At 49.7% G+C, this 116,102-nt stretch overlaps 2 protein-coding genes and 2 long non-coding RNA genes across 14 annotated transcripts; 1 reads left to right on the forward strand and 3 right to left on the reverse strand.

Moving 5' to 3' along the window:
• Window positions 1-332: 332 nt before the first annotated feature.
• On the forward strand, window positions 333-70,087 carry ATP2B3 (ATPase plasma membrane Ca2+ transporting 3). Of its 9 annotated transcripts, XR_014020088.1 has the most exons (24): window positions 335-597; window positions 17,978-18,166; window positions 18,583-18,916; window positions 24,739-24,936; window positions 25,047-25,304; window positions 25,740-25,865; window positions 26,488-26,613; window positions 29,513-29,554; window positions 31,345-31,509; window positions 32,130-32,344; window positions 33,005-33,247; window positions 33,766-34,007; window positions 38,814-39,048; window positions 42,417-42,596; window positions 42,720-42,807; window positions 43,267-43,373; window positions 44,568-44,759; window positions 46,791-47,004; window positions 47,293-47,504; window positions 48,863-48,970; window positions 51,255-51,437; window positions 55,721-55,787; window positions 56,101-56,187; window positions 66,704-66,725. XR_014020088.1 is itself a non-coding variant. In XM_081277868.1 (23 exons), the coding sequence occupies exons 3-23, from the start codon at window positions 18,709-18,711 to the stop codon at window positions 67,022-67,024; spliced, it is 3,750 nt and encodes a 1,249-aa protein (XP_081133994.1). In that variant the 5' UTR covers window positions 333-597; window positions 17,978-18,166; window positions 18,583-18,708; the 3' UTR covers window positions 67,025-70,087. The 9 variants fall into 9 exon arrangements, 8 of the variants coding, with proteins under 8 accessions (XP_081133994.1, XP_081133997.1, XP_081133995.1 ...); XM_081277868.1 differs by lacking the exon at window positions 55,721-55,787 and having other exon boundaries at window positions 333-597; window positions 66,704-70,087; XM_081277871.1 differs by lacking the exons at window positions 55,721-55,787; window positions 56,101-56,187; window positions 66,704-66,725 and adding exons at window positions 52,225-52,363; window positions 52,576-55,694 and having other exon boundaries at window positions 333-597.
• On the reverse strand, window positions 49,893-51,328 carry LOC308639621. The gene is made up of 2 exons (XR_014020090.1): window positions 51,143-51,328; window positions 49,893-50,402 (listed from the first exon to the last, which is right to left on the reverse strand). It is a non-coding gene; the product is annotated as an uncharacterized lncRNA (long non-coding RNA).
• LOC308639620 lies at window positions 51,340-65,727 on the reverse strand. The gene is made up of 3 exons (XR_014020089.1): window positions 63,914-65,727; window positions 61,481-61,578; window positions 51,340-51,476 (listed from the first exon to the last, which is right to left on the reverse strand). It is a non-coding gene; the product is annotated as an uncharacterized lncRNA (long non-coding RNA).
• Window position 70,088: 1 nt separating the features above from the next.
• Window positions 70,089-85,386, reverse strand: CCNQ (cyclin Q). 3 transcript variants are annotated; one of them, XM_081277880.1, is made up of 5 exons: window positions 85,150-85,386; window positions 82,449-82,632; window positions 80,741-80,873; window positions 79,326-79,553; window positions 70,089-70,254 (listed from the first exon to the last, which is right to left on the reverse strand). In XM_081277880.1, exons 1-5 carry the CDS (start codon window positions 85,265-85,267, stop codon window positions 70,117-70,119), a joined length of 801 nt encoding a protein of 266 aa, XP_081134006.1. In that variant the 5' UTR covers window positions 85,268-85,386; the 3' UTR covers window positions 70,089-70,116. The 3 variants fall into 3 exon arrangements, with proteins under 3 accessions (XP_081134006.1, XP_081134008.1, XP_081134007.1); XM_081277882.1 differs by lacking the exon at window positions 70,089-70,254 and adding an exon at window positions 75,207-75,682; XM_081277881.1 differs by lacking the exon at window positions 70,089-70,254 and adding an exon at window positions 75,207-75,742.
• Window positions 85,387-116,102: the final 30,716 nt, after the last annotated feature.

Consider the following 116,102-nt stretch of genomic DNA (forward strand, 5'->3'; position numbering starts at 1 on the left):
GGCAGCCTGGACTTCCAGTCGCATGCTTGGGGCACTTTCTCTGTACTTGCAGGTGGTGGTAAGCGCCCCCAGTTTCCAGCTGATCCCACCCCCACTGGGCCAGTGCCCTTTGGGGGGGCAATGTCAGGCTAGGAAGGACGGGCAACCACTCACATCCTGGGGGCAGAAGGGCACGCACTGGACGCGAGGCTCCAGAGCCCGGTGTCCCCTGCGCGGTACACCGGTGCACCGCCCCCCGCGCCCGCTCCCTCCTCCCTCCTCCTCCTCCTCCTCCTCCTCCTCCTCCTCCTCCTCCTCCTCCTCCTCTTCCACCGGCTCCCTCCCTCCCCCACCCTCTCCCTCCCTCCCTCCGCGCTCAGAGCTGCGGCTGGAGCCGAGCGCGCCGCGTCGCCCGCCGCTGCCGCCGGTGCGGAGCGTGGGGAGCACTCGGCCGCAGCCGTCGCCCGCCGCGGAGGGTGCTGCTCCGCGCCGCTGGCCAGGCCGCCCTGTGCCCGGGCCTTTCCGTCCTTGGAGCGGATTGTTGCCCGCCGGGCGCCCGCCTAGAGCGACAGCACTCGCCAGAGCTGAGGCCGCGGTGGCGGCTGTGCCCATGCCCGGGTAAGTGGTGCCCGCCCGGGGCGCACGGGCGCAGGCGAGGTGGGCGCGGGCGGGGGCGGGAGGGCAGCCCAGCAGGTGGCGCGGCTGCAGGTGGGGGGCCGCAGGTCTGCTGCTGAGGCACCTGCGCCCAACGTCAGGCCTGCGTGTCCTTGCCGCACCACGGCCGCGCGTCACCCCGGGGCCCCGAGGCTGGCAAGCAGCGCCCCACACCCGCACCTTGCGCCCCGCATCCCGCGCGCACGCGCATCTGCGTCTGGGGAACAAGGCCGCTGGGGGCTGCGGGCGGGGGCTCAGGGCGGGCACAGCCAGGGGCGCCGGGCCTGGGCCAGGAGCCCCGCCGGTGAGCACGCACCTTCCAGGAGCCTCGCGGCACCCCTTCCCCCCGCCCTCACACTGTGTCATCTTCCCCCTCACACGTTCCCACACTGTCCCCCTGCACGCCCACATAGCTACCCAGCCGACCCCGCTGCTGGCATGGACAGTGCCTAAGGCAGGCGGCCCCTGGCCACACTTGGGTAGTGCCTTCTCCATCCCTCCACGGGCGATTGTTTCCCCCCTTCTCACCTGTGTGACCTTGGCCAGAGGGCTTCTGCATAGGGGGCCTCAGTGTTCTGAAAAGTGAAAGCTCCAGGCGTGGGGTTCTGGAATTCTGAGCCGCTGGTGCAGCATCTCCTAAAGCCTGGGGAAACCCACCCCTCTCTCTAGGACCTGGTCTCCTTCCTTCTGCTGGCTTTCTGCAGGGCTTAGTGGCCTGACCAGCCAAGGAGGAGTGGAAGGTAGGGTGGGGGGCCTGATGCCTGGGCAGAGCAGCCCAGGAAGGAATCTTGGAGAATCCTGGGAGAGGTTTAGGAGAGAGTGTGCAAACACCACTTGCTGTCTTACCTGCTCCAAGGGCAGTCCCCTCCACTAGATGCTTGCCACTTCCTGGGCTGGGTGGGGGAGTGAAGCCACCCCATCTTTCACAGATGAGGCCTTGGGGCTCTGACCTAAAGTGAGCCCCTGCCTGTTGCAGGATTAGTCCAGCCTGTCCCTAGCTGGCTCCCATCTTCATCTCCCCTGGCTCCCTACAAGGACTTGAACGTCGGCTTGGAAGGTGCCCCCTGCACCTACTTCCCTCACTTAATCCACTAGCACTGCAACCCTCAAGCACAGTCATGACTTCTCCCTAGTCTATGAGCATCTTAAGGCAGGGGCTTTCTCTTAACCTGCATGGGCTGCTCAAGTGCCCACCACAGGCCTGGCAGAGTGGGCAGTAGTTTTCATATGGCACATTTATGACCTTGACCTCACTGAATCTGTAGACTCACCAGAGAATAAAGGCAAGGCCTGTATTTTTGTCCCCATTCTTCAGATGAGATGCTTGAAGCCCCAAGAGGGGTGGGAACTCAGCAGTGCATTGAGCACATGGGTGGAGGCCCCTTCTGTCTTGAGCAGGTGGCTGGGGACACTCCCGTGGACTTGGTGGGGAGGTATCCTAATAAGAAGCCAATCCCCTTCCTGAGCACCTACTACAGCTGCGCGTGGTTCTAAACATGTTCTTGGACCTCCATCTGAGTCTCACCTCAACCATATGTGTGAGCTGCTGTTCTCATTGGCCCCCTTTTCACAGATGGGGGAATCAAGGCCAGGTGGCTTGTGAGGAGAGCTAGGATGCAGAGGAGAGGCTGGGAGGCTGCCCAGGTCCCTAAGGGACTTGGCGTAGCAGAAGGACCAAGGGTGAAATTACCCCTTGAGTTTGCATCTGAAGAGTGAGCCAGTCGGAAGGGGCTGGGCTTTGTGGTCCCAGACCATTGATTGTCCCTGCTACTAGCCTCCAGGAGGGGGAGGGCCAAGGACACAGCTAGTCTTGATCACATCAACCTGGTGCATGCCCAGCACTGCCAGGTGGTTTGAGTGAAGGGGCAGGCATGCTCTGGCACAGAATAGGGGGGAAGGCAGGCAGATGGAAGTGGGATGGGCGTGGGAGGGGGCTCTGCAGACAACCAGAAGGAGAGCCAGTCCTTTGGGGAAGGAAGCCCCCAAGGCTGAACGTGCTAGGGAGCACTCCAACAGCAGGCAGTGGAGATGCTGTAGCCAGCCCCAGGGGCAATAAGAGGAAGAGGAGGCTTGTAGGAGGCATCTTGGGCTCTAGTGACAGGATCTCTGGGGTTTGGTGCCAGCTCTGTGCCTGATGGTCTTTGTGACCTTGGCCAAGTCCCTTCCCTGCTCCAGATCTAGAGACAGTGGAAGTGTGCCCTGCGGACTCTGCACTGACATTTCAGGATTTGGAGCTGGAGCTTTGGAGTGAGGCTGAATCCTTCCCAACCAAGCAGGAGAGGCCAGGTCTGGGAATCAGTGAGCACTCTCTAGTCCAGTCCAGACATGCAGCCGGAGGGTGCTGGGGTCAGCTGTAGAGGCCTCTCTGAGCATGACTTGTAGAGAGGGGCCCCATGCTTCCTGGTAGGGGACAAGAGTGCCCCCCGGGCCCCAGGCCTTCTGAGAGCTGAGCTCAAATGGGACTCTTGGAGCCAGCACAGTCAGACCCAGCTTCTCTGGACATTTGCACCTCCTCCCCCACCTCATAGAGCAAGTCATCAGCACACCTGTACTCCCTTCTGATCTTACACTTATGGCTCATATGTTTCATTGATGGCTGCTATCTGCATCAGAGTTTACCCATAAAGTAATGTCAATAATGACAGTAATAATAACAGCAGTCACCTTGTGCCATACTGGTTTAAGTTTTTCACAAACATCTCCTCACTTAATTGAAACAATAATCAAATGAAGCAAGTGTTGGTATTATCCGCATTTTACAGCTGGTCACATGAGACCCAGAGAAGTTAGAGAGTTTAGGTAATTTGCTCAAGGTCGCACAGCCAGTAGGTGGTAAAGTCAGGATTGCAACATAGCAGTTGGGCCCCTGAGTCTGCTCCCTGCCTGTAGCCACTTGTTCTCTAGAAGTTTGTCTCTAGAAGTGTGCTAAACTTGGCAGAAGGGGGCATTATGCACTGGCTGGAGCTGAATGTCCAAGGAACCCTGCTGGGGTGAGGCTAGGGATTCTTTTGAAAACCTTGCAGCTCAGAAGCTGAAATACCAGCATCCCCACCCCCATCTTCCCGCTGAAAAATCAAAGGTGATTTCTACCCATCCCAAAGTAAGCTCCTATGACCTCTTCAGGGCACCCCTAAGAAGTAGCAGTCCATAGATGGGGACCTGGGCTGTGACACGAGGCAGATCTTCAATGTAAGCGCCCATGAGCCCCACCAGTGCCATCTCTGTGACTGCAGCAAGTGCCCCAGCAACACCCCAGGCTAGGCATGGCAGGCAGAGATCTGGGCCACGCAGATGGCTCCTCCCTGTCCCCTGTCATTTCCCAGCTCCTCACTGTACTTCTCTTCCCTGCCCTGGCTAGGCTGGCAGAAGCCAGGCCAACCGTGCCTGGCTGGAAAGCCCTCCCCTGCCTGAGCACCTTCTGTTGGGTGGGTGGTGCTGGCAGTGGGCCCGGAAGCAGCCTGGGGAGAAGGGTCTGAGCCACACATCACCAGGACAGAGGAAGAAGGCTCTCAGATCTGGGGGATTTTGGGCATCTGGACAGCGCAAGGTTGAGAAGGGGATAAGTCCAAGGTCACAAAGCTGAATAGATGGCAAAACCCAAACCAGAGCCACAGGGCATGGACAAAAACATTGAGGCTCAGGGGCTCTTGGGGCTGGTGGGAGGACTCTCTGTGAGCACAAGTGGTTTCCAGAGACTTAGGTCCAAATCCAAGTTGTGCAAAGAGGTCTTGAGTCTGCTTCTGTTGTGCTGAGGTGGGTCCCTCAGCTCAAATGAGTTCTTCCTTGAGCCTGTGGTCTTAAGGCACTTTCCAGAGCTGCATTGTCCTATGTAGTAGCTATAGCCACAAGTCAGCCACAACTTAAAGTAAAATTACAAATTTTGTTCCTTAGTTGCATGACTATATTTCAAGTGCTCAGTATCCACAGTGGCCAGTGGCCACCATATGGGATGGTGCAGGTAGAGAATTTTCCAAAATGTACTATGTATGTCACCACTTCAGTGAAAATGAAGGGTTGATTCCTCCCATGGATCTTGAAGTCACCCTCAAGGCCACTCTCCTGTGGCATATGGTCACTGATGGTTTGAATTTGGCCAGCCCCCATGGTCAGGCTCCCCTAGGTAATCACCCAGAAGAGAAGCCCTCAAGGAATTCTGGGTGCTCGTGAGCATTTGAAAAAGTGTCCTGTGATTGGCCAGGCTCTAATCTGAGCATTTGACAACTGGGGGAAACAAGGTGCTTGGGTAAGTTGCCTTTCAGAATGAATGTACCCCCTCATCAGAATGTGGCCTGCCATGCCAGGGTCCACATCATATGGGTGTGATGACCACTGGGGATTCTGGCCCTTAGTTATTCAACCATATTTATAGGGGCCCATGCCCTGTGTTAGTTCTGCGTATACAATGGAAAGGAAAAAGCAAAATGTACTTCCTGCAGCAAAGGAAGTGCATTTTGCTAAGTGTTCATCTATGGCAACCAAATACAAGTGCTGGGGTCAGGAGGATGCGTTGAGACCATGAGGCCAGGCAGCGTCTTCCAGGGCTCAGGCCCCACAGCACCCTCACTGGCCCAACAACCCAGATTCAGCCAGACAGTCCTGACTCCTTACTCCTCAGTGGCCACATATGGCTGGTGCCTGCCATATCAGACAGTACTGAGACCTTGCACAGATCCTGAAGCCACTCCTAAGCCACTCCCCCATGGAACCTTGAAAGGGAATAGGTGAAGGAGTTGCAGATGCCTCAGGGAAGCCGGTCCATCCCCTGGGGAGTCTGGGGCTGGTGGGAGGACTCTCTGTGAGAGTCAGTAGAGCCAGCGTGTTGGCATCAAGATCCAGAGTTGTGCTCCCCAAGGGCTGGCCCAGATGCCCAGACACCCATGGAGAGGGAGGCATCCTTCCAGGCACAGCCTGACAGGCCATGGGGATGCCAGGCCTGTCCTCAAGCTGACTCCAGCAGTCCTCCCATGTCCAGCTTGGTCCTGATTAGGTCCTGCCATGTACCCAACATGCTGCCAGAGCTTGAGAAAGAGCAGGGAAGAGCTAGGGCTGGGGTGCAGCCTCGGAAGCGGCCCAGGTCACCCCCCCAGATGGGCAAGGCAGTGTTTTTTAAAAAATAATGTTGATTTCTTCCTATTAAAAATAGGAAGCATTATAAAAATAATGCTTTTACTGGAAACAATGGCACATGCCTATAATCCCAGACACTAAGGAAGTAAAACAAGAAGATTCCAAGTTCAATGCCAGCCTGGGCAACATCGTGAGACCCTATCTCAAAATAAAAAATAAAAAGGACTGGGGATATAGCTCTGTGATAAAACACCCTGGGTTCAATAGCCAGCACCAAAAAAATAATAATAATAATGATGATGGTGATGCTCTTAACATGCATGCTCTTTATAGAATACTCACACAGAGACGTCAAAAACATAGAATCTCCCCCAGTCCAATCCCCAAAATGTAAGCTACTGTTTTCATTTTATTGAACTTGTTTCTGCTCCCTTTTCTTTGCATAACCTATTTATTTTCACATTACTGTAATTATACCATGGGCTCAATTGTGTAATCTAGTTTTTACTTCACATAAGCATTTTCTTTATTAATATAATCCCTTCCTAAAAGAACATTTTTTTCAAAATGGATATAGTTTAATTTTTAAAAGATTATGAAAGCAGTAAGTACTTATTGCAAAAATGAAGAATGAACTTGAGTCGTGCAACGAAGAAACTCCAAATGATCACTCACTCATTTTACAGTTATTTATCAAGCACCCAGGCTATATCAGGGCAGTTCTCAGTAATTACAATTTTTAATGGCTGAATAGTATTCTCTCAAGAGATCCTAATTCACTTAATTATTTGGCTATTTTTGGAAATCCAGGCAGTCAAATTTGTTTCGCCCTTATACACAAGGCTCTGCTAAGCATCTTGGTGCGGAACGCTCACCCTGTCCTGAGGAGAGTACCCAGACACAAGACTGTTCTGCCAAGTCACTATCCAAAGGGGCTGTTTTGAGTGTGCCAGAAGGACTCGTGTATGCACCCTTGCCAGCATTAGGTATTACAATCAAATAACCTGCCATAAGTATCTAGGTCAGCAAATATCTCCTTTAGTTTGTGTTTCTTTAATTGCAAGTGACGGTGAGTATTTTTCCATGTTTATAAATTATATCTTTTCTTTTAAGTGAATTACCTGTTCCTATACCCAATTTACTGATGACTTAGTGTTTCTCCTTTGGGGCTGAATGAACTTTAGACATGAAAAATAGCAACAATTTAATATCTTTGTTGCCAAAAAAAAAAGCTTAACCTCTTTGTTCTTTGACTTTTCTCTCATGTAAAAGGTAAACATTTTTTGTCACAATGTCTTGTGGTTTCTTCCATTGCTTCTGGGCTTACAAAATCTCTTATGGAAATTTGTGCGCTTTCCACCTGTGTGTGTGCATATGTCTGTGTGTAGTTTGCATGTTTAAGATGTTTAAATCTTTAACCCAGCAGTCAGCAACTTCTTTTGCAAGGGCCAGACAGTAAATATTTTCTACTTTGTGGGCCACATGGTCACTGACTCAAGGACTAGACTCTGCCTGAAAGCATGAAAGTAGCCACAGATAATAAGATACATGAATGAATGGGTGTGGCTGTGTGCCAATAAAACTTTATTCACAAGCACACTGGCTGCTGGATTAGGCCTTTGGGCTGTAGTTGCCAAACTGTTTAACTCAAAGGAGATTTGTGCTGGGGAAGTATGAGGTGAAGGAGGTAAGGTGTGTCCTTTGCCACTTGTCCCAATTTCCTTAATCAAATTAGTTGTCTCCTGGAGGAAGGTCCCCCTTCCTCCCTCCTCCCAAAATCAAGCACTCTGGACATCTTTGGAGTTCCTGAGCAGCGGGAACTCCAAAGTGTCCCCACAGGGTCAGGTGGCAGCTGGCTCAGCAGACCCCGTGTGTTTGCCCAGAGTAGGTAGGACAGGCAGAGGTGTTGGCCTCTTTGCTCCTCTTTTAGGGAGGTGCTGAATGAAGGTGTTTGAAAAAGAACTGCCACATCTTTATTCGACTCACCTGGGAACCGTCAGTCCCTGACTGTCTCAACACTCTGAATTCTTTGCACTCTGGCATTTTTGACACAAACCTGAAACCGGGTTAAGACACGCAGAGTGGCAGGCTTGTTGCTGAACCAACATTTGCACGGATGGCTGGCCAGGGGCATGATGGTGGTACAGGGCATGACAGAGAGGGGAGGAGCTTTTTCTCCAGATTAGACCAGCCCTGCTGAAACCACTGATGCCCTCAGAGCACAGCAGGACAATATAGCTAGCCCCACTTCCCTGGCCTCTGATTGCCTCGCCAGTCACAGGGGACCTTGCCTACCTGCTCTCCCATGGGCCTCAGCTACATTTCTCTTGGGAGAATCCAAAACCAGACATACCATATTTTGGTGTGAAGTCACAGGCCTGGGAGGGATGGCTGTGACCCAGAGGTAGCTGGTCTGGGCTCCTCTGGCTCCTGGGGTCTCTGAATACTGCTGTAAGTGGGAGGCAGAGTCTGTCCTCTGTGCCCCTCCCACCCAGCCTAGTCTCCCTCACAGCCTGGGACTCATCTGCCCACAACTCAGTGACCAGCAGTTGGGCCTTTGCTCTTAGAAACCTCTGCCCTGAAGAGCAGATCAAAAGTGTCTCCCTGTAATGTGTTCTTTGAGGCGAAGGGTAAGAGTGGGCTGCCCTAGAGGCTGTTGCCCAGGATCCCTATCCTGACAGCCCCCAGAGAGACCCACATGGCTGCACTTGTAGGTGAGACAGGGTGGCAGGAGAGGGTCCAGGCAGGGCCAGGGACTGTCTCCTGTGGCCCTGCCACTCTCCCTAGGAGGAGGAAACAGCTCCACAGCGCTATCATCAAAGGTGAGGCTAGGGTGGCAGGTCAGGGTTTCCCCCCAGAGGAGTGGACAAGGTATATGTGCTGTAAAGAGGACCCTCTAGTGTTCTCATCCACAGTCCTTGCTGCACTCTCTTCCAGCTTCCCAGAGAGGAGACTTTTGTAGCCACTTCATGACCCACTAACTCCCCGCAAGCTCTTGGCCTCAGACATCATCTGCTCATGAGCACACAGAGGCTGGCAAGGGAATCTAGGAGAGGGATGAAGCTGGGTATGTGATGGGCTGTGGGGCTTGCTCAGGGAAACACTCAGACTACACATTGGTGTTTCATCATGACATGAGATGGAGCCCCCCAACCCTAGTCCTTCTGGGTACCCCAGATCCTGCATGAGCTTTGTGGTGCAAAGCTCAGTCTGTGTGATTCAGATGGCAGGCAGACCCTTGGCTACCTTCAGGTCTTGCCATTGCAGCTTCTGAGGCATCCTCTTTCGGGGGCGTTGTTGGCCACTGGCTCTTCCTCTGTTGCTGCATTTGACAGCTGGCATCTGGCCTTGGTTAGCCTGGAGAAGTGGCACCAAGGCTTTGTTGTGCTAGTTCTTTGTGTCTGGGTCACAGAAGGGCAGCAAGACTTGTCTCCCATCTTTAGCCTGAACTGGAGTTTTCTGTCCCCACTCCCTGCCTCAGCATCCTTACTCATCCCCTTCCAAGAGTAGCATGGTCAAGGACTTTTCTAAGGGCTCAGAGTGGCCTGGTACCAGGGAAAGTGAGCTTCCAGACCCCCATCCTGTGTGCTCAGAGTTCCATATAGTTCACCTAGTGAATTCTTTCTCTACTTCCTGTTGACTTTCTACCATCAGTCAGGTCACAAAAGGGACACAAAGAGGCTAATTTGCAATCAGCTGGAGAGAGCTGGGGACTCACACAGCTCTAGCCCCTGACCTTATCTCCAATGAATGCCCCCAGCCTGTCCTCTCAGACCTCAGACTGTTTCCAGAAAACAGCAATCACCTCCCCCTACCACATATACCAGGCTCACTCTGGGCCCTGTGGAGCCCAGGCTCTCAGAGGACCCAAGTGTGAACTGGTAGTCTCCTTAACTAGTCACTGCCTGTCCTGACTGGAAGGACTTAGCCTATGGCCTGCAGCCCCCATGGCCTCCAGCTGCCTGTAATTTCCTTAATTACCTGTTTAGACCTTGGCAGCTTCCGTCCTTGGAGCTGACTGTGGGATCAGAAGCTGATCAGGGGCAAACACCGTGGTACCTCGGACAGAGCTGGGGACACTTGGGTACCTCTTATCCTAGCCACGTGTTCTCTGGCTTCAAAAGGCCAGAGGACAGGGACCTGGCCCTCTTGGAGCCAGACACAAGATCTTGGCCCCTTTGTGAGCTGGCGTCTTCCACAGAGGCCAGCCACAGTGTTCCTGGGTCCCCTTGCCTCTCCTGAGAGCACAGACTGGCCAGGGCACCTCTGCCATCAGGGCAGGAGAGGCGTGGGGCCAGCGTGTGCGGAGCGCGTGCGGGGGCGGGGCACAGGGCTGGCTTGGTCTCCTGCTGCAATGCAGCTCTCTGCCCGCATAGCTCACTGTAATTGGATAATTAGTGTCATTACGCTTCCTGCCCATCAGCTTCTCCAGCTCCTGCTCCCTCGCTCTCCCTTTCTCTAGCTCCCGCCTTCCCTGGCAGAAAACAAATGAACGTTCTTTCACTCCTTCTGCATGGAGTCATGGCCCCAGTAATGATACTTCAAGGCCCCATCCTGAGTGGGGCTTCCAACTTTCCTCTGGGGCCCAGGGCCACCCAGCACTGTGAGGGCCACCTGTGTGGGAGTTTTTGACTTCTCCCTGTCCTAGGTAGCGCAGAGTGAATAAATGGAATGTTCTAGCCTCACTGGTGGAACCTGGCTCTGCCCTATGAACTCTGGGATTCGACTGGTCTAGGATTCAGAGCAGGCAGAGGAAGGGGAAGGTACAATGAGGTGACCCAGAAGGGATCACATGGCCAGGCTTCTCTGACTCCAGCGCCTGCACTCCCAAGCCCTGAGGTTTATAGGAACAGATTTCCTGTCCAGTCACTTTATTGAACTCTTTTTTAATTGGTTCTAATCATGTGTTCATTGCTTTCTGGGATTTTCGGGGCAGTTACTTGGCAGAGGAACCACATAGAATCCTCTGCAGCCAGACCACCTGAGTTTACCTCAGCCTCTGCTCCTTGCTGCCTGTATGTCCTTGAGTAAACCTCTTAACCTTTCTGTGCCTCACCTGCTTCAACTCTACAGTGGGCATAATCATTCATTGCCATAGAGGCCTAGTGTAGTGCTGCCCTGGGCTTCAGGGCAGACAGAGGGAGGGGATGATGGGGTGACCCAGGAGGGGAAGCTGGACAGGACTAATGGACTCAACAAAGAACACTGTCATGGCTGGTCGTTCTGGCACACTCCTGTAATCCTAGCTTCTTGGGAGGCTGAGGCAGGAGATCACAAGTTCAAGGCCAGCCTCAGAAACTTAGTAAGACCCTGCCTCAAGATAAAAATAAAAAGGGTTGGGGATGTGGCTCAGTGGTAGGAAGCTTGCCTAGAATACACAAGGTGCTGGGTTCAATCCACAGTACACCCCACCCAAAGAGCAGTGTCATGGTTCCTTTTCCTGGAGGCTCATACCACCCTGTACACAGAGCAAAGTGCCTGGTGGGGCTTGTTTGTTTTTTGTATTGTAGTAAAATACACCACTTAGGCAGATAGTCCAGTGACACAAAACTCATTCTCATCACTATGCAAGCATCTGCACCATCTCTCTCCAGTCTGGGTTCATCTTACCAAACTGAAACTCTAGTGCCCCTTCCCCCAGCCCCTGGCACCCACTATTCTACTATCAGTCTCTGTGATTTTGGCTATTTTAGGGACTTCCTAGGAAAGCAGAGTCAGACAGTATCTGTCCTTTTGTGCCTGGCTCTTTTTGCTGAGCCTCATGTCTTTAAGGGGCATGTGCATTGTGAAGTGTCAGAATCCCCTTCCTTTTTAAGGCTGAATGATATTCCATTGTATGAATACACACAGTGCGTTTGTCCATTGATCTATCCCTGGACACCGTAATGCTGCCGTGAACGTGGCTGTCCAAGTATCTGTTCAAGTCTCTGCTTTCACTTCTTTTAGGGATGTCCCTAGAAGTAGCACTGCTGGAGGCTTTGGTAATTTGATGTTTAATTTTTTCAGGAACTGCCATACGGCTTTACACAGTGACTGCATCATTTAACATTCTATGGTGGGGCTTTCTTTTTTTATGATGGGACTTATTTTAACTGAAGAATTCGGGGCCTCCTCAGAGCCTCTGAAGGCAGACAAATGCATGGTCTCAAGCTTGGCTGGGCATTAGATATCCTTGGGGATAGCTTCCCACCCTACCCCTTCAGGATGGGCAGCTCTGGGCCCAGGATCCTGTATTTTTAAAGTTCTCCAAAGATGGGAGGGGCCTATGCAGGGCTGGCATGGACTGTTCTAGATAAGACTGAAGTGCTTGGCCATCCATTAGATGTTTACCTACCCAAAAGCAAGGGTGGAATTGGGTAATGTCCCTGTCTCTGTCACCTCCAGGAATCTAGACTTAGGTTTCTCTGGATTCCAGAATCTTGCTTGGCTGGACCCTTGGTAGCAGGGACTCTGAAGTCTGTGCATGTGTCTTGGTACTGGGTGTGCAGGGCCCCTGTAGGGTGGCTGGCCAGCCCCTAGTGGATCTGCCAGGTGCCCTTGTTGTGCTTGCAGGTCCCCAAGGGACTGCCTTGCAGGGGCAGAGCTTTAGGTAGGTGGGTGGGTGTGTGAGTGGGGTGGGGGCACTATGGTGGCAGTTGACCCTTTTCTGTTGTTATTGTTTTTGCCCAAAGCTGTTCCCTAATCAAGAGCCACTTGGCATATGCACAGATTGTACCAGGAACGGGGGAGGAAGGAACGGAGCAGCAGGGGGCGGGGGAGCCTGTCCCTTTAAATCTGTTTTCTCGGTTTTATTTCCTTCTCTTCTCCCATCCTCCTCCCTCCACCAGAGCAAGTGGTGGGGCTGTGAGGGCCCAGAAGCTGCAGTGACGGTGCCTCTGAAATATTAATGAGGCTGTTCTCTGCCTGGCTCCTTCCCTCCCCCCTCCTGGGCTGCATGCAGGCCTCGTCCTTGGAGCCCTCCTTGCCCCTCCCTGGTGGTCACCAAGGTGCAGCAGGCAGAGGGGAGGGGATGGGGTGGGCAGGAGGGAGGGGGCCTTTGGAGGGGAGGGGAGGTCAAGGGTTAAAGGAGTTTCCCTTGGGGTACACAGGCCAAGTCTGTACCTGTCCTGACCACACCAGGTCCAGGAGAAGGCAGGGCAGTTACTAGTCAGGGTCCCCTCCTCCCACACCTTCTCTCCAGTTGCTCCCTACCTGGTTTCCAAAGCCCACTCCAGTCTGCAGGTGTGCTGCTGAGCCAGGCAGTGGGGAGGCCCTGGATGTGTGACTATGGGGCCTGGAGCTGGGCATCTAGCTGTCCCTCGGGCTTGCTCTTTCTCTCTCCATTCCATGGGGCCAGGTTCATATTAGAGGTGCCTGGAGGTGGAGAGAAGCTGGGACTGTTATTTCAAGGAATCCCCGTGTGAGTCACACAGCTGAGTGATGGGCACTTCTGGAAGGCAAGCCTTACTTGGTGGGTCTGCAGGCAGATGCTGATGGGCAGTTAAGGAGGGCTCGTGGTAGAGGGCATGTGCCTGGCAGGCTCCCAGGCCTTCATCTCTTGCCTGTGAACCTGCTCTGCTTCTGCTTCCTTCACATCTCAGGGCCATGTCGTCTTGGGCCTGGCTCTGGCATCAGGACAGTGGAAAGCCCCAGGTAGCAGAATCTGACCATTTACCTCAGGCATCCTCCCTGTGGACTAGTGCAGGGGTGGGATGTTCTTGTTGGTGAGGACCCAGTGACTACAGAGCAATCTGGGGCTGGGACTTCCTGGCTTCTAGCTCATGCTGGTGGCTAGCTCCTCGACCCCAGGGGAGGCAGCAGCTTTTGGTGGCAAATGCCCATTATGGGCATGGGGATACATGCCCACACGAATTTGGCTGGTGCCAAGCAGGTCTGGCCCTGGGGCTGTTTCCAGACTTGAGAATGGGATGAATTCTAATGCATTTTTGAGCTCTGACTTGGGGATGATGGTGGACTTCCTCCCACCATTCACTGCCCCCTCTGAAGATGAGGCCAGACACCCCACACAGAGCAGGTGGTCAAGGGAGTACAGCCTGGGTCTGCTGGAAAAGTTGCTCAAGGTGTCCCATCGTGGGTGGCTGTGACTCACTTCAGGCCACATGGAAGGCATGGCCAAACAGGAACCTGAAGTTCGGCATCTGTGACCCTCAGGCAGCCTCAGTTTCCCTGTGTGCTATGGGTATCTGTGTGTCTGCTATGAGGGCTGTATGTAGGCATTGGCAGGTGCTGGGATCCCATAGACACTGGCAGCTCAAAACTCCATGTTGAGAGTGAGATCACAAGAGGGGAGGCTGGGGACAAAGGTGTCCCTCACTTGGGAACTTTACAGCTCCTTGGAGGGCAGCCCAGGACCTTAGGGGAGTCTAAGGGGATTAAATCAGAGGAACTAGGAGGTTCCCCAAAGCCTCATTAGAGATGGTCAGAGAAAGACATCACAGGGACCCCAGGGTTTTGGGTTAGGGATGTGCACTGTTTTGCCCTGAGGGGGAGGTGAAGGTGTCTGGGCCCCATGAGGGAAGATTGTAGAATGCATTTAGGTGATGGGTCTGGACTTAGGTTACATCCTTCAACAATCCTCTGAGGTAGCAACCTGTTGACAGTCACATAGTGAGGGTGAGGTAGGCTAGGGAACCCAATACAGGTCTCTGTCACTCCACCCCATGATGCTGGCCAATTTGTGCCAGGATGGAGCAAGTGCCGGAAGGTCCCAGTGCCCCTCTGTGGAAGTTCTCAATTTAATTAAGCCAATTAAGGTCTGAAAGATGAAAGAGCCCAGAAATGGTACGTTCCCTGCCCTTTTGGTGCCTACAGGCCGTTCTCGGCAACCAGCCCAGGCCGGAAACTCTGTCAGGTCTGCAGAACTGATAGGCCTGGTCACTTCTGTTCTTGGCCATTTCAGTGATGCCTGTTGTCCTTATTCAAACTGACGGAGGCCATTTCTCAGGTTTACAGAGACCTAGAGAAAGAAGAGTATATGCTGTTTGCTCTCTATGGTAGCCAACAGTTACTCAAACATGGACCTCACCTTGACTGATGGCTCCTAGCCCATGGCCTATTAAGTTCATAAAGACAAGGTGGGTAAATGTGAGTGCCCATCCCAGTCTGCCTTACCCCCATTCACTCATTCCTCCAGCCCTGTCCCCAGCTAGGGCTGACTACACAGTAGACTTCCTGCCGACTCAATAACCACCCATCTCAAAGAGCTAATGATTTGGAAAGTGGGAGAAACAGAGTCACCAAGTATTGGTGCCGAGCAGAGCAAAATAGGAATGGCCATGGGATTCTAAACTCTGCAGCAATCAATTTTGGCTGGAGTATGAACTGGCAGAGATGTTTTGGAGAATGTTCCACTGGAATTGTGAGTGAAAAAAAAAATTCGTTGGAGGTCAGCAGGTGGGGATGGGAGAGAAAGGTGTGTGCTCAAGTCTCAGAGCGGTGCAACTGTGGCAGAGTGAGCAGTGGCCATAGGTAGGCTAAAGTGGGGCACAGTGAACAGGCAGGGTGTGGGGGCAGGAAAGGATCCAGAAGGTGCTTTGAAGGAAGTAGGCCCTTTGCTTGATGGAACTGGGGAATTGAAACAGGGAGCATGGCGGGACCAACATGTTTTGTTCTAGAATGATGGTGCCTGAACAGGGGAAGATGGTGACTCAGAGCAGCATGGTGACCAGTTGCCTGATAGGGCAGAATCTCTCTGGCTGAAGGGAGGGGACACAGCTTGACCTCATCAGAAGCTCTGGCCTTGCCTCTCTGTTTGGTGTCCTTACCATGAATCACCACTGGCCTAGTCAGCCACAGTGATGACAGTACACCAGTCAGGAGCTGCTCAAGGACCTGGTGTGGCTCTGCCTGGGCCGCTACTGCTGCTTAACTGAGGGCATGACCACACTGGGCAGCAGGGGCAGGGAGTGGAAGGATAGACCTAGCCTGGTCAGAGGAGGGAGAAGTAGAAGACTGAGTAAAGGCCCAATACCTGGGTAACTGTGCCTGTGGCCTGCAAGTGCTTGCTCTGAAGAACAGGAATTTCTGTTGGGCTCATGCACCACCCAAGAGCCCATCCACTCAATATACCATTCACTCTGTCCCCTGCCCCGTGGTCCTGTAGGTACTCTACAACCCCCTCTACTCCTCCAAGTGTGTGAAGAGGCTGAAAAAATGAATGCACTCCAAAGGAACAAAATCATCCATCTTTCCTTTTAGAAACTGCCCATGTAGTGTCCCTAGGCAGCTCAGTTGGGGACATTGGCTGGAGCCTCCAATACACATGGGCCCTATTGTTTGGGTCTCTCACAGCAGCCCTTCCTGCCTGGGGCCTAGGAAGCTAGCTCGCAGGGGTTTTGTATTGGTGTAAGCCAGTGCCTATGTGGATGAACCAGACCTGTCTATTCCTCAGTCTAGCAGCCAGCAGGCTGGAGGTGGCAGGGATGGGGAACAGCCCAAACCTTACAGATGCTGTGTACTAAGGTTGTATGGGGCACCTGGAACTCAGCTCAGAGAAGGGAGAGGAAAAGGCACACCTGGCAGACAGAGGCATTGTCCTAAGCCAAGTTCCAGGGCAGGGGTAGGTGGAGGCAACCTGAAGACAAGGAGTGCAGGTATCAGTTGAAAGCAGCCATCATTGAAAGCAGCCATCGCTGCCTTGAGCTGTCAGAGGCAGCAGATCCAGCTTCCTCTGGCACAGCAATTTCCCTTGGTCAAACCCTAGTTTCCTTCACTGACAAAAAGGAGAGTGGTTAGTGCCACCACCTCCTAGGTGGCTGGGGGTGTTCACAGGGCACTCCCGGAAAGAGCCCACCAGGGGCTGCCTGGCCCCCTGTACTCACATTGCTTGCCCTGGATATTCTTGAGCCCAGGGCTCACCTCTGCTGCTCAGTCAAGCAGAAGAGCCTCAGCCCCTCCCGCCACCCTTCCACCTCTCCTCTTTGTTTTGCCTCTTTCCAATTTTTTCTCCCACATGTCCCTTCCTGAAACCCTGTAGCTCTTGGCTCTTGAGCCTGACCTTATCTCTGTCACCCTGCTTGTTATGTGCCTACAATACAGAGAAGGAATTAGCTTAGTCTTGTAGACCCTCTGCCCCCACTTACACGTGCCCTTGCTGGGCACACATAGATGCTCAGTAAATATTCGTCAGACGATTGGCTGGAGGAATGGGTGGGAAAGAGATGTGTGGGAGAGGGGGAGGATGGTGCAGGCATGTGTCCGTCATGTTCTCACATCATCCGGAAGTGAAGGCTTCTCCTCATGGCAAGTGTCTAGAAAGTTAACACCAGGTGTCCAAACCTTTCAGTTGGGGATCACTTGGGATAGGCATTTTCTGAAGCAGATCCCCTGACCTGTGGCTTCTTTTGGATTTCTCTTGTATGGGCTGGGGGCACATGTTGGAATGGCTCATTGTTTCCCAGAAACTCTGGTCTTCTCCCCTGAGGGCTGTGGTACACCACATAGGGGCTAGTAGGATCATAGGATTGTAGGATGGAGCCTGCTGGGCTCTAAGAGGCAGGAGCTGCCCTGAGAGCAAAGGCCATGAACTTGCCCCACTCCCTTGCCTTCTCAAGGGCCTTTTTGCCTGTTTTTCAGGGGTCTGTCATCCTGGGTGGTTCTAGATCAGAAAACTGGAGCTTCCCCAAAGGTGAGGTCTGGCCCCAAAGGTGAGGTCTGGTGAACCTTGTCACCAGGGGGGCTCTGCTGATGGCAAGGCCAAGGCCATGTGCACTGGACTAGTTCAGTTCCAGGAGGATGTATCACATGATCTTGGGGGATGCACCCTCTTATGTGCAGACTTCTAGGAAGAAGATATAGGAAAAGTGAAGTCAGGGAGGGCTGTGACCCAGCCGAGGAAGGGGGCAAGCCCAGGACAGCCCAGTGTTCTCACCAGCAGTTCCTTGGCTGAGGAGAGGGGCACTGGTGTGTAGGGGACAGTATGAGGGATGACAGCCTCATGCTGCTCTCAAAGGGGGAAATGGTGTGCAGCCTGGCAGTGGCCTGGCTGCTTTGAGTGTGGAAGAGCCCAGCTCCTTACTGTGTCCTCAGGAGGAAAGCGTGTTGGACGAGTATGGATAGCACTGTGCTGGGGGCAGGGTGTTGGCAGTCACCAGTGACCTGTGGCTGCTCTGGCCTTTTTCCCATGTGCCTTTTCCTGGTCACTTCCCCTTTACTTCCTTTGTCCCTTCCCTCTCTCTCTCCCTTCCCTTCTCCCACCCTCTCTTTCTCCTTCCCCCTCATCTTCCCTCTCTGCCTCCCTCCCTCTGGGCCTCCTCCTTTCATCCCTCCTGGCCCCCAGGTACCCTCAGGGCTACAGAAATACCTTGTGCACTAAGCCTTGACCTCGAGCCCAGCTGTCCCCGTCCATGGCTGGGCCTACTCTCAGGAGCCTTGCACAGCCCCAGGCCTGAAACTGAGTCACTGAGGCTGCACCAGAAGACCACCGGGATTTATAGCATGCCAGCTGCACCGGGCGAGTCTTAATCAGGCAAGAGCAGGGAGTGAGATGGGGGGACAGGCAAGGAGTTGGCCATGGGGCGCAAATAATTTACCCATACTAGGCAGGACTGGCCACTGTCAATCCCAGTTCACTGCCTCAGATGGGTTTCCAAATGGATTTGGGGCCAACAACAGCCTCTGTGCCCCGGCTGGCCAGTGCTGTTGTCAGGAAGGTCCCTGACAGGAGGCACTGACACTTCTTCCATCCTTACCTGGGCAAGCCCTCCCAGCTCTGGGTGCTCATAGTGGGCAGAACTGGGGGTGGCCTGGTGGGTGGGGCCTTGCAGGGCATGAGGGTCCCTGATGCAGCCTGGCTTATACTGAGTAAAGATTTATAGAGTATGTTCTGGAAGACTGGACCTTAGTTCCGTCTCAACCCTTGGCTTCTTCTCACCTCCTCCCCAGGTGTCCACACTAAACCATTTTCCCACCATCACCGCACCTTGCCTGGCCACTGGGACTGCAGGTGGCCACCTATTCCCATCTGTGGCTGAGCTGAGGCTACTTCTGTGAGAAGGCCCGACAGATAGGATGGGCGATATGGCCAACAGTTCCATCGAATTCCACCCCAAGCCCCAGCAGCAGCGGGAGGCCCCCCATGCGGGCGGCTTTGGGTGCACATTGGCTGAGCTGCGCACCCTCATGGAGCTCCGAGGGGCTGAGGCACTACAGAAGATCCAGGAAGCCTACGGGGATGTCAGTGGGCTTTGCAGGAGGCTGAAGACCTCACCCACAGAGGGTAAGTCCCTCTGGCTGGGTGGGGCCACAGGGGAGACTGGGGCCACAGGGCCTACTTACTCCTGAGGATGTGGTCAAGGGATCCATGTGCCCCTGCAGCACTTCCTAGAGGGGCTCTGTGGAGGGGAGGCCCAGGTGACCCTTGAGGAAACCAAGACCAGGACCCTGAAAGTGCCCTCCTCTTGAGCAGGAGACACCGTGCAGGAGGTGCTGTTGTCCTTGAGTAACCTGAATCCTAATGTGTGTGTGTGTGGCCTGACCCCCTCATCTACAACCCCTAATCAGCTCTTCTGCACCTTGTAGAGTGAAAGGGACAGATAAGAACAGTATGAGGTGTACACACACAGGCCAAGGGCCCCAAACTGCATCCCAGAAAATCCCTTCCAAGGAATGAGGCAGGGCTAGGTGGCTCCTAGTTGATAGAGGAGGAAACACAGCCCCTAACTGCATTTTGGAGGATTCCCTGTGTGCTCATCTCTAATGTTCAGTTAAGGAAGCCAGAATAGGTGGGAGGGGTGTAGGGTACAAGTCTTCTGGGACTGAGGTTGCAAGGGGATTCACCCTGGGAGAGAGGAATGGCCTAAGGATGGCACAGGGCTATTGGAGTCTGGTGGGAAGGGATGGCCAAAGCTATGGCACAGTAGTCCCATAATGCTGATTGGAAGTGACAGTGGTCACAGGCAGTCCCAGAGAGGCAGTGCCACAGTAAGCCTCTAGGAAGCCTAGTGAGCATCCTCTAGAAGAGTCTGGGATAGAGACCTGACTGCCATCTTGGAACCCCACCTCCCCTTGCGGGAGGCAAAGCTCTGTCATTCCCTGTGTGGCCTTCCTCAGCCCTGCTGGGGTCTGCCACGAGGCAGGGACCACCCAGGAGCCAGGCACAGCCCCATATTCCAGGAGCTGGAGCACTTTCTGGTCCAGCTGGCACTGGGCTGGCAGGGTTGCCAGGGCTAACCCAGCCCAATGCCAGGCCTGCTCCCCAGCCAGCACTGATTGATTTCATCAGCTGCCTGTCTCAGTGGCGGCACCTTGGCCCACCCAGTGCTGCTATCCCTGGCTGTCACCCTGGGTTCCTCCTACTTTCTGGCACCCCCGTCCCATCCATCACCAGGCCCTGCCCACTCTAGTTTATAAATCAATCCCTTGATGCATTCCCTCCTGACCATTGCCTCTACTCTGGTCTAGGCATGGCCCATCACTTTCAGCCTCCTTGCTCTGCCCTCACCCCCCCCCCCTCAGACTTTAGGGCACAAATAGTATCCTGGTGCTGTGATCTCACCCTAGCTGGGCTTCAGAAAGCTCACTCTGTCTTCATGGGCCCAGGGGAAAAGCAGAGGTAGAAGGAAGGAAGCCCATAGGGCAGGTGAGGAATTCCATGGTGGAGTGGCCTCCCTGGGCCACCTAGGTCTCCCTGTACCCATGGACACCCTGTCCAGCCTACCGCACGCACCAGCCTGGAGCAGCATGCTATCAGGGCAGATGGCTGGGCTCTGTGCCAAAGGATCTCATTCCTTCCCTCCTCCTTGCCCACCCCCCTGAGGACTTGGGGCCTCAGAGGAGGCCAGAGTGGAGGGCCATTTAGCCACAAGGGCTCTGGCCTCTCCCAGATCAAAGGAAGCAGATGGGCTTCAGCTGGCAGCTCTTCCCTCTGCCCGTCAGGCCTTGTTAAATATTTAAAATGTCAAGGCCCCTGGGAACCTTCCTGATTCTGCCACAGAGCTCAGGAACTTGCCTGGTGTCTGAGGAAGGGGTGGGTGTAAAGAAGGGCAGGTGTGCAGGTGGGTGGCCCAGCCCCTGACATGCTTCTGAGCACCTGTGTCCCTGTAGCCCCAATGGAGGGAGCCACGAGGCCTGGCTCTTCTTCCTGCAGAATGAAGCAGCCTGAGAACCAGCCCCTCCTCACAAGCTGCTCAGGCTTCAGCTGTCTGATGCTAGGAGCAGGTGTCTCTCACTCTCCTTGTCCCCTCAGCCAGGCCATGAGCCACAGGAAAGCATGAAGTTTTCAGTAGGCCTACTGGATTGGCCAAAAGTTCTCACCCAGGCTCAACTGCTCATTCCAAATCAGAGACAGTGGCCTGAGCTGTAGGAGGGCTGGCTCCACATCAACCCCCTGGCAAGGTGGGAAGATGTGGGGGTGCCAGGAGGGGCTTTATGGGGAGGAGGGAGGCCAGGTAGGTTTGTGGAATGTTGGGGGAGAGGGATTGTGACTACTGGCAATCAGCACATCAATCCACTGCCTTCTCAGTCTTTGTAGAGATCCAAGGGGCTTCCAGAACCTGTCCTGAAGAAAGCTGCTCATGTTTGTCAGAGAACCTCAGTGATAGACTTTGTAGGGGTACTTGGGCCCCATGCCCTCCCCTGTCTGGTCTCCACAGGCAGTCATGGGAAGGAGGGGGCAGATTAGCTGAGAGCCAACACGATGTGGTCCTAATCCAATTCTGATGGCATCTGGCCTCTGCTCTGGGCAGACGGCCCATCTGTGTCCATGCCAACCAGCAGGCCCCTGCCCCCATGCCCTGGACCCAGGCTGCCCTAAGGCCTGCTGGGCAGGCATGTGCTCAGAACCAGAGGGGCCTCAGCTGCCTCCACCCCCCACCACAATGAGTATTGTGGCAGCAGCAGCAGCTGTTAGGACCCCCAATCCCACAGGAAAGGGGCCAGTCTGAGGGCAGCTGCTGGTTTCAGGCAATAGGAGAGAATTGCTGCAGTAGCAAGGGCAAATCAAGGCCAAGGGCAAGGTGGGGGAAGGGGAAGGGACCTCCAGGAAAGGGGCTCAAGGGCCCACTGCCCTTGGGGACAATCCAGGCATGTGCATCAGGACAGCAGGAGACAGACTCACATGGTGCTTTGGGGACCTACAGGCTTCAGGGGACTTTGGTCTCACTCTGGAAGCTCCAGGCCAGGAGCAGTAGAAACCCCAGGTATGTGGGAGGCTCCTGCTGCCTTCCTGGGGCATCTCTCATAGTTCCTATAGGTAAAGAAGATAAGGCCCGGTCCAGAGTGATGGACATGTCCCTCAGCTAAATCCCTGGCCTCAGTCCCCTACCCTACCCAGTCCCCTATCCTGCCACCACAGAAGCTGAGGTCTGGATTTTCTCCCAGACGCCCTACTGGAGAAGCTGCAAGCCTTCTGAAAGAGGCCTTTGGCCCTGGCAGAAATCTGAGCCACCAGCTGGGCCCAGGCGCCATGAGGCCATGAGAAGAAAGGCAGGGACAGCTGTGGCCCTTCTGAGTGGGAAGGACACTGTGTGGCCATCGCCTAGCTGGGTGGACGTGCCAAGGCTGTGTAGGCTGCGGCTTTTGCTCTTGTTGGCCCTTCCATCTCGAATGGGCCTCACCCTGCCCCTTTGCAGAAGCCCCATCGTCAGCACTTCTTGTTCTCGAGTCATCTGGGGCTGAGCCTTCCTAAGCTCACTGCCCAGTGAGGGCCCCACGGACCGGATGGCCCTTCTGCTCACCTCCTGTCCATGCAGCAGGTGGCAGGAGTTAACGCCAGACACTCAGGGCCAGAAGTCATAAGCTGCTGTCTGTCCACCAGGTGTCAGTGTGGGGTTGGGCACTTTGGGGGTGCAGCACTGAGGATTTGTGGGAACTCAAGGAGGGGCTGGATCAGCCTGGACTGAGAATCCTAAGGGCTAAAGGCAGGGGGTTAAATCATCTTACCTGCCTACCTCTGAATAGGTGTGCAGGCTCAGAGGCCCATGGCTTGGATGCCAAGCCTAAATGGGCCCGAGGAGACTTGTGTCTCCCAGCCCACAAGAACTTGCTCAGGGTGTGGAGGTAGCCTGAAGGGCTCTAGAGCCATGAGTGGAGTACTTCTGAGCCCCTGGGCCTACATCAATTAAGGAGCTTCGGCTGCTTAGGACTGAAGGGGTCCCCCACCAGAACTGGTTCCCTCCCCTCAGTGTCCTTTGCCTCCTGATAATGTGCCATTATCACGAATAACTGATGATCTCCCAGCATCCCCACCTCTTGTCTTTAGGGATGATGGATGACAATTGGACTAGGAAAGGTAGCTGTCATTGTGAAGCCAAGGCCAATTGTGGGGCTCCTAAGAAAACTAACTGTGGCTCTGCCCATAATTCAAGTCTCCATGTGTGCACACAGGCTCCCAGTTCTAGAGGAGGCAGTGGGAGTCCACGTCCTACCCCTTAACCTGGGCTTAAGGTTGGCACTACAGCCAGGCTCTGGGAGAGGTGTTGTGAATGAGGCAGCTATCTCCTTGCACACCTCATGAGCACCGTGGCACCAGGTCCTTGCTTAGCCTCTCACAATTCCTGTGTCCTGGAAGCTCAACATCTGGGAGGCTCCCTCAACCTGACCTGGCCTGCAGTCAAGAACTCTGACTTGGAGCTGGGGTTGTGGCTCAGTGGCAGAGCGGTTGCCTGGCATATGTGAGGCACTGGGTTCGATTCTCAGCACTGCATATAAATAAATAGACAAAATAAAGGCCCATTTTTTAAAAAAAAAGGAATCTCTTAAAAAAAAAAAAAAGAACTCTGACTCATGGGCTCAGACCCCTTTTCATCTCCAGCCTCATCTGCCTCATTGAGACTGTGATGGGCAGGGCACCTTCCTCCCAAATAATGAGAAGCTCCCCACCCATCCCAGCCCAGGGGCCCAGGCATGGCTGAGTATATGATGCTGCCCACCATGGTGAGGTCAAGCAAGGCTTTACCACTGTGACTCTGGCTTTGCTTCTCCCCAGTCCACCCTGTCCCTCAACCTGGTTTTCTGGGTCTCTCTCTTCATAAGCCACTATTGGTCCCCCTGTCTGCACCCAAGAACTTGCATCTCCCACTAGCTCTCATATTCCCCCTCTCTGTTCCTTTCCTAAGAAACTTCTGGAAATCAGGCTTCCACTCCCTGTTTCCAGTGGCTGCTCTGTCCTCCTCAGCAGTTGTGATTCCAGAGATTCCCATATCCCTGGGCCCTGGATGTGCATGTGCTCCTGGTTGCCTCCATGCCCTGCTCCCTTTGCAAGTTAGGCTGTGAGACCTTACATTCTCTGGGACCAGCAGACCATGGGAGTAGGGTTATGGCCAAGGCCATTGGCTTTTCTGCTCTTAGGATGTCCATGTCCCAGAAGCACATTTTCATCTTATAGACCTATGTGGGGCCCAGTGACTAGTCTGCTCTGAAGAAGACAGGGAATCCATGTTTGGAGCTAGAGAGATCTTTCCTGACAGGAAGAAAGCCCTACTTCAGAAAGGGTTCTGGTAACTTCTTTGACATCCAGTTGAAACCAGGCTAATGTCACCCACTCCCCTTTGACTGGTAACCTTCCCATAAACCCACTGAAGCTATCTGGATGCTTACTTTTCCTGGGGAGCTGCTTGCTGCTCTCTTTTATTCCTGTTTCTGGGAAACCCTGGTCCATACTAGGCCCTAATGGGCCCCTCTGTGCTTTTCACTTGTTGGGCATTAACCATCAGTTTCTTGCAAAGCCCCACTCAGAGACATTTTGGATGGAGCACAAAACAGCACAGGCGCCCCTTTACTCATGTGTGTATCAGGAGGAAGCTGTAGCCCCTCTACCTGGCCCAGCATCCCTTCCTTAGACTGGGTTCTCTCAAGCTAGCTGTGGAGAGCCACACACTCACTCCCACGTGCTTGGCCCCAAAGGTCTGCAGAAAGGCTCATGGTGCCATGTCTGCACAGTTCCTGCCTTCTACAACCATAGAGTTTAGAGGGAGAGGCAGCCCAGCCAGAGACCCCCAAAGCAGCAGGTCAGGCAGGGCCTCTTGGGGGTTCCTAGGACTAAAGGTTGCCTTCTCATCCTTTCCCTCTGTGCTTCTACTGCCCTCCTGGGACACTGTGCAGGACTGGCGGACAGCACCAATGACTTGGAGAAGCGCAGGCAGATCTATGGGCAGAACTTTATCCCTCCCAAGCAGCCCAAGACGTTCTTGCAGCTGGTGTGGGAGGCCCTGCAGGATGTGACCCTCATCATCCTGGAGGTGGCCGCCATCGTCTCCCTGGGCCTCTCCTTCTATGCACCTCCTGGAGAGGAGAGTGAAGGTGAGGGGAAGGGCTCTGGGCTGGAAGGAGTGGGGGCAGGGTCCTAAGATGTCCCACCTGGGCTTGGCTCTGTAACTTCTTTTCCTCTTCCCTTCTCTCCTTGGGCAAAGCCTGCGGGAATGTATCCGGTGGGGCAGAAGATGAGGGGGAGGCTGAGGCTGGCTGGATCGAAGGGGCCGCCATCCTGCTGTCTGTCATCTGTGTGGTGCTTGTCACGGCCTTTAATGACTGGAGCAAGGAGAAGCAGTTTCGAGGCCTGCAGAGCCGCATTGAGCAGGAGCAGAAGTTCACAGTCATCCGGAATGGGCAGCTCCTCCAGGTCCCTGTGGCTGCACTGGTGGTGGGGGACATCGCTCAGGTCAAGTATGGTGAGTGTGCCAGTCTTCACCCACCCCACCAAGGAAGCCTGACTCCCATTTCCAAGAAGCATGGGCCACAGGACACCCCCAGTGCAGGCTGTCCCCAGTACACAGGTGCTTTCACCCACAGGGGGCATGAGGCAGCATGGAAAGGGAGTATTAGAGATGCAATCACACCCCAAGAAGCAGACTGTCTCCACATCCCCCCACTACTGCATGAGGGAAATGTTGACCCTGTCCACTGCAAGCTGGACAACATGGCTAGTTGTTGGTGGTTCCCTCCCCCACAAAGGAGGAGACTGAAAGAAGAGGGATTTCGACTCCCTTGACCACCTGGCTCATCATGTCTGGAGGGACCTTCCCTGGGAGAGCCGGGAGGAGGTGGTGGGGAGAAAGGTCCCCTGGACCCACAGCCTCTGGTTCTGGCTCGGGGCGGACCTGTAGGAGACCTGCTGCCTGCCGATGGCGTGCTCATCCAGGGCAACGACCTGAAGATCGATGAGAGCTCTCTGACAGGCGAGTCGGATCATGTGCGCAAGTCAGCTGATAAAGACCCTATGCTGCTTTCAGGTAAGGGCTGCCTTCCCAACCAGCCCACTGAAGTCAGCAGATTGGAAGCCATTTGGCCCAATATCCCCATTGAAGCCATTTGCCAGACTCACCTCAAGGAGGGCGATTTCCCTAAATAGGTTTTCCAGTTAGGAGGTCTGAGGACTGCACCCATCACAAAGCCAGAGTGGGCCACTGGAGAACTGATGGTGGTACCTACAGCCACAGGGCTCCAAAAGACCCTTGGTAGTCCTGAATGGGGAGGAAATTTCATGGGGATCAAAGTAGCACTTCTCCCAAATCTAGACCTTCAAAGAGATCCAAAAGAGGCAAGTGTTCCTTTTCCAGAAGGTTCTGACTTAGCCTACCATTTATCCCAAGGGGAAATCCAGTGTGAAACTGGACAGAAAGGCCAGAGCCCCCTGTGATATGGCTCACTCATGTTTCTGCCAAGTACCTACCCCTCTGGGCCTATGGGTTTCCTCTGAGCCACCAGAGGATTTGGGTCAATATAGCTGTAGCAGCCTCTGAGTGATGAGTTCTGGCCTCTGGGATTCCTTGGGAACCCTCATGTAGGCACTGAACATGTCTCCCACCAGGTGGTGCAAATCTCTGTCTCAGTCTCTCTGTGTTGCTGTGTTAGGCACTCATGTCATGGAAGGTTCTGGAAGAATGGTGGTAACGGCCGTTGGTGTAAACTCCCAGACAGGCATTATCTTTACCTTGCTTGGAGCTGGTGGAGAGGAGGAGGAGAAAAAAGATAAGAAAGGTAAGGCAACCCTGACTTCTAGTTTCTAGTGCTGACAGGGACAGTGGGGCACTGCTCTTCTTCTTTGTCTGCCTATCAGCAGTCTCCTGCTGGCCAATCCCAGGCTCCCAGGAGATCCAGCCCTCAAAGGATGACAGGCTATGTCCTCTCTTCTGATTTTTCTTGGCAATCCTTCTTCTAGGGTTTTGTCCCCAAAAGTCAGCAGGCCAGGGGCCCCTCCAAATCTGAGTAAGGGCAGCTTCCCTGGAATAGCTGCTTTCTGAAGGCTTTGGAAGGCTCTGCCTGGACAGGAATGAGGTCAGAGGGATACAGGGCTAGACTCGTTGGCTTCACTGGATGCTCTAGGAGCTTAATGACCACCTTCAGGGTGCTCAGCCCTTATACCCTTAACAGTGAATATACAATAAAATGCCAAGAATCGGGGGTCAATACAACAGCCAGGGAAACAGGGGTCCTGAACTCAGAGGTGGAGGACTCTTAAGCACAGCAAAGAAGACATAGTAGAAAGGATAGGATTTGTGAAAGGACATTCAGGGTCACAGGATGCTGGGATGGGATAGGGGCAGGACCAGATCACAATGGGTGATGGCTCTTGCCCTAGGGACAGCAGTGTCAAAGGACAGATAACTTCAGAGAGCTCAGCTCCATAGTGGTCATGTCCTCCCTAGCACAGAGCTAGTCTGCTGCCCTGCAAGCGTGGACAGAGTCTCCTTTGGTCCTCAGTCTAGGGCCTATAAGCTATGGAGTTGACCTCTATACTCCCTGACCCCCTGGATCTTGGCACTATGGATCAGGCTGTTCCCTTCTGTAACTCTGACCCACATCTTTTTATCACTCCCTTGGTTCTGGCCTGCATTCACCCTCAGGCCTCTCCTGTAGCCCAAACCAAGTGGGGAATGGAGATTTCTAGATTGGTGCCTCCCAGCTGAGAGAAGCCACCTGGGCCCATCTACAAGTACAAAGGACCTGCACTGTGGGGAGAACTCTGCTTTCTGTGGGAAGCTCCAGCAGGAATCTGGGGCCAATGACCTGGAGAAGGGATGATTAGTCTTAGGCTGCCAGAGCCAAGAAAGCAGGTGAGACAGGTCAACATAAGGAAGAATGCTCTATCAGCCTAGTCGTGGGCCACCTCTTGAAGCTCTCTGCTCATGGAGGCAGTGACAGAGGAGCAGCATGAGCTGCAGTGGCCTGAAAGCTTTCATGGACCATCTCCTGGCCACCTGGGCCTGTGTGTCCCATGTGGGCACCTCCCTGCTGCTACCAGGCCAGGCCTTCCCTCCACCACCTCATGTTTGCTGTACTAAGGCCCCTATCCCTGTAAAGCTAGTTCAGAGTCCTCCCCTAGTGAGAAGCCTAAGGGTGCACAGGCAGGTAGTGAGCCCAGGCCTCATCTGGTCTGGGCTGGCCGAGGCTGGAGTCCCTAGACCTTTCTATGTAGAAGAACAATTGACTCTGCCTTGTGGCCTCTTGGTCCCAGCTGATTAGCAGGGAGTCCCTTTCCACATAGGGCCACCTTCCCCCTGCTAAGGTTCTCTCCCTTGGGCTGTTGGAACATATATTTCCTAGTGTCCCCTGTGGTTCCTTTGCAGAATCCTGGCCTCTTGCTCTGTCCCTTAAATGTTGGCGTCCTTCACTGCTGGGTCCTAGGCTCTTCCTCTTTGAACATAAACAGACCCCCTCCAACCTCTACCAGGACCCTTTCTCCCACCCTCTTCAGCACCAATAGGCTGTGCAACTTAGTGGCCAGAGCTTCTTTGAGGAGGGGTACCCTGATGGGCCCTAAGGGGGAGCAGCAGCCACCATGCACAATGTCTCCCCCCTCCTTGCCTCATTGATTCCCTATGAGTCAATCAGTCTGTTGGGCATACTCCAAAAGTGCCCCCTGTCCACTTGCTGCCATTTGCCTTTTTAAAAATATTTATTTTTTAGTTGTAGTTGGACACAATACCTTTATTTTGTTTATTTATTCTTACGTGGTCCAGAGGATCGAACTGAGGGCCTTGCACATGGTAGGCAAGCACTCTACTGCTGAGCCACAACCCTAGCCCTGCCCTATAGTCTCTCCTTCCTTTGGGCCCTCACAACCCCAGGGCTTCCAGCAGCGCCTGCCCTTGTTGTGCTGTGTTATCATCTTACTGTCATCCTATGTCTATGGGTGTCTCTTTCCCCTCCACCTCAAATATCTCCCTTACCTCTGAACTATCCTCAGCCTCCACAGGAGCCCTGGACAGAGGCCCCAATCTATGTTCCACCTCTGGATAGAAGGAGGATCTTGCCATGCTTTTTGGGGATCCCAGATCCCAATCCCCCTGCCTGGGAGCCACCTAGCACCTTGTCTGTGTCCCTGGATCCCCAATGACATGAGCTATTTTGTGGTGACTGATAGATCAAGTCCCTCCTGCCCTGGTTAGTTCCCCTCTGGATTGGGGCCAGCGTAGGCATGGCCCCCAGGATAGCCCTTCTAACTGCCACCTACCTCGTGCAGCCCTCAGGTGTGGTCAGCACTGTGGGAAGGCCCTTCTCAAGACAGCAGTCCTTTCAGAAACTTCCCACTGCTCTCCCATGCGACTCAGGAATCATCCAGTCTGCCTTCAAGGCTTCACTGTATGCCTGGAGTCAAGGCCCAGTGGGAAGCCCTGGCCCTGGGTTTTGTGTGGTAACCACATTCTGGGAGGTGGTGGCAGAATGAGCCTGGAAAGTACAAGGTATGGAGAAGGTCTCTCTGTGGGCAGCATCAGGGCCACCAGCAATTAGGTGCATCCTCCTCCCGCCCATCCCACGTGGTTCCAGGCTGCACTGTCTGTGCTCCAGCTCTGCCTACTGTCCTGTGCATGTCTGTTTGTCTTGGCCATATGGATGTTCTCAAGTCTCCGTGTCTGTCATTCCTCTTCCATTGTAGGAAAGCAGCAAGATGGGGCGATGGACAGTAGCCAGACCAGAGGTAATGTGTACTCAGTGCTGCTAAGGGCAGCTGAGGAGCCTGGGGGTTGGGGCTGGGTAGAGTGGGTGTGCGGGAGGGGCCACCCACCAATGGAGCAAGAGCAGCACCAAGAGACCAGGTGAGTGAATTCAATGGTCCTGCCCTGGCCTGAGAATGGAGGAGCACCCCCTAGGGCTGCTCTGAGCCTCCCATCCATGGACACTTCTGGAAGCCCAGACCAACCACCTAGATGTTGGCTAGCAGACACCTGAGCTATTGGCCATTATGCACCTGAGATCTGTGCATAAAGATCATCTGTGATAGGTACCCTGGGTCCTCTGGCCAGAGAAGGAACCTGATATACAGAGAAGTTGACTTTCCCAACGCTCTGGTCCTGGTCCTATGGGTTTCCCATGTCAGCTTCCTTATGACTGACCCTGTGAGCCAGGGTGACAGAAAAACCCTCCAATGGGCAGAGGCCCAGCTCTCCTCTAAGCCCTGAGTCCCTAGTGGGCTCTGGCACTCTGTGGCTGGTACGTGCCTGGCTGTGAGACACTGGAAGAAGTAGCTGGACAGCAGATGGCATCCCAAGGAGGAGAAGCAATGGCAGGTCAAATCAGCAGTCAGTTCTGGGTATTGGAAGTGTGACCTCAGGAAGGCCATGGTACAAGAGATGGACCTTCTCGAGCAAGTATGGTGTCTACTCACCCAGGGACCTAGGGACTGAGACTGGATCAGATAAGCCAACTAGAGCTGAAAGGATGATTGAAGTTGGGAGGGAATTTGGGGAAGGGCTATGGGAGCATGACAGTAGTTGGGGTACAAGGATAGAAGTGGCCCAGCTGGGCAGGACTTGGCATATCCCTGAGGCTACTGAGAGGAAGGTGCTATGGTGAGTGGCCTTGGGCTAGAAGGTGGGGAGGGGGGATACAGAGGTGATGGCTGTATGCAAAGAGCCCCATTGCATGGGAGACAGAGTGATGGGGGATAAAGACAAGCAGGGAACCCCCAATTGCTGGGTCAGTTAGCCCCTCCCTGTGGAAGAGTGAAGGTAGCAAGTAGAGTAGACATGATTACTTTGGGAATGCAGCTGAAGACCCTGGAGCTCAGGGAGTGCGTGAGGCCAGAACTTGGCAAAGAGGAAAATGAGGAGCCGCGGGGTGGGGACATACTACCACCATATCAAGTACAGCAAGGATGAGGAAGGAGGGGGGAGGGGAAGGGGAGTCCTCTGCTCCAGCAGGGAGGCAGGGAGGCAGTTGGAGGGTCAGAAAGAGCTTGCCTACTGCAGCCCAGGGAGCATACGAGTGGGAGTAGACAGACTGAGCAGGGGTGACTGGGATAGGAGGAGGGTCCACCAGGGCCCCTAAGCCTCCCAGTGGAGCAGGGAGGCGGCTTGTACACCAGTGAGCAGATGAGTCAACCTCAGGTTCTGGAATATTCCTTGGACCACAGACCTCTCCTCAGGTATTGAGATTTGGGGCATTCCAGGACTGGCCACCTGTCTGTGTGCCCAAGTACCTTGTTCTTGTGTCTGTCCTCCCTTTCCATGAGAGAACCATTTCTCTCTCCTACCTAGCACAGTGATGGAGCTGTCCAGCCACCTTAGGAGGGTCTGACCTTAGGCAGCAATATGGGGGAGGTCAATAGACTCCCTTTTGCCATGTTAAGCTTGGGATTATATAAAAGAACACACAGTGAATTTCATTTCATTTTGTATGGTTTGGCATGTCTTCCCCTGTGATAGCCCCTTGTAGCTCTTTCATCCTGGCTGTGCCCTAACCTTGGCCATGGTATTCCTCTGTGTGCAGCTAAAAAGCAGGATGGGGCAGTTGCCATGGAAATGCAGCCCCTGAAGAGCGCAGAGGGTGGGGAGATGGAGGAGCGAGAGAAGAAGAAAGCCAACGTGCCCAAGAAGGAGAAGTCAGTTCTACAGGGGAAGCTCACGAAACTGGCTGTGCAGATTGGAAAAGCAGGTAGGGACAGCCAGAGGTGGCAGGCCAGGGGCCACCAATCATGCATAAGGGACCCTGGGATCCTGGAGATGGAATCATGACATGTAGAATCAGGATGAGGAGATATTGCAGGTGGTATGGGCCAGGCAGCCAGAGGCCAGCTAGGGCCATCAGGGTCTGGCCCAACTTTCTCCAGTGAGCATGGATTCCAAACCCTTCCCTAAGGCCCAAATCACAAGCTGACCTGTTACCCAGCATGCTCTGCCCATGGCATGGTCAAAAGGCAGCCAGCAGTATCGAGGGCCTACTGGCTGGAACTCTAACTTCTGAGGGTGGGCCAAACCTAGCCAGTCCCTACAGCTGTGCCTCTCATGCCTTTGGACATAGGCTCTCTGTTCTCCTTTCCACATGTCTTAGGGGACTTGACCAAAGAACATCTCAAGCTCTTATGCAAACAGGCCTTTCTCTGCCCCCACTGAGCCCACCCCCCAGCTGTTTATCCCAAAACTCAAACCAAATCTGCTTTGAGCTGGCCACAGCCACAGTGTCCCTTACCTCTTCTTCCCTCTTTCTCTCTCTTTCTCAACTATGGTGGCCCTCTTCCTCCCCAACCCTCTGTGGCCTCCATCATGACCGGACAGGGCTGGTGATGTCTGCCATCACTGTCATCATCCTGGTCCTCTACTTTGTGATTGAGACCTTCGTTGTGGATGGCCGGGTGTGGCTGGCAGAGTGCACACCCGTCTATGTGCAGTACTTCGTGAAGTTCTTCATCATCGGTGTCACTGTGTTGGTTGTGGCTGTCCCTGAGGGCCTGCCTCTTGCAGTCACCATCTCCTTGGCTTACTCTGTCAAGGTAATAATAGTGTTTACAGTTGTGGGCTTTCAGCAAGCACCTGGGCTGCATTGAGGACTAGGGGAGGTTGGGTACACCTTGGGGAGGAGAGAAGGCATTGAGTGGGGACCAAGGGGCATCTTTGCAGATCTGTTGACACAGAGGGACTTGCTGTATTCAGGGGCGTTCCCCACCTGGATCCCTGGGCACAATGAGATAAGCCAGAGAGCAAGTGGGTGGTGAAGTAGATCTGAGGGTTAGCATCTCTAGGACACAAAAATAGAGAGGCCAGAGGGTTAGGAAGTGAAGATTCCAGTACTGTTTGTGGAGATGGGAACAGGGAGGCGCTGGGACATGAGAAGACTATGGGCAGAGCATGCGAGAGTCAGGATGGCATCAGGGAACCTCAGGGCCAGTGGGTAACCTGAGAGGGGCCTCTGAGAAGATGAGGTCTGAGGAGAGTGACTGCCTGAAGTCTGACTGCTAGCTCTTTGATGAGAGTCTTTCTGTCTCATAGGTCTGCTCCCTTGGTTTAGCCACCATATAGCCCAGTGCTGATCAGGGTTCCCAATGGGCTGTTAGTACTACAAGTACATCATATTTGTGTTGACCATTTCTTGTTCCCCTTAACCTGATGAGTGAACAACACAAGTGTCCCCACCCGATCTATGCCCTTTACAGAAAATGATGAAGGACAACAACCTGGTACGCCACCTGGATGCCTGTGAGACCATGGGCAATGCCACTGCCATCTGCTCAGACAAGACGGGCACGCTCACCACCAACCGGATGACTGTGGTCCAGTCCTACCTAGGAGATACCCACTACAAAGAGATTCCAGCCCCCAGTGCCCTGACCCCCAAGATCCTTGACCTCCTGGTCCATGCCATCTCCATCAACAGTGCCTACACCACCAAAATACTAGTGAGCTGGAGCAGGAGGGCAGGCTGACAGAGCTGCTATGGGACAAGGGAAGGGGCTGGGCTGGGGTGTGGCATGAGCTATCCTGAAGAGCTGACTATACCCCCTTAAGAACTTCTGAGAGGCTGGAGGCCCCTCAAAGGTAGAGCACAGGCCTAGAATGCATGAGGCCCTAGGTTCAACTCCCAGCATCACCAAAAAAATATTTTTTTGAGCAGAGTCTTTGGGTTCACCCTCCTCTCAGTCCCTGACATGACAGGGTGCTCTGGCTACTGGGTGGGGCCTGCAGCTTCTAGAAGACCCTTCTAAGTCTGGTGAATGATGAGAATCCTGCCTGCAAGGGGTCACTTTGCAGCTGGGGCATGGCCCATCTAGTCCACATAGTCAGGGAAGCAGTCCTCTGCTCCCCTGACAACACACCCTAAAACACGGTAGCCACAACTGGGCAGGAGCCAGGCCCCGGGGGCAGCATGGAGGGTGCTCTTGGCCTTGGTGCCATCTTGGCTCTCCTCGCCCTGCAGCCTCCAGAGAAGGAAGGCGCTCTCCCACGCCAAGTGGGCAATAAGACGGAGTGTGCTCTGCTGGGCTTTGTCCTGGACCTGAAGCGGGACTTCCAGCCTGTGCGGGAGCAGATTCCAGAAGATAAGCTTTACAAAGTGTACACCTTCAACTCAGTCCGCAAGTCCATGAGCACGGTCATCCGCATGCCTGACGGCGGCTTCCGCCTCTTCAGCAAGGGGGCTTCGGAAATCCTGCTCAAAAAGTGAGTGGGCAACAGGAAGGAGCCAGGGGCTGGGTGGCTGGGGGCTAGTTTAAGGGTATATACAAGATTTCTTGTTTTATTTTTGTAGCAAAATAGACCTAATATAAAATTGACCATTCTCACCTGTTTAAAGTATACAGTTCAGTGGCATTAAGTACATTTACAATGTCATGCAACTGTTACTACTCAAGTTCACAAACATTTCCATCACCCCATAAAGAGCCCCTGACCCACTAAATAGCTACTGTCCATCTCCCCACCAGTCCTGGAAATCACTGATCTGATTTCTGTCTCTGCCTATTTTGAACATTTCATATAAATGGAATCCTGCAGCCAGGTGCAGTGGTGCACCCTATAATCCCAGCTATTCAGGAGACTGAGGCAGAAGGATGGCAAGTTTAGGCCAGCCTGGGCAACTTGGTGAGAACCTGTCTCAAAATAAAAAAATCAAAAGGTCTGGAGATGTGGCTCAGTGGTAGAGCACTCCTGAGTTCAGTCCCCAGTATTGCAAAGAAAAAAAAGGAAATCATGCACTTTGTGGCCTTTGTGTCTGGCTTCTTTCACTGAGAATAATGTCCTCAAGGTTCATCCATGTATCATAATTTCATTTATTTTTGATGGTTGACTAATATCTCATTGTGTGTATAAGATCAATTTTGTTTACCCATTCATCTGTTGCCAAACACTAGGATTTTTTTCTACATTTTGGCTATTGTGAATAATGCTGCTGTGAACAAGGTTGTGTTTGAATTCACATTTTTTTTAAGACAGAGAGAGAGAGAGAGAGAGAGAGAGAGGATCTTTTCTTTTTTTTTTTTTTTTTTTTTTGGTAGATGGACACAACACAATGCCTTTATTTTTATGTAGTACTGAGAATCGAACCCGGGTCCCGCCCATGCTAACCAAGCGCTCTACCACTGAGCCACAATCACAGCCCTTGAATTCACATTTTCAACTCTTTTAGATATATCCTATTTTAGTCAGCTTTCCATTACAATAACAAAACCTTAAGCTAAATCAGTTTATAAAGAGAAAAGGGTTGTTTTGGCTTATAGATCTGGAGGTTTTGGTTCATGATCACTTGGCCTCATTGCCTTTAGGGCTGTGGCAAGACAGTACATCATGACAGGTTATGTGTGATGGAGCAAAGAGTCACTTATTTCATGGCTGGGATGAGAAGGAGAAAGAAGAGACCACAGTCCCACAATCCCTTTAAAGGGCATGCCCCAAGGACTTAACCCCCCCCCCACTAGGCCCTACTTCCTAAATTCCCACCCCTCCCAAGAGTGCCAAGCTGGGGATCAAGCTTTTAACACATAGGCCTTTGGAACACATTCTGTCCCTAACCCCCAGTGGCTCATGTCCATCTCCCAATACAAAATGCATTCAATTCTTCTCCATGAATCTCCAGAGTCTTAACTATTCCCACTTTGCTTAAAAGTCCAAGTCCAAAAAAATCTCCTCTGAGACTCAGGGCAAAATCTTAGCCAAGAGCCCCTGTACAATTAAAAAAGAAAGTTACATTCTTCCAAGATACAATGACACAGCGTAAGCATTCTCATTCCAAGATGGGGAAAATAGGAAAATAATATGGAGGGTCTAGACCAAAGTAAGACCAAAACCCGGGAGGCAAATCCTAAATCTCCAGGTCTGGTGTCCAAAGCACACCACGTTAGTATGTGGCTCCCAAGGGCTTGGTCAATCCCATCCTAATAACTTTGCTGGCTGCTTCCCACAAGGCCACTGTCTTGAGCTAGCTTTACATACTGTCTGCAATTTCCTCTGAGCATTCCTAGCATCCTCTAACTTCATGGGGTCTCCATTACAACATGAGCTTCATTCTCATGGCTCCATCATTGCTCTGGCAGAGACTGCCTGCAAGGATGCCAATGCTGCCACACACTGCCTGGCTCCCAGGCTTTCCTTTGAAATCTTGGTGGAAGCCTCCATGACTCCATAACTCTTGCATCCTGCATGCCTTCAGAACCAGCATCACCTGGATGACACCAAGGTCTGGCACCAGTGAGAGCTGTATCTGGGCCCACTTGAACCATGATTCTAGCTGCCTCTGGCTAAATACAGAGAAATAAATTCCAGGGAGATAAATCCCTAGTCACTTTTGGGTGAGCATGGCACCCTGGGGTTTTCTTCTCCAAAGACTCTGTCCTGGAAATTCTTTGAAACCAATTTACAATTCTACATTTCTAAGCATGAGATGCCACTCCATTTCTGCAATTCCCTCTAGGCATCTTTCCTATTATCCACTTGGCTTCATTTTAGTTGCACTAGCAACCACATCAGTACCCTCTTTGGCTGGAACTTTACATGAACTTCTTTTTTGGCCAAACAGCAAGTTTTGCAAATCTATCCACTCTATTCCTGTTTTCTCCTGATTCTCACAGTAAATTTAGCTAAAAAGGATGCAGGAATAAATACCCATGCCATATCCTGAATGCTTTGCTGTTTCCTCCTTCACATGAACTAATTTTTCACCTTGAAACTCAGCCTCCCACAGAGTCTCAGGACATAGACAAAATGCAGCCAAATTCTTTGTCATAATGTAAAAAAGGATGGTCCCCTGTACCATTTCCAGTGGAGCCCTTGTTTCCATATGAAACTTTATGAGCACAGTCTTTACTGTCTGCATTCCCTTAGCATTCTGGTCCTCTGAGCTCCCAGGAGAATTGCCCACGAAGCTGTGCTTATAGCATTCTGGCCTTTCCCTAGCCTGCTCCTTCAAACTTTCCAAACTCCTCCCACCCATTCTCAATGTTCTTCCACATTGACAGGTGTGATCGCAGCGAGGACCCACTTCTTGGCACAAATTTTCTAGGCATCCTGCAATCCAGTCAGGTTGTCACTAAAATTAACCATCATGTCTACCTAGGAGTGCCATGCTGGGTCATATTATAACTATGTTTTTTTTTTTCCAAATTGACTCCACAATTTGATGTTCCAAGTAGCTATGTAGAAGAATTCTAACTTCTCCTCATCCTTCCAAATACTTGTTATTCTCTCATTTTATTGTTGTTATTATTATGGTCATCCTAGTGTATGTGAGGTGGTATCTTATGGTGGTTTTGATCTGCATTTCCCTAAGGACTAATGCTGTTGAGAATTTGTTCAAGTGTTTAGTGACCAGTTTAAGACTTCTTTAGAGAAATGTCTATTGAAGCCCTTTGCCCATTTTTTAGTTGGTCTGTTTGTGTTCTTATTACTTAGTTTTAAGAGTTCTTTATATATTCGGGTTATTAGATCCTTATCAGGTATCGGATTTATAAATATTTCTTCCCATTGTGTTGGTTCTTTTTACTATTGAGAGTATCCCTAGACTCATGATGTTTTAAGATTATGATAAAGTTCAATTTATCTATTTTTGCTACTGTTATTTTTGTTGGGTTTCTTTTAGAAGTGATGAAAATGTTGGAAAGTTGACTGTAGCGATGCTTGTACGTATCTATGAATACACTAAAAATCATTGAATTGTACACTTTAAATGGGTGAATTGTGTGGTATGTGAATAAAGCTGCTTAACAAAACAGAAAGAGGGAGGATGCAGCCTTGCGTCCAAGCACCCTTGCTCCCCCTGCCCTTTCTCAGTCTATACACTTTCCTTTGGCCTTGGCCTCTCTCTTTTCCCCATTCCTTCTGCCCCACCCACCTGGATCCTCCCATACTTCCCCCGTGGGAAGCCTAGGGTTTCTTGCACCCCCAGGCTCAGCCTGCCCACTGTTCTTAGCAGACCTGATCACCAGGTGAGCCCCCAAATAGTCCAGGCACAGACACTGCAACCCAGGGCAAAAACCACATCCTCCCTGAAGCCCTGATGGGTTGGTAGTGGAGGCTGGACTTCAGGGCCTAGACCTCTTTCTGTGCTTCTCTTTTGATGGCGACTGTGGCTGAAAACCCAAATTCTATAGCAGAGCCTGAAGTCCAAACCTGACTCTACTCTTTGCTGGCCATGTGAACATGAGCAAATTACCTCCAGTCTCCATGGCCACCACAGTTTCCCCTGATAACTTATTTCCTGGGAGTGTTGTGAGAATGACATAAGTGAATCCGTGTTCCTAGGAAGACATCAGTCTGTGCCAGCTCTTGTTATCATTTCCTTCTGTCTTGACAGCCAGTTCCTGCTTCATCAGTGTCCCTGTAGTACCTACCTCCTAAGCCCATTCACGTTTTCTATCACACCTGTCTTTAGCTGAATCCTCCCAGTCATATCTGTTCTGAGAAGCATCTGGGGCCATCAGAGCTTGGACTGAGATTGCTGCTTTTCCCATTCCGTGGTTACAACTGATAGCCTGTGGCATTTGGGTTTTCCTGATGATCTTCCTCCTTGTCCTGTGGAGTCCATGGGAGAACTGCCATAAGCCAGGAGTTCCCACCTGCCAACTGGGGTCTCTCAGCCAATTCTAATGTGTGTGTGTCCAGGGGCTGCTGGAAAAAATGACCCCAAACCTGCTGGCTTAAAACAACAGTTCTGGAGGCCAGAAGTCCAATGTCAAGGTATAGGCAGAGCTGTGCTCCTTCTGACAGGTATAAAAGAGAATCCTTGCTTGCCTTTCCCAGATTCAGGTGGTGGCTACAATCCTCCATGCTTCTTGGCTTGCAGCTGCATTACTCCAGTCTCTACCTCTGTTGTCACATGGCCTCCTCCCCTGTCTGTGTGTCTCTGTGTCCTGTGCTATCTATATAAGGACATTGGACACTGGCTAAAGTCCCACCCTATTCCACTGTGACTAGTGCTGCTTCCTCTTGTTTTCTCCCTGTCTCCGCCTCACTCCACCACCCCTCCCCTTGCCCCAGGTGCACCAACATCTTAAACAGCAATGGTGAACTCCGAAATTTTCGTCCTCGGGACCGGGATGACATGGTGAAGAAGATCATTGAGCCAATGGCTTGCGACGGCCTCCGTACCATCTGCATCGCCTACCGAGACTTCTCTGCAGGCCAGGAGCCTGACTGGGACAACGAGAATGAGGTGGTGGGTGACCTCACCTGCATAGCTGTCGTGGGCATTGAGGATCCCGTACGGCCTGAGGTAGCCACCCCTTGGTAACTGCTTCCTGGACCCGAGGTGTCCGATAGGTGGAGGGCCAGCCTTTTCCCACACTTAACCTCCACGGTGTACTTCAAACACAAGCATGCATGGCAAGAGCCACTTTCTCCTCACCTTCCCAGCTGTTACACCTCTTGCTGCATAGTTACAGGTAGAGCAAACCAGCCACCTGCTGAAATGCAGAAACACTAGATAAGGTGGCCAATGGCAGAGACTTGGGATCCTCCTAGGGTCATGGCCATTGCACCCCAGATCACTCCCTCCTCAGTACACTTGATCTCCTTCCTGGAGGCTCTTGCCCTTGACCCACACAGAGGTTCTGGGCTGCCCACAGGAAGCCTCCTCCTGCTTGGCCCTGGGGCATAGTCAGGCTTCACCTCCTACTGGGTAAGTGAGTGCAGCAGTGAGATCTTCAAACCTCACCCCCAGCCCCCTGCAAAACCAATAGGCTCAAGGGGATGGTGAGGGAGAGGGGGAGCCAGGGATGACTGAACTGGGAAGCCTGACTGATGCAGGTTTGAGGGACAGGGTGGACCATTCTTAGTCAAGGGTTTTTAGTTGGATCCAAGTGATATTCAGGATATCCTCATGAAAATGTCAAGTAGGTCAGTGGCTATAGGAATAGAGAGCTCACAGCAAAGGTCCTGACTAGACAGAAATTCCAGGAGCATCATTGTATGGGTGACATCACCGGCACAGTGTGCACTGCAACAGAGGCCAGACAGGGAATAGAAACTTCAAGAGCCATGTGTCTGAAGCAGGCACAGAGGAAAAGAGGGTGAGTTTGCCCAGTCATGGCCTTGACATTGGGAAGTCATTAAAGACCTTGAGCTGAGCAGGTTCCATGGGATGGCTGCTTTTTATTCTTTAAAAATGGGAGATCCTGCCAGGATTGTGGCTCAGTGGTAGAGCGCTTGCCTACATGGGTGAGGCCCTGGGTTCAATCCTCAGCACCACATAAAATAATTAAATAAAATAAAATAAAGGTATTGTGTCTATCTACAACTAAAAATTTTTTTAAAAAATGGGAGATCCTGGAGAGAGGCAGAGTCTGGGAGGGCCTTCTGTCTTCACAGACCCTCTCTATTGCTGCCATCTCATGTGAGAAACCTGAAAACATATTTGTAGGAGCTGCAGTGGGGTGTGGGGTGACAGGAGAGGAGAAGCTTCATGCTTTGGACCATGGACCAAAAAAACTCAATTCAGAAGAAAATGCCCAGTGGCCATGGATCATTATCAATAGAGCAGCCCTGCATTCCAAGAAGAACCCAGTGTGAACTGGCATTAAGGTGAGCTCCTAGGCCTGCTGCAAAATATTTTTATGTAAGTTTTCATCTCAGAAAATGTCAAACAGAGGCAAGTTGTGGTGAGGATACAATAAAGGTGCCCTGGCAGGTTAGGGAGAGGCCACCCCAGGCTGGGCATTGGCAGAGGGGCCCAAGGAATCAGAAATGGCTCCTTTTTGGCTTGAGAGTAGCTTTAGATAGTCCAGGAGGCAGGTCACAGTGACAAGGTCATGTGGGAAGGCCATGAAGATTCTCAGGGAAATGGGCTAGCCAGGTAGTAACCAGGAAGAGAGCACAGAGGGCCCTGTGAATCCCTGGTGCCAATAGCAGGAGGGAAGGTGCATGGGCCTTGGGTAACCCTGCTGTGGGCTGTGCCTGCAGGAAGCTTGGTGTGTGCCACCTTAATGACTGAGCAGAGCCTGACAGCTCTTCCACTGTGCTGCCCACCCTTGAGGAGGAAGGAGGGAGTGCCACTGAACAGATGACAAGGGAAAACTGTCCTATGAGAAGGGGGTCACCTTATAAAGAGGGGCCTTCCTGCCTCCTGGTTGGGACGCTCAGAGTCCCAAGACTGCGTGAAGGATCTGGCAGCCCAGCCTCTGTCTGCAGCTCCCAGCTTTCAGGTTTGTCCCAGCCACTTGGTGGCAGCAGAGGAATGCCTTCCAGATGCTCCAGGGACAGGAGCTGCCTCATTGCCTTGCTGGGAGGGAAGTTATTTCCTGGTAACATGTGGTCTTATCTATAGCACACCAAGGTCCTCAAAGAACAGAAAGTATCAAGGGGACACATCACAAGGGGATGCTCAACCTTCCTGGTCACTTTTAAGGCCATTTCCTTCAGGGATCATCAGGTTTCTCTGTCACAGCCTGAAATGGGGGCCCCTCTATTCTTGCCCCCACTCTCTCTGGCTGTTCCCAGGCAGCTCTGCCCCAGTCCCCCACAGCCTGACTCTTACTCTAGGATCCCTACACCAGAGGATTGGGCCACATCTGGGCCACCTGCACACCCTTACATCTTTCCTCCTTGGACTCTGTGTTTGTCCCAGGGAATCCATGTTTATCCCATCAATGCTCTGGATGGTTTTTCCTTTCTGTCACCCCTCCCTGCCAGTGCATCTGTCGGACCCTATCTTGTCTGCTTCCTTCCCCACTGCAGCCTCAGGGCCTGAAGAGCCAGTACTTCATTGGTTTGGGAAATGTCCTTTCCATCTTCCTCTCACTGGAATGATGCCATGACCTCCTGGCTCGTCTCCTGGCTTCCCACTTCTCAACCCTCGTTTTGCACTCAATGCTAGGGGGGTTCTCTTTCTCCTTGCCTTGTTCCAGAATTGAATATGATATTTGGAAATGAAATCCATGCTTCATAACCAAGCAATGTTCCATTTCCCCCAGCAAATAGATGATGTAAGGCCCATATCTCTAAGAAAAAGATTAATGCCCAGACAGTAAGAGAGGAGCCCAGAGCTTACTTGCAGTTCTGGCTGCTTCAGAGTAAGCTGACCACTGAGTCCTCACCCTGAGTCAGGGTCCCAGAAGGATGGGCCTGTAGCAGGCACTGCTAGCCACAGGAAAGCCAGTCAAGTAGCCAGGGTTGGGAGGCCCCTTTCTTATTTTTCTTTAGAGTCGATGTCCCTGCCCTGCCTGCTGCCTGGTGACCTGGACTGGTTCTGCTCAGCAGCCCTGGAGCTCAGTTTACCAGCTGGAAAATGAGGTTAACAGCTGGGTAAATCTTATGGCCACCCAGGTACCCCTTCCAGACATGAATATGATGGTGTTGCTGCACAGCATGAAAGATTCCAATGGCTTCTCCCAGCCCTGCTCACACCACCAGGGCCTGGATCTGAGTCATTGCTGGTCCCTGGCGTAGGTAGGCTGAGGATTGAGGGAGGCACCCGCCTACCATGGGCTGTTCTCTATGCCTTCTCTGAGCCCACCCTCCACAGACACCTTGCCTGGGTACACAGGTTTGGCTTAACTACTAGCTCTGGATGTTTGACCCAGCACAGCCCAGACACAAAATAAGTTTTGCCTTACTGGCTTTGCTTTCTCTTCTTATCTCTTGCAGGTCCCTGAAGCTATCCGCAAATGCCAGCGTGCAGGCATCACAGTTCGCATGGTGACTGGAGACAACATCAACACGGCCCGGGCCATTGCAGCCAAGTGTGGCATCATCCAACCAGGAGAGGACTTCCTGTGCTTGGAAGGGAAGGAGTTCAACAGGAGAATCCGCAACGAGAAAGGCGAGGTAGCTCCCTGCCACCTTAGTCCCAGTTTTGACTGCTTCTATGACCTTCCTTCCCTGCCCTTTTCAGTCCCTCCACTAGCCCTCCACCCACCTTACCTGTGTAGTATCATGTGCTTCCCCCAGATAGAACAAGAGCGGCTGGACAAGGTGTGGCCCAAGCTGAGGGTGCTCGCCAGGTCGTCTCCCACCGACAAGCACACTCTAGTCAAAGGTAAACGAGCTCACTCAGCCCCTTCCTGTGGGCAGCATGGGTGCCCAGGCATGTCCTATCATCTGCTCATGAACACCTCAAGCCATGTTCCCATGTGGGTCTCCAGGGCCTGCTTATGAAGCCAGGATCCTGCTTCTAGAAACTTGTGTATAGAAAATACCCAAGCAGGAGGAGCCCACAGAGGCGGTCTCCTTACTGGAGCAGATCAAGAAATTGAGATCCACAGGAGGGAGACATTAACCCAAATCACACAGCACCAGCTCCCTCTCTTCTACCAAATGACACCCCCCTCACCACTGCCTGATGGGCCAGGGTGGGAAGAGAGGGACTTGACCCACAGGTGCCCAGGAGCACAAGGACAGCCTGCCCCACAGACGCCTTGGCAGGGCTCCAGGGGGACATGGTGTCTCCATATCTACAGATGGCACTGGCCCTGCCCTGCCCCATTCTGTGTTCCAGGGATCATCGACAGCACTACTGGTGAGCAGCGGCAGGTGGTGGCAGTGACTGGAGATGGCACCAACGATGGGCCAGCCCTCAAGAAGGCAGATGTGGGCTTTGCCATGGTAAGTCTCCCAGGGCCAGGCCAGTCACCTCAACAGATGAGACCTTGAGTCTCGCAGACAGTAACTGTGCACTGAGAGTGAAACACTGTGTTAGGGCAGGTTACAGTAGGATAGAAAGTTCTCTCACGTCCTAGCACTTGGGCCTATATGAGCTCTGCCTCCCCTGGGTCTCAGTTTCCTTGGTTTGTTTAAAGACATTTGACATGATGACATTTGCAGTGAAGTGGGGCATCACTGAGAAGGGGAGTAGGCAGCAGGGGCTCATCAGTGATGGGCCCTGCCTGCCATTGCCCACTCCTAGTCCACTTTAAGTGGACTCCTGGACCATATTTCTAAATCATACACTTTCTAAATTGCAAATATGGATGCATGTAGGGAGTGGGGAGGATTTGATTGACAAATGCCTAAAAGTTACCTTCTCATTTCTATGACTTTCTAGTAGAATTGAATTATTTTCTATACTTGTGATTAAGAGTCCCTAGTGGGGTCTCCCTCTGTGCTGCTTTCCTGTTGCTTACATAGAGCTGGTTCTTCCCTTCAAACTCCAGGCCCACTGAGCAAGGAGCCTGCAGGTACTACCCACAGGGCTCTGGGCTTGGCCCTGAGGGCAGAAGCCTGGCAAGCCCTATCCCTACTCTAGCAGAAAGGAGCACCCTCAACTCAGCCCACATTCAATGTAGCCCACCAGGGGCCCAGTCCACCCACTCCGGGCCCCCAGACCTGGAGGGAAGACCAAACTGAGCCTCCTGACAGCAGGTCTCACAGGGCCAGGCCTGAGGTGGAACAAGTGAGGGCTGGGCAGTTTTGCACAGGTATAGCCACATCTGCATTCTGTACTGGAGAAGCAAGGACCCACTGTTCCATCCAGGACCCCCAGGGCCTACTTAGATAATCAGTTTCTATAGAGCACTAAAGCAAACAGAAAGCTGGTGAGTGACCCTGTCATCAGCATCCTCTGAGTTTAGGAGCAAACTCCCTGTACTGTGACAGGCAATGACTCTCAGAGTATGTTTATAGCACAGATCATAATGGATTAAAATGAGTGCTGTTCCTAGCTGGGCGAACATCATTTGGAAGTGCAAGACAGAAAACCAGCCCACAGGGGCTCGGTGGTCAAAGGGGGCTGAGGGATGGACTCCATGAGCACTCTGATTTGGACACTCATGGATTCTGTGTTTGTGTGCCATCCTCCAGGGGATTGCAGGAACTGACGTGGCCAAGGAGGCCTCTGACATCATCCTGACCGATGACAACTTCACCAGCATTGTCAAGGCAGTCATGTGGGGCCGTAACGTCTATGACAGCATCTCCAAGTTCTTGCAGTTCCAGCTGACAGTCAACGTGGTGGCTGTGATTGTGGCCTTCACAGGCGCCTGCATCACTCAGGTGGGCAGCACAATCCTGTGGAAGGTTTCTGAGGGCAGAGGCTCAGGCTGAAAAGCTCAGGCTTAAAGGCCAGGTGGAAAGCAAGTATTTTTTTTTTTTATTTGTTGCAGATTCTTTTTAATTGAAATCAAATTCACATACCCCCAAATTCACCATTTTAGGTACACAGTTCAGTAGATTTTCTAGTATAATTACCATGTTATGCAACCATCACTTGTATCTGGTTCCATAGTATGTTCATCAGTCCCAAAGGAAACCCTATACCCAATACAGTCACTCCCTATCACGCCCCTGGAAATCACCAGATCAGTGCTACCTAATACTATCCTTTGTTTTTAACATCTCACTGAGCACAATTTTTTCAAGATTCACCCATGTTATAGTCAATACTTCATTCCTTTTTATACCTGAATAGTATTTCATAATACCATCTGCGTACATATGCCACATTGTGTTGCTCATTCATCAGCCAGTGGACTATTGGGTGGTGCCGGGTTTCTGTTCTCATAACTAACAGGCTCAGGGGTCACTCCAGTTGAATTGAGCTAAATGGGCTGCACAAAATAACCACACAAGAGACAAATACCTTTTTCTTTGGGGTTGCTGTGACGGCTCCTCTGACCTTAAGGGTCCGCAGAAAGAGAGAGAGCGAGAGCACGTGCTGACCCCTTTTATTGAGGAGAAGCTATTCAAATGAGGCAAGGGGTCAGGTTTCAGGGGCTGAGTCTATCTTCATGATGGCCACTCTCAGCAGATTGACTGACACCTGGGTAGGCCACACCCAAGGGCACAGTAAGAGGAGGAGACACACACAAGGCACTTCCATGGAAGATTCTATCCTAAACAGGGCAAGGGGTTATATTACAAAGGAACAGGTGAGCATAGCTTCACCCATGGGGCTGTAGCAAGACACACCCATGCACGAGACACCGACCCTCACACCCAAGAAGGGTGGGGGAAGCTCTGCCACGTTTCTGTGACTGAGCGCCTCAGCACCCAGCTGGGGAGTGTGACTCAGTCACGTGTAAGGTTGGTCTCCCACAGGGTGGTTTCTACGTTTTGGATATCATAACTGGTACTACTAGGAATATGCATGTGCAAGTTTCTGTGTGGACATATTTGTACCATTCTTCTGGGGAACTCCAAGTTTCTCCCTTGGTGGAATCTCCTCCCCTTTCTCACTGTCCTGTTTTCCCTATCGGTGACAGTAGGGAATTGATTTGTTCACTATTAGCAATGTCAAAGCTTATTGTCAACAGGTAGTTAAATTATTTGCTGATCAAGTTGGTCCTTTCAAAGATTTCTTTTTTCAAATCACATGACACAAACTTCCCCATAATAATAATTTTAAAGTGTTCAATTCAGTGGTTTTTATTATATTCACAACGTTGTAAAACTATCATCACTATGTACTCCCAGAATAGTCTGATCACCCCAAAAGGAAACCCCATACCCATTAGCAGACACTCCACTCCCTTCCCCAACCTACAGCTCCTCTAATGTGCTCTCTCTGTGAAGATGTCAGTTCTGGAAATGTCAAATGAATTAAATCATATGAAACCTTGTGATCATATGATCATGTGAAACCATATGATGCCTTGAAGCCAATTTTTAAAGAACAACTTAGGGGATGACAAGGCAAGTCAGATCAGAGTTCTGGCCTCTTCCTGTACCTTGGGAATAGGAGAATGAAAGAGTGTCCATCCTTCTGTGGCCCCAAAGCTAGCCCCCTTTCACTGGACTATTTTTTTAGCCTGGGATAACTGACTGGACCTTTCACACCTTCAAGATCAATTGCCAGCAGGCAAGAGAAGGAGATGGGCAGAAACTAGAAGCCTAGCAGTAAACCCCTGCTAACATAAAGGACACCTAGGGCTGCAGACATTATGTGTTTATGGGAATTAAATTCTGATAGCATTGACCCCAAGCTGAGTTCCTTCCCAGGAGCTACAGGTTTTTTCACCCCAGGCTGTCCACAGTTGGGGAACTGGGCAGCCTGCTTACAGAAGGGTTTCCATCCCTTCTCCACAGGACTCTCCTCTCAAAGCTGTGCAGATGTTGTGGGTGAACTTGATCATGGACACATTTGCTTCTCTGGCCCTGGCAACGGAGCCTCCCACAGAGTCACTGCTGCTGCGGAAGCCTTATGGCCGGGACAAGCCCCTCATCTCTCGCACCATGATGAAGAATATCCTAGGCCATGCGGTCTATCAGCTCACCATCATCTTCACCCTGCTCTTTGTCGGTAGGTTGGCCCCAGAGCGCACACATTGCAGCTGGTGTGTGCAAGGCATTCACGACACTGTGGCTTCCCCTCATGCTTGGGTGCTGTCTGGCACATATCATCTGGATCCCCAGCCCAGCACAGGGTAGAGCAGGCCTGCTGCACACCCTTGGCCCTCACCTCCCTGCCAGCCCTCATTGTAGCACTGGACATCCCCAGGGTTGAGGTGGTAAAGACCAGAGGTGACTGATGCAGGGAGCACCCACACACAGAGCCACATCCTCAGCCCTGCCTCTCTCCTCCCTCCAGGGGAGCTCTTCTTTGACATCGACAGTGGGAGGAATGCACCTCTGCACTCCCCGCCCTCAGAGCACTACACCATCATCTTTAACACCTTCGTCATGATGCAGCTCTTCAATGAGATCAATGCCCGCAAGATCCATGGCGAAAGGAATGTCTTTGACGGCATCTTCAGCAACCCCATCTTCTGCACCATTGTCCTGGGTACCTTTGGAATTCAGGTAGGAAGGGCAGTTCCACATTTATTCTGTGCTGCTTTTGAGGGGTGGGGATAGAGGGCTTCAAGGCCCTAGGACTCCCCTGGTCCTGGCTTTCCTGCCTCCACTCAAAAAACCAGTCTGGACCATCTTGGTTTTCCTCTTACCCATGACCTTACTGTGCCAGAGAGGGGTTTAGTGGACCTGAATCAGAACTGACTTTTCTCACCTATGGCAGAAGTAGCCTTCCCTGACTCCCTTCCAGTCTGCCATTCCTATTTCTGGCATCTAATTCCTTGGTGTGAGGCTACTGGAACTCCAGAAGGTTCTTTTGGAGATGCCAGCTGTGCCCAAAGTTGATGTACTGAATTTTACCTGCCACAGTGCAATGGACAAGTTGGACATCTCAGGTCCCCAGCAGGGGCTGAATGTTCTAAAATACACTGTCTTCAAGGAAAACTTGAGCTTTAGTAAGGCTCACAAATTGGAAGATGGTTGCCATCAAAAGATGATTATCTTTTATTCATAATTATTCAGTGCTCACAGATCCCAAGCAGAAGGCATACCACACTACAGAGGCCACACCACAGAGGCCACTCAGAAGTGTCAGTCAGAAGGCAAAGGGAGAGAGAGCCATGGACAAAGACCTTTATTGTGGCTTCCCCAAGACAGAATGGGCAAAACAAGATCCACAGGCTTAGGACTGGCTGGTGTGAATCATTTTAGCCTACTCTGGGGCATGGGGGCTGTCTGGGTTGTCAGACACTGCCCTGGGAGGGAGTTCAGGAATGGGCTCTGAATTGGTTGGTTTGTACTTCTTGAAGAGCTTGCCCCTGGGAATAGAAGCTTTCTGAGGTGGAGAGGGAGAGGGAGACAGGAAGCCAAATCAAAGTAACCTTCATGTTATGGGTTACCCAGCCCAAGGGCGTCTGGCATGTGCATGTGGACTAGGTATTAAAGCATCAGTTCATGAAAGCTGGAAATGTGCTCAGCAGAGCTGAGCCTCATCCAGAAGCTGGAGTCAGTGGGTACATAGCCCCCAGAGAGGATGTGGGGGTGGTATGTAAAGCTACATTCTGGCCCATCATGTAAACCTTGGCCCTGTAGTCAGCCAGTCTGTGAATTCACCTTCACACATTTGTTGAGGCAAAAAGGTAGGGAAAGAGCCCCAGCAAAGGAAAGTAAGGCCCTCTCCCAGGGTGTAGCTGGTCTGCCTGCAGGAGTCAACAGTCCTCTGACTCTGACCAGGATGGCCTGGCTCTCAAGAAAGGCCATCCTGGTAGGCAGGACAGGTCAAGGGCTGGGGTAGATGAAGGGCAGCTGGGATATGTACCAGTGGTCCACTGCTGTTGGACCCACCCCTTCCCGTCCCTCTTCTGCAGATTGTCATCGTCCAGTTTGGCGGGAAGCCCTTCAGCTGCTCCCCTCTGTCCACAGAGCAGTGGCTCTGGTGCCTGTTTGTTGGTGTTGGGGAGCTTGTCTGGGGACAGGTGAGTGTCTTCCTAGTCAGCTTTCTCACTCTTCCATTTGGCTCTGCTGATGGCACCAGTGATGCCAGCAGTCCAGGCTGGCCTAGGGTCCCACCGACCCAATTACCTGCTCCAGAGCCTCAGAGCTTGTGTCTGGGAAAGTACTTGCATGACATGTTCATGTGGGGAGCTCAGCACAGTAGGCTCAGGCCTGTGACATACCATGACTAAGAGGCAAGGCCTCAAAGTGATGGCATCAGCAGCAAAGGATCATGGCTGGGATGTCCCAAGGCCCAGGAAACAACCCATTGTTCCATTTTCTGTGATAGTAACCAAAAATTTCCCCTTAAGCTTGGGAGCTAGGGCATAGCTTGGTGGTAGAGTGCTTTCGTAGCATGCATAAAGCACCGGGTTCCATCCCCAGAAACACACACACACACACACACACACACACACACACAATTAACTGGGTGGCTTGGAAAATGCCACATATTTGAAATTAAACAATACCCTAATAATAATCTGCAGGGCAAAGAGAAGTTCTTGAGAAAACTTAGGAAGCATTTTGATCTGATGGAAAATGCAAGAACCACACAGTGATTAGATCAGGAAGTCTCAGCCAGGGTGGCAAGAGTGAGCTCCTCCTGCCATGGATGCACAAGAGATCTCAGAAAGCATTTCTCTGGAGTTCCGGAACACTGGCACAGGAAGCTGAGTGCAGGATCCACCTCTCTCTGTGTCTTAGTCAGCTCAGGCTGCCATAACAGAATATCAAACAGACAGCTTAAATTACAGATGTTTATCTTCTCATAGCTCTGGGGGATGAAAGTCCAAGATCAAGGTTCCAGCCAATTCTGTTTCCAGTGAGGGTCTTTTCCTAGCTTGTGGCCAGCGGCTTTCTCACTGCATGCTCACAGGGCCAAGAGAAAAAGTTGGAGCTCTCTGGTATCATTTAATTTAATCTCCTTCCTCCAAGTATCACGTACTTGTGGGGGGGGGCAGTGGCTACGGATTCAACATATGAAGTTGGGGGACACAGTTTAGTCCATAGTGCTCTGGATTTTGTTTCTTGATCCACTGGCATCACCCCAAGCCAGTCAGAGGGGCTCCTGCAGTTGCTGCAGAGGCCAGACTCTGTTGGTACCTGGCATTAGTCCTCAGGGATGGCCTGCCCAATTCCTCCATCTTGTTTTTGGAATTCTCTTTCCATCTGCCACTGCAACTCTCTTCCCAGTCACACTTGGGTTTGGTCATCCTATGGAGTCCCTTGGCTTCCTATAGCCTGGATTCCATAGAGCCTAGATTCCACAGAGCCAGGACAGTGCCAGCACCTTTTTGATCTTTGAGCTCCCAGTTCCTGACACAGTGTCTGCTCTAGGCCTTTCCTAGGACAGGAGGTAACCAGCCTGAAGCTTTGTCCCATAAGGCTATGCACCACTCTTTTTGTTCTTAACTGTTTTCAATGACAAAAAAAAAAAAAAAAAAAAACAACCATGTTAAAACCAACGGAAAGGAACCTCTATGAAAAGATCATCAAGTCCCCTCTCAGCCATGTTTAACAAAGTTCAGACACACAAGATGAACAGAGTAATCCACTGTTCTCTGCCCAGACAGGGAAATAAAGCCAAGCCTTCCCTTCAGCCCTCCCTGGCTTTTCCTCCTCTTTCCCTTTCCAGTTGTCACCTCTCCCTCCCTGGATGAACCCTGATCTTGGCCCTTTTGTAGACTGAGCTTCCTCAGGAGATGCTGTCTCCAGGAGAGCCCAGATGTGAGCTTCCACGTGTCACTCCTTGGGAGTAGTATAACCAGCCACCATGAGGGACAGCATGTGTTGGGTATTGTCAGCTAGGAAGCTCAGCTCTGGTATCCAGGGTTTTTCTTTGGGGTCTGTCACATGGGCCTCACTCTCCAGCCCCTCTGTGGCTCAAGGTCCCCACTGTAAATTAAAATGTTTGCACAGACTAGTGGGAAGCCAAGGCCTCCATGCGCCACACTTCTTTCAGGCAGGATGCTCCAGGCTTCGAGATCCCTCCCAAGACCCATCTTTACTGCACAGCACTCTACAGATAGGCTTCTCTGACTACTCCTGGCCCTTTGGCGGGGACTTGATGGAGGAGTTGTCTGCCTGCAGGGAGGGGCAGTTTAGGAAACAAGGGTCTGCAGGCCCAGGGGGGGTAGCCTGAGACACCAGACCTCAGCCTATGTTGGTGGGAGGTGGAGCCTCTGGTCTCTTGCTGACTCCAGCAGAACCTGCTCTCATGGCCACCTCTGCTTGCTGTCTGTCCCTCAACTGTGGCCTCCACAGGTCATCGCCACCATCCCCACCAGCCAGCTCAAGTGCCTGAAGGAAGCTGGACATGGGCCTGGGAAAGATGAGATGACCGATGAGGAGCTGGCCGAGGGGGAAGAGGAGATAGACCATGCTGAGCGGGAACTGCGCAGGGGCCAGATCCTCTGGTTCCGGGGCCTCAACCGGATCCAGACGCAGGTAAACCGCCGTTTCTCTTGGCTCCTGTGGCTCTTCTCCCTTGAGAGGTTAGAAAGCAAGCAAGAAGTAGAGTGAGCTAGTGGCCTGAGACCAATGGGGAAGCCACTAGGTCTTGCCCCCAAGCACTCAGAGGCAGTTGCTAGGCTCCCCTTTACCATCCTAGGTGTGCTCATCACTGGCTGGGGCACTGAGATTGCCTCTCCCTGACACCTCCCTCAATGCCCAGGTGACCCCCCATAGTGGTGCAGGTGCCAGCTAAAAGTGTGTGCTGGTGATCAGTGGCTGTGTCTCAGAGGCACCATCTGCTTTACTTGGTGGTGGCTGTCCCAGGTTGTGGATAAGTTGCTACTGTGCAAATGCTCATAGGTCAGGGCTGGTCAAGGCCAACACCATCAACTATAGCCCCTCTGAAGTCAGGTGGGCACAACTGTAGTAGCCACTTGGGAAGGCTTCACAAGAGCCTGATGGCTGAAACTACCCTGCTCTCTGTCTCTGTCTCTTCTTGGCCAGCCTTCCTGCCAGAATATTCCCTACTCACACACGGCCTCTCCACACAGTTCCCTTGCACACTCATGATCATACTGCATGCCACTCCCCAGAAACAGTTCTCCCTATGCTCTGCAAGGTTTCCTTCTGGATGCATTGTTACTGTTTCTCAGTCACCCTGTGGGATGCTGTTTGCCCTGCTGGCCCTGACACAGCTTGCTGTCCTATATGTTCCTTGTTCTCTGTCAGCAATACACCTCCGCCTCAGCCTTGTACTGCCCCAGCCTTTCCATCCCACCAGGTCAGCCAGCCCCTGTCACACTGCAGCCTACTGGTCCAGCCTGACCCCCATAAATTCTCCATGGCCCACCCCTACCCTGCAAGCCTCCAAATAGCTCACCATCTCTTCCTCATGCAAGGCCCTGTCCACCTTGTCTCAGGTGAGAGTCCTACTGCCTCTAACATAGGCCCAGTTGCTTCTTCTCCTTGGGGTCCTACCCAGGACCACCCAGCTAATTCCCTCTTGGGGGTCTATTTGGGCAACTTCTTGGGGAACGAACTGAAGCCAAACCCCTCCTCGACAGTGTCTGCCTTCAATTTGTCTGTCAAACATGGTCAAGGGCTCATCCCCCATCTCTCTTTGGTGCCCTAGGTCTGGTATTCCCTCCCAGCACACATGGCTGCTCCCGTACAACCCTCAGTGGTCTGATGATGGGGCCCAGCCTGGCCACACACTTCCAGTCTCCCACCTGCTCCATTGGCTTTGCTCAGCTCAGCCTCTCTGGCACTACTCTCTGCACTACAGCCTGCAGAACCTCTCTCTGTTGTCCTGACGGCCCCTGAGCATGGCCTTCAAGCCCCTGCCTTTTGGCATTTCCCTCCTCCTCTCCATGCCCCATGAGTCTGTTTGTCTTGCCAACATACATCCTCTCCTTCCCTGTGCCGCTGTGCATCCCTGCTTGCTGCTGCACCCCACCCCCCATTCTTCCATCTTCATGCTGCAAAAGCCAGCTCAGAGGCCACCCAAGCCTTGCGAAGCTTCCTCACATTCTATCTCCCACCACTTCAGACCATCCATGCAACCAACCCAGAGCACTAGTCTAGGTACATCCAAATACCCTAGAGAACTTTCCAGAGCTAGATTCCCCAAGCCCACCCCTATGTAATAGGATTCTGCAGGGCTCAGTGAGGTGGCACCAAAGAAGTCCATGTTGAAAGAGTTCCCCAAGGGCCTGAGGGGTTTCTTCAGCTGGAACCTACCCCAGCTTGGCCAGGAAAGGACTTCTAGGTCTGCATCTGGTAGTGTCACCTCAGCCCAGAAGAAGGGGAACAGCCATTGGAGCCATGGCCTGAGTCTCCTCTCCCAAATGGGAATTCTAATGCCTCAAGCACAGTGCCTGAGACAGGCCAGGAATGCAGCACAGATAGTTTTTTCTTATTTCTTGCAATGTAGATTTATGTGCTAAATTTAAAACATACCAAAGTTAGAAAACAGCCCTCACATCCTCTCCAGTACCCATGTGGCCACTCAACTGTGCCATCTAGGAGACTGTGGTTATAAGTTCTCAGGACACCCTGCCCTGTTCTGGCCCAGGCAGGCACTTGTCTGTCATACTTCAGTTCCAATGCAGATTGCAGAGCTGGCCTGAGCTAGGGAGGGGTACAGCAGGACCTGGCTCCTCATTGGCTCATTTCCCTGCTGTTAGCTTTTCTACCAGCTGAGACAGCAGCCCTGCCCTCATATGAGGTGTCAGTGGTAGCCTGGCCACCTGTGTGTATGTGTTGTATCTTTGTGCGCTTGTGGGTTCCTGGACCTGCCACTGCCACCTGGTTACCAGCAGTGGGTCCCATCACTTGGAGTCTTGGCAGTCCATGCCATTCTGACTAAATGGTTGTCTGTGCCCATATAGATGCTTTACAAGTGAGGAAATGGGGCCCCAAGGGAAGAACCTGGCCCAAGGTCACTGATTGAGAGCCAGGTCTGACCAGGGCCCAGGCCTCTGTGCCTTCCCCCCCAACACACTTTATTCTGTTTAATAAAGTCACTCTCATTCCTCCATGAGCTCTTGACACCTGTGGCTTTTCGATTTGGCTTTGTCATGTCAAATTCACCATGCCTCTAAAGAACGCTTATTTCAGCTCAGTTGTTTAAGAACATCTTCTCCCTTTGATGCAAAATACATGCTTGAAAAACAGAAATGAAGCCTGGGAGAGGCCCCACAGATTATGTGTAAACCCCAAACCAAGAAAAAGAGTTTCTAGGCAGCCAACCCCAGATTTCTGGATTTTGTGAACCACAGAATTGTTCCCCAGGTTTCAGAGGCCTGCACAACTTTTTCTGTTGCTAAGTAACCTGCTACCTGCTCTCACACCTGTTTCATACTAACATATCAATATACCAGATGGTAGAGTGTCATTGCAGAATAAAAGGAAGTCCTTCAAATCCAGAGCATGGAGCTTTTTGAATGTTCATGATATGATCTGGGTTTTTTTTTTTTTTTTTGCATTCCATTATAAAACAATGAGAAGCAGCAGCAACAACTAAGCCTTGTTCCTGGCCTGGTGCTTGGGCTTCCCGTGGTAGTGGTGGGGTGATGATGCCAGTATCTTCGATGATGTGGTTATCCTTTGGGGACACCGTATGGAGCCAGGAAAAGCCAATGTGAATTTGAGAAAGAAGGGCATGTTTCCTGTCCCTCTTCAGTTTTGCTGCAGAAACAGTCCTCTCTTGAGAGAGACCTGTCTCTATAGCCTAGAAACATTTAAATCTGAGAGGAGACCCCCACAAGAGATCCCGACGCCATCTCATCGATCATCTGCCTTCCATGTGCTGATTCACTGCGCGGTGCCGCGTGCAGTACACGTTCCTCACGGCTGCAGTCACAGCTCTGAGTTTCCCTTTCTCCCAAGGGAGCCAGCGGGTTGTGCTGTGTGAAAGGGGCTCTGGGTAGGTGGAGTCGAGGGGTGATGAGTCTTTTCCGCAGTGCGTCCAAGGTTGAAATGGCATCCATCTGCATTTTGGTTGGGGAATTCTGAACACTCAAGCTGCCTTCTTCTGAGAAGCCCTGGCCCGAGTCAGATGCTCAGTCAAATCTGGTGGCCACTAATGGCCACTGCATAGCCTCTGCAGGGATTGAGGGTGGGTGGCTCCCTTTCATTGGCCTAGAGCAGATAGCAAGGGTGCTTTGGGCTCCAGAAATGCATGCTGGCTTTGCTGCTCATGTCATCCGGTAAACTACATGGTACTTTCCAGAAATCAGATCCACCCTCCAAGGCCAAAGATTCTCCCCAGTGAGGTCATTCCCAAACAGGTGACCATGACTGTGCTAGGCTTCTGGTCTCCCAGAGTCTGGGCATGTGGTCTTCCAGTGGGGGGATACTTGATGTGGCCAATCAGCTGAAGTCCCTTGCACTGCTTATGTCTGATCCACCCCAAGCCCCAACTCAATAAATAAAAGTCCCAGGCAAAGACAGGGTTGGAGGTCATCCTGTGGCGTTTATCCACATTGCTCTCCTATAGGTCTCACTTTCCACAGACCCACTTCCCTTTCAACTTCTAGGAAGCTTCAGGGTGGAGACAAAGTAGAAGCCATGCCATCTTTGCTTCCCAATCCTCCTATCCTAGGAGGCTGTGGGTCTGTGGGAATTGAGTCATGACAAGACCAAGTGTGTGCTTTGGGAAATGCCTTCCTCCTCCGTCTAAATCCATTCTTCTGCTTGAGGGTGCTAGTTACCTGGATGAGCTGCAGAAGCTAGGGAGAGGCCTCTTCCTAATGGGAGCATGTCATGTCCCTCAGGTGTGTTGGGGCGGAAAGAAAGGTTGAGAACTGCCGAAGTAGGATAACAAAGTATTGGCAGACACAGGTACTGACTGATGAGTGGCTTGCAATGAGCATATCGTGATTGCAAATGACTACTTCCAAAATGTTTGCAGTGTGCCCTATCTGTAACCTGTCCCTCCCAATCTGATGACCACTAATCATTTGCCCAGCAAACCCTCTCTTTGTCATGGCCTGGTCAAAAGCATCAGCAGCTCCCAGTGAGTGGGGCTGACCTAGCTGAGGCTTTGCTGTCACGATATGTCCCCAGTGTGGCCCCTGTCCTCGCCCAGCCCCACCCCCTGCGGTAGCCTGGACCGCAGTACAAGCCAACCTTTATTTCGTTTTCTCTCCCACAGATGGAGGTAGTGAGTACCTTCAAGAGAAGCGGGTCATTTCAGGGTGCTGTGCGCCGGCGGTCTTCGGTCCTCAGCCAGCTCCATGACGTAACCAATCTTTCTACCCCTACTCACGTAACTCTCTCTGCCGCCAAGCCCACCAGCGCTGCTGGCAGTGAGTCTTGACTTCCCTTTTCTCTCATAAATGGCATCTCAGGGGAAGATAAAGCCTCCCCAACTCTGCCTTCTCTTTTTTCCAGTCTTGCACTTCTGCTCACCGTGGCTTTTCCGTTCCTTCTTTACTGCCCTGTCCAGTCCTTCCCGCCAGGCGGTGTGTCTCTCCAAAGCCATATTCTCTTATGAAATGTGCCGAAGCCATGGCACTGCCGGGCCTTCCGTCCTTTGCTTTGTTTGATTTTTTGGTTTGTGTTTAGTGCTCCTTCTGCCATTGGTTTTCTTTTCTTGACCTTATCTGTATATGCCGATGGTTCTTCATGAACTTGGGCCTCTTCCAGTAGTGTCTGACACCAGGCTGAGGCCTGGCTCCATGTTCTGTGGGGAGTTTCAGGGAAGTATGTGTCTCAGGGCCAACCTCCTGGGGCTGGAGTAGGAGGTAAGTGCCGCCATGTGGCACCATTTGCAGCAGAAGAACCCAGCCCACCTCCTGGTGGACTAAAGCAGTCATGTCCAGCATTCTCCTGGAGGTGGCTTCCAAAGAATGCCACTATCACCTGTCCCCAGGCAGGCTCAATGGTGGTGATGTGCTCCTTTGTAGGTGGCACCTGCCCTGTGTGGCCAGACCCAAGCCAACAGACATTAGAGGTGTTTGGAGAACTGGAGCTCAGAGGCCAGGAAGACACGGAGGGAACCACATTTCCATTGTTCCCAAAGCACCTTTGCTCTCTCCAAACAGGCCCCAGGAGTGGAAGGTCTTAACCCACTGGTCCATGCTCGCTCCTCCTTCTTCCAAGAAGCCAGGAGAAATCAATTCCCTTCGGTACATTTCAGTGAAAAGGTCCATTGTGTTGCTCACATTTTAGAGAACCCAGGGGCCATCCTAAGTAGGTAGAAACTTCCATAATCACTCACATTTTTTACAAAAACAAAGGAAAGGCCACTAGACTGCTGAACCTGCCACCCTGGTTCACCCAACAGGAGAGACCATGGGAACCACATGAGGTCCCCCATTCCCACCCAGGCAGCCTGCTATTTGTAACAAACTCAGGAGATTTCAAAACCAAACAGTAAGCCTTCAAACTATGATCCCACAGCCCCTGACGGGATGGTTGAATGCTACCTCTTCCTTGCCTTCCAGGGAAGCCCCGCAGCTCCCACGCAGACGCGAGTCCTTAACTATGCCTTTTTCTCATCACAGACTCTTCAGAGTTTCTTTTTGCTTGATTTCTTTCTTTTCTTTTTTTTAGGAACCCGTGAGAGGTCCCCGGTGGGGGGCACCCTCCTCTTGCTTAAGCTGTCCTTTAGGGCCACCCTGGGGAACAGTACAGGCGTGCGTGCACACACACCCCTTCTCCAAACCACAGGCCACATACCCCTCCAGTTTGTTGATACACCCACTGGACCACCCACCTGGGTCAAAAATATTGGCTGAAGCCCATCACCCTTGAGTTGGAAAGCAGCCAGTGCTCCTGGCACACACAGACAGGGGCCCCAAAGGGCCTCAACTCCACCCCACCCAGAGAGGCCATCAGCAGTCTCTGCCAAGTCAGTTAAGGACAGAAATGATGTGTGGTCTCCCAAGCACACTTTGACCAGGGCCCAGGTGGGCAACTACACCTTCCTTCCTGGGATGTGAGGGGCAAAGGTGGGTGCAAGTGTCCCCAAAGGACACATGTAGATCTGCCCTGTCCTTTCCTTCCCATTGACTTCCTACATATTTTCCTTTGCCTTCTCTGCATTTCGTCTGTCTGTCCATCTGCCCACATGTCGACTTGGTGGGGAAGGCAGCTGGCAGAGCCCTACTCCACACAGCCCTTACACATTCTCCACAGCTCTGGCCTTGTCCCAACCCAGGGCCAGCCCAGTCTCTGTGGACCCCCTCACCCACCTCCAGTCTCTCTTCCCTTCCTCTGAATTCCTCCCACTTCCTCCCTGGGGGCAGCCTCTCTCTCTCTTCTTCCTTGGCTCTCAGCACCTTGCTTCTTTCCTTTCTTCCATGAACATCTGTCCCCCTCCTTCCCATCTCTGGAGCCCAGCAGCGCCCGGTAAGTACAGTGGGAGAGATGCCACCCTCCCGCTGTTCACAAGCTATTCCAGGGGGGACCCAAGCAGTGGCAGCAAGGGTTGGGCGGCAGGGCCTTCCAAGGAGGGTATTGGTATGAAGAAACAGGGGTCCCAAAGTCCCAACTGACAAAGGCTGGCCTAGAAATCTCAGCCCCGTTGAGCAGCAGCACCTCAAAAAGGACTGTGAAGGAAGATGCTGGCTCAGACACCTGGCAACTCCAAGGGGGAAGCTTCTGGAAGCTACTGACTAAAACCACTTCCTGCCATCATCACCTGTGGCAGACTGGTTTAGAACTCAGATCCTAATCCCCATCCTGACTTACAAGGACCCCAGGAAATCACTGAGCCCAGCACCTTCATCTTATAAATCAGGAGAAGGCAGGTGCCCGCAAGGGCCAGGACCTACTCAGGGTCCCTTAGGCTGCCAGGCCTGGTAGAGAGGGGACTAGCCCTAGCCCCCCTTTGTCCTTAGAACTTTCCAGAGGACCAGAGCTGCTCAGAAGGAAAGCAGGCTGAAGGCCATGACAGAGCTCCCCTAGACAAGAGGCAGCATTGTACAAGGTGTTATGGTCACAGGCTGAAAGTTTCCATAAGTCACATAGTTTCCAAAGGAAAACCATGGCTCCATACATGAGGAATTCCTACCCGCTTCACATGCTCCAGGCAGGTCTTCCTTTTAGCCCCGCAAGGAGTCAGAACTGTGCCTGCAGCTCTCAGAGCACTGGAGAGGCCTAAAGTTCAAAGTCCTTCCCACTAAGGACCCTCAGGCTCTCCAAGGAGAAGGGACACACCCTGTGCCCTCAGGGCCAATGAAAGAAGTGGCCAGAGGATGTCCTCCAAACCAGAGGGTAACCGGGATCCTGGGGGCTTAGTACACCTCCCCACCCTTTCTAGCCTCCCACACCACATGACTGCACACGCCTCTGCTGCTTCTGCAGGCAGCAGCCCTCACTCAAAGGATTGTCCAAACACACCACTGTCACATCATATTACAAATGATGTGATCTGCTGACTCCTAGCTATGACCTGTGACTCCTAGCTCCAGCGTAGCTTCTGTAGCTTCCTCCCAGCTGACAGCCACTCCTCCTCCCAGCCCAAGGTGGAGTGTGGAGTGTCTTTCCCTCCACTGCTGCCACCTCATTTCACATTACCTGGGCCATGACCCTGAGACCAGCTCATTGGGGTGGCTTAGGAAATTAGGGGGCTGTGAAATCCTGTTCCCAGTTGGGGTATCAGTCCCACCTCCAACTGTGCACTCACAAGCTAATGCAGTGGGAAGCCCAGCATCTCTTTTCCAATTGGTGTCAATATCTCCAAAGTGTGGCTGGAGATGGTATATTGAAGTAAGCCCAGGGCACTGTAATCTGCCTTGTGGTACGAACAGGTGGCTGTGGGATCTTTGGGACAGCAAAGCCAGGTCCTGGTACCAACAAAGCCTCTCTGTGGGCTCTGTAGCCAAGGATCCTTTTTCTTTGTTTTCCATGGCAACAAGCAGACACATCTCGGCCTCCCTGCAGCCACATCCAAAGTCTGTTCTGTAGCACCTCACGCTGATGGTCCTCCCATTCCTACTGATAGCCAAGTCCATTCCATCCTTCCTGCAGCAATGCTGGGCCTCTATACTTGAAGTGTCACTATTGTAGTAGTTCAGGAGTTGGCTCCTGACTTGGTCCAGCAAAGGGACAGGGCTGGTCAGTGGGTTTGGTCCCATGTAGACAGAGAAGCTTACTCTGGGCATTTAGTTCTGATTTGCCAAGTGGAAACAGATCACATCAATTGCTTTGTTTTTCTTTTGCAACATGAAAACCCTTTTTCCCGTTGGGTCAAACTGGGCTAGATAAGCTGCCACTGCTTCACTTGGACATACTTCTCCAGAACCCATGGAAGCATGTTCATCTCACACTCATAGTCCCATGGTGGAAGGAACTGGCAAAGAAAAAATAGTCTTGCTTTCTGGAATTTATTGTCAGGAAGTTAACTGATGTTAAGCCAAATCTCCCCACTTGGGTTTCTGTGAATAGTATACTGAAATTTTTTCTTAGCTATCTGACATTGTGCATACTGCCTCCACGGTGGGAAATAATCAGGCCCCCAATGGGATCCTTTCCCTGCCCCACACCTCTCTGGAACCCCAGGCTCTACCACAGTGGAACAACCCTGCAGGCAATTCCTAAAGCACACACCAGAATCAACCTAGGGAAAACTCTGGAAGCCCTCATGAGCTCATGAGATTTTTTTTGAGGCCTTGCAGCTGGATGCAGCTGGTAAAAGAGGCAAGGGCTTCCTTCCAGTTCCTCATAGTCTGACTACCTGAAAAGCCTGGGCTCAACTGTTGATTTCAGGAGCACAATCCTGGGATTTCATGATCCTGGTCTTATGTGTGCATAGGAAGGGAGGCAGTTTTCACAAAACTCACCAGCAACGTACAGAAAGCCATATCTTTAGTTTCTGGTGTGATCGCTTGGTGAAATGGCCAACTTTGGAGTTTGTATTTTTGTTTTCCTGATTCAAGCACACAACCCCTCCACAGGGAAGAAAGGGACCTTCCCCTTGCTGTTGCTGTTCCCCCAACACAGAGAAGTGAGGCCAAAGCTCAACTTTTCTAAATTTCCAGGCTTTCTGAGTTTGGCTTCTCATTTCCCAGATGGCAAGGCAGCTGACAAGTCCTTGCTTTCCAACAAGATTCTGGACTAATGGTTGGTACAGCAGTAGAAAGGCAGGGGAGGAGTTCAGTCAGAAAAATCTGAGCTCCATGAGCCTTAGAGGATGACACCAAGCAGCACCCCAGCAGCTCAAGGAATTAGAAGAGGCAAGAAGGCATCAGGCAGTTTCTGTTGTTACTGTCGTCACTGTGGTTCGGAGGCCTTTGCTTTTATTTCTCTTCATTTCATTTTCTTTTCCATTCTTTTCAATGGGGTGGGCATTCCCTCAGTCCCTTGCCTGTCTAGTCCCTCGCTTTCTCTGCTTCTGCATCCCTGCTCCACCCCACCCACCCCCACATCACAAACCCCAGCACTTGAAGGCCTAAGCAAGTTGTGCCCTAAGTGGGGTGCCTCCACACTGAGCATCCACCAATGGGATTGCATGCTTCCCTTATGCTGCAGCTTAGGGGGGCTGTGGGGGGCTTGGTCTGCAGCATCACAGCCTGGGTAAGGCTCACCTCATTCATCCAGGTCAGCTGCCCACCAAGCTCCACAAGCCCTGTTGTCTAAGGCACACAGAGGCACTGGAGTCTCCCCTGGGCAGATGATCCCAAGCCTCAGAAGGAAAGAGCAGAGAGGAGAGGCATGAGAAGTGCTCTTCTGGGTCCCAGGTCATCTGGGACAGCCTCTGCGAGAATGGTTATTTCAGCTGGGTTCTGTCTGGAGGAAGAACAGTCTAGGGCAGGAGTCACAAATCAGCAGGGGTAGGGGCTTCTGCTGGGGTGCTCTGGAGCAGCTCCAGCTAGCTAGTTATGGCAAAGTGTGGGAACAGCCTCAGGTAGGGGGAGCCTGGGGCCAGTGGAGTGAGTCCCAGACATTGTGCACCTGCTCACTGAGCTCCTGCTGGGTGCAGGCACTTTGCTGGGTGCTGGGGCCATCACAGAAGGCCACAAATCCCTCTCCCAGGGGACTTATGCTCCAGTGGAAGGAGACCAGAGAGACAATGTGGGGGGGCATGTTTGAAGGGGGAATGGGCAAGGGAGTAAGGGAAGCCAAAGTGGGTGCAGGGGTGCTGAAGAGGCAGGAGGGGCATCCTGAGTCTTACTGAGGAAGAGCCTTCCTGGCAGAAGGAAGAGTCAGTGCAAAGACCCTAAGGAAGGAATGTGCTAGAAGCTGAAGGGCGTGAAGGGTAACAGAAAAAGCGAGTCTGAGGCAGTGCTGGGGCAGGACTTCTCTCCTTCCTCTGCAGGAAACACAGCTTTGGGAGGCTTTGCATTGATGGAGGCTTCCATTGGAAAGGATTTCTCAGACTGCTATGCTGACGATAGACTGTGGGGGTCAAGGGTGGCAGCAGGGAGATGAGGGAGGGGACCCTACAACAGCCAGTGTGTACCTGGTGTGGTGGTGGCTGCAGCGGTAGTGGAGGGGTGTGAAGTTGCATTCTGGATGTCATTTGGAGGGAGCAGTAGAATTGGTGAGGGCTGGGCCTGGAGCTTTGGGGTCAATTAAGTTTGAGACTTGGTTTAAATATCCATGTCTGAAACTGCAGAGAAAACAGTGGTTGGCAGACAGATGGATGGGAGGCCACAAGGGGATGACAGGGAATGGTCAGGGGAAGGGGGCTGGCAAACAGGCTGAAAAGGAGCTGAGGGGAGGAGCATCATTGAGTACCCTGTTGTGTGGGGGACTGCTGGGACATGGGAGGAAATAAAGTATCAACCTTCTCAGGGCTACTGACTATAACTGGGCATGGAAAAATGGGGCAGTAACTGGAAGGGACTGCAGGAATGAGAGGGAACAAGTGACCTAGACAAGGGCAGCAGAGTTGGCAAGAGTGACAGCCCACCTTACCCCCCTCTGCTTTCCCAGAAGCCTCAGCCCTGACCCTAGGACTCATCTTTCCTGGAGTCTGTTTTATTTCTTTTCTTTAAAGGTTATCCTGTAGAAAAATGGACTTTGGGGAGTAGATGACTGTGGGATGAATTCTCCACTCAAAGTGAAGACCCAGGCCTGACCTATCACCTTCTAGAATGTTTGGAGTCAAATGGGGAGTGGCAGGATTTGACTCAGTAGCCAGAGAGTGCCTGAAAATGCCATCTGCAAAAGAGATAGTGCAGGTGACCATAGGCTCATCACACCTTAGTTAGGAGCCATGAGACAGGCGCTGAGGAAAGATCAATCCCCAGGCAGACAAGGTCTCTGACCACGGGGCTTGTGAGTTCCCAGGGGCCTTGGAACCCCAGGTGGGACATGGAGGCAGCAGTGGAGGTGGAGAGGGGCTTGATGTGGAAGACATTTCATGTAAGTAGGGCCCACCAGGCTGCTGAGACAGTGGGGTGGGGATCAAGGTGCCTCCAAGCTTTGGCAGGAAGAGGGCAAGGAGCAATGGGGTAGAGATGAGACAGGAGACATCCAAGGGGAGGCTCCAAGGAGCCTGTGAGGGTGCCAAAGTCTGGCAATCTGGATGAATGTCCCTGCTGCAGGTATACAAGTGGACATGGTGCAGATGGCATTGATGGTGTCCAGATGGTCTGACAGGCTGTAGACAGCACTACCAGCCTTGAAGGTGGCAAGGTTCCTTTGGGAGGAATAGAGATAAGCTAAGGAACGTGCAGGAAGCCAGGCAAGAACCTAAGAGGAAGCCAGTGCAAGCCAAGGTACAGGGGCAAAGCTTGGGCCATGCCTTTGCCAGGAACACTGAATTCCATGCCAAGTGGAGGAAGTCTGGGGCCGTGGGCTGTCCATGAGCACCTGAATGCAAGCTCAGTCCTCAAGAGGGGCCTGTCTTAGAAACACTCATTAGTTTTCACTAAAACAATTTCCCAGGAATTGTTTGCACCCTCCAGCTTAGGGTCACCTAAGAACACCAGCATAAAACCAATAAAAAGCCATTTTTAGAAGCCCCAGATTTGAGTGCAGGGAAAAGAGGACCTGGACAAAAAGTGACTCACCATCAGCTGTAAGACTCATGATGACTTGAGCCTGCTTCGAACACAACAGCAGAATGTTAGAGCAGGGTGGCCCTCTCATTCCAGGACAGATCTCTCGTTCACACCTGTGCTCCCCAAGTGTTGGCTGAGAAAGTACTCCACTGGGCTGTGGCAGTAGGAAGCAAACATGGCAGATTACTCCCAAGAGGAGCACCCTGGACAATCTTTTAGGGCCAGAGCAGCCATCGCTATAGAAGCGGAAGCAGCAGGCAAGGACTGCTCTATGGCCTTGGCCGCCCTTTGTGAGGGAGGGCTTTGGAGTTCAGCCAGGTGCAATGAGACCTGTGGATAGGTTTGAGCAGGGGCCTGGCCTGATCATATGACCCAGATCCAAATAAGGCCTCCTGCTCAGCAAGGAAAAGGGTGTTGCCAAGATCATGGGTGCATTGCTGGCGAACTTACTAAGCACATCCCCAGGATCAAGGGCACCAGTGTTCAGCTTTTTCTCTTTTCCGTGACTTAATAGGTGTGGCTGGCAGCTGGAGAAGGTAATGTCCTGAGCATCAACGCTCCAGTCCTGCACCAGAAATCCTAACTAACAAGGAAATATCTAAACTGGCTATAAAAAGTAAATTATAATCTTTTTATTAACAATGTCAAATGGGCCTCAATTTCTGTGATACCCCTATTTCAGAAACCAGTCTGGGATAAAGACCTGAGAGAGAATGGCTGACTATCTGCAATCTGGCAGATGTGGCTTCACCAAGTCCAGAGAAAATCCTCACTGGATTTCAACAGGGAGTTAGAAAACTCCCGTTTTATGGAACATTTTGGCTCCTTTTTTTTTTTTTTTTTTTTTTTTTTTGCACTGCCCAGACTCCAAGGTCTGCCTCCTTTAAACTGATTTAGGAGCTCTGTGCTTGCCCTGGCTGAGCTATAGGCCCCAAGGTCCAGACTCTGGGGGCTGAAAGGGACTCATTGTAGTCAGGGTGATTCATTGTCTAAACTAGGGACTGGCCAACTGTTCAGAGAGTAAATATATTTAGCTTTTGGGGCCAGGTCTCTGTCGCAACTACACAACCCTGCTCTTATAGCTTGACAGAAGCTGTGGACAGAACATAGATGAATGCCCATGGCCACTTGCCAATAAAAACTTATTTATAACCCTAGCAGAGCGCTGGGGTTAACCCTCTGACTGTAGTTTGCTGACACCTTATCTAAAGCAAGAAAACCAAATTCTAGGACCTTGAACTTGGAAATGACATTAAGAACTTATAATATGTCCACTCCCTCACATAGGAAGGAGCTAACTGGGGCCAGGCAGACCCCAGTGTCCTACCTAGCAGGACAGCACTCTTTCCACTGCCCCCATAGAAGGGCGGCTGGACTGGCTTTGCTTATGTTGGCTTGTACAAGGCCTGACAGAAGCCTACCTATCAACTTCTGGCTTCTAGAAGCTGGAGGGAGACCAGCCTGGGAATCCAGCAAGGGATCAAAGACAGGCAGTGGTCCTGTGGCTCATAAAACTGATGAGACTTGAGTCCATTGTAAGTAAAGATAGAGAGGTCATAAGAGGGAGAAGTTAATTGTCAGAGCAGAGTCCTGCAGGAGATGCAAGGGGCTTTGCTGAGGGCTGAGGGCTCCAGTGGCTGGCTATGACAAAGTCCAAGGATGTCTGCATGGAAGAGTGAGGAGGAGGAGGAAGAGGGCAGAGTGTGAGAGAGGTTGGAGGGGAAGGTGGCAGTAGATTGCAAAGGACTGCTGGTGGTCCCAAGCATGCAATCAAACCCAGATACATCTAGCTGCTGCGTGGAGCTGTGAGGAGACCACAAGGACCTCTGTAGTAGATGGGGAAGCCTGGACAGGGGTGGGTGATATATTGCAAATCAAAAGTGTGGCCATTTTCACTCTTGGCCCCAGATTGGGGACTGACAGGCTCTCGGGCCTGGAGCTCTGATGAGGGGCCTATGCCACAGTCCCTGGTTCTAGTCAGATGGGCCCCAGCTCTGTGGCCAGGGTGGGGAGATATGGACAGAGGATCAGGGAGAGGCCAAAGCTCTGGGGAACCCTAGGACAGAAAAGGGAGCAGTAGAGGATGTGGGGCCAGAACAGCTGGTAAGGTAAAAGAAGGTCAACAGGAACAGTGTCGGGGAAGTTTCCAGAAACAAACAGGAGGTCAGCTGTGTTGAGTGTCCCTGAGGGATCAATTAAGATTAAGATACAGAAGTGGCTGCTGGACTTAGCAGCAGGGATTGCGGTGACCAGATGTGACTGGGCATGGTGGGTCTTGGCTGCAGCCACAGGAGCCACTGTGATGGAGGTGAGGGAAGCTTATGAGGGAGAGCCATTCCAGAAAGGCCAGCAAAGCACATAGGCTGGGATCTCTCTCTTATCAGAAAGTATTTAATTCTTTCAGGTAACACAGTAGAGAGCCCACTCTCCAGAAGTCTCCCTTTTAAAAATCATTCTTTACTACCAAATTGAAATTCAGACTGGACAGACCCCAGGAGCCACCTAAACTAGTCCTGCTCCTAGATCAAGAGCAAAGTGTTCTAGAACATCTGCCCAGGTCAGCCATGTTTCCTGCATGGAGATCACTTAAGACCAAGGCCCAGACCTGCAAGCCCTTTCCACAATGCCAGCCCCATTCTGTGTCAGCCCCCACCCCCCATGGATGAACATTTATCATGTGATGACCCCCAGCCATTGATGTGGGCAGAACTTGGCAGCACCAGCCAGCCATTAATTGTTTCCTTTCCTTTCCCCCCTCCCTGCTCCCACCTCTGCCTTTCCCTCCACCTCCCACTCCAGATCCGGGTGGTGAAAGCCTTCCGTAGCTCACTCTATGAAGGCCTAGAGAAACCGGAATCCAAGAGCTCCATCCACAACTTCATGGCAACGCCCGAGTTTCTGATCAATGACTACACCCACAACATCCCGCTCATCGATGACACAGATGTGGACGAGAATGAGGAGCGCCTGCGAGCACCCCCACCCCCGGCCCCCAACCAGAACAACAACGCCATAGACAGCGGCATCTACCTGGCCACGCATGTCACCAAGTCAGCTACCTCTTCAGCATTCTCTTCCAGGCCCGGGAGCCCGCTCCACAGCGTGGAGACGTCCCTCTAACCAGAACTTCTCTCGGCACATGCACACTTGGACTCACATGCAGTCACACGCACACAGTCATGCACACACACACGGGGGGGGGGGGGAGCCCACACACCTGCCAAAGAGGGAAACGACTAAGGTGGCTGAAGAATATTCTTATAAGAAGCCAAATCCATCCAGTAAGGTGCAGTCCGTCAGGCCTTCCATCTGGGACAGAGGAAGAGGAGAAGGAGGGAGTAGATGGGCAAGTGGAGGAGGAGGGGGAAGGTTCTTCACCTAGATGGGAAGAAGGAGAAAGGAGAGAGCAAGAACAGCTGTGCTCCCCACTTTTTTTCTACCAATCCTTTTTAAAGAACACTACAATTTCACCATGTGTTCGCCATTTTGGCTGTGAGGTGGGGGCAGGGGCTGGTTTTGGTTTATTGGGAGCTTCATTGCACCCACTAGCAAGCAATCAGATCTGCACACCCCCACCAAAAAAGGCCAGCGCTCTGCAGGGTCAGGAAGGGTGCCACTGCCCAGACAGGCCACCGGAGGGAGCCGCCTGCAAGTGTACCTGCAACTGCAAAGCAACTCATTCTGAGTACACTAGACCCATCTGCAGTCCCTGCGTGTGCTTGTGCGTACATATGTATGTGTGTGTCTATATGCATATACATATATATGACAAGATGCATATCTAAAGAATAAGGAACTATTGGCATGATATTTCCATTCCTCTTATTAAGCGTTTTCCTTTTGAAATTTCATTACTGAATGTAGCAAGGTTTTTTTTTTCAGGGAACTAGGCTGCAAGAATATGTTCTCAGTTAATATCTTTTCTTCCCTAACTCCTGGCCCCTCATGACCCCACCCCCACCCCACTGCTTCTCCTTCCTAGCCCTGCCGAGATTCCCAAGGAGGAAGTCTGGGGAGGGATGCTCGAGGCCTGGAGGCCTTACAATTGGAACATTTGCACTTTGAGACCCCTGCCTATAGAGGAGAAAAACCTTTCAATGGGATTTTTTATTTAAAAGGAAAATACCAAAGTATTGATGAGAATGGCCCCCCTCCAGTAGGTGGAAGGGGAATTTTTGTTTTGGCTTCCTTTGGTTTTGATTCTAATTCCAAATCCTTTATTCTGGCTGATGGTTTTCTTTGTCTAACTCCTACTTCAAGAGCATGAAGCACTGTGTGTGAGCTGTGGGTTCTACAGCCCCTGACCCGTCTAATGCAATGGGTGGACCCAGAGTCCTTGGGAGAAGCCCTGGAAGAGCAGAGAGTGATGGCCCCCAATGCAAGACCAGAGTCCAACAGAAAACATCTGAAGAAGAGGGATCATCAAAACCTAAGAAGCTGGGCTGGAGGTATGGCTCAGTGGCAGAGCGATGGCCTAGCATGACAAGACCCAGCACCAAACCAAACAAAAAAACTCAAGAAGCTGACTTGAGGGAAACCATCCAGACCCCATCACCCTTGACGCCACTGCCTGGGCTCCCACTCTGTGTTTTGGCAAATGCCAGGAAGCACTCACTGGCCCGCCTCAGTGTCTCAGTGTCTGCTGCAGCACGGGTAGTGCCCCCCTGCCAGAGCACTCTCCCAACCCTGGTCTTCTCATCCAAAAGATAAACATAACCCACAAAGGCATGGATTTGTGTCGCTGCTACTTCCAGCAACATTAGAGAAGCAAAGCCTCTTGGAGCAATGGCATTTTGTCAGTATTGCTGTCAGTCTCATCATGCCAGTGATTCAACTGGGGCCATAGTGGTTGAACAAGGGGCAGGCAGGGCTCGGGACCATCCAGGCAGGCAGGGCTGGTCAGCAGGCCAGGAGAGCTGGGCCTGGGGTTCCTGAGATGGGTTCCCCAAGCGTCTCTCCTGGCAAATGCAGGCACCCAGCACACCAAGCCTCGTATTCCCCTAAAGAGCGATAACCCAAGAGGAAAATGCAGGGAACGCAGGAGTGAGAGGCTCCTGATGTCTGGGACAGATGCGCCCCTTTCCCATAGAAGGCCAACACCCCCTTGTGCCTCCAGGTTCCAAGTGTGGACACCCACAGTGACACCAGTGAAATGGGCAGCACTTTACCCATGAGGTTCCTTTACCTTCTGAACTCACGGGTGTCACCCATCACAGGGAGGTAACTGGGGTCTCACCACAGACCCCACATAAGCCTATTGCTTAGGGCTCAGCATCCGGGACACAGGTGGAAGCCAACGGGTGTACAATGAGAATAAATGGAGCTCCCCAGGGAGCTGGGCCTGTCACACCCCCATCCTGTACTGGAAGCCCAGTGGTGGCCTTGCCTCACCTCCCCAGCATCCATGCAAATCCAAAAGAAAACATGCTCTGCCCCAGCCTTCACATTAATGCCATGTCACCCCTGAGCAGGAGTAGTCAAATCTCGGGCAAAAGAATTTCAGTTAGAAGAGCAAATCCCACTTTCCAATGCCAGCTGCGGATACCTTAAAGCCATCCCTTTTTTCTAAAGGGCACATTGAGAATGTTACTCATTTGTAAATTGTTCCCGATGTCCTTGTTCAAACCACCACAACAAAAAAGGGCAACTCAATTTGTTGAGGGTCTTTGTGTTCTTCAACAAGAAATAAAATTTGAAGCGTTTTGGTTGAAGAAGGTCAGCTGTATATGGCCACACTCATGGGCTTCTTTTCATCCTCTGTTGTAGACACATTGGTAGAGCAAATGGCCACTATATATTAAAAAGCAAACCCTCACTGCTGCTGTGTAAAGTTGCCTGATGTAAATGTTGACTGTGTGGTCCCTCGGTTGCCTTTGCGCTGGGCTGTGGGGTTCAGGAAAGGGGCACTGTGAGCTTGCATCTTTTGCTCTGATTCTTGTACAGTCTTCAGGCTGAGGGAAGCCCCTCTTTCTAAAGCATTATATTATATGGAATGGCTTGGTCAACTGTGTTCAGTTAATAAATATGTTTTACATTTTTATCTGCCTGTTATAAAGATAAACAAAAATATCTTATTGAGGAAGACCACAGATGCATAATAATTTTATGTCTGTAGTGGAATTTTTCCTAATTTAAAGAATAGACCAAAATTTCTGTGTATAAAAAAAATGAAAGGCTCCTACAATCCTGGTCTGGGCAACGTGTGTGATTTATTATTTGCTGAATTCTCTCTCGGTGGAAGCAGAGGTATGTTCACGTGACTGGGCCAGAGCAGAAGCTGCGGGTGTGGCATCTCTCCCCAGGTATGCTTGCTGTCCTGTGGGGTCCTTGTCAAGAAGCAGCCGGTCCACCTATGGGATGAGAGGTGTTCTACCTGTGGGAACTTCTAACTGGCTTGACCATCTTGACTTCTTTTCTAGTTCCAGGGATAGAACCCAGGGTCTCATACATGCTATGTGAGTGCTCTGCCACTGAGCCATACCCCAGCCCTTAAACCATTTTTTAAGCACACAGGTCAGTGGCTTTGAGCACTTCCATAGTATTGTGTAAACATCCACCATCCATCTCCACACCTGTTCATCTTCCCTCACATCATCAAACAAGTCCCAATTCCTCCTCCCCAGCCTCTAGCACCCACCGTCCTATTGTTTGTCTATGAATTTGGCTATAAGACTCTCATCTAAAGCCTCTCGTGGAAGTAGAATCATACAATATTTGCCCTTTTGTTACTGGCTCATTTCACTGAGCATCATGTTCTCAAGGGTCATCCATGTTGAAGCATGTGTCAGAATCCCCTTCCTTTTCAAGGCTAGATAATAGTCCAATGTATGGACAGACCACATTTTATTTATCCATTCATGGATGGACACTTAAGTTGCTTCAAGCTTTTGAGCATTATAAATAATGCTGTTGTGGAACTGGGTATACACATTACTCTCTTAGACCTTGCTTTCCATTCTATTTGCAGCAGCTGTGCCATTTTACATTCCCATCAGCAGTGCACAAGGATTCCAGTCATAGACTTCCTCTTTACCCAGAAGCCATGAAAGGAAAGTCCTCATTTCACTCATGCATTTACTCCACATGCCTCATTCCTGCGCTCCTCAACTCCCTCTGAATACCAGTGCACATGGACATCTGTGCTTCATAGTGTTCTCTTTAGGCCAGGAAGAGCCAGGCAAACAGTTCTATAACCCACAATTCCAAGTCACCACTGTAGCAACAGTGCTAAGACTCCCTTATCCCATTTCGCTATGTTTCTATTTCCCAGCTCCACACATCTCCGTTTTAGACTTGGCAGCACCAGAGGACACATTTTGCAGGGCAGCAGCCAAGAAAAGAGAAAAAATGGCTTCCAAGCTCCCTCCAACCACCAGAGTCTGTGTTTCTACAGCAGGCAAAAAGACAAATAGCAGAACACCCTTGTTTTATTGCTATGCAAGTACATATTGAACCATGCAGATAAGAAAGTCTAGATTGGCCAAACTCCATATCAAGACAGCTGGCACCATCTGGACAGACATACTCCTCCCCAAAGAATTGGGAATTTGTGTCTGACTTCTCTTTCCCACAGGTTTCCACCGGGAAAACTCGGTACTTAGCCAAATGGCTTGGGGCAAGAAAGCACTACTGCAAAGGAGCCCTGAGGGTCTGGGGGAGGGCTGCCTGAAGTGTTTTGGGGCTGCCGTAGCCAATTTCTACAAACTGGGTGGCAAGGAAAAAAATAGAAATTTATCCTGTCACAGTTCTAGAGGCCTGATGTCCAAGGTCAAAGTGTTGGCAAGGCCAAGCTCCTTCTGAGGGCTCTCAGGGACAATCTGTTCCAGACCTTTTGCCTAGCTTCTGGTATTGCCAGCAATACTTGGTGTTCCTTGGCTGGTAGAGGCATCATTCCAACCTCTGCTTGTGTCTTCATGTGGACTTATCTCTTCTAAGGATACCAGTCCTTGGATTAGTGCCCACCCTAATGACCTCATCTTAATTTCATTACATATGCAAAGACCCTATTTCTAAATAAGGTCAGATTTGTGAATTTCAGGTGTGGGACATGGACAGGTTTTTTGAGGGACACAATTCAGTGAGTCATAGCCAGGAAGGAAGAGATGGGCCAAGTCTCTACCAACACTTGGTTGCCCTCCTCCTCTTTCCACTGGATTTATAGGTCAAGTAAGACTCAGCCATTGATCACTTTACAGTAATTAAGATATACTCTGCAAAAAGAAAACTCCTAGAAGCTTCAGATTCTAGAATATTTTATCTGAATCTCTCATTGCCGGCCTTTTGAAACCCAAAATAGAGGAAATAGAAGGCTGTGCATCTTTAATCTCTATTATTATTATTATTATTATTATTATTATTTGCAAAAGCCTTGGTAATAGGAAAAATAAGCAAACAATTACTTTAATTTTACCATGCATAGAAAAAGGCCTCATGTACTGGGCATGGTAGTGCATGCCTGTAAACCCAGCCACTAGGGAGGCCGAGACAGGAAGATAGCAAATTGGAGGCTAGCCTGGGCAACTTAGCAAAACTCTGTCTCAAAAAAAAAAAAAAAAAAAAAAAGAAAGAAAGAAAGAAAGAAAAAGGCCTGAACCACACTGTCCCACCAGCACTGACAGACACTAGCTGAATATCATTTCAGGAAAAACAGACAGGCAAAGTGACAAGCACTGAGCTGATGTGACCAGTAGCACCAATCAAGGCCAGCATGTCCCCAGAGCAGTATAATGGGCACACAAGCTATGGAAAAGGCATTTTCTTTCTTTCCTTCCTTCTCCCTTCCTTCCTTCTTCTTTCTTTCTATACTGGGGATTGAACCCAGGGGCATTCTACCACTGAGCTACACCCCAGCCCTTTGCATTTTTTTGAGACAGGGTCTCACTAAGTTGCTGAGGCCAGACTTGAACTTGTGATCCTCCTGCCTCAGCCTCCCAAATTGCTAGGATTACAGGTGTGCACAACCTTGCCTGGCTTCTTTTTTAAAATTTTGACACAGGGTCTTACTAAGTTACTTAGGGTCTTGTTAAATTTCTCAGGCTGGCCTTGAACTTGAGATCCTCCTGCCTTAGCCTCCCAAGCTGCTGGGATTACAGATGTCCACTGCCACATCCAGCAATAGGTGGAACAAGCAAATACAATAGGAAACAGATTATTTGCTACAGCCTCAATTTACAGAATGGAAACTGGGAATTTCAGGTGTGGGACATGGACAGGTTTTTTTGAGGGACACAATTCAGTGAGTTCCACAGAGAGAGAGGAACTTGCTAATACTCAATTATTATGAAAGAAAATATGAAGTATTTTGAGGCTGAGCACTCCTGGTGCAGTGTGGTACTCTCAGCTGGGGGTGGGAGGATGCTCCCCCATCTTCCGAGGAGCTTAATTCAACCATCAGCTTCCTCATGATATGCCCTGGGGAAGGACTGAGAAGAGGGGAGAAAAACTGGAACAGAAGTAGAGAGAGCTTTCTAGGGGGTCTGGGTATACTCCATCATCCAGCCCTCTCAGTCCATAGGGGAGGGCTAGACCTTCGGAGAGGCTTTTAATTCCTTGGGGTCCCCTCAAGTTTTGGACTCCATCAAGGCAGCCTGGGCCTATACTTTTGATGTGTCTGTGAGGCCCATATAAGTCAGCAATAAGTATTGGCCAAGGGCAGTGCACCATCAATGGACAGGCAAGGTGCTTGGCAAATAGAAGGCAGAAAGGACAGTCTGGAGCCCTGGTCTATCCTTGAAGGTTTGCCACCTGGGCTGTCCTCCTCCCCTCAGTGCTCAGAACCCCTGCCCTGGGCCCTGGGTCTAGGCTATTGCCACTACCTTCCAGGGGCTCCAGTCACACTGGACAGATGCAGAAATTACACAGTGGGAAAAAGGTATTCTAGGGACAGCAGAGCCCAGAGAAAGTACCACCAGACCCGTCTGGAGCAACCTCTCATCCAAGTCTAAAGACTAAGGAAAAACAAAAAATACATGAAGGCAAAGGGCAGGGGCAACAAAGGAAGCCAACTGCAAAGAGCCCAGCATCTTAAGAAGCCAGGGTGCAATGAGAAAAGGAGAGATGGGGATGAGGATACAACTTTGGAAGTCACTGTCCAGGACACCTGGCCAGAGTCCTGGGCAGCCAGCAGAGGCAGTGGGTTTCAGTGTGCACACCTCCTCTCCCCTTTTCTGGCTCACCTGAAAAGCTGTCTGTGCCTCCCAAACAGGTCAGTGGTACATCTCTAAATTGGTGGCAGATGGATCTTCTTCCATTCTGACAGAAGTACAGGACTCCTGTCAGGCTCATCATTGTTAGCACACCCAGAAGGAAAGTTAGAGGCCTCACCCTCTCACACATGCCTCTTGAGGCTCTCTCAGCACAAGGCTTGGTGACAAAGGAGGCCACATTTGTATTTGGAAGAATCCAGAAAGATTGCCTCAAAAGCCTGTGTGGTGAGCAACTACACTGTGCCCCAAAGCACTCAGGAGAGTTGTTCCTTAGCAATTTCCTCTTCTACACTAAAAGATGGGCAAGGAGTTTCCCCTGCTTTCTTAGCTGAGATGGTACACAGCAGCTGCTCGATAAACATTGTAGCATGACCACTTGGTCTCAAACAGACGCCAGGTCAGCCCACTGAGGAGGGCTATGACATTTGCTCAGCTTCCTCACCCTGGGGACAGATAACATGGTGTTACTCTGTAAAGCTAAGCAAGTTCCTTGGCTGACCTACCACTACTATGCAACCATTCCCTTTGCCTCCCACCAGGGATGAGTACAGCCCAGCTAACAGGAAGCTCTCACCTGGAGCCCCATGTATGACTCCAGGCATTCCCAGGGCTTAGACGCCTGTGGGTACCAGATCCTACTCCCCTATGGTAACAACTTGGCAAATGTGGGGAAGCAGCCACCACGTGCTCAACATGCATCCAGCCCAATGGGGGACTGCGGGAGCAAGTGCTGGGCGGGTTGCTCACAAATCCAAAAGCTAGCCTTTCTGAAGAAAGGACTTGAGTGGGGAGTCACAGGGGTGCCACGCCTTGGCATCTCTTCAGACTCCCCTTCTAGACTGGCTATCTCAACATAAATATTACCTTAGGACTTCCCGCTACACTGGGATCACGTCTGGTTTTCCTGAATACCAGTGACCCTCCCCAAAGATGGGTTGTGCTCTCAGCCCGAGTGGGCCAGCTCCCAGGCTGCAGGGTTCCAGTGCACCCTGGAGCACAAGGGGCACTCTGTCTGGGGAGCATGTCAAGGGAAAATCAAGTTTCTGCCAACCCCCATGAGCCCCTGAGGACAGCACAGGTGCAGAGCAAAGACAAGGTCTCTGTTGATTTGCATCATCTTTTATTACACAAAATAAAATTCCATCTATGTTGCACATTCATACTTTCTATAAATCTGGCTTTACAAAATCCATAGGGTACAGTCTCATCTCTTCTTCAACTTTCCTGCCAGTGATATCACATCTCAACTGCAGTTAAGAGTCCTCTCAAAGGACAAAAGCAGCTGCAGCCACCCCAGGGCTGCAGCACACTGTGCACTCCCAGCCTGCCCGCTGGAGGTGCACTTCCCAGCATCATCTGGACCGCGGCTGCTGGGGACAGTCAGAGCGGCAGCATGTCATCGCCTTCACCAGCCCATCTCCAGCAGCACAACCAGTCCTCCCAGCTGGTCCTCTGGGGACCGGCCGTCACAGCGACGTGGTGGCACCGTCCCCAGGCAGCCGACCATCCTGGGCTTCTCTTTGGGCAGGCCTGGGCCAGGGCCTTAGGGGATCTCTGTGTCCATGGTATAAATCTGAATGAGATCAGACACAATATTATCAATGATTGGCTTGGTAAGGTCGTCACTAAACACCTAGAAAGGAGAAGGAAAACAGGCTCCAATTAGACTCCCTCTGTGTTAAGCAAGGCACCATCCACTATCACAGAAGGGCATTTCCCGGTCAGGGCAGGGGACATGGGGACTTGGCTATCCAGATGATGGTGGCTTGCCAGGCACAGTAGCGCATGCTCTCCTAGTGCCGCCATGGGCTGAGGCAGGATTACAGCTTGGGCAACTTAGCAAGACTCTGTTTAAAAGTTTAAAAATAAATAAATAAAAGGGCTCAAGATGAAGTTCAGTGATAGTGCATCCCTGGGTTCAGTCCTCAATACCAAAACCAAACAAAAAAGGAAAACAACAAAACAAAAAAAAACAGACCATGGTGACTCTCCTGTCAACCAGTTAAGCTCCAGCCTACTGAGGCTGATCAAAGACTATACAAAGCAAAGAACATTCCAGATGGAAGAGGCCTTATAGATCATTCAACCTGAGCATGATAAAGGACTTGGCCGAGATCACCCACAGGGGTGGAGACAGAACTGGGCCCAGAGCATAGGCTCCTCCCTCCTATCTGGGTCTTTCTTAAATCAAGGGTCTCCAAGGATGTTGGCAAGAGGAAAGGGTAGAAGTCTTATTTCCAAAAACAGGTAGACTAAGTAACTTGGACCCTACCCCCAGCCTAAGCAGGCCCTGAGGAACAACTAGAACAGACATCCAGATTGAATGCACAGGAGTGCTCCCAAGACTGAGGATAATCCTTAAGGGACCGAAACTAAGGGGGAGACACAGTATAGAACAAACTTACAAGCCCAAAGCCTGAACCTCCCAAAGTTGAGTCTGGGTCCTGCCTGGCTCCTAGAGGATGACCTCTAAGGCCCTTGAACATCCTGCCTGATGAATATGTCTGGTTCACCAGGGTTTTAGGACCCAAGCCAGGTAATCTATGCTGATGCCTTGATGCAGGTGGGGGCCTTGGGCCACATGGAACTAGATGGACTTTGGGGTGGCTGGTGCCTGAACCATCCAGGTCAGCCACAAGGGTTCCTCCAAGACCAACCCCAGTAAAAATCCTAAACACAAGGGACCAAGTGAGCTTCCTGGGTGACAGTACTCAGTGCACACTCTCCCAGCAAATCAAGCCTGAGGGTGCTCTGAGGGATCCCTAACTGCAAGGGAAGTTAAAAAGCAAAGCAACCTGGTAGGATGCCACAGTCATCCTGCACTGGGGAACCAAGATACTAAGAAGGTCAAGGCCTTAGGCTGAATCAAGGAAAAAACTGGACCTGAGTCCACACTTTTCAAAACCCCCAAAGGTAGGCCCCTCCATATCCTAGGGCCTACAACCTCAGATGGGAGACAGTGACCTGGAAATGTTCTAGGCCCTGGCTTAGGAAGCACAGCTGCCACCCTGGGTTCCGTATTGAGAAATACAGGCTTGCTTGTTAGGCTCTGCTACCCATGCACTCCTGACAGATGACTATTAAAAAGTATCCAAGGCCAAAATGTGGAAGCTACTCAAGTATGCATCAGTAGATGAATGGATAAATACAATGTGGTCCATCCCTACAATGGAATATTATCCAACCTGACACATACTTCAACATGGATGACCTTTGAGGACCTGATGATACTCAGTGAAATGAGCCAGTCACAATACAAATATTGTACGATTCCATACATAGGAGATCACTAGAGCAGTCAAATCTAAAGACAGTAGAATGATGTGTGCCAGGGGCTGGAGAGAAGGAACGAGGAGTTACTGTTTAACGGCGACAGGTTTTCCCTTTTGCATCAAAGAGTTCTGGAGGTGGTTAGTGGTAACAGTTTCACAGCTATGTTAATGTGATTAATATCACTGAACTGCATTTAAAAATGACAAAGGGCTGGGCATGGTGGAGCATGCCTGTAATCCCAGAGAATCAGGAGGCTGAGGCAGGAGGATGGCAAGTTCCAGGATGGCCTCAGCAACTCGGACAGACCCTGTCTCAAAATAAAAATAAAAAGGACTGGGGAATATAGTTCAGTGGCAGCATGCCCCTGGGTTCAATCCCTAGTACACCACCCCCTCAAAAAAAAAGTGAAGATAGTACATTTTATCTTATGTGTTTGTCACCACAAATTAAGAAAACAGTCAAGGGTAGGTGACAAAACCTAGACCATCTGATCACATCTCCAAGTCCAGTGGTGAGACACTATTGGCCTCTGGAACCAAAAAGACCTAGTGGCTTGACTCCACCTGTGGGAGACATCAACTTCCTAAGCATGGATGGCCTGGGTGTGGCTCTGGCTACGGAACTTTCAGCAACATTGTGTGATAGCCTGAGGCATTTCTGAGCCTACTGCCATCCCCACTCATCTTGTTGGCACATAGCCTTGGCACACACAGTACAGGCTGGCTTCCCATAGGGAAGGCTCTTATGCTGAACCCATGGCCAACAAGTAACAGAAGCAATCATGGAAAAAAGTAGCAGCTAAGAGCACATGAGGAGGAAAAATGTTTCAAATATCAGACGTGAGCTTCCATGCACCCATGCAGCCGGGGCCTCACCGGGAGCAGCTCATCCCAAGGCAACTCACACTTCACCAGCCCAAAGTGGTGTGGATTCTGGAAGCTCCTGGTGTATGCAGCTCTGAGCCATCCAGAAAAGGTGAAGTCAAGTGTGACAGACTTTTAAGAAGAGCTGGGTGAACATGTGTCTGCCATCCCAAAAATGGCAACTGCTTTCCAGGCTGAGCAATTACTGGGTGAGTGCAATGCCCAGAAAACAGCCCTGTGATAGGGCCACTTCCTGGCTATGCTGGGCCAGGGCAGCCGGTACTCCTCTTGGCAGGGCTGAGCATGAGATATGGAGGTGGTGCTGGTACATCAAGTGAAGTTTATAACTAGTGAAGACAGAGTAGAAAGAAAGCAAAATGGAGGAGGGCCAGCACAATGGGAAGCAAGGGAGGGCACTGCAGATCCAGCAGTCAAGGGACAGGATGACCATGCCCACCAGATGTCCTCAGAGAGCAGGGCCAGGAAGTGGTAGCCCCATCTGCTGCCATCTGATTCCAACGGAGCAAGGCCACTATATCCCTGTTACGTGAAACTCCCTGAGAAGACCACACGTGAAGCAGTACTTCTGTCCACACAGGTGCTCTTACCCCAACATGATCTTAAGGGTGTGTCTGGCCCAAGACTGCAACTAAGGCCATGTTCATTCAAATGATCTGTCACCAAATAGCAAGAGTGCCAAAGGGAAGATGATTATAACAGGGTATTTTTAAGCTTCAATGTTACCAAGTGGCTGGGCGCAGCAGCACATGCCTGTAATCCCAGCAGCTCGGGAGGCTGAAGCAGAAGGATCACGAGTTCAAAGCCAGCCTCAGCAACAGCGAGGCACTAAGCAACTCAGTGAGACCCTGTCTCTAAATAAAAATACAAAATAGGACTGGGGATGTGGCTCAGGGGTCGAGTGCCCCTGAGTTCAATCCCCAGTATCAAAAAAAAAAAAAAAATTCCAAGTGGCCCATGTCTTTCATCAAGGACAATTAACAGAAAGAAAATGGGTGAATGCCCAGTTAGAAGGACTTCTGAAAAGGGGGCACAGTTCAACACACTGAGTGGCTACCTCACCTGCCACCATGGCTTCTCAGCCTCAGACTCAGCAGGTACCTCAACTCCATAGACCTGCAGAGCCAGGTAGAGCACTGCCACAGCTAGGTGCTGAGCCCGGAACCGGAGACACAGTCCCCCGTGGTAGCTGTCACGCAGCAGGGCCCAGGCCGTGACGGAGATGGGGGTCCGTTGCCAGCTGTAACGATTCAGCCAGTTCTTGAGGGAAATCAGGTAATGGAGCAAGTACTGTAAAGACACAGACATCAGCCAGTCTGCCTTTAGGGCTTCGGCCCCCCATAACCCAACTCTTCATCGCTGCACTGTGGTCCCTTCACCCTCTCTCCATAAGCAGTCATAATCATTCCAAATCATTCCACCTCACTGCTTAAACTTTCCAATGACATCATGTCATTTAGGAAAAGCCCCAAAGCCTTCTGCTGGTCACCAAGCACTGCTTCCTTCTCTGACCTCATCTCCCAGTCCACCCTCCCACCATGCTGGAATGTACTGGGCATGCTCTAGAACCAACTCACCGCACCCCTGTCTCCACATGCCTGGCCACTCTCATTCTCCAGACATAGCTCTGGAGGAACTTATTCAGGCCATTCTTGAATGCCATCCCCACAGCAACACCCTCGATCCCAGGACCCTGCTCAATCCACCATGAGAAATCATCTGGGGCCCAGTGCTCTAGCAAGCAGTGCCTTTACCTACAGACTAGAGGACGCTGCACTTTATGTGCCCAGCGTCTCAGGAGGCTGCCGCTTTCAGGAGGATTAGGGACTAGAGACTGCATTTCTCCAGTTTGTGTCAAGACCATAAAGCAGTGTTGGCCTCAACTCCCATGTCTCCATGACCTCCCAGTTGGGAGGCCAGCCTAAACCCCATGGCAAGCACTTAGGCAGCTTGAGCACACATATGACCCAGACACATCCTGGAGGGGTGACCTATATTACTGAGATTCTCATCTGCCTAGAGGAAGAGGAAGGGGTTGCCACATCCCCAGCCCAGCAACTTGGCTTTCCTCATGGATTTCTAAGCACAGCTGAGCTGGATGCTATAGTAACTCACAGGAAAAGGGACTTTGGCAGGTTTATAAAACCAGCCCTTCTCAGAGGCTTAGTGAGCACTCCATCTAGATGGGTAGAGGGCGCTGCAACATGGTTTCCGAGAGTCACACAAGTCCCAGCCTGTGGGCACAGATGAGCAAGCACAAAGGGGGCAGCTGAGATAAGACCTGCCCCAGAAGATTCCAGGATTGGGGTAAGGGAGGCTGGCTGAGCCACTGCTGCGTGTGGAATCAGAAGCTCTGGTTCCCTTCTGCTCTTCGCTTGCTATACCCTCAGACATTAGAAGAAACATGCTTTCAGGCTATGGAACAAAGTCCTCACAGTCTCTAGAAATAGTTGTCAGTTTCCCCAGCATGCACGTACCTTGTGTGGATGCTGGAAGGAGACCTGGAAGCGCAAAACTCTCAGCATGAGGAGCTCACACTGCACAATACTGTCTCGGAGCTCCCAGAAGCGGGAGTCCAGCTCCAAGGGCTCACTGCTTGGGTTAAAGTACCTGTGTGGAGGAATTGCAATGCTTACAGTGGCAAGAGACATGTTTCCCAAGCAATGGGGCAGCTTCCAGTGTTCCAAGCACTGAAGTCATATAATGTCCAAGCATAACCTACAGTTTCTTCCAGTATATTAACATGGGGTCACTTTATTTGTTTTTATAAAATGACTCTTCATCTACACATCTAGTGTACACAATGGCAACTGTAGGCATTGAGGAAAGAAGCTGGCTCCGAGTTTTAGTCCAATGGGCCATCCGCCATCATTCAGCAAGATTATCAAGAGCTAAGACTGGGTTTGTGCAACGACTCCAAAGGAAGCAGAAGCTTTAGCATGCCTAGTCTTGGGTAGTATAGCATTGGGGAGACTCTTCCTCACCTAAGATACAGCACCCAAGGCTTGCTCTTAGGGCCCAAGGAATGCATATAAACAGCCTAGGAAAAATGTATTCTGAAAGGCAACATATTTCACTTTTATATTTCTTGGATTATTCTTCCTTTCTTCCAGATCTTTCTGTCCTTATTTACACCCTGTATGTCCACAACGCTTCCACCTACGCAAGATCCCCAAGATGTACGTGAACAGAGTTCACACTCAAATGCTCAGAACTCTCTGCCAGTGACTCATCCTTCCTCACTGCTCCCTCGTTTTCCACGATCCCTGCAGAACCCTGGGCCCCCTGTGCCCACATCTAATTAGGGCTCCACACAATTTCCCCTTCTACTGCTCCTCCCTGCTGGGGGCCATGCAATTATAGGTGGACTCCAGCCGCACTCTCTCACTTCGTGCCTGTTTTTATCTTAGTCTCTCCCTGTACAGCGTGAACCTGTCAGGCTTAGGGGGTGGGGAGTGCTTTTTCCGTTACCTGTTTATTAAAAAAAGAACAAAATAGTTTTCTTCCTAATTAATTACAGTTCCTGGAAAGGCCCATGACGCACAGCTAGTCAGTAACTTTCCATAAATTTCATGTCTGTCTCCTGGCCACCCAGCCCCCGGGGGCCTTGGTGCAGCCTAAATGGATAGGCCCCTGTGTCCTTCCCAGCAGCAATACAACTGCTTGGCCCAGCTGTGCAACCCACCTCCCCCATGACCCCTGGGCAACTGGGACGCAGGTTCTCACACCACCTAAATATCCTAAATATGATGACTGCCCTGCTGGGTCTATAATCCCCCCCTCCAGGCCACTCAGGTCTGCTGGGCCCCACAATCCAACCAGGAAGGTTCTCTTCCATACTCTTCTGCCCTCAGCCATCTCCCTCTGTCCTGTCCAGGACAACAGATAACTCTTCTCTGACATTCTTCTCCAAGCTCCTTCTGCTCAACCTACCTCCACCCTGGTTAGCTTTTGAGGCTTCCCATAATGTGGCCAAGCTTCCCTCCCAGAGGCCCCTGGGCTCCTGACCCCAGGCTCCTTCCTGCCTTTGCAGCTAGTGCTTCAGACACTGAGTCAAGCCATTCAATTGCTTCCTTCTGAGCCTGAAAGCTGGTACCTAGGCAGCAGGCTCAAGAAAGCATTTTCTGCCCCTGCCAGGTGAACAGCAGGAGGCCCTCCCAAACACCTCAACTAGGACACCAGTACCTGTTGGACACGTTGATGATGTCCCGAGTACGCAGGTGTTGCTCCTCCACTTTGCCAGCCAAATAAATGGAAGACATGGCAACCAGATAAGGGTCATAGGCATCCAGGTTGATCTCGCAGAAGAACTTATGGTATATGGTACAAGCAGTGGCAATGGGAATGGACTGCATCCCTAGCTTGACACCTACAGAGAGAAAGCAGGCAGGAGAATCCTTCAGTCCAATGCTCATTCACACACTGCTCAAGTGAGGGAGCTGCTGGAATAGGCCCTAAGGGTGCACACCCTAAGCAGAGAAGACCAAGAACGATTAGCCTTGCCACTCCTTGCTGCTCGGTCTCTTGCAGGGTACCCAGAATTCTCAGACTCCAGAAGGTTAGCAAAGACGCTGGGGATGAGACTGCAATGCAGATGCCCCTTCAGGAAGACTGGGGCTCTAAGACTGTGCACTTCTGACAAAGCCCCAGGTCCTACCCACACTATGGTCTGCAAACCAATAGTGTGGGTAGGACCAACTCAATAAGCAAAGGTTCTGACTGTTGCTCAGTTACCAACTGGCATATGGGCTTCTGCACAGAAGCTTGGAAAGGACCAAGGACTGTTGTGTGTCTGTTTTCACCCAAGCAGGCACTGAGCTGGAGGTTACTCACCCCACAACCCACCTAACAAAAATCCTGTTAGGAAGACGGAAGGTAAAAGCCCTTGGGGGGGGCATCAAAAAATGCTAGACGTTCCAGTGTTATAGTTAAACATTACTCTCACCACTGGTTTCCTAGTCCACAGATATGGTCAGAAAAGCAAGCTGAGTGACTGATCAGAGCAACCACAGGCAGAGAAGAGAAAAAGCAACATTTATGGCCATGGACATGCACCAGAGAAGGAGTCCAACTCACTGAGAAGTGAGCAGAACTCAAAAATCACAGATGAAGGGGCTGGGATTGTGGCTTAGCGGTAGAGCATTCGCCTAGCATGGGAGGGACCCGGGTTCGATCCTCAGCACCACATAAAAATAAAGGCATTGTGTTGTGTCCATCTACACCTAAAAAATAAATATTAAAAAAAAATCACAGATGGAGTGGAGTGGAGGGGTCAGGGCTTAGCCTCTCCCCTCTCACCTTCTAAACAGTTCCAAAGGGAATTAATGTGCTGGTTCCCAAAACCAAAACCAATTTGCAATGACCAGATTAACAAGAGAAAGTTAATAGATGAAGGTGGAGAGCAACCAGTAAATAATCAGACTGCTCTCAGCATTCTCTATCTAAGAAGGCAGATACTGTCTACGGATACTGTAACAAATAACCACTAATTTCAGTGGCTGAGAAAACATACACTTATGCTCTCCCTATCCTGGAGATCAGAGTTAAAAATGAGACTTAGGGGGCAAGTCAAGGTGTCATCAGGGTTGGTTCCTTCTAGAAGATACAGGAAAGACTGTTTCCTTGCCTTTTCTAGCTGTAGGGGCCTCCTACATTCCTTGGCTCCTGGCCCCTTCCTCCATATTTAAAGCTAGTGACACAGCATCTTCTAACACTGCTTTGGTTGCTATATGGCCTTCTCCTCTGTGACCCCCACTGCTTCTCTTTTGTATGGACAGATGTGGTGAAAATAGGCCCACCCACAATAATCTAGGATAATCTCCCCATCTTAAGGTCCTTAATTGCATCTCGGAAGTCCCTTTTGCTATATGACATTCACATGTCCCAGAGATTAGGACAGGGACATCTTCAGGGAACCAGTATGTAGCTTCTACAAAGGGCAATGGTATATACGATGCTTATAAAGCAGCCCTTCGAAAACACCTAAAAAGTATGTTAAGGTCTAAAAATCAGATAATTCCTACATGGGATCTTATTCCAGAAAATGCGAGATAAGGTAGTGTTACTAGCCTGACCGTCTGAGCAGATGGAAGGTAGCCAGATGGAGGGGGAGGGGCAACACATCCTTCCTTAATAAACTCTACAACTCTTGTAAATTTACAAATCACTGGGATTAGCAGGTCTAAGGCCATTTCCTTAGACCGTCTGGACCACCTTGACTTGAAAGCACACGTGCCCAAGCCTGTGCTCCAAGAAGTGCACATAGTGTCAAGGAAATAATTATTAGCCAGCTTAACAAGATATTACTGAAAGAGAAAAAGTACTTCTATAGAAATCCCTGTGGCTTAGTTGCATCACTCTGGAAGCTGGCTGCCCAGCACTATGGTAGATTTAGCCAAGACTCAGAACTCTAGCGGCATCGTGGATGCCCAAAAGCATGCTGCAAAAGGCTCCTAGAGACCAAGTGCCAATCTTCTAGCATGCAGGGATAGGCGTGGCGGAAGGCGTGGCAGAAGGCGTGCCGGACACTACAGAGTAGCGGGCTCTCAGACTCTGCCCCGCCTCGCCGGAGTCCAGTCCCTAACCACATCCGCTCTTTGGGCCTGCGCGGTCTTCTGTGCAAGGGGGATACCAGCGCCTCCCTCGCATCTCAATGCCTGGTACACATGGCAGACCGGAAAGGCAGAGGCCCTCAGTCCTGAGCAGACCTCCCAGCGTCCGCTAAGGCGGGTCACGCTGGCAAGGCCTGGCCTCTTCCCTTGGCCCAGCCGCGCTTTCTCTGCGAAGCAACGGCCTGCAGGCTGGGCGCTGTGATTGTACAGCTCCGCGAACCCCGGTTTCCATGCCCCGTCCATGCAGGAACTGCCCTTTCCCTGGCGGCGGTTACCTGCCTCCATGATGAACCTCGTTACTCGGAAGTGCACCCTTGCCTCCGGCGCTGGCCGCCCCTGGGCCCCAGGCGCCACAGCCCCTCCTTCGCAGCTCTCGGGGCGAACGGTTTCCATGAGGCCCCGCCCCACGACCCCCCAGAGGAAGGAGAAGCGCCCCCGGCGCGCCGAGGCCGGCTCCGGGGGGGTCCTCGCGGCGGGCGCGGCCGCCCCGCCCCGTAGGCCCCGCCCCGGCACGCCTCCTCAGGTGAGCGCGGCTGCGCAAAGGAAGGCGATTCAGATAAGTGCGCAAGCGCAGGCGCAGGCGCAGAGGTCGACACCTCCTGGAGGCCTCCTTGCGCGCCTGCTCACCTCCGGACACCATACACCCAGTCGGGGGAGGCGCACGCCCCGCCCCCTGGAGACACACCCCCTCCACACTCCACTTGCTGGACTTAGGCGTCCAAGTCACGCCCCTGGGAAAGTCATGCTTTGCCTGTGGGAAACACAAGTTGTGTCCCAGGGAGCGGCAACCGACCGTGCTACTCAGCGAGGACTCAGCGAGGTCACGGAATAAGGGTTGGGGTAGGAGGGCACCTCCACACACCCTAGCGGCCAGCCCCCGCGTTCCGACTAAGGCATCGCCCTGGCTAGTGGCCCAGCATGGCTTAGGACAAGGAGAGCTGTAGCATCTGCCAAACACGGCTAAGGGCGTTTATGGGCGTGCCTTTTGAGGCGTCTGTGTCTGAATAGGCAGCTGCCACTAATGGGAGATGTTAGTGTTTGTAAAACCCAGATCCAGATTTGCAAGAGTGTTCAAACATGCAGATGAGACCTGATGGAAAGACTGTCGCAAAATGTGAGGAGGACCTTTTCTAAAGGAAGCATTTGTCTGGATCTAACAGGCACCACGCATCTGTTGGGAATGTAGTTTTTGCTCACCTTTCAAGCCTGGCACACAGTAGCTTAATAAATATTGAAAGAATGTTGAATATCAAACTCACATATTTACCATCCTATATTTCAATCGTGTCTTCCACAAGCAAGAAACTGTGCATCAGGTGTTAGGGACAGAGAGCACCAAAGGAACGCCCAAGCTAGAGACAATCACTTGGGTCATTCTGACACATTCAGAAAATTACAATAATTGGAGACCACTGAGAATGCAGAGAAGAAGAAGCTGCTGATCCCTAGGCCCTTCTGCTTAGGTGATTCTATCTCATGATACTGTTGAAATCTCCACCTCCTACCTATCCAACTTGTCCAACCTCAATCTCCTTCCTTGGCACCGCTATATCTTTTCTCGATATCACTGGCTAAGTGTCCTGGGGCAGCTGTAACAAATGACCAGGTGGCTAAAAACAGCAAAATTCTGGTGGCTAGAAGTCTGAAATCGAGGTCAGCAGGGATGTGCTTGCTCCAGAGGCTTTTTTTTTTTTTTTAAGAAAGAGTGAGAGGAGAGAGAGAGAGAGAGAATTTTTTAATATTTATTTTTTTAGTTCTCAGCAGACACAACATCTTTGTTGGTATGTGGTGCTGAGGATCGAACCCGGGCCGCACGCATCCCAGGCGAGCGGGCTACCGCTTGAGCCACATCCCCAGCCCCGCTCCAGAGGCTTTAACAGAGGATTCCTCCTTGTTCTTCCAGCTTCTTGTAGCCTGAGTTGTTCCTGGACTTGTGGCAGCGTCACTGTAATCTCCACCTCCATCTTCACCTGGCCTTCTCCCCTCTGTGTGACTCTGTCTTCTCATCTGTGTCTTATATGGACAACTGTCATGGGATCTAGCCAGGATGACCCCCTCTCAAGATCCCTATCTTCATTGGTCAATAATGTCAGATTCATTCCAGTCTTTTTATTTTTTTATTTGAGACAGGGTCTCACTAAGTTGCCCAGGGTGTCCTTGAACTTCCAGTTTGCCTCAGCCTTCCAAATAGCTGGAATTACAGGTGTGTGCCACCATTCCTGGCTCCCTGAATGATTCCTTTTCTCATTTTTTTTCACATTCCTGAAACTGTAGCTCAGGCACATTTAAAATTAAAGATCAAAAATCCACTGGGGGGAAAAAAGATTCCTATCTTCACTACATCTGTAATGACTCTTTGCCAAATAAAGTCACATTCACAGGGTCCAGGGATTAGGACATGGACATATTTGGGGGGACTGCCATTCAGCCCATGACACCAGTTGCCAGAGTAAGCTTCCTAAAATTTGAGGCCAGAAGGGCCCTGGCCCTTCCTAGCACAGTCCAGGGATCCTTCACTTCAGGGGAAAGCCTGACATGCCAGTCCTTGCACAGTCACCCTGTTGACTGGCCAGCCTTAGGTCTCACCATTTTTTCTCTCATGATGTTATGATTTAGACATGAAAAGTTCCCCTCAAGCTCATGTGTGAAACAATGCAAGAATTTTTAAAGATGAAATGATTAAATCATGAAAGGTGTAACCTAATCAGTGGATTAACCCACTGATTCCTTCAGTGGGTTTAATAGGGTGGTAATTGTAAGCATGTAGGAGGTGACTGGTGGAAGTAGGTCATGAGGGGTGGACCTTTGGGGTTAATACTTTGTCTCTGGTGAGCGAAGCTCTCTGCTACCTGGTTGCCATGCCTGAACTGATTCTCTCTACCACACCCTTCTGCCATGATTTTCTGCCTCATCTTGGGCCCAGAGCTATGGAGTCAGGTAACCATGGACTGAATCTCTGGAGCCATGAGCCAAAATAAACTTTTCCTTTTCTATGTTGTCAGGCCTTTTGGTCACAGTGATGCAAAACTGGCTGAAATACATGACAAGGGTCTCAGGCAGCTTCCCCAAAGGAGTTGATCTCCCATCTTAGTGTCTTTGCCTGGTGAAAGGATTTCTGCCCAACATGCTTCTCCCCAACTTGCTCTGGGGTGTATGTGCATAGAAGGGCACATGTATGAGTGAATTGAGTGTCTCTAGGGCTCCCAGCCCCCTGTGTTGTTGACATCTGTACTGCCTTGGGCATTCTGTCACATCTGTCTCTTCTCAGGCTTTGAGCAATCCCACCCTCTCCACAGCCTGAGGCTGAAAACCAGGAAGAGCCCAGAACACCTGTCTCCATTCAGCCTCATGGTCAAGGCCAGGTCCTGTGTTCCACCAGTGTCCTGGGACACGCAAACTGCTGTTAAACTTGGCAGGTTCAAGTCCATGCTCCCTAAAAGGGCCTTTCCACTTCTCACCCCACCTCTACCACACATCTATTCACACTACATATGCACACAAACACATACAACATGCATCCCCCCCCCCGCGCGCGCACACACACACACACACACACAAACAACATGTGTGTGCACACATACACACTCCAAATCATATGGCCCTTCCCTTTGGTCCTGGGCCCACTGACCCTCCCATCCTGTCCTCATGCTGGGCTTGCTGGTTAAACAGCACTGTGGGAACTCCTCCTTCTCCCCCGGGCCTTCTGTGGTGTGAAGAGTGTGGGTTCAGCAAGCAAGAGGGGCCTGTGAATGTGATTCAAGGGAATGACTCAATGAACACATGAATTTTTAAAGCCCTGGGTCACAGGGCACTCTCCTGGCAAGCAGCCTCTGCACAGTGGTTGATGAATTAATAATTCACGAGCCACCAATCACAGTCAGCAAACCTCTAGGCAGTACCTCCTGCCCCACTGACAAGCCACACCCACTGTATGGGCCCTCAATTCCCTGTCACCTGTCACTATTATCCCAAATGTGGTATCTCCCCTCTAATCCCCCTAGATCCCTCATCCTTGGCTCAGACAGTAAGCTCCTTGAGGGCTGAAGCCTGGGTCTCATCTCCAGGCCCAGCATCTTTTTTTGCTGCTCAACAAAGGTGGGGTGGACAGTCACAATCAGAAGAGATTATATCATCCTTGCCAGCACTTCTTTATCTAACCCTCACCACATGTCCTCCACATTGATTAAGTCACAGCCACCTCTTCACAATGGTGCTATTATCAAATGGGTGAATGACTCATTTCAAGGAATCTGACTCTGAGGCTGAAGCGCAAAGGAGGAAGCACAGGGCAGACTGTGCACAGGCAGAGCCCCCCCCCCCCCCCCCCCCCCCCCCCGGCGGCAAAGCCTTGGTGCTCTTCAAAACGCAGCACTGTCCTGCCTCACCTGCCTCCTGGCAGCTGTTCAGCAAGGAGCCTCATCGCAATCCTTGGAAACTTCTCTTCCCCTGACAGCCCTGCTTCTTCTTTACCTCTCCACCAGCATCTCTGTGCAAGCCCTGCAGTCCCCTCTTTGTCTTCCCTCCTGTCCTTCCTCTCTTGTCCACTCCACATCTCTGAAGCCACCATGTCTTTGGACTCCACAGCCCCTCCACTGTGGCCCCTGCCTTCACTGCATGCCACAGTCTCTCCACTGCAGGGACCTGCACAGTCCCACTGCCTCCTGCCAGCAGCCCTCATTTGCAATTGACGCCTGTGTAGTAGAGCCAGGCTCCATAGTTTGATGTGTAACTACTAGCAACTTCCTGAGCCTTGCTCTCCTTCTTTCCCTTCTGACCTGCATCTGGGAAAACCTATAAGAAAGCCTCAACACCAGTGGAAAGTTCAAGCCACACATGGGAGCCCTTGCCCTAGCCCCACCCCTGGTGCTGAGAAGACCTCTGCCAGTCTCCTTTTCTTGCCCTCTCATTCACAGCCTGGGAGGCTGTCTGCTCACCCCAGAGAGCCTCATCTTAGGAGTGAAGATATTTTCAATATCCTCTTGGGAGTGTTGGGGGTGCTGCCAACAGTCGGTTGAATTTCAAACAGGCAGGGTCCACCCTGTTCCTGCAGAGTGACCACAACACACTCCCTCCTGCCAACACTTTCTCTTCATGCATTACAGGACCCTACTCTCCTGGCTCCCTTTCTACCCTCCTGGCCACTCCTTCCCAGGCTGGACCTCCCCCTGCCCAGACCTTGCCCATTGGAGAATGCATCTCTCCTCATATACCCCAGTGGCTGCAATGCCCATGAAGGGACAATGAGTTCTAAACTTACCCGCCCACAGGCCAAGCCTGGCACCTGCACCCCAGACCCACATATCCCCATCTCCATTCCCATTCATCCCACCCACACTGAGTGTGTGAGTGCCTGCTCAGCCAGGCCCAGGGCCTGGTGCTGGGGAACACAGCCGTGACCACAAGCAGACAAGGTCTCCCTTCAGCAGCCTCACCCTCCTCCCCCACCCCATCTCTGTGCTCCAGACAGAGCGACCTTTGTCAAACCACAGTCTGATCATGGCCCGTCCTGCTGTGAGCCTGCAGCAGCCATACCAGCTGCCACGACACAGCTCTATTCACCTGGTGGGTCCGAGTTGGTTTCATAGGAGAAGGTGCACAATTCCTTACAAGCGGAGGCACTGGTGGAATTGGCACTTCTTGGTGAATTTAGTGCCTGGGATTATTTTCTTTCTCAGATTCAAGTAAAAGGAGTCCCATAGAGAAAATCTTAGCACAAGCTCAAGGCACACACACAAGATGATGTATGTGAGTGAGTGGGGTGCAAGACGTGCTGAGAGCACTTAGGGTCGGCAACAGATCCCTAAGAACAGCAGCGATGAACCCTCAGATTTGGGAAAAAGGCATGACTGTCAGGAGCTGGGGGTGGGTGGTGTGTGGGTACAAGGAGATGACTGCTAATGGGGGCAGGGTTTCTTTGAGGACTGATGAGAATATCCTGGAACTAGATTGTGGTGACAGACACACAATTCAATATATTTTAAAAACCACTAAATTTTGGTTTAAATGGATGAATTTTATGAATTATTTGTAAACAAAACTGTTTTTTAAAAAGACTCTCAATTATGCCATTGAGGAGCAAACCTTCCCATGGGGAAGAGCTGAAGACTGGCCAGTGAAGGAAGTTGGAAGGCAGAGGAAGGGGTAGGCAGGTAGGACACGTGGTGTGAGGTCTCTGGAGGCTCTGGGTTCTATGCAGACACTTAAGCTCAGACCTCAGAAGCCATAGGGCATTGTCAAGGGGCCAGCGGCAGCAAGGTGGCACCGCTGTAGTACAGAAAGACCTAGGGGTGCTTGATGGAGGTGGTACAGGGAGACAGTGGGAGGGTGTGCCCTCCAAGTTCTGGAAGGAGACAAGTACTGTCAATGCCAAAACTAGGCTCTCTGTGCAGGGCTTATCAGGGAGGGAGCTGGGCTAGAAGGTTGGAGGTGCCGGATCCCAGGCTTGTGAGGTGCTGGTGGAGGACCCTGCACACCCAGAGCCCACAGATACACACATCTTGACTCAAATCTCATGGATGACCCCTGAGTCCATCCTGTGATGGGGTCCCTAGTTCCTGAATGCATCATTCTAATAGATTTATTTAGCAGCTGGCAGCATGTTCATGGTGGTTCCTTGGCTCAGGAAGCAGAGACTCCTAGAGTAGCAGGGGCTCAGTAGAAGCCATTGTCCCACAAATCCATGATGACTCCACTCACAGCTACTGATCCAACTGTGATCCTCTAGCTGGAGCAAATCAGGAAAGCTCCTGGTAAAAGGCTTGCAGCTCCGTTTCAATGAACAGAGAATCCAGAGGCTTTCACCTATCCCAAGCACCAGCAGTGTGCCTTTGCTCTCCCTATGATACTTCAGCTCTTGGGCTCCATGCCACAGGGCCATTCCTATGGATCCTTCTCTTGCTGTATGCCCAGGATACCACACAAGTCCACCTCATGACAGGATGCTGTCAGGACCTGGGGACCAGGAGGCCTCTCTCTCCTCACCAGAGGCTACATGACCAGATCCATGAGCTGGAGTGACAGAGGGGGAAAGAAAGATCTGTGAAATTGAGGTTCAGGGCCTGCACCTGTTCGCAGTGATGAGCTCTAGGACAATGCTGTAGGATCCAATAGCTGAGAGAGGGTGGAGGTGAAGATATCCAGAAGAGAGGAAGGAGGGTTGTCTATTTGTGAATTTCCATATATTGACACGACTATAAATGTGTTACCTTCACATAGGGCATAAGTATGAAGACATCGAAGTACGGATGTATTAGTAACTTTGAGTTCCTTTCAACTGCTACAACAAAGTACAGAACAATACAAATTGGGTGCTTAAAAAAAAACAAAAATTTTTCTCTCACAAATTTCTGAGTCTGAAGGTGTACGCAGGGCTGGCTCCTTCCTCAGGCTCCAGGGAAGGTTCCTTCCTGTCTCTCCCAGCTCCTGGAGCTCCAAGCAGCCCTTGGCTTATGGCCCCATCAATGCAGTCTCTGCCTCCATCTCCACGTGGATCCTCCTCTGTGTCTATCTCCTATAAGAACACTGTCATTGGATTTAGAACTAACCTGATCCAGGAAGGCCTCATTGCAAGATCCTTCACTAGTTATATCTGCAGAGACCCTTTTCCAAATAAGGTCCCATTCAGTGTCCAGAGGGTGAGGACCTGATTTCAAAATGCAGAAATCAAATCCAAAGGCTTCCTAAGTCTCCCAGGATGTTGGTGCTACTCCAAATGTAAGGATTTTTTTTTTTAAAGAGAGAGTGAGAGGAGAGAGAGAGAGAGAGAGAATTTTTAATATTTGTTTTTTAGTTCTCGGCGGACACAACATCTTTGTTGGTATGTGGTGCTGAGGATCGAACCCAGGCCGCACGCATGGCAGGCGAGCGCGCTACCGCTTGAGCCACATCCCCAGCCCCCAAATGTAAGGATTTTGGCTCCTGCTTCAGTGTTCTCCATGTTATCTCAAATTCCCCCTACCCATTGAGGTTGGAAAGAGAAGACCTCACTAGTTTTACCATTCTTGCCAGGTCTGTCTCTCCTGTATGCTGTGCCATCCATACTTCCTTACCTCCAGCCATCTCAGTTACTTCTACCCTCTGGGATCATGTTTGTATTGCTTAGGCTTAGGGTAAGAACCAACCATTCCCTGTCCCTCCTTGTGGCTTCCCTATACTGGTATCTTTGACCTTAGTACCAGCACAGCCCAAACTGTCACTCAGGTACCCATCATCATTTTACTGACCCTGCCTCTAAGGTTCTAAATCCAGAGACGGGGCTAGGGTTGTGGCTCAGTGGTAGAGTGCACATCTAGCATGCACGAGGCCATGGGTTCAATGCTCAGCACCACATAAAAATAAATAAATAAAATAAACGTGTTACTTAAAAAATTAAAAAATAATAAATCCAGAGACAGAATCTCATTGGATAAGCCTAGTTTATTAACATGTGCCCCTGAAACAGGAAGCCAGTTTTGGACAAATCAGCTTTGAGAAGGGTCCTTCATATGAACCAGATAAGTGGAATTATGAGTCAGGGAGGATCCTGTGGAAGAGAGTGTAAAGAGGAAGACAATTACCTGCCATTTCAGACCCAGGGCTACCCATGTGACAAGGCTACTTCAAGGGTACGGTGGGCCACCTCACTTTGTGAGCCATCCCATAGCATACATCTAGAAAGGAACTTGGAGAAAAAGATCAGTTAAAGTTAGTTGGATATCTTGTATTTGGTGTTAGGAAGTCAGACTCTTGATTCTCTTGGCAAGCAGTCAATACAGAAGGTCTCAGCTGATAGCTGAGAAATAGCTGTGGAAATCAGTTATCTAACAATATAGAGGCAAATATCAAAAGAGTTGCAGTACTACCAAAATGCAACCAGATTGGAAAGGGAGAAACAAAACTATCTCTATTTGCAGATAATACAACCTTGTATACAGAAAATCACAAGGAGTAAACACACACACACACACACACACACACACACATACACCTATTCAAGATAACCTGATCCAGGAAGGCCTCATTGCAAGTTCAGCCAAGTTTTGGGTTATAAGATCAATATGTAAAAGTGAATTGTATTTTTCTATATACTACCAATGAACAGATCAAAATGAAAATAAGAAGATTGTTCTATTTATAATAGCATTGAATAAAATACTGGGCTGGGGCTATAGCTCAGTGGTTAAAGCACTTGCCTCACACTTGCCTCAATCCTCAGCACCATTATTTTTTATTATTTTTTTAAATAAAAAAAGAATAAAACATATTTAGGAACAAAATTTTTAAAAGAAGGGCAAGACTTGTCCACTATATCATTGAAAGAATGAAAGATCAAAACAAATAGAAAAATATCCCATGTTCATGAACCAAGTCAATACTATTAATATGACAGTATTCTCTAAATTGATCTACAAATTCAATGCAATCCCTAGCAAATCTAGCTATTTATTTTAGTCAGCTTTCTTGCTGCTGTGATCAGAAGACCTGACAAGAACAATTTTGGAGGAGGAAAAGTTTATTTAATGCTTACAGTTTCAGAGGTCTCAGTCCATAGACAGCCAACTCCATTGCTCTGTGCACAAGGTGAGGCAGAACATCATGGTGGAAGAGTGTGATGTAAGAAAGTGGCTCAAGACATGGCTACCAGGAAGGAAAGAGATGCTACTTTCCAGGTACAATATATATACCTCAAAGGCATGCCCCCCCTCAATGACCCACCTTCTCTAGTAATACCCTATCTGCCTACAATTATCACCCAGTTAAGTCATCTGATTATGCATTGATTAGCATTAATTCACCTCTAAACCTTCTTTTAGTATATGTGCTGCCCAAGTGAGCACTCTAAACCTTCTTTTATTGTGTCACACATGAGCTTTTGGGGGACATCTCACATATAAACCATAACACTAGTCTCACACATGAGCTTTTGGGGGACATCTCACATATAAACCATAACACTATTTTTGCAGAAATTTACAAGCTTATCCTAAAATTCATATGAAAATGCTAGAAATCCAAAATGGTTGCAACAATCTTGAAAAAAGAATAGTTAAAGGACTCACACTTCCAGATTTTAAAATTTACCACAAAGCTACAGGAATCAAGACTCTGTGGTATTGGCACAAACATAGCCATATAGATCAATGGAATAGAACTGAGACTCCAAAATAAACCCATACATCTATGGTCAGTTGATTTTGATAAGGGTGCGAAGATCATTCAATGGAAGAAAGTATAATCTCTTTAACAACTGGTGCTGGAACAAGTGGATATCCACATTCAAGAGAATGAAGCTGGGCCCTTACCTTATCTCATGCCATGGTGAAAAATTCACTCAAAATCATAGACTTAAATGTAAGAGAAAAAAACAGGTGTAAATCTTCATGACCTTGGATGAGACAATGATTTCTTAGATATGATACCAAAAGCACAAGTGACAAAAGAAAAAAATAGATAAATTGGCTTTTATCAAAATCAAGCAGTTCTGTGCTTCAAAGGACATTATCAAGAAAGTGAAAAGATAATCCACAGAATAAGACAACCTACACGCAAATCGTACTGCTGATCATTGACTTGTATCTAAAATATGTGAAGGACCATTTCAACTCAATAATCAAAAGACAAATAGCTCAATTAAAAGTGGACAAAGGAAAAAAATAGTGGACAAAGGATCCGAATAGGCACCAGTATTTCTCAAAAGACTAGTATACAATGTGTCATGAGTACATGAAAAGACACTCAATATCACCAGTTAGGGAAATGCAAATCAAAACCACAACGCAAGGGGGAGCTAGGGAAGAAGAGAGGTACTTTGGATAAGACACAGGGGAGTGAAGGGAGGGAAGGGGGAATGGGGGCAGGAAAGATAATAGAATGAATTGTACGTTATAACCCTATGTGCATATATGATTACATGACTGGTGTCATGTACAATCAGAAGAATGAGAAGTTATACTTGATTTATATATGATGTGTCAAAGTGCATTCTATTGTCATGTATAACTAATTACAATAAATGAAAAAACACAATGTGATACCAGTTCACACCCAGCAATTGCACTCCCAAGTACGTATACCCAAAATAATGTAAAGGTTTTTTTTTTTTTTTTCCCAGTTCTGGGGGTGGAACCCAGGCATTGTGCATGTCAGGCAGGTACTCTACCACTAACCTACATCCCCCACCCACACAAAATCTTGTTCATAGTAGATTTATTAATCATAGTCAAAAAAGCAGAAACAACCCAAATATTGATCTGTAGATGAATAAATAAACAAAATGTGGTCTATCCATACACTGGACCATCTTTTAGCCATAAAAAGCAATAAAATACTGACACATGCTACAACACAGATGAACCTCCAAAACATTATGCTAAGTGAAAGAAGCCAGACACAATGAACACATGATGTGGGCTGGGGCTGTAGCTCAGTGATAAAGCACTTGCCTCACATGTGTGAGGCACTGGGATCGATCCTCAGCACCACATAAAAATAAATAAAGAGGTCTGGGGTTGGGGCTCAGCGGTAGAGCGCTCGCCTCTCACGTGCGGGACCCTGGGTTCGATCCTCAGTACCACATACAAAAATAAACAAGTGAAATAAAGGTATTGTGTCCAACTACAACTAAAATAAAAATAAATAAGTAAATAATCTGTGTGTTTAGCTACAACTAAAAATAAATATTTTAAAAACACATGATGCATGATTCTATCTCTATGAAAGATCAGAAGAGTTAAATCCATAGAGACAGAAAACAGATTAATGGTTCCCAGGGTTTGGAGAAGAGAAGAATGAGAAGTGAGTGCTTAGTAGTTACAGAGTTTCTTTGGCAGGTGATGAAAATATTCTGGAATAAGATAGTGATGATGGTTGCACAACTCTGTAAATATTTTTTTTAAAACTATTGAAATGTATACTTTAAGTGGGTGACTTGTATGGTATGTGAATTATATATCAATAAAATTATTTTTAAATGGAAGCCTGATGGGAATCCCTGAATTATTACTACTCCTTGGCAACTCTCTCCCAAAAGACAAAGGAGGTTAGCCTGAGCAAAGGCCACAACACAAATCTCAGTGGCACTGTGTGAAGGCACAGGAAGATGACTCAGAAGCCTGGTTTCAATATTGCACTATAGTTCTGTAAAATGTCACCATTGGAGGATACTAGGTGGAGGGTACACAGGAGGCCCCTGCACTATCTTTAGAACTTCCCATGAATCTATAAAACAATTCAAAATAATAATAAAAAGATGTGGTATGGGCTGGGCTGCACCTAGAAACCCAAGGAGTTCCTGCAAGTGTTGGGGCTGTAGGACGGGGGTTTCCGTTTTCCTTCGTTCTTCCTACCAGCAGCACTGGGAGAACCCTTCCATCATCTTTGTGTCCTTCCGACTTCTCCTTTTGGCCTCAGCTGGAGAAATTCTCTTGTACCAGCTCAGCTGTCTATGTTAAGGTCAATTGACTAGTAGCTTTCATCACATCTGCAAAGTCCCTTTGGCCATGTAATGTAGCATATTCACAGGCATGACCTCAGGGAACAAAGGTCATAGAAGCCAAAATTCTATCGCAAGTGGATGATATCAAAACTATTTGGGTGTAAAACCCCCAGTACTGGTTACATGTTAGATATTTCAGAGCAGGAAGGGGGACATCGTGAAGTTCTCCCAAGTGCAGGGCCACTGGGTGGGTGAAGGGACCAGTTTGTGAGATGAACAGCAACTGTGGGAAGGAGAAGATGAGTTTAATATAGACATGTGCAGTTTGAGGAGCCAACGTCTCCCCGGGGTTGTCCCTGAGGGAAAAGATGTGGCAGCCATGATAGAAGGGGACTGAGGCTATCCAAGCAGAGGGTGGTGGGTGAAAAGAAGAGTTGCAGAGGCAGTGGGCAGCTTCAAGCCCCTCCTGAAATCTCTCCTCTTACCTGTCCTTCATCTCCAAAGACCCCCTGGAAGGAATCCCAGCAACTCTCTGGGGCAGCCTGCCGCTAGGGGGCAGAGTTATCTCTACCAAAAGCCACCCAGCTCAACTGTGTGTGTGTGTGTGTGTGTGCGCGCGCGCGCGCGTGCAGATGTGTGTGTGCACTCACAATGGGGACGTGCTGGTCACTTGGCTGGAGAAGTGTGCTGACTCACGAGTATGTGGCTCCCTACACATACGTACACATGCACACACACTGTGGGGAGCCCCATGTAGCCCCTTGGCATGGAGACTCTGTAAAGTTCTTTCTACCAGAGACAGGGAAGCAGGACCCTCAGAATGAGAAGAGGGCAGACAGTGAAGGGGAGCCTCAAGTGGATCCTGACTCCTGTCTCAGTCACCCTCATAGCACTCATCCTCCCCTGTTCTGCCTGAAGAAGAGATCAACTTGGGCTCTGGAGCATTGTGTGGCAGCACAAATGGCCTTGGAGGTTGGAGGCAAGAGTTGGATCTTCTTCAGAGAAAGAGAGAAAGCAGGTTATTTATCCACCTACCCCCACCCTCAGGCCCAGCACCCTCAACGCCATCTCTCCAGAATTGAAATTCACAGCAAAATACACAACTAGTGAATAACTGGGCTCAGGTCCCAGAAATAGGCTGCCCTTTCTAAGGGGTGACGGGAATATCCTCCCTGCTTCCTGTTGCCATGGTTTCCACTCAGCTACCAGGCAGCCTGTTGCGTGGAAGCCATTTTCTGCGATGGGATGCTGGTGCCGGCTGGGTGTACAGCTGGTAGCTACCAAAACAGACAGGGTGACAAACTCCCTGGTCCAGAGATCCAAGAACCAGGGAAGAGATAGTGGGGCATCATGTATTCTTGAGCGCACACATCAAAAGGGCTTGAAAAGTGACAAAATTGACAAATGCTAAAGCCAACACATGGGCAGAACCAACAATGTGTTGGTGTAGATTGTGGAGTTTTCGGTGCTGGCCAGAGAAACCTAGCAGAGGGCCGTGTTCTCGGGGGACCAGAACACAAAGAAGTCTGAAGTCAGTCTGCTGCAGCTTCCACATTGGGCCCTGTCTGTCCTCCAGAGGCCCAGAGTCTCACACTAGGCCCACCCATCCCTGCCACCCAACCCCCACCCCCAGGAACTGGGACAAGGATCAAAGCCCCTCTGGCCTCCTAACTCGTGGGCTGCCCTTGTGACATCTGAGGGACTTTCTCACAGCCTAGTGATTTCTGTCCACCCATCTGTCCCTGCTCCTCCTCCCAGGCTCAGTGGGAAATATGTCCAGGGGTCAGAGGGCTGCAAGTCCACCTAGCTCCTCTTTTGAAAGGAGAGGGACCCCTAGGTGTCCTTGTTTGGTTGCTTCTGGTTCTGCCCTATCTAGAGGGGAAGAGGTGAGGGGCCACCCCACCCCCAGAGGCCAGGAGTGGGGATCACGCGTAGGCCTGCAGCCCCCTCCAGCACTTCCTGGGGCTTGCCGGTCATTCCAGACCTTTCCTGTTGCTGTAACTCATGACAGGCTTTGTTTATGCCGGTCACTGTGTCCATTAACTTTTCTGGTCCTTTTCAGTGATTAAAATTCAGCCCAGACTCACATCCCATTGGAAGTTTCCCCTCCCCATCCTTGGAGCTGGAATTAACTGGAATGGAGGGGAGTGTGCCCTGACCTCCTGTCCCTCTCCTTCCTCCCCTCTCAAACCCCTGCTTGAGTTGGGGGAGGCAGGGTTCTTCTTGTGTCAAGGTTGGGGATGGGGGTAAGGGGTGCCCCATGCTTACCTGGGTTTAATGATGCCTGCTGATGGGGTCACCCCTTTCCCAGGGTGAACTCACCCCTCTCCTTGCTAAGGGCCCTTTGAGGCTGGGCATCCCTGTCTTCTCTGGGCCCCAGCAGGGTTTATAGTGCAGCTCCCTCTCCAAGTGGGGTATCCTGCCCCTCCCAGCCAACTCATGCTTCTGACCCTATGCTTTGTGTTGCCAGGGTGAACGGAATCTGGGGTAAGGGTGCCCCCTTTCCTTCCTTTAGTCCCTCCCAGCCAGCCTTCTGCCTCCAGAAACTGAAGTCAGCTGGTGCAGGTGCTCAGCAAGGAGCTCAGCATGCTCCCCATCAGAGGGACACCCACCAGCTCTCCTATAAAGTACTCCCCAAGCACTCTCTGTGAGCAGATCCTGCCAGGAGAGAGCCAGTAGGAGTAGGCCTTCTCCACAAGTGACACTCTGAACCATTCCCTCCTTGATCTAGAGGTTACACCACTAACAAGACTTCTCTGAGAGGGACAGTGCAGGGCAGAATAAGCGATACAGGGCTCACCCTTAAACCCTAATCCTAACCCCTGCTCTCTGAAGCTGGCCTTAGGGGAGCTGGTGTGAGGGCCAGGTGCTAGACAGAAGGCTTTAGTTTTGAGCTCTCCAGGCCACCCCTTGATGAGTGTGAACAGGTCACCCACAGGCAGCAAGTCCAGATGCATTTGGAAGCCATGAACCCCAGTGGACTCAGCAGTGCTTGGGCCCTGTTTCCAGAGGGCCACAGGCAGCCCCAGGTCCCGCAGGCTATGTTTACCTCTGTGGAACCTTATTTTCCCCAAATGTTTTGAGACTTTACAGATTACAAAAGCAATTCTCTAAGGGCAGCCTGCTTCCCTATGTGCTTCTGTACTAGTGAAGACAGCATAGCCCTAGGCTCTCTCCATCTCCCCTAGGGGTGTGATGCTTGCCCTGGTGATAGTGGCGCCACTGGGTTCAAAGGCCAAGATGAGCTGGGAGGACACTTAGCACATTGATGACATCTTACCCCTGTCTTTTTTCTGTTTTTTTCCTACTCTGGAATGTTTAAGGACCTTTTACCTTTGGCATAAAGACCTTGCCCTAGGTTCTTAAAGTGTCCTACAAATGAGTACACTTTAAGATATTTTGCACTTCATTTTGTGTGTCCTAAGACAATTTTCTTTTGTGAGTTAGATCTAGGTGCCTCCCTCCTCTTCTTACCTGACAGAATTGAACATGGTGGTGGCTGCTCTGGGTGGCCCCCATCCAGAGGGGGCAATGCCAAGCCCACAGGCAAATGGGCAACTGTATAGCAGATACTGTGGTGTGGAGATGTATTTGTAGCTGGACACTTTGAAGGAAGAAGAGGAGGAGGAGGGAATGGGCCCTAACCCAGCTGAGACACAGTCCTTAGAAATCTAGCACAGAGGCAGAAGGTCCTTTCGGGAATTGGTTCAAAATGCTTAATTTTTTAAATCAGGCAAATTGATCATTAGAGAACTGATTAAGCTAGAACCACTGTTGGAATAAAAGGGGGAAATAAACTCCTTCATTTGAATTCCAAATTTGGGCTTGGAGGTGACCTAGTAATGAGTTGAACTGGTTCCTAGGCAAACTGGCTGTGGGTGGCCAGGGCAGTGCATGGAGCCGGTGGGCACACGTAACCTTGAGTTTTCGCTCCCCTGAGAGTGTGGGTGTTGGGCTTTGATGCAGAGAGGGACCCTGAGGAGGAAGTAGCATTGTGGCCCCGTCACAGAGCTGCTCAGGGCCTGGAGCAGGTCCTCTAAATACCACTACTGTGCCCAGGAGGAGACATGGGTTCAGGATTAGAAGGAACTGGAGGTATGTCCTCAGGAAAGACAGGCATGATCAGCAGACATGGTTTGAGGTTTGGAGGCAGCTGTAATTTGCCAAAAGGTGCTGAAGTACTTCCACATTTTAACCACAGTCCTAGAGACACCACAGGAGGCAGAGCCAAGCCTCAGGATCCCGTTTCTCGCCTCACCTATTACTTGGGGCAGGAGTGGGGGGTGGCTGTGGTCACCAAGGCTCAATGAAGATTTTGAGGTTTCTCAGCCAAGATAGGATCATGGTGCCCCTCTGTATGTAATTCAATAGAACTTTTACTTTAAAAAACTTGTCTTTATTAGATATTGGGTAGACTGAAAGGAACATTTGCAAAATACTCCTAAAATATGTGTAGATATAGAGAATGACAAAATGAACCCTGTATTTCTTTATAATTGCACCACCTTTGCAAGCATCCCCAAACAATATGGTTTTTAGTTTAACCTCCTTTGAACTTCATATAAATAGAATTATTTGTCTGCAACCTGATTTTTCACTGAACATGGTACTTGAGACCCTCTGTAGAAGCTATAATCCATTCATCCACTGTCTGTTCGTTTGCTTGTGGGACTCAACTACCACTGCCAATGAGTTGACTGCTTGGTGGATGGCTGGGTTGTTCCCATTTTTTAAGCTAAACACAGTGTCCCAGTGCCCAGCACAAGTTTCTGTAGTGGTTCTTTACAGGGATAGATTACCGACAAGCACCAACATGCCCAGGTAATCTCCTCCTTCTTTACAAGTATCTTAGCAATGACAATTTGGTGTTCTACATCCATTTAAGAACCACCATGTCAGGCTCCATTTTACAAAGTGGTATTTAGATTACAATTACATTCAATCTATAAATCAAATTGGAAAGAGCTGGCATGTTCAAAGCACTGATCATTATATATATATAATTCTGAGTAGCCAAGATAAAGCCAGTCATGTATATATGAAGCTCTCAACATAGCTTCCAAACAAAATTCATTTTTAGAAAGCAAGGGAAAACCCACACAAAACCCATGCCCTCAGCATATCCAGAAGACAGACAGCCTTTGAGCTTCAAAGTGCCTAAAACAGATAGTTCCAAGGCTGACACAGAAGATCCTCATGTGAAATACAAATGAAAACAATGACCCAAACCATGTAGCAAACAATAATACAACCACCCTCAGGCTGAAGATAGAAAGGACCAGAAACAAGTCTTAAACTCCAGAGAGAAGCTCTGTTCTTCAGAGACATGAGTTGACAAATCTGAAACTATTTTCCAAACACTCTAGGATTTAGTAAATACATAAATATATGTTGGCTAATGGGAGTCGACTTTCTCAGTGAGAGAGAAGTTATAAATTAGCAAGTGGAAAGAAGCCTAGAAAGAACTTGGTGGATGGATTTCAAATTAGAGCTATCATTATAAACTCAAAGTGATAGATGGGTGCATAGAAGGAAGGAAGGATGGATGGATAGAGATAGATATGTGTGGGAGTCTACATACATATATGCGTTAGCTTTCTGTTACTATAATGAATACCTGAAATAGTTAACTCAAAAGAAGAAAGGTTTCTTTTGGCTCATGGTTTCAGAAATTTTCACTTTCAGAAATAGTCACTTGGCCCTATTGCTATGGGCCTGTGGCAGCTTATTTCACTATGGCAAGCACACATGGTACAAGAGGCCTGTTCACCTCCTGGTGGCCAGGAAGCAAAGATAGAGACAGGAAGGGGCAGGAACCCCAATATTTCCTTCAAAGAGCTCCTATGACCTAAATTCTTTATGATAATCCCTACCTTCTGAAGGCTCCACAAACTCTCAGTAGATACCATAGGCTGACAACCAAACTTCTAATACATGGGCTTTTGGGAGACACTTTTCCAAGCCATAGCAATAATATATATATACATCTACATATATGTATCTGTTGACTCTAGGTGTGTGTATGTGTGTCTGTGATTTCCAATTAGGTTTCTAAATGCCATTATCCACTGAAAATGAACTAGAGATCCTAGAAGAAATGGCTGATTCCAGGAATACAAAACAAGGAAAGTCAAGGTGAGTCTAGAATATTATGCCCTTCCAGAAAGTAAGGCATCCACAGGTGCATGTTGATGTCAATCTATAAGTAAATGAGGGAGAAGAGAAGCTCTTTCTCGCAGTAGAAAACCATAGAAGAAATGATGGCTGTAGAAAATCACCACTTGGCAACCATCATAGTAATGACTGATTCCATGGATGAAAAAACTTATGAATAAAGTTTATTGAGTGCTGGGGATGTGGCTCAAGCAGTAGCATGCTCGCCTGGCATGCGTGCGGCCCGGGTTTGATCCTCAGCACCACATACCAACAAAGATGTTGTGTCCGCCGAAAACTGAAAAATAAATATTAAAAATTTTTAAAAAAAAGTTTATTGAGGAACAGGATGTTACTATTGTCTAAAAATGTCTCCTACAAAGGGGAAACTTGACAGAGGAGACACCTGACAGACACTAGTGAACCAAGTGACCATAGTGACCATCCAGTGACGGGATGCATAGGACAAACACTGTAGGGCTCCTGATATGATGCACTGAGAAGGATGCAGCACTTTTGTTCTGTTCTTCCCAACAATGCAAAACCTAAATCGAATCATGAAGAAATAGCAGACAAGCCTCTGTGGGGGGACATCTACAAAATAACTGATCTGTGTTCTTGAAAAAATGTCAATGTCATAAAACACAAAGACCAAAAAAGTTCTCCAGATTTAAGAAAACCAAAAAGATAGGCCAACAATGTGTGATTGGAGATGCTCCTTTTCTAGAGAGAACATAATGGGGGCAATTGACAAACTCCGAATTATAGTGTTGTATCAACATTGACTTCCTGATTTTGATAACTATGCTGTGGTTAACATAAGAGAATGATCCTTGTTTTTAGGAAATACACACTGAAGGATTTACAGATAAAGGAGCATAATGTTTTGACTCCAACATTCCAGAGGGTGAGACAAGAATAAAGCAAATATAGTAAAATATCAACATTCAGGAAATCTAGAAGTGTAAAGAATAATTCTTTTTCTTTTAACAGCTGCATTGAGACATAATTCACATGCCATACAACTCACTTACTAGGTCTATATCTAAACATGAAATTGCTGGGTCATATGGTAACTCTAACATTTGGAAAACTGTCAAATTTTTGTAAAGTGATTATACAATTATATGTTATATTCCCATCAACAGTGTATGAGGGTTTCAAATTCTCTACCTCTTCACCAACATTTGCTATTGCCCATCTCTTTAATTATAGCCAATTAATTTGCATGACATGGTATCTTGTGGTAATTTTGATTTGCCTTCCCCTAATGGGTAGTGATGGGGAGCACTTTCTTCATGTGCTCAGGAGCCACTTTTACATCTTATTTGGTGAAATATCTATTTGAATATATTGCCAATTTAAAAATCAGGTCATATATCTTTTTATTATAGGGTTGTAAGTGTTCCTTTTATATTCTAGACACAAGTCCCTTATTTGTGTCTAAAATCTTTTCTCTCATTCTGTGGATTGTCTTTTCACTTTCCTGAGAGTAACATTTGCAACACAGATCTATTTAAATTTGATGAAGTCCAATTTATGTATTTTATCTTTGGTCACTTGTGATTTTGGTGTCATAGCTAAGAAACTATTGCTTGATTCAAGCCATGAACATTTATGCATACACTTTTTTTCAAAGGATTTTATAGTTTTATTGCTTGAATTTGAGTCTTTGATCCATTTACAGTTAGTTTTTATGTTTGGTGTGATGTATGGGTCTAACTTCATTCTTTCGAAAGGGGATATCCAGTTGTCCCTGCACTGTTTGTTAAGCAGACTATTCATTCTCCCATTGAATGGTCTTGGCACTCTTGTCAAAATCAATTAAATACAGATGTATGGGTTTATTTTTGAACTCTCAATTTATTTCAATTGATCTATAAATCTTTCCTTATGCCAATACCACATAGACATGATTACTCTAGCTTTACAGTAAGTTTCAAAATCAGAGAGTGTAAGTCCTCAAACTTTGTTCTTCTTTTTGAAGATTATCTTGGCTATTCTGAGTTTCTTGCATTTCCATGTGAATTTTTGGGATTAGCTTGTCAATTTCTGCAAAAATGTCAGCCAAAGTTTTGATAGGGATTAAACTGAATCCATAGATAAATTTGAAGAGTTCTGTCATCTTAAAAGTATGAAGTCTTCTGATACATTAACATGGGATTTCCATTTATTTAGATCTTCTTTATTGCTTTTTAACATGGTTTTTATACAGTGCTGAAAAAAGTAGTACATGCCTGTAATCAAGATATTCAGGAAGCTGAGGCAAGAGGGTCACAAATTTGAGACCAATCTATAGTGTAACACTTTCTCAAAATAAAAAGGGCTGGGGATAAAGCTCAGTGGTAGAGTACCCCTGGGTTCAATCCCCAGTACCACAAAAAAGATGTTGTGTCTTTCAACCCATGAGCAAAGCATTTATTTATGTTGTTTTGATCTTTCCTTCAATGTCTTTCAAAGAATTATAAATTTCTACATAATTCTCTTGAATATCTCTATTAGATTTATTCCTAGTCATATAGTTTATGCTATCATAAATCTTATCTTCCTTTTATTTACAAATCCTTCTTCTGTTGATTTTTATATATTGATTCTGTATCCAGAAATCTTTCTAGATTTTCTTATTAAGTTGAATAAACTATTTGTAGATTCTTCAGGTTTTTTAATGTAAACTATTATGCCTTCTGCAAATAATTTCTAATTTTTTTTAATTCGACTTTTCTTACTACACTGACCACACACTCAAGTACAATGTCAAATAGAATTGCACTAACCTTACGTTATAACTGATCTCAAAAGGGAAGTGTTGAACATTCACAATTGAGTAATAATTTTGTCTTCATCAATTTTACCCTGGTGTGTGTAGGCATGCATTTCTATTCATTCATTCTGTGTAGAGGGTTGTTTGTTGTTTGTTTGTTTGTTGGTTGGTTGGTACTAGGGTCTGAACCCAGGGGTGTTTAACCACAAAGCCACATCCCCAGCCCTTTTTGTTTTTATAGAGACAGGGTCTCGCTAAGTTGCTTAAGGCCTCACTAAGTTGCTGAGGCTGGCTTTGAACTTGTGATCCTCCTGCCTCAGCCCCCTGAGTCACTGGGATTACAGGTGGGTGCTATTGCACCCCACATTGTGTGGAGTCTATAAACCTTCTTTAATCTGTGTTTTGATGTTTTCACACAGATTTGGAAATTTTTCATCCATTGCATGTTTTAAAATTTTTTAGTTGTAGATAAACACAATACCTCCATTCCATTCGTTTATTTTCATGCAGTGCTGAGGATTGAACGGGCATGTTTAAATATTGCTTGTGCCTGTTCTTTCTCTTTTATGTGGATTCCAATAACAAACATTGGACTTCATGGCATCCTCTCTGTCTCTTCTCCTCTTATCTTGCTTTCTTCTGACTTTCTGTTCTCCATGCTTTCTTCTGACTTTCTTCTGACTTATCTCCCAGTTTATTGACATTCTCTTCCTCTGCATATATTCTACCACTGCATTCATCTGTTGATTTACTGATTTGTTTATTTATTTTTATTTCCTTCCTTCCCTTTTCTTTTAATATTGGGGATTGAACCCAGGGGCACTTTACCACTGATCTACATCACCAGTCCTTTCAATTTTTATTTTGAGACTGGCCTCAAAACTATGATCCTGGGATTATAGGCCTGCATGACCACACCTGGCTCTTTTTTTTTTTTTTTTTTTTTTTTTTTTGGTACCAGGGATTGAACTGAGGGACACTTAACCACTGAGCCACAGCCCCAGCCCCCCCTTTTTTTTGAAAGAGAGAGAGAGAGAGAGAGAGAGAGAGAGAGAGAGAGAGAATTTTTAATATTTATTTTTTAGTTCTCGGCGGACACAACATCTTTGTTGGTATGTGGTGCTGAGGATCGAACCCGGGCCGTACGCATGCCAGGCGAGCGCGCTACTGCTTGAGCCACATCCCCAGCTCAAAGCCCCAGCCCTTTTAAAAAAATATTTTATTTAGAGACAGAGTCTCCCTAAGTTACTTAAGACCTCACTAAATTGCTGAGGCTGGCTTTTTTATTGCTTCTTTTTAGTTATACATGACAGTAGAATTCATTTTGACATAATTATGCAAGCATAGAATATATCTTATTTTAGCTAGGACACAGTACCTCTCTTTTCTCTTTCCTCCCCCTACCCACTGCTCCCTTCCCTCTAGTGATCTTTCTGCCATTTATACATAGTTATTGTTTTAATTAATTTCTTGTGGATGCGCATGATGTGGAGATTCACTGTGGCATATTCATATATGTACATAGGAAAGTTATATCAGATTTATTCCACAGTCTTTCCTTTTCCCTCACTTCCCTTCAATCCCCACTGTCTAATCCACTGAACTTCTATTCTCACTTCCCCGCATTGTGGGTTAGCTTCTACATATCAGAGAAAACATTACTGAGCCAACCTAGATGCCCTTCAAAAGATGAATGGATAAAGAAAATATGTCTAATTATTTTTATTGTTTACTGAACATTGTAATTGTGAAATTTTTTGCAACAACAATTTTAGGGCAAGGGTATTATTATCATCCTCCAGAGAAGATTCCACTTGGCATTGCCAGTTTCTGAGGATACTAGCAATCTAAGGTCACAGTTTGGGGTATGGAGAGGATAGAAAGCTAGCTAAAGTTCTAGAAGACTCTTTATTCTTATGGAGCAGTCCTACAGGGTCCCAGCCAAAATGAGATTCACCAGGGTACTGCTTTAGTATGGCCTAAATTCCATTGTCTGTCCTGCTAGGCCCATGTCACTGTCCAAAACCTATATAGTGTGCAACCCACCCATTCTGGAATCTATAAACACCCCCAGGGTATAAGCAGTTCCCAACACTGACCTCGCCTCCATAGTTCCCATTCTTTTCTAGATCCTATTCTGAAAATTCTCCATTCTCTTTTTTCTCTATGATTCCTTCAATCAGATGATTTTATATTTTTTTAGCTCTTCTAATTGTCCTCATTAGGAGGTAAGCATGAATTAACTAATTTGTCATTAACAGAAGTGGAAGTCCTTTGTTGAATTTTTAAAATCAATTATCTTATTTTTCACTTTTACAAGTATTATTTGGTTCGTTTTCATATGTATATGCTTGATTTTAAAGAATGATATTTTCAATCCTCTTTGATTTCCCTTAACATATTAAGCATACTGATTTTATGCTCTGGATCTGATCATACCAACATTTGCAGTCTGTGGGAGTTTGGTTCTGCTGGCACTCACCATGGGGCTGTTTCCTTTTTTATTTGCAGGTGGGCCTTCTGACAGCTTTGCAGCAGGGTGGGACGGCCACTCCACCCCGGAACAATTTTAAATGAAATTCCCAGTCTGGGGAGTCCATGGGCTATCTGAGGATTGTAAATCCCAGTTGTAAACCCACATGGTGCTGGCTTGTGCGTCCAAACACTCAGAGTAAATCTTTTCCCCTCCTCCTTGTGCCAGGCTTAGGAATTAGCAATTCTCCTTGAGGCCCTGGGGTGCAGAGGTAGTGGGCAGCATTTCCAGTTCATCTGATGATGATGATGTCACCTCTTAGGGTGCCACCTTCATGCATGTGGGGAGGGAATGCTTCCTTACAGACCTCTAACTTTGCAAGTCTTGTGATTTATTACCTGTCCCTGAAATCTGTGAAGTCACTAGGGTCTACAAATGCTCTTGGGCTGAAGGTTGGCCTCTGTTTTCCAGTTACCTTTCTGGGTTCCTGCTTTGATATAATTTTTGGACTCAGAATTCCTTACTTTTTGCTATCTCATTGGTGCATTTAAAAACATGATTTTTAAATATTTTATTTGGCATTTTATGTACTAACATAAAAACATTTTCTTTCTTGGCTTTCTGATTACAAAAATCTGAATATGTTCAAAGATGGATATCTCCCTCTCTTGGTTTTTTGTTCAATGAGTGGTTTTATATTTTTCTTTTATAGATATTTTCATAAAAATAGTTATACATTATGATATATCATATATAATATAACTAATTATAACAAATAAAAGAATTTTTAAAAGAAAAAAGTAGTTATACATTTACCTATTAGATGTGTCATTAAATGACTGACCCCCACTAGATAAGAACAGGGACCATATCCACTTTCTTTTCTCCTCCATCAGTTAGGATTACATTCATCAGTTAGGATGACAAAAAATTCATAAGAATATTGGCCTAACCAAAGTAGACATTTATTTGTTTTGCACATTAATGAACTCCAGAGGTAAAACTTCCAGGGCTAGTATAAATTTCCACAAAATGGTTAGGGATCAAGGGTCCTCCAGATCATTCCAGATCACTGCATCATAATCCATATGGTGTGGCCTTCTTTCTTTTGATCCAAGGTGGCACCAGAGCCCTAGCCCTCATATCAGAATGGAGATAAGGAGGTGGATGAAAGAAGGGGTAGAAGAGAAACAGGAGAGTACCAGCATCTTTGTGTTTCCCAAAACATGCTGGCCCAGACTTCCAGTTAAATCTCACAGGTCACATGGCCTCTCTTAGTTGGAAAAAAAGCTCAGAAATGTCTCTCTGAATACCCTTCCCACTCAAAGGAAATGAGGCTCCTTGGAACAATGTGGAAATCTTCGTTCAGTCATAGGCCCAGTTATGACAGTTTGGGGTTCTATCTCCAGAGGAGAATGTGGCAGCAGCCAACAGTCTCCACTATACTCTGTATCCAGAAAGCCTGGCCCAGCACAGCTGCACTGTTAAACCTCTGTGGTATTGAAATAATGAAGGAAGAAGGGAAGCAGAGAGGAAGGGAGGGAGGGAGAGAGGGAACCTTACAGACCTGTCAAGAGACATACTAACTTGTACTATGAAGTCACAGGTTGCTGAATAAGCTGGAATTGACATGCTTAAGGGAGTACACAATACACCCAGATGAAGGGGTGAGGAGGGACTGTGCACTCCCTGAGATGCCTCTAGCACATGCTGATGTATGCAAAGCCAGGCAAAGAGCGATATGCTATTTTTTAAAATACAGGGGGGAATGGCCAAGTGTGGTGGCACACACCTGTAATCCCACTCAGGATGATGAGGCAGGAGGATCACAAGTTCAAAGCCAGCCTCGGCAATTTAGCAAGCCCCTAAGCAACTCAATGAGACCCTGTCTCAAAATAAAGAACAAAAAGGCTGGGGATGTGGCTCAGTGGTTAAGCACCCCTGGGTTCAATCCCTGGGAAAGAAGGAAGGGAGGAAGGGAGGGAGGGAAGAGAGGGAGGGAAGGGAAGGGAATGGAGGGAGGGAAGGAGGGAGGGAGGAAGGAAGGAAGGGAGAGAAAGAAAGAGAAAGAGAGAGAAAAAATGGGGAATGGTTATAAGTGAAAACTCAAAAAGACTAAAGCAATCCCTAAGAATCAAAAAAGAACAGAAGTAAATGAACAATACCACATAAAAGTTTGTGCCATACCATATGAAGAAATACTTCAAGTATCTTTAAAGAATGGAATTATGATTGTACATACCTAATGGGATATATCTTAAGGACAGTAAGAATTCCAAAAGAAATCTAAAACTGTGTTTGGTAGAGCCAGATGAGATCTCTCTGAATACCTTTCCCACTCAAATGAAATGAGGCTCTTTGGAGCAATGTGGAAATCTGAGTCTGCAGCAGGGAGTGAAGATGAGTCCAGAACCTCCTGCTAGCACAACAAAGATGTGGGAGCCAACTCAAAGGCTAAGCACCAAGACAAAGAATGCCAGCAATGGAAGGAAACCTATTGCATATGCTTAAGTCCATGCATTTCCAATGACTGGCCACTTTCAGAGATTGCTTGGGTACCAACTCAACACTCTGAAGGGTAGAATAGAAAGAAGGCATGTGTATCTACCTGACTTTTCTTTCATCACTTGTATTTCATGATGACCAAATAGTGAATAAAAGAAAGTTCTTCCATTATAAAATTCCAAACAGGAAATGCAAGAATAATTAAAGAATTGGAAAATTACCCTTTTGCAACCCTAAATAATGGCTCTAGATGCTAAAAGTGCTGGGTGAAAGGTCTCTGGGAAATACAATAAGACTGGATCAGCTCTACACTACCTGAATCTCCTGATAAGTGTCATCATCAACCAGAGTGGCAAGCACTTGTACTCAGTACTCCCTGGGGAAACTTCTCATCAACAGTGTACAGCCTGAATCTGAGCACACCACTTGCTCTAGTGACCAGTTTAGTGGGAATGCCAGAGACAGCAGATAATGGTAGATAATATAGCACAAGGGTGCCACCAGTCACATCCCAACTGTAGGAAATGGTACAGGAGGAATGGCTTGGCTTTAAATACACACATACACACACATATATTTTAGTTGTAGATGGACACAATACCTTTATTCTATCTATTTATTTTTATGTGGTGCTCAGGATCAAACCCAGGGCCTCGCACGTGGTAGGCAATTGCTGTACCACTGAGCCACAACGGCAACTCCTGGCTTGACTTTTCAACAAATAAAAAGCACAGAAAAGGGGACGCCCACTTATTCTGGATGTGAGTGTGTGCGTGTGTGTGGTTCTGGGTTTGCTAAGCCCACACTGTACTACTGAGCCACATCCTCAACATATTCTAGATTTTAAAAGATGGAAGACTATCAAGCCAATGCTAAGGTGTAGTCACCTACATCTATTTTTTTAAACATTTATTTTTTAGTTGTAGGTTGACACAATATAATCTTTATTTTTTTTAATGTGGTGCTGAGGATCGAACCCAAGGCCTCACACATGCTAGGCAGGTGCTCCACTGCTGAGTCCCAGCCCCAGCCCACCTATATTTATTTTTAAATAAACCAGACACAAAAGAGCATCTTTGAAACAATCAGGGAAAGTGTGAACTAGGTGACATTAAGTAATTGTTCTGAATATTGTTGGGTTTGATAATGATGTTGCGGTGTTGTTTTTATAAATCCTTAGCTCTAGTTAGAAATCCATAGGAATTATGTAGGAAATGACATGATATCTAGCGTTTAAAATACTCTGGACAAAAAGTGCCGTGAAATCCTGGAACAGAAAAAGGACACAAATAGAAAAAGTGGGGAAATGGGAGTAGAGTCTGGAATTAAATTACTAATATTGTATAAATGTTCGTTTCTCAGTTGTGACAAATGCAGCAGGAGGTTAACAATAGGGGACATTGACTGAGGAGCCCATGGGAGCTTGCTGTATTATCTTTGAAGCTTTTCTCTCAAAGTAAAATTGTTCTACAATCTAAAGTTCATTTTTTAAAATATTCCAGGGAAAGGGGGGAAATAAGTAAAAGGGGGACAAACTCCACTTAGAAAATGGGACGTATTGACTAAAGACACTCAATATCATTAGCCATGAGGGAAGTAGAAATCAAAACCAGTATGCAGCATCATTGCAAACCCATACGAATGGCTACAATAAGAAAGAATCAGGCAGCAAATGCTGGAGAGGATGTTGAGAAAGTGGATCTTTCACTCATTGCTGGTGAGCATATAAAATGGGATGAGATGGCCACTCTTCAAAACGGTTTTGCAGTTTCTTATAAAACACACACGTGTATCTCTGTGCTGGGGTACGTGGCAGAGTGCCTGCCTAGAGTGTGCTGGCCCTGGGCCGTGTCCAGCGGTGGCAAAAACACAAGCAGAGGTACCACGAGGACCTTTGGGGTGATGGAATGGTTCTGTACATTGAATCTATGACAAGTTATGAAACTGCAGAGCCACCTGCATGATGTGCGACACCTGGCGCAGCTCGCTCAGGCTTCTGAGGCTGCAGTGCCACCGGGCAATATGCCCACATTCGGGGAACTGCAGAGAGGAGCCACCAGCCTCCTGGGGGTTTCTCTGATGAATTCAAAAGAACAAGTTTTTAAAATATTTCAGGGGGAAAAGAAGGGTCTAAATGAAAAATGTGGACAAATTGTTGAGAACTGTTGACACCGCCGATCGACCCACTGGACTTCATTAACTATTCTTTACCTTTGTTTGTGTTTGACCTTTTCCGTGATAAACTGTCTTCTTAAGAGTCACTGCTAAACAAATGTCTGTTGAATGAATAAGTGAAGGATTAATGAATAACCGCAGTCTAAACCTGGCCTTCTATAGATAATGGAAGTGGGATCTGGAGGGAGGGCCTGCTCAAGGTCACACGGAATACTCAAGGCTCCTGATAGCTAGTCCAGCTCTTTTTAAATACATGTTTTCAACTTTACACAAGTGAACGTTTTAGAAAAAAAGAAAAAGAAAAAGAAAAATTGACCCTTAACCTAGGGATCCAACACAAGAAGGGAAAAGGCTTCCCAGGAGAGCATCTAGGGAGACCCAGTTGCTAGCTGCACCCAAGGGTGGGGGCAGGCAGACCACCTGCAGCGGGTCAGAGGCTGTACTCCCAGAGATTTTCCCCAAGATGAAATCACTAGAATGCCTGGTGTGTTTGAACGTCTTAAAAGAACATTTACACACCCGGAGGAGAGTGGAGGGTTGAATTAGTGATAAGTGCGTGGGAAGCTAAGCAAACAGCAACCCGAAGGACAATTATTAACTCCTGGGAAAACAAAATGCTGTGCAGAGAAGGGAAGTCACTGTGGTTTGCATGGCTCACCTGTGAATGGCATTTACGTGGCTGCATAATTTTCAAGGATGGGAACAAGAAGGGGGAGGAGAGCATAACCCTTTTCTTGCAAAGGAAGCCCTGGAGGGGACTGTGAGGCACACCTGGCCTCCCAGGTGGGGCCACTGTGAGCAAAGGTGTGGGGCACATTCTTCTCCTTTCATCCCTCGTGCCCTGGGTTTCCCTGAGGGAACAGGATTATGGCCCCACTGTGCCCCCCAATCCAGCTTCCTCCTGTCCCTCTGGAGGGTCTGTCCTTGATCCCTGTCCTTGCTCCCTTCTAAGGCCAGTCTTTCACAAAAGGCATCAGCCCCACTCCCCTGACCCTTCCACTCAAGCTGAGGACTTGGCTCTTCCACTGTCTAGTCCCTCTCAGTAACTCAAAGGGACACCTCAAACCTCAGACACCAACCTAGGCATGTGCCCAGCCACAGATCCACCCAGGCCACTCTGAGGCAGGTACTGTTGTCCAGCTTGTGCCAGACAATGACTAAGCGGCGGGGAGAAAGATGATACTCAGCTCCTCATAGAGTGGGCAAGGGCTGTACATAATGTGGCTTTGGTGGCCCAGCAAAGACAAGGGAGAGGTCCTCAAACTGTTGTCCTCAGAAACAAGTGCCTGGTGGTGTAGCAAAAGATCTGCTCTGTCTTAGAACCTGTGAATGTGACTTTACGAAAGAAAAGGGTCTTTATAGATGTATTTAAATCAAAGAGGTAAGATGAGACCATTCTAGATTATCAAGGTGGGACCTAAATCCAAGGACAGGTGTCCCTATGGAGACAGAAAGAAGGCCACGTGATGATGGCGACAGGGATTGGGCCACAAGCCAAGGGAAGCCTGGAGCCCCCAGAAGCTGGAAGAGGCAGGAAGAATCCTTTCCTGGAGCCTCTGGAGGAAACAGCCCTGCCCACACCTCGACTTCAGCCTCCAGAACACTTGTCCTGGGGGTCCTGGACAGACAGCCCAGAACATATAGAACCAAACCATAGGGAATAGCCAGGCTGTGGGGGAGGATGCAGGGGAGACACAGCTAATGGTGCCCCTCCAGGTTACCCTCTCTCTCACAAGCCTATTGCCTAGCCAGACTTCTGGAAAGAACTAGCTACCTGTGCTGGCTCCACTGCCTCAGTGTCTACTCAATAGTCACCCAACTCCTCGTTCCTACCCCACTCCCTGTAACTTTGTCTGCTCCTTCTCTCTGCTGTGACCCTCCTCCAGAGCCTGGTGCAGGTTCAGCCCCCTGATCCCTGACTTTGATTAAGGGGATATTTTTTAAAAAGAGCTGAAACTCCAACAGGCAGCCCATCCTCAGGGGTCAACACTGTGCGCAGGAACAGAGGCATAGCCAGGAAAGACCAAGTGTACACTGAGTTCAAGGAACAAGGGAGGAGAGAGCCATGGCAAACATGAGCTGACAGAGCAAGGACCATGGGTTTCCATGAGCCACAGAGGAATACAGGCTATCCTGAACCCCAGACCCTCCCCTTGGGGACAGGCAGGCACATCACAAACCCCATGGCCAGATCTTCCAGCTGCATGGACACTGCCACTGGCTGTCACGGGGCAGGAAATTGACAAGTTGGGGAATTGCCAGTGCCATGCTGCCTCCAAGGGCTTCTCTCCTTGAATGTTAGTGCTGTGAGGACATTCACTTGGTTTTGGTCACTTTTCTGTCACCAGCATTTAGCGCAGCACATGGCACATCATAGATGCTTCAGTATTTGTTGGATGAATGATGAATGAACAAATGAAGACGCCCAACACTCCACAGAGCAGGGAGCAAGGGTGTCCTGGGCAGCCCCTGTAATGGGCCGCTGTTATCAACACATAGTTGGCGTGCCCCTTCCTTCTTTGAGGGATGACCTGGGAGCAAGGGGTCTCCTGCTTAAAGTCACGTACCCTGAAACCTGGTTTCCACTGACCAAAGTCCAGCCTAGCTCCACAGTGCCCCTAGATTTAAATCTCCTCCTCATGGTCAGACTTCTTGGGCTGTCCCTGGAGCAATGGCCCCTGAGTTAATGCTTACCAGGCATGGAAAACCACGTGCAAGGGAACCACTAAATGATAGCCCAGGCCAGCAG

Source organism: Spermophilus citellus, assembly GCF_964194105.1.
Source record: "Spermophilus citellus genome assembly, chromosome: X".
In the NCBI taxonomy this organism is placed as follows: domain Eukaryota; kingdom Metazoa; phylum Chordata; class Mammalia; order Rodentia; family Sciuridae; genus Spermophilus; species Spermophilus citellus.

Bases quoted from the DNA above. Each gene is read 5' to 3' on its own strand.
- CCNQ (XM_081277880.1), bottom strand. From the start codon at position 85,267: ATGGAAACCGTTCGCCCCGAGAGCTGCGAAGGAGGGGCTGTGGCGCCT. The intron at 82,633-85,149 runs GTAACCGCCGCC...TTCTCTCTGTAG, and splicing joins GAGGTTCATCATGGAGGCAG to GTGTCAAGCTAGGGATGCAG. The intron at 79,554-80,740 runs GTACGTGCATGC...GTGTCTTTACAG, and splicing joins CCTTCCAGCATCCACACAAG to TACTTGCTCCATTACCTGAT.
- ATP2B3 (XM_081277868.1), top strand. From the start codon at position 18,709: ATGGGCGATATGGCCAACAGTTCCATCGAATTCCACCCCAAGCCCCAG. The intron at 26,614-29,512 runs GTAAGGCAACCC...CTTCCATTGTAG, and splicing joins GGAGAAAAAAGATAAGAAAG to GAAAGCAGCAAGATGGGGCG. The intron at 56,188-66,703 runs GTAACCAATCTT...CTCCCACTCCAG, and splicing joins TCCTCAGCCAGCTCCATGAC to ATCCGGGTGGTGAAAGCCTT.